The sequence below is a fragment of the Microtus oregoni genome, unplaced genomic scaffold (genome assembly GCF_018167655.1).
Source record: "Microtus oregoni isolate MIOR12 unplaced genomic scaffold, Mior012 000028F_ref0000031, whole genome shotgun sequence".
In the NCBI taxonomy this organism is placed as follows: Eukaryota; Metazoa; Chordata; class Mammalia; order Rodentia; family Cricetidae; genus Microtus; species Microtus oregoni.
In genome coordinates, this window is record NW_024543087.1 from 10,050,401 (window position 1) to 10,170,888 (window position 120,488).

Here is a 120,488-nt window from a genome sequence, read left to right on the forward strand (position 1 = left end):
ATCCCAGCACACAGGAAGTGAGGCCACAAGGATCAGAAATTAAAGGTTATCCTTGGCTACATGACGAGCTCAAGGCCAGCCTGGGCTACATGGGAATTCTGTTTCAAAAAAACCAAAAAAAAAACCCAAAAAAGCAAAAGAAGGCTGTGGAGAAGGCTCAGTAGGTAAAAGCACTTGCCAAACAAGCGTGAGGACTGGAGTCTGGACCTCGGGGAGTCACGTAAAACCTGGGTGCAGTAGTGTGCATGAGTCGGCAAATTTGAGGTTCCTGTGGAGGGATGGGAGGAGGGGACAGGAAAAGGCTCAGAAGCTTCTAGGCCAACTAGTCTGCGGTATGTCGTGTGTGGACTACCGGAGATCCTGTTTCAACCAAGGTGGAAAGCAGGGACCAACACTTATTGTCCTCTGCCCATCACATGCATGCGATCACGTGAGCATGTCTGGACATGGGTGTGGTTGCAAATGCCTGCATGCCCCCCCCCCCTTTAAAGTATAGTTGAGAAAAAGGGACAAACTACTCAAATGTTTGCCATTCAGATATAATCATAGTCACTGTTTTGAGACCGGGTTACTTGTAGCCCAAGGCCTTGAGCCCACTAAAAAGGAGAACCTTGAACTTGGAACCTGGAACTGCCTGCATGCCACTACCGGTGTGTAGTAGCATGCCTGGTTTTATGGAGTCTCAGGGACAGACACAGTGCTCCCTGCATGGTAAACATGTTGTTTTACCAACGTAGCTACATCCCAGCCCCACATTAGCAGGGCCTCAAACATAAGCAGTATATTTTATAAATCTAACATGAGCCTAGACACTAAGACATTCCTGAGCAATGACACCCAACATGGACCTCTGACCTATACACATGCATCTGCATACATACATGAACACACACACACACAACCCTATTCAATTGTGTAGAGCGACCATACCACCTACTTGGGGCAACTGTTAATCATTTAGGTGGTTTGTATAACCGTAGATTTCTTACCCAGTGGAGGACACAGAAATTCAGAAACAGTCACATCAGGACCAGAAAAGCAGCCGTTTGCTAGTCCAAACCAGGACTCTCTTCTACCCACTTTGAACCTCAAGCTAGTGAAGTGGCTTTACCCAGCCTACTCAAGTCTAGTTGAGATTTAAGTCAGACCATGGAGCTCTGTACCCGCCTGATATTAACAACAGGGCCATCACCACATGAGTACAAATTTTATTCAGGAGAAAGACATGATTGTTTCAAATCAAAAGGGACATTATTCAAGTTTTGTTCCAACTCTCCACTCCAGGTGTGCGTGTTCTTGTGAGGTCCGCTCCCTTCGGCCTTCCTGGCGGCCACAAGAGTGGGAGGCCAGGCAATGGGAGGCTGTAGAGATACCAGCAGGATACACACACCCCATAAATTTATCTTCCACTGTAGCAAGTAAAGGATGACCCAAGCAGCCAGTGCAGGCTGTGGTCCTAGAGGCTCACGGTCATCACAGAGTGTTCAGCTGCGAGTCTTGACCAGACCGATCTGGAAAACAGCCACTGATGACCAGGGAGCTGCCAATAACTGGCCTGTCAACGAACTCCACGGTGCACAGCTCTGAGGTCCCATCAGCGCAGGGGGCACGCTCCAGTTCCAGCACCGTGATGTTGTTTGGGGCTGAAGTCGTCAGGATGTGTCTCGGCACAAACAAGGTCACCTGGGGGCCCCGTGCGGGCCAGTACCGACCAAGGTTAAAGCCGTTGATCCACACTTGACCCTGAGGAGAGAGAGAGAAACCATCAGCCATGGAAACAGTAGTACTGAAGGGTCAAGGGGTGTCCCATCGAGTCAGGCTGAGGATCGGGCACCCTCAATCTTGCATCCCACTATCTCATGTTGGGAGAGAAGAATGGCAGGGCTTACCCCAAATGATAATCCCTGCTGCAACAAAAATGCATTTGGAGCCCCAGACTCCAGAAGCTAGCGGCTTCAGTCCTGGAGCATCTCAGCACATTCTGCGTCTATTCTGGCTCCTAGGTGCTGTCCGTCTGTACAGCAGCCCTCCCTGCCACATCCTCCAGCAGGTGAGTCCCTGCTTTCTGCCCCACAGAGGGGCTTAGCTATGTTGTCTGATGTGCATAAAGCCCACAGTCGGAGAACCGTCCTCCAAACAACGCAAGATGAGTGTGAGGGTGTGTGTGTGGCGGGGGGCACTGTCATCTTGGCACTTGAGCATCTTACGGCAGGAGGACTGCTTTGAGACTGAAGCTAGCCTGGGCCATATAGTGAGCTTAAGTAACAGAAAGGGAAAAGATGAGTATGGGGCGGGGGCCTACTCAGCAGAGTGTCCATGTTATTGTGTTTATGTAGCATGGATTCTAATTGGACTTCTTAATAAAAACTTGGAGTCAGCTATCAGGGGGTGAAAGCTGAAGGATCAGAGAAGCAGAGCGGCAGCCTCTAGAGTTCTCACCTCTACCCATGCTCAGACCAAAGGGGCGATCCTGTCCTCAGACTGCCTCCTCAGACTGACTGCCCTGAGCTCCTGTTTCCTCCGTTCTTATGTTCCTCTCTCCATCCAGCCATATCCCTTCCTGTCTCCACCTCCTTAGTGCTGGGATTAAAGGCATGTGTCTCCCAAATACTGGAATTAAAGGTGTGAACCACCACAGCCTGGCTCTGTTTCTCTTTTAGACTGGATCAATTTCATGTAGCCCAGGGTGGCCTCGAACTCACAGAGATCCACCTGCCTCTGCCTCCCAAGTGCTAGGATCAAAGGCATGCAGCACCACTTTCTGGCGTGGCTTCGCGTCTTATTCTTCCCACTTCCTAGCTGTCTGTCCTCAGGCAGGTCTCCACTTCAGTTTTCCCTCCCCAGGGACAGTGACAACAGAGTCTACAGTCTGAGAATGATCTCCATAGCAACCTAAGATGGAAAGTGTGGGCATTGGAATTTCCGCATGTGGGAGGCCCCAGCAGGAGGACTGTCGGGAATTTCTAGTGGTCACCCTGGCACCTGGCGCAGGGGCTGTGCTCCTGGGTGGATCTGAGCAGCCTTCTTACAACACTGAGGCAAAGCTCGCTGCGTGCACGGCCCACAGGAGGTCAGCGACTCATAACTGCCTGTCTGTTGGATTAAGTCATTTAGAAAAGGGTAGCAGTTTCGAAGTTCTCAGAACTGCTCTGCTCTTGTTTTTACCATGGGATCTGTTATCTCCCTCTGTCCTGAAAGGCAGAAGCCATAAGAGTTTCCCCAGCCTTTATCAGCTCCATCTCTGCCAGAGCCTTTGTTTTCAGTCTTAGAGACCAGCTCCTGATTTCACTTGCTATGCATTAGTTTTGACGAATTTTTTACCTACATGCAACCATACATAAACAGGCTGGGAAGATGGCCTAGTGGATGACAGCCCTTGCTGGACAAGCGTGAGCACCCAAGTTCAAATCCCCAGCCGTCACGTATCTTAAGAGTAGCCGCCAGCACGGCAGTGCAAAGGAGAATGTTTTTTCAGTTTTTAAAATGAGCTAAAATAATGTCTACTTTAAACCTTTTGATTACATTTGTGTGTGTGCCATGGCACATGCTGTGGTCAGAGGACAACTTGTAGGGGTCGGTCTTCCCCTTCTACATGTGGGTCCTAGGGATTGACTGAGGTCCCCAGGCTTGGTGGCAACCACCTTCGTCACTGAGCCATGTCACTGTGAATCAGATTTAAAGATAAACAGCACTGACTGAAGACAGGGCTGAGGTACGGAGGGAGGCCTATGATTTCATCAGGACACACTCTACTATCTCTTCAGCCTCCCAGCCATGCTCCACAGGGAACCTGTTTCATCTGCATCATCAACTTGACTGGAGATACAATCATTATGAACACACATCTCTGGAGGTAACTATAAGGCAGTTTCTATACATGTTTAACTGAGGAGGGAGACCCACCCTGAGGTGGGCGGCACCATCCCATGGGCTGAATAAAAGGAGAAAGTGGGCCAAGCACCAACATTCCCCTCTCTGCTTCCTGTGGATGCCGTATGACCAGCTGCCCTAGCGCCTGCCACCAAGCCTTCCCCACCGCAGAGGACTGCACTCTCAAACTGTAAATCAAAACCAACCCTTATTGCTATTTATTCATCAAGACGAGTTCTCACTATGCAGCTCTGGCCAGCCTGGAACTCACTATATAGGCTAAGTTGGCCTCTAACCAGAGATCAGCCTGCCTCTGTCTGCTAAATGCTGGGATAAAAAGTGTGCACTCTTCTTGCTTTTTTCTGGTATGTGTTAAGAACAATGAGAAAGTAACTAATACAGAGCCCTAGTTGGTGCTGTGTCTATGAACTGCGGAGTCCCGTCTCTTTCCTGCATGAACACGCACACATGGCAGCCAGCCCTGGAGGTGCTGTGTCTATGAACTGCGGAGTCCGGTCTCTTCCCTGCAAGAACACGCACACGTGGAAGCCAACCCTGGAGGTGCTGTGCCTATGAACTGCAGAGTCTGGTCTCTTCCTGCGTGAACAAGCACACGTGGCAGCCAGCCCTGGAGGTGCTGTGTCTATGAACTGCAGAGTCTAGAATCTTCCCCTACGTGAACACGCACACGTGGCAGCCAGCCCTGGAGGCACCCACTCCAACTTTCAGCTTCCCCACCGCGTTCCCGCCTCTGCACCTCCCCAGCTGTCCGTGCTCATCCCGGGACCACACCTTCCTCCATTACCTGAACACCCATACTTGCTCATCTTGCCTGAGCACCGGCACGGCCTCAGACCTAGTACTGTTACCAGACGCAGTCTCCTGAGCTCACAGTCCACAGCTGCAGTCCCATGTACCTCCTCAGAGGGGAGGGCCATGACCTCTGCATCTTGGCCTTTCTAGTCTAAGTCTTTAATCTCTCTCCTCTTCCAAGTTATTACCAATGTTGGGTATGCCACTGGTTTGGTGACAGGTCTGTCAATCACTTGGAGGCTATAGCACAGACTTGCTATAAAAAAAGACTTTGTTCATGTTATTTGGGCATAATCTAGCACTCATCCAAGGAAAAAATACATACACGAACATACACTATTGTGCATACTACATAGATATTCAATATCTACTCGGCTAACTCACTAGGTTATATTTGCTGATAATTCTACTTGAGACATGGTGAAGAGGGGCTCAGCAGTTAAGAACATTGGTTGTGCTTGCCAGGGATGGGGTTCAGCTCCCGGCACCCACATGGTAGCCCACAGCCACCAGCATCTTCAGTTCTGGGGGATCCTATGCTCTCGTCCCCTGACCTCCATGGGAACCAGCACACTTGTGGTGCACATACAAGAAAGCAAAAACTCACACAGATCAAATCAAAGTTTGACAAAGTCCAAACGAATGAAAAGATACAGCGAAGAGGTGGCATGGAGCCCCACTGGACAGGTTACCCACAGTCCTCTACTCTCAATTAAGAGTAAGAGTTAAGCTGGGTGGTGGGGGCGCACGCCTTTAATCCCAGCACTCGGGAGGCAGAGGCAGGCGGATCTCTGTGAGTTCGAGACCAGCCTGGACTACGAGAGCTAGTTCCAGGACAGGCCCCAAAGGTACAGAGAAACCCTGTCTCAAAAAACCAAAAAAAAAAAAAAAAAGAAAAAAAAAAGAAAAGAATAATTTATTTACTTTTTTTGGGGGGGGGTGATATACATGCCAAAATCATGTATGTGATTTTGAGGAAAACTTGTGGAAGTTGGCTCTCTCCCTCCAATATAGCTCAGGACAAGGACTCTCTAGGCTAAGTGTGAAATCCTGTCACCCAAGATCAAGAAGAAAGAAACCCAAAGGTTTATGTTAATGAGGTGACTTCAGGGGTTTAGGGACAAGCATTAATAACAGAAGAATCAGTGGCTTAGGGGTTGTCCCATGGCAGCCCCAGCTTCTATGGTCCCTGAAAAAGCCTATCTCTGACCATCTCAACCCCGGCACACTCCTGTCCTCTGTTACTAATGCTAAGGTGACAGCAATGCTGAAGTTATTGGAAGTGCCTGACCTACTTCTCAGTTGATCATATAGATCTGTACACTCAAGTGTGTGTGTGTAGGTGTGTGCGTGTGATGTGTGCATGTTTGCATGTGTGTATGTGTGTGTGTGATGTGTGCATGTTTGCACGTGTGTATGTGTGTGTGTGATGTGTGCATGTTTGCACGTGTGTATGTGCATGCGTGTGATGTGTGCATGTTTGCATGTGTGTATGTGTGTGCGTGTGATGTGTGCATGTTTGCACGTGTGTATGTGTTTGTGTGTGTGATGTGTGCATGTTTGCACGTGTGTATGTGTGTGTGTGATGTGTGCATGTTTGCACGTGTGTATGTGCGTGCGTGTGATGTGTGCATGTTTGCACGTGTGTATGTGCGTGTGTGATGTGTGCATGTTTGCACGTGTGTATGTGTGTGTGTGTGATGTGTGCATGTTTGCACGTGTGTTTTAACTTGATAAGGTCAGTCTTCTGAGCAGTATTTAGAGTGCAGCTTCCTTTCTTTTAAAAAAAATTATTTTTTATTTCACATATACATTGGTGTTTTGCCTGCATGTATGTCTGTGTGAGAGTGTTGGATCCCCTGGAACTGGAGTTACAGATAGTTGTGAGCTGTCATGCGGATGCTGGAAATTGAACCTGGGTCCTCTGAAGAGCAGCCAGGGTTCTTAACTTCTGAGCCATCTCTCCATATCCTAGAGTGAAACTTTCAATACCGTCTTTTGTTTTGTTTCTGTCTGAAACAGAGTCTCACTATGTAGACCAGTGTGGCCCGGAACTCAGAGATCTACCTACCTCAGCCTCCGGAGTGCTTGGCAAAGGCATGCACCACCACACCTGGCCCTCAATCCTGTTTTAAGATCTTCAGAAGTTACTCTAAAAGTGAAAATAGACTTAGCATCGTGGCACAAGACTTTAATTGCGGCACTCAGGAGGCAGAGGCAGATGGATCTCTGCGTTCCGGGCCAGGCTGGTCTATGTAGCCAGTTTGAGGACAGTCAGGGCAGCATAGTGAGAACCTGTCTCTAAAAACCAAAAATAACAAACAAGGGTCGATAAATTATACTAAAAGGGAGTCTAGGTGTACCCGGGGAGACTCAAAGTGGGAAATAGAGGTCAAGGGGAGACTCAAAGTGGGAAATAGAGGTCAAGTCCCAAGGTTAAAGGTTCTCACTCCTAACTCACGACCCACTGTGCTGTGAAGCTGAGAGAAAGCTTGATTTTATGGGGTGAAACACAGGGTGGGGGCACAGGTAGAGGTAGACTGTAAACAGTTCCCCTGGAATACACAAGGGGACTGACTGCTTCCTTCCCAGACCTGGCGGCTGGCCGCAGGCGTTGCACTGAGACTCGCCCAGGGCTTAGTGTAGTAAAAGGAAAACAGCTTTTTGGTTTCTGTGTATTTTAGGAAGTATTCCGTGATAACTGTCAGTTACCGTAACAAACACCCAAAACATTCAACTCAGAAAGAAGAAAGGTTTGGAGGTTTCAATCCAGGATTGACTGACAGGCAGGATGCTTTAGTGTTCCCGTAAGGATTGGAGGATTGAAGGGAGGGCTTATTCTTTTTTTTTTAATTTCACTTCTATATTTCAGAAAACCTACCTGAATACAATTTGAAACAAGAGTACAACAAAATAGAATATACTTCAAATGTTGAATATACAAACGATTACAGTTTAAATCTGAACACTGGTACTTTCCCTCTTAAACATCAACTAAAAGAGAAAAAAAGGAGGAAAGAAGGAAAAAGAATGAGAAAGAAAACAAAGACCAGGTATTAGAGCTACCTGACGAGTTCATGCTGAGCCTGAATTTCCAAACGACAGGAGAACTGATGCCGATGTGTCTACTAGTCACCAGGGCCGACTTGAGTGACGCAGGTATGTTACAGTTAATTTCTTCACAATTAAGAAACCAACAGACTTAAACTACCATATAAAAGGTTACATGTAAATTCTGTAACAATACTGTGCTAGGTACAAGATTTAAAATTTTTTTCTTTAATAAAAAAGCATTAATAATTAATAAGTCTCTGAGTGATTATTTGGGAACTAGCTGGTAGGGCATAAAAATCTGCCTATACTGCTTTTTTTTTTAAAAAAAATTTAATCATTACGTATATAGTGTTTTATCTGCATGTACACCTGCCAGCCAGAAGAGGGCACAAGATCTCATTACAGATGGCTGTGAGTCACCATGTGGTTGCTGGGAATTGAACTCAGGACCTCTGGAAGAACAGCCAGTGCTCCTAACCTCCGAGCCATCTCTTCAGCCCTTGTTTTTGTTTTTTGAGACAGGGTTTCTCTGTGTAGTTCTAGCTGTTCTGGAGTTTGATTTACAGTCCAGGCTGGCCTCAAACTCACAGAGATTCCTTTGACTCTGCCTTCCAAGAACTGGGATCAAAGGTGTGTGTTACCATATCTGGCCCATGACTCTCTATCTATCTATCTATCTATCTATCTATCTATCTATCTATCTATCTATAGTTGCTGTTGCTTTTTTTTTTTTTTTTTGAGACAGGGTCTCTCTAAATAGCCCTGGGTGTCTTAGAACTTACTATGTAGACCAGGGTGGCTTTGAACTCCTAGAGCTCTGCCTGCCTCTGCCTCCCAGGTGCAGGGATTACAGCACGCACAACTTGTCATAATATTTTAATGTCACCTGAGGTGGAGAAGAGCAGAATAAATGCCACTGCCTCAGCACAATAGGCACGTCACCATGACTCATGCATCTGACCCATGACCAAAGCCCTAGAGGACACGCCTCTCTGAGGGAGTCCACCATCAGCGGGGACATGGTGCAGACAGGGCGCTGACCTGTGTGGACAGACAGGTGTGCCTGACCCCTTACCACTGATATCCGCTGAACACGCTTGCTTAACCAGAAAGCCACATCCGACCCCAGAAAAGTCAGAGCAATCAGAACTGATGCTTTTATCTCATGAATCAAGTTTACCAGTGATTTCATTCACTAAACAATGTTAGTTCCTTTGTAACAAATGGAGAAGGAGCCAAGTGGCCCTCAGTAGGGGCCTCTGAGGAGGAGGAAGACAGAGGGCCAGTGAGCATAACCTAGTCTGAGAACTGCTCAGGCTCAAGTGATCAAAGCCCCCCTCTCTCCCCATACTCTCTGTTAAAGTGCTCCTCAGCACAGGCTGGGGATGGGGAGTTGTTCTCTCTGTGTTCATGGAGGGTACACATGGAGACATTTGCTTGTAGGTGTGTGTGTATGGGGACCGGAATTTGACTTCGACCTCCCTCCACTATTTTATTAACATATTTAATTTCATGTATATATCTGCCTGAATCCACAGATGTTCACCATGTTTGTGCCTGATGCCCATGGAGGCCAGAAGAGGGCATCGGGTTTCCTGGAACCAGGACTGCCGATGGCTGGGAGCCACCATGTGGGTGCGGGCATAGAACCCGGGTCTGAGTGCTCTTAACTGCCGAGCCATCTCCAGCCCCTCACCACTACTCTTCACCCTGTTTTCTTTGGAGGCAGAGTCTGTTCACTGACTGGCCAGCAAACCCCAGGAGCCACCTGTCTGTCTGTGCCACCTCCTAAGTGCTGGGGTGTGCTACCGTGCCTGGCTAGCTCAAGGTTTCCAAGGTTCTCCCGTGTTGTAACATGGCTAGCTCAAGGTTTCCAAGGTTCTCCCGTGTTGTAACATGTATGCATTTCGTGTTTTTAATTGCCAGATGATTCCACTGCATGGATGATCAAAGTATAAATATTCCTCGTTAGCTAGACTTTCGGCTTGTAACCTTCTGTTGACAATCACGGGCGGCACCACTGCGGACATGTGTGCGCACACTTGGGTATTATAAGTGTATCAGGTATAGAAACGCAACTTGGGTAAGACTGAGATTAGCCATGGGAGTGCAGACGAGGAGCCAGGCCTAGGGCTGGGGCACAGTGATCTGTGGCCTTCTGTGTTCTGTGCAAGGATGCTGGCCTTTTAGTTTTTAAGGGGTAATGTCCTTAGCAGTCTTTAAAGATGTATCATGACAGTCCACACTCACACACACACATCACCCGTGCATTGACAGCAATAACACACTGAGTGAAATAAAATCAAACAAGCAAAACAAAACAAAAACAAGGTGGAAGGCTTCTTAAGTGTGTTCATATGTGCAGGCCAGAGGTCAACCCAAGGTCCCGTGTAGCCCAGGCTGGCCTTGAGCTTGCTACGTGGCTGAAGATGACCTTAAGTTTATAATCCTCCTCTCTACCTTCTAGTGCTGGGACTGCACCACTTTGCCTAGTTTTACGTGGTGCTGAGGTCGGAGCCCACTTACACGAGACAAGCCTCTATCAACCAGGCTATAACCCCAGCCTCTTAGGGTTAGGGTTCTGCTGTGGATGGCCAAGGCTAGTATCTGGACTGCCAAAGCTGGGGATTTTGTGCTGGAACTCAAGTAACAAGAGAACATTCTGCAACACAGCAGCTGGAGGAGGGCTGGCAGAGTGCTAGGCACAAAGCCAAGCTCGGTAGCCCGCACAGGTGAAGAGCCACCTCGCAAAGGTGTCCTCCACCCCTTCACTTCTCACTTAGGTTCCACTTGGAGGGAGAGAAAGCAAAGGTGGCCCGGGAGGCAAAGTCCCTTCGGGTGAGAGTCAGGGCTGCACATCCTGTTCTCAGGTCCTAGAGCCCCCCAAGATGTTGCCTCTTTGCTGCAAAGCAGAAGATAGCAGAGAGGAAAAGGTCAACGAGCCGCAGGCAGAGAAAGTGTAAGAACAGCGGTTTGGCTTCCAGGAAGAAGGCAGGCAGAAGAGGGCCTTCCTCCTTCAAGAGTGAGGGTGGAGGGAGTCACCTGGAAGTGGGAGTAGAAGTCCCACCTGACAGTCAGAAAGGAGGGGGTCCCCGGGGGCAGGGTAGAGAAAGGCCACGCTTACAAGGCAGGCGGAACTTCAACTGAGGAATTTCTCACAATTCGGGGTCTTCATAAAGCATTATCATGAGCCAATCAGTACCCAGTCGGTTTGCCTTTTCTCGATTCCTGAGTCTCTTTCTGCACAGTTGTATATTAAACATTGTCTTGCTCTTGCTAGTCTCCTAAGTTGTCATTATCTGATTTCTCACTCTATGCTATATCAGAGGCTAACTTTGAATTTTTGATTCTCCTGCCTCCAGCCTCTCAAGGACTGCTTTTACAAGTGTGTGTCACCATGCCTGGCTTTTTATTATACTTTTTAATCTACATTTTTTCCAGTTGTTAATTAATTTGTCACTAAAAACTTTCCCCACCCTTCCACCTCAGCACTAAGATTTTCTTTCCCCCATACAGGGTTTCTCTGTGTAGCCTTGGCTATCCTGGAATTTGCTCTGTAGACAAGGCTGGCCTTGAACTCAGAGATCCATCTGTTTCTGCCTCCCTGAGTGCTGGAATTAAAGGTATGTTCCACCACCTCCTGGCATCACTAAGAAAATTCAATGTATTTATTGCCAAGTTTCTTTATATAATTTTCACAAAACTTATTTTATTGCATTTGTCTGTGCACCATGTGTAAGCAGCACCCGTGAAGGCCAGAAAAGGGCATCAGATCCCCTGGAACTGGAGTTACGGACAGTTAAGAGGCACCATGTGGGTGCTGGGGACCAAACTTTGGTCCTCTGCAAGGGCAGTGAATGCTCTTAGCTGCTGAGCCATCTCTTCAGCCCTATTATTATTATTATTAAAAAACAGGGTTTCTCTGTATAGCCCTAGCTGTCCTGGAACTCACTTTGTAGACCAGGCTGTCCTTGAACTCGGAGATCCACCTGCCTCTGCCTCAAGCGCTGGGATTAAAGGTGCGCCACCACTGCCTGGCTGAAAAGTAAATATTTTTAAAGCCAGGTGTGACGGTGTGCAACTGAGGTAGAGACAGGAATGTGAGAAGTTCAAGGTCATTCTTGGCTTACATAGTAACTTCAGGGCTAGCCTGAGCTACAGGAGAACCTATGTAGACAAACTGCTCCTTTCATAAGTAGCATCTGAAGATCCTGGGGATGGGGTGATGGATGACTCCATGGCTGAGGGTGCCTGCCAGCAAGTCCAGTGACCTGAGTTCAATCCCCAGGACCCACATGGGCTGTGCTCTGAGCTCCACATGTGTGCCTCAGCGGGTGCCTATAAACACACATGCAAATGCACACCATAAATAAATGAAATTAAAACAGACAAAAATAAATAGGCCCTAGTTCCTCCTGGAGGAAGCAAGAGAGTGAGCTGCCATTCACTGAAGAAAGTTATCAGTCAAAGAAACAGGGCAGAGAAGGATACCTCCACACTGGACACCGGGTCCCTTTAGGTCTGCCACAGTCCTGGTCCTTGAGTGTGACCTAGCAGAAAAGCCTCCCACCGTCACACAGCATCCTGTCAACACAGTCTTCAGGTTCCTTCTCAGACACTGAGAACCAAGTGCTCGAGCCTTGACCCAACCTCTTTCCGTGAAGACACACATACCTTGGTCCACCCAGGAAACTGAATGAAGGTGTCCTGCGGCAGGTCTGGGATGCCCGAGGGAATGGAGAAGTTGCCCACATAAAAAGTGGGGAGCGTGAAGTTGGAAGAGCCGAAGGTCAGGTGTCCATCATGGCGGCTGTCACCATGGGCCTCCCAGCCTCCAAGATGGCTGCGTACCGCAGCCTCAGTGTCCAGGGGAAAGATTGTCCAGTTGGTGAGGATACTAAAGTTGAGGGTCATGTTAGAAATCAAACCCTGTAAAGGAAAAACACATAAGCATGAGCTGGCAGGGAAGGAAGGGACTCATGGGTTTCACTGAATACCTGGGAGAAGAAGCAGGAGGTGCGGCTCAGCTGTGTGTACAGCCAGGTGACCCAGGTCAGGCTGGATGTGCTGTCACAACCTGGCAGGAATGCAGATAAGTCTTTTTTTTTTTTCCCCCAGGATGGGTTTCTCTATGCAGCCCTGGCTGTGCTGGAACGCGTTCTGCCGACCAAGCTGGCCTCCAACTCAGAGATCTGTATCTGCCTTCGGAACGCTGGGATTAAAGGTGAGAGCCACCATCGCCTGGCTCTAAAAAGATTTACTTCTATTTGTGGTGTGTGTCTGGGCTGTGTGTGAGTGTGTGCGATCATACATGCATGTGGGTACCCGAGGAGGCCAGAAGAGGCATCTCTTGGTACTGAATCCCCTGGAGCTGGAGTTACTTGGGTCCTTGGATCCAAACTCGGACCTTTCTCAAGTGTTCTTAACCCCTGAGCCACCTCTCCAGTCCAGAGAGACTTATGCCCCTCCCTTTGACTGTCAGACAGCTGAGACAATGGATCTCCTAGGAATTGGAATTTCCTTGAAAATCTAATGGGAGAAAGAAAGGCCGAAGCCTGGTGTCCTGAGAGAGTGGGAGCTTATCTCCCAGGAAGAGAGGTGTTGACTAGTAACAGAACGACCTGCTGGAGATGGGGCAGTGATGGGCAGGGTCACATCATTGGCCAGCCGCTTAGAGGATCCCTAGTCTTCTGTGTAAACCTACACCCCATATTAGGATTCCGAGGATGGAATGGGGTTGGGGTGGAGTGAGAGAGGGGATGTTACTTCTTTATTCCTGTTTCCAAACACCCACCCTCCCTGAACAAACCTTTCTGCTTTACAGTGTCTATTGTCCGGTTCTGGCTTACCGCTTTTCAGGCAGCTGCGCTCCGGCTCCTACAACTCCTGTAACGACAACTTGCTGGGGAGAGGTAACCTCTCTACACTCTGGTTTCACCACAAATCACCACGAAATCACCCTAACTTCTGCCTCCAGGGCAAGTAGGTGTCTCTGAGCCAGAATGCCCCTGCCTTCAGAATTCGCTAGATCGGAAGGAAAAAATGAAGACCAAGGAAAAGGAGAGGAATAAGGAGGGGAATCTAGGAAGATTCACCCCAGTGCAGAAGGTAGGGGTCAGCCTCTGCTCCTCACACCAGCCAGGGAGCGAGCCTTGATCCTGAGTGTCTGAGCACCTGCCCAGCTGTGAGGACCATACCTGTGGAATTGTGAGGATGAGAAAAGGGGGACCCACAGAAACAGCTGACCTGAGCTAGTGGGAGCTCACCAACTGACAGTGGGGGACCCTGCATGGGAATGAACTAGGCCCTCTGAACGTGGGGCACAGTTGTGTGGCTTGGGCAGTGTGTGGGGCCACTGGTACATGAACTGGCTTTTTGGAGCCCATTTCCTATGGAGGGTTACCTTGCTCAACCTAGACACAGGAAGGAGGGCCTTGGTCCTGCCTCAAGTGACAGACTTTGTTGACTTTCCATGGAAGGTTTCACCCTCTCTGAGGAATGGATGGGGGTGGGGTGGGGTGAAGGTAGGGGGAGCAGGAGGAGGGAAAAGGGAACTGGGATTGGTATGTAAAATAAAAATAAAAGATTGTTCAAAAAATAAATTTAAAAAAGTAAGTAGAGCCGGGCGGTGGTGGCGCACGCCTTTAATCCCAGCACTCAGGAGGCAGAGGCAGGCGGATCTCTGTGAGTTCGAGACCAGCCTGGTCCTCAAGAGCTAGTTCCAGGATAGGCTCCAAAACCACAGAGAAACCCTGTCTCGAAACACCAAAAAAAAAAAAAAAAGTAAGTAGAAAAAAAGAGAGAAAAGGATGTCAGGGGCAATGAGACGATGACATGAACAGCAGAATGGATGGAAGTTGTCCTGTTTGTCCCACAGGGGCCAGGGGCTCAGCCATCACAAGGAAACTTATGACCATGACGTATCTGTTTCACTGTTACTGAGACAAGGGCCCATGTTTTCCAGGCTATCTTGGAACCCAGTATATAGCTGAGGCTAGCCTTGAGCTCCTGAATCCTCCTGCTTCAACCTCTCGAGCACTGGGATGGCAGACACACCTGGCTGCTCATCTAATTTCTCACTTGTGGCTTTTTTATTTGTGTGTTGAGACAGGATCTTGCTATGTATAGCCCAGGCTGGTCTCCTCATAAGTGCTGGGGTCACAAGTGTGTGTGTGTGAGTGTGTGTATAGCTGCCAGGTCTCAACCATTCTCTAGCCTTTTTTCCCCGAGACAGGGTTTCTCTGTGCAACAGTCCTGGGTGCCCTGGAACTCACTATATAGACCAGGCTGGCCTCGAACTCACAGAGATCTACCTGCCTCTGCTTCTTGAGTTCTGGGATTACAGGTGTGTACTACCACTACCCAGCTCACTCTCTACTTTAGCGGAACCCTGGATCTTTGAAGGATACCATCTGATAGCCAGTCTCGATTGCCTGTTTAGTGATTCAGTCGGTATCAGGCTGGGGGCTGTGTGCCAGGACCCACACACCACACACTCTATGAGTCAATGTGGCCCACAGCAATCGGTCAGCAAGGTCAGCCTGAACACAGGGATGGGAAGCGATGCTTCCAGGGAGCCAATTCTGAGCAATGTGTCCCCATGGCTCTTCTGCTGCCCACAAGATGGTCCCGAAGGGAGCTGGGCGATGGCTGGGGGCGGGGGAGGGTAAAGTGCTTGCTGTGTGAGTGAGCACTGGAGTTGGGTCCCTGCACCCACATACATGCTGGCTGGGAGTGACAGCCAGACTGTAATCCCGGCATACAGGAGGAGACGGAATTCCCCAGGGCAAACTGCTAACTAGATTAGGTGATATGTGAGCTCTGGGCTCACTTGAGAGTCCCTGTTCAGTACAAGTGGAGGTAGACTAAGGAAGAAGTCCAGTGTTAACCTATGTGCATGTGTGCTCACACACACACGACCATACATATATTAATACACAGATACTTGCATATGAGCGCACACACACATGCATGTTAAAAAAAAAAAAAGTAAAAACATGGTCAGGAAGGAACCTCTATCCCTGTCCTGTCTGAGGCTTGGCAGTGCCTGAGCCTTCTCTCCAGGGGACAGCAGCCTGTACCCCGTTTTGTACTCCCGGAAGTACCTTGGGGACACTACAGAACTGTAACAAATGTTCTTGAACTGGGTGGTGTGGTGGTTGACCCCGTAACCTCAGAATTTGGATGGCTGTGAGTTCCAGACTACTCTTGGCCACCGCCTCCCAATAAAAAAGTTTCCTGGGCTGGGATGTGGCTCAGCTGGTAGAGGACTTGCTTGTCCTAAGTTTGCTTCCCAGCTCCACAAAAACTGGGTATGGTTGACCGCGCCTATAAACCTAGCTCTTGGAAGGTAGAGGCGGGTGACTCAGGAGTTTGAGTCCTTGCCTACACAATGACTTCCAGCCCAGCCTGAGCTTAAAGACTTTTCCTTAAATGAGTTTAAAAAAACCCAAAAACCCAAATTAAACAAATGTTTCTTAATAATCTAGGGATACTGGTTAGAACGCCACACTGTGACCAATCAATCAACAGGCCAGTGGCAGAGCAGCGGCAAAGGGCTTTGCACAGCACGGATTTGCTGCAGGCCACCAGTCCAAGCATGCACACTAGAGCCCACCAAACACCCGGAGGGCCCCTGATGAGCTGGGTGGGTTTTCAAAGCAGAGGAAGAGCATGGTGGAGCAGCTTCCGTTTCCTCTCCACAAGAGCTGAGCTCAGGCACAAGGGGAGCATTCTGCTCACAAAGCTCAAGGCTCTCATGGTCTGGGCAGGAAAGGAGCCTTTCGAAGAAGTTCGTCTTCTAGACAAACAAATCAGAGAGCTTCACTCCGCAGCTTCAGTGAAGTGTGTGAGTCTCTGAAAGGGAGCTGCTGTGAGGTGTGACAGCTCTGCGGAGGCCAGTCTCTCTCTCTCTCTCTCTCTCTCTCTCTCTCTCTCTCTCTCACACACACACACACACACACACACACACACACCTCAAAATGTGAAGGGCTGGGAAATGTACCTCAGCTGCTAGAGGGCTTGCCTAGTGTGCAGGAGGCCAGGTATTCAATCCCCAGAATTTCATAGACAGGATGGTGGCATGCAGCTGTGGTCCTAACACTTGGGAGATGGAGAGAGAGAAGCAAAAAATTCAAAGCCAACAGGCACAGTAGCGCAGTTTTTAATCCCAGCACTCTGCAGGCAGAGGCAGGCGGATCTCTGAGTTGGAGGCTAGCCTGGTCTACAGCATGAGTTCCATGATACCCAGGGCTACACGGAGAAACTGCCCCTCCCCCCAAAAAAAGAAAGAAAAAGTAAAGAAAGAAAGAGAGAAAAAAACTATTCAAAATCTGTTTCTGTGTAAATGGAAGACGGATACAAAGATGCATGTTAGAGTACTGACGGCATGCACAAAACTCCCCCGACCACTCAGGCACAGGCTCATCCCTCACCAAAGTGTCCTACCTTGAAATCCTTTATGTATCTGCCATAGTTCACACGCCCCATGTTCTCCACCAGCAAGTCCAGAACGGCTCCAGCTTTTCCCTGAATGTACAGGACTGTCCCAGAGTCTCGATCAAGGATGCCTTGGGGGACCTGTGGGTTGAAGCCAGAGGCTGAACGGAGGATAAGAGCAGAGAAACGCAGCAGTGTACACAGCTGATCTGCCACTTTCCCTGTCCTGAAATGTCGCCAGATTCACAGGGGAGTCCAGACATGCGCAGGTCAGCAGGCCACGTTGACAATCACTGCTCCCCAAAGGGCAGGACGGCCACACACAGCTCTGGATCACTCTGCCTGAGAATGGGCTAGTCTAACGGGAACAAGGTCTTCTGACGTAGCCCAGGCTGGCCCAGAACTTGAGACTTTCCTGAATCCATCCACAAATGATTTACAGGCGTGAACCACTGGGCTTGAGGTTCAGGCATCTTTTTGGTTTATATATGCATATACGTTTTTAATATTTGTATGTGGGGGCGTGTATGCACACGCACAGGTGTGTAGACACATGTGTACCATGTTGTATGTGGAGGTCAGAGGACAACTTGGAAACAATTCTCTCCTTCCACCACGTGGGGCCCAGGGATTGAACTCAGGTCCTCAGGCTTGACAGCAAGCACCTTTATCAACTGAGCCATCTTGTAGGTCTTCTTCATTTCATTTCTTTTTGTGTGTCTGCTTGTTTGTTTTTTGAGAGAGGGCCTTGAGTAGCCCAGGTTGGCTTTGCCCTCTGTAAACCCACACCTCCCGGGAACTTCTGATTCTCTGGCTTCCACGTCTCACACGTCGAGATTACACTTCTATTTTTAAAGGACTGGGAAAGACGAGACATTCCAGGGTGTGTCCTTGTGGGGAAGAACTGCTGCACGATCATCTCACAACCCAAGTCAGGTGTGAAGAAGAGAACAGATAGAATCAGGAGACAGATAAGATCGGAGTTAGGTGGAGTCAGCTCACCTCACTTGCTAGGATGCCTTAACCACAGAGAACAACAGTATTTTCTCAACGACACATCCCTAACTTTTTATTTGAATTGATTAATTACTTAACTAATTTTCCGGAACTGAGGATTGAGCCCTGGGCTTTGGACTTGCTGGGCAAGCGCTCTCCCACTGAGCTAAGTCTCCAACCCTATCCCTAATTAAGAGTTTATGTTTTCAGATTGGTTGCACTGACCACAGGTCACTAAGACACAACTAGAAGGCCAGGGAATGACAAGCACAGGGTCACATCTCAGGGGCTTGTCCCCACTGAGATCAAATCGGTTGGTTATAAAATAAAGCCCTCCCCAACACTGTGTGTGTTCACAGGAAGCACATATGTATACGTGTGCAGAGGACAGAGGGACAACTCTGGGTGGCATTCCTCAGCAACGGTCCACTGCACACCGGAACCTGCCAAGGAGACCAGGCTGGCGGGCCGGGCTCCTATGGCATGCTCTTGTCCCTGACTCCCTGAACTGAGGTTATAACTGCATGCTGCCACACCTTTTTTTTTCTTATTATTATTTTATTTATTTTATGTGTCTGAGTGTTTTGCCTGCAAGGCCAGCTATCTTCCTGGCCAAGAAGGAAAGTATTTTACTTTAAACTGCTCTGAATGTGGCTGTGCATACCTGTAAGGCCCAGCACTTAGCTTTGTTGTTGTTTTTTAGACCCTGGGTTTCATCCTACAGATGTCGGCTGGCCTGGTCTCTTGCAATTGCGCCTTCTGACAGCTGGGATAGCAGGCACGCGCTATCACACTTGATGACTGATAGGCTATTTAAAAATGTACCTGTAGTATGCTGTGAAATCAAGTCCTTGGTGACCTTTAGCTACAACGGTCATGAGCAAACCTTTACAATATAAAAATCTCACTTATGGGGAGACACCCAGTTAAACACACTTTGTACGGTGACAGGTACTAGGCAGACATGGATGTGGTCCCTAAAAAGCAGTCTGGGTGACATATGCTGAGCTCACACAGGGAAGAGGAGACCTTGGGTTCAGGAGACCCCACATTTCCTAGAGTGAGAATGTCAGAGAACAGCCCTGAGTCTGCAGCACGTGGGCCATATCAGCAAGCAAGGTCACTGCCAAGGGACAGAGGCTGAAACTGGAGACGTGAGGAAAGCTTCAAATGCCACTTTCGTAAGTGTAGCTGGCCCCACCCCTGTCAAGGCTTAGATGTGTAGTTCAAGGACAACGCTTACCCCGTCCACAGAGACGTAAGCCCGGTCGCGGACGCCATCGAAGGATGAAGAGAAGATGGGCATTGAGCCATTGTAATCTTCAGGAAGTGTTGTTCGGTACAGCACATACCCAAAATACTGGGTAGAAAAGGACAGAAGAGAAACGTTTCACTCTCAGAGTTCAGCTACTAAGAACTTAGTTGCCCTTGATCTGGGTAAAAGCGACCTTCTGGAAACCATAGGGAATGAAAAGCTTCTTCCCCCACCCACAGTCAAACTCAAGCTGATTTTTTTGATCTTGGCGAACTATTTGAACAGCCAGGAACTCTCTTCTCTGTGACACAGGACAACAAAAGTCAAGCCATTGCTGAGAGTGACCTAGGGAAGTCACATGCTGTATGTCAGAAGTCACTAGTATAGACTCAGAAACCAGTGAAGAGCTGCTGAGGGTGGGTAAAGGCGCTTGCCACCAAGCCTGACGACCTGAGTTCAATCCCCAGGACCCACATGGTGGAAGGAGAGAACCCATTCCCACTCCTTTGACCTTCATATGTGTGCTGTGGCGCACACACACACACACACACACACACACACACACACACCAACAAACTAAGTAAATAAGTATGGTAATAATATTACAAAGGGTCTGGAGAGATGGCTCAGCAATCAAGAGCACTTGTGACTCTTGCAGGGGACCTGGGTTCACAACAATCTGTAACTCTAGTTCCAGAGGATCTGAAGGCCTCTTTCAGTCTCTGCAGGAACCAGGCATGCAGGTAGTGTACATACATACAAGAGGCAAAGCACTCAGACACACACACACACATATACACACACATGTACACACACACTTTTTTTTTTTTAAGCCAGGAAAAGCCCCAAGCACAGGACAAACACTGAGTTCTGCTCAGTAAAACATTCTCCAGGTTCTTGGGCTAAATCTGCTTTAGGGTACAAAACAAGACTCAATCTGAAACCATTTGAAGCAAAGAGGAAAGAGAGAATAGGGGTGGGTACTGTTACCAAATCAGGAGTAGTATTTGTAAGACAAAGACTCTGGTAGCCTAGGCTGTCCTCACATTTACTAGGTAACCACGGATAATCTCGAACTTCCTATCCTCCTGGCTTCTACCTCCCCAAGTGCTGGGCATGCATTTGTGTGCCACCATGCCTGGTCACATGTGGTAATCATGCCATGCTTGGCACATGTGTGTGTGTGTGTGTGTATGTGTGTGAGCGTGTGCGCACATGTGCAGGTAAGTGCTCATGAATGCAGGCCAGAGGCTTTGAATCCCTTGGAGCTGGGGTGACAGGCAGTTGTGAGCTGACATGTGGGTACTGGGAAATGAACCCAGGTCCTCTGGAAAAGCAGCCAATATTCGTAACTATTGAATCATCTCTCCAGTCTCTTAAATTCTTTTTAAATCTGGTCTCCAATGCATGAGATCGCTGGAATTTTTGTTGTTGTGTTGGATTTCCCCATTTTTGTTTTTGTTTTGAGACAAACTGTTTCTCAGGCCAGGCTGGACCTTACTCTGGAGGCTAATCTGGAGGCCAGAGTGGCCTCCGGCTCTCTATCTCTTTGCCTATGCCTCTCACAAGCCACAGTTACATATTTGGCAGCTCGGCTAGACTGGTATCAATGTTTGTTGAAGGGTTCAGACTGATCCCAGACCATTCCTCCCTTGCTGGAGTCATTAAAATACCTGTTACATGGACACAGAAGAGGAGCCATGTCCTAATGGGGGCGGGGCAGGGCACAGGGATAATGTCATGGGGATTCCATGGGCCACTTGGCCCCTTGCCACACTTGGTCACACAGTTGGGATCTCAGCCCTACTCTCTGAAGTGTTAGGTCACCTGAGTCTTCCTGGCTTTTGGAGTCTGGAGAAGGGGACACCCAACAGCATATCTAATAGTAGCCTGGTGTCTGCTTCCCACTGCTGTGTCTATACTCATCTTCTTCAACCACCGTCTCACAGTTAGTTCCAGGAGAGTTGAGCCCCGCACCCGACCAGTCTTTGCAATGACATTGTAGAGGGGCCACTCACAGGCCCCCGGGGGCCACTGGTCCCACAGCTCTGCTTTTGGACCCCTGCAGTATACAGCTCTGGAACAGGGTGGGTGCCTGGCCTCCATGTTTTGGCTAGGACGAGTCCACACAATACTTTCCAGTTTAACTATGTGTGCACAGGCTGCAAAAGTGGGCCCACTCGTTCACAGGTGCCTGCAAGGGCTGCCCGAGCCACGTCTGCAGAGAACACTTAGCTTCCCTTCCTGGAAGCCCGGGCTGTCCACAGCCTCTGAGGAATCCGTCATCATAGACAGACACACACATACAGAGACAGACAGACAGACAGACAGATGCTTAAAAGGAAAAGGCAGTTCACTACATAGACACACTAAGTAGGAAAGGCTACTCCTAACTGAAGAATCAGATTAAAAGTAGCTAGGGAAAAATCTCGTAAAATAAAAAGTGGAGAGAAACTTCTAGAGAGCAAGGGAGCACCAGGAAATGAGGCGCAGAGAGGCACAGAGCACACGTACGGTCTTCTTTCCAAGGCAGGAAAAGAGACTCTAAGAAGGAAAAATTAAATGAATTTTTTTTTTTTTTTTGAGACAGGGTTTCCTGTAGTGGAGGATGGCCTTAAATACTGTGTAGCTGGGAATGACCTTGAACTTTTGATCCTCCTGCCTCTACCTCTCAAGGGCTGGAATTACAGGCACACTACTATACCCGATCGAACTCAAGACCTTGCTCACGGCAGGCAAGCACCTTACCAAAGAAGCCATCTAGGAAGTGATCAGGAAACACCTGTGTTGCCAGGAGAACCCAGACAAAGTGCTCCCTTGGAGACCTACCTGTTTTACCTGGGTGAACGTCAAGGGATATAGGCTTTTCACAGGTCCGTTGGGACACAGGATGTCCAGAGCTTCGGCCACAGCCTTGAACTGAAAAGAAGCAAAAACAGACTCTGCGTCACGTCGCCAGTGAGCAGGGGTAACATTAGTCTGAATTATCAAAGACACTGAGAGAAGCCTCGATTGCCCAAGTTCTGCTGTCTTCCCAATCACCTTTCATTTCACCCCACTCCTCCTTTTCTTCTCTTACCCCCCTTTCTGAGTCTCATGTGTCCCAGGTAGGCCTCAAGCTTGCGAAGTGGCCAAGGATGACCTTGATCCTCCAAGAGCTGGGGTCACCACACACATCTAATATTGGAACGCCAGAGTTTAAACTCAGGGCTTCCTGCACACCAGGCAGGCCCTCCACTCACTGAGCTAATACACAACTTTTATTTCTCACTATTACGATCTTTTCCAGTGTTGGGGGCCAAACCCAGGGTTTCCCACGAGGTGGACAAGCAAGTTTTTTACCATTGTGTTGCAGCCCCAGGCCGTGTTCTTAACATACATTTATTTATTTATTATTTTGAGGCAGGGTCTTAGTATTTTGCCATGGCTGTCCTCAAACGCAGAGATCCACCTGCCTCTGTCTCCCTAGTGCTGAGATTAAAGGTGGGTGTCACTATATTCTAATTGCTCCTAACTCTTTCCTTTTTTCTCTTGTGTATGTGGGTGTTTTGCCTGCCTGTGTGTCTGTGTACTGGTGTGTGCAGTGCCCAAGGAGACCAGAAGAGGGCATTAGATCCTGGAACTGGAGTGAGCTGCTGCGTAGGTGCTGGGAATGGAACCCGGATCCTCTGTAACAATAGTCAGATATGGGCATGGTGGTGCACATCTTTAATCCTAGCACTTGAGAGACAGGCAAATGTGACTTAGAGGCCAGCCTGGTCTAGATACTGAGACCTAGGACACCCAAGACCAAGTAGGGAAAATCTATCTCAAACAAAATAAACTTAAAAAAAAAAAAAAAAAAAAAACCAAAAACAACAGCAGTTGGTATTCTTAACTGCTGAGCCCGATGTAGGCCCTGCTCCGAACTCTTGATGAAATGTAAATGATGGCAGTCTTAAAAAGAGTCTGACGCGCACCCATTCAGAAATACAGCTCAGAGCCATCTATCTAAGAAAGGCTTCAAAACGAATGGCACCCGAGATGTGAGGCCGCAACTCTGCAGAGCATGACGACAGGTTTTCAAGTGAGGAAGAGGCCTGCAGCCTAGATAGTAGCGAGAGGCAACAGACTCTAAGATTAGATCTGCCACTGTGCCACACACCACACGCTGCACAGTGGCTTCACGGCTTCCAAGCCTGGGTGGCACGAGCCCCTAGGACGGCTCCTAAAAGCTGCCCTCTGACCTCCACAAGTGTCAGTGCAAATGCACGCTCTCTTTCTCTTGCATGCATGCATGCACGCACGCACACACACACACACACACGCACACACAAAACCTTAAATGAAGAATGTAATCCTCTAACTATTTTGTATAAATTGGATACTGTTCTCCACTTATTCCCTCCCCCTCCCTTGTCTTTTGTGCTTTTGTTTTGAGTTTATTAGCCAGCGAGTGTCTCTTGTAGCCCAGGCTGGAACTCTCTATTCAGGCAAAACAATGAACTGAACATCTGACCTCCTACCTCCTACTCCCAAGCACATGCCGACACATCTGCTCCCCACCGCCTTCTTGTTTGAAGACAGAATCTTTCTCTATAGCCCAGGCTAACCTCAAACGCAACCATGTAGCACAGGCTGGTCTTGAACATAACAGCAATCCTCCTGCCTCAGTTTCCAAAGTGCTAGAATTTCAGGCCTGAGCCACCATGCCCAAATTTCCTTCATGGCACTAAGCTGTATGTTTTTCAACTTATTATTGCTGTTGTTTTCGACATCTGGGGATATTTTATATCACGTACAAGAACTTTTTACTTTTTTAAAACCAAGCACCCATTCTTAAGCAGCTTCAGTGACGAGCAGGCTCCCCGTCCTTATGTGATTCAAGCATGATGAATCTAAGAAGAGATTCCTATCAAAGACCACAGTCTTTGTAGAATGTGGCCCAGATTCCACAACACGGGGTGGAAACTCTTACAGAGGCGCAGGCAGCCAACCAGAAGTCAGGAGGCTGCGAGTGGAAAAAGTACACTACGGTGTTTGGCGTTTGGCTTAAAGATAAAAACATATGTTGCTATTTTAGAATTTCAAGATTCTTAAGAAATAAGTGACTGTTCATGTTTTCTTCTTTTTCTGGTGAATGAATACATGTGGGAGTAAGGATGGGTCGAGGGGAAAACCTGAAGACCCAAGGGTAAAAACAAACCAATTTTGGTACAACCTTCCTCCCATCAGTTAGGTAACTCTCTCCTGTTTTCCCAGAATAAAAGGACCTTACCTTTTATTAATGGATAATTTCTATATTTTTCCTCTGATGTTCTAGTATTCATAAGCTACTAGGATATGATTTTTGAATCTAAATTAAGGGCAGAGATATCAAAAGTCCTGGGGCTTGGAGGAACTCATTAAAAACAGGTGAATGGGGCTGGTAAGATGGTTCAGCAGGTAAGACCTCTTGTCGTTATGTCTGATGACCTGAGTTCGAGTCCCCAGACCCTCACGGTAGAAAGAGCTAACAGACTCCTTCATGTTGTCCACTGGCCTCCATCATGGTATGCATCTCTCCCAACCCCCAAAATAAATGCAATAATGAAAAAAGAAATTAAAGAGGTGAACAATGGGAGAAAGCCTCACTGGACAGGATAGGAGCAGGATGTTCCTCCCACAGCAGCCCACAGCTCTGCCTCTGAGAGCCAAGGGACCCGAGTGGCTCAGGAACAGCTCTCACTCTCCTGCGGTGTCTCTGCATCCTGTCACTTGACATCCACATCTTATCTCCCATCGCTGCGTTCCCCTAGAAACGTCAATCACTCCGCCAGCTCTCAGAAGAGAGATTCGGAGAAACCCGGCAGCCCCCAGCCCGCCCGAGACACTTTCACTCACTCTCCCCACATCTGACTCTCCGTGAGGTCTTGACTTTGTTTTTCTTTCTGAGACAGGATTTTTTAGGTAGCCCAGGTTAGCCTCTCACACACTGGGTAGCCAAGGATGACCCTGAACACTTGATCCTCCTGCCTCTACTTCCTGAAAGCTGGGGCGAAGGTGCACGTCAGCACACCTGGTTTATGAGGTACTGGGGATGGAACCCAGGATGCCACGGATGCCAGGCGAGTGCTCTACCCGCCGATCTATACTCCCAACTCCGTGCCTTACCTTTCTCAGAGCAACCTTTCCGTATGCGAACTTGGGTGTCGATGGAGGGATAAGACCTTTTGGGACTTCTCTAAACTATAAAACAGAGTGGGTGAGAGAAGAGGGGGAAAAAAGTTAATCCTTTAGACACACACCTGTAAAATTATTTTTTTCTTTTCTTTTTTGTTTGTCTAGACAGGGTTTCTCTGTGTTACAGCCTTGGCTGTCCTGAAACCCACTCTGTAGACGAGGCTGGCCTCGAGCTCAGCGATCTGCCTGCCTCTGCCTCCCAAGTGCAGGGATTAAAATCATGTACCACCATGTCTCATCTACGTTTAATAACGTGTTATTGGTAGTAGTTTACTGCTTAGCAAAATCGTAAAGTCCTATCCAGGTAATTAATGTTTCAGAGAATAAGCAAATATACACAAATGTTATACTTCATATCCTTTATTTCTCCATCATAATCTGTGCCTGAAACATGGCTTCCAAACTGAACGTCAATACGGCGTGTCCAGCATTGGGAGGGGCGCACTCAGCAGAGAGCTGCTCCTCCCCCAGGGAATCTAGTAGATCCCGAGGAAACTGGCTCATCCTGCTCTAGTTTCATTCATCCTCCCACAGAGCCTATTTAGCATTTTCGTGCGGTGGTGCTCGGTAGTGGAAGGCTATAGAGTCCTTGTTCAGTGAGAGATATCTGCATAGGCTGTATGAACCTCGTAGTAAGTCACGTGTTCAAGATTCCCAGATTATCACACAGCCAGAAAGTGTGAGCAATTCTGCTCAGAGACGAGTCAGAGGCCAACGGCTGGGCTGGGGAGATGGCTGAGTGGGCAGGGTGCCCACCCTGGAAGCATGAGGACCCGAGTTCAGATCCTCAGGACTTACATGAAAGTCAGGTGTGGCGCTACACATGGGTAACCCGGCACCAGGGGAGACTGAAGTGAGGTGAATCCCCAGGGCTTGCTTGTTGTCTCAAACAGACCAGAGAGAGACAAGGGGAGATGCCAGAAGGCAGCCTCTGTCCCTGACACATGTATGAACAGACAAGCACACATACACGCACACGTACGTTAGAGAACTATTAAAACAGGTTACTAATTTATTCAAGAGCTCATAAAAAGAGTTACCAGTACCTCATTAGGACGGGAGCGGGAGGGCCGCTTTACTCTATAGTTTTATGGTCAAAGTGTTAACCGTGCCTGGTTCAGCTTTACCCACACCAAAGTAAGTATCTTAGAAAAATGCAAATGTCACAAGTTTTGTCAAGCCTTGATGATTTGAAGATTCATATGTGACCTTTATCAGTGACTATAGGCTTGCACAGCCTGCGGGGAAGCCGTTCTCTCCATCTCCACTGGGGTACCCTTAACCCTGACTCACAGGGAGAGAGAAACACTTTCCATTCTCTGAGGAAGGCAGGGGCCCACAGACTCTACACGGGCACTGGTCATCAGCCTTTTCCCTTCCGCACGCAAGCAAATATTCCAAACACTTTAACAAATCAGTTACAAGTCCCGTGAGAAAGACCGCTAAGGGCTAGAGACTTGCTCAGTGGTAGACCACTTGTCCAGCACGGGCAAGGCCCTAGGCATGATTCCCAGCACTGGGGGAACAAACAGAAGGCTCCACTCACTATGTCTTTTAAAGTAAGCCATTCCAGAGCCGGTCAGTGATGGCCCAAGCCTTTAATCCCAACACTTGTGGGGTGGGCAGAGGCAGGTTGAGCCCTGTGAATTCAAGGCCAGCCTGGTCGACAGAATGCATTCCAGAACAGCTAGGGCTATGCAGAGAAACCCTGTCTCCAACAACCTAAATAAATAAATAAATAAATAAATGAACAGATGAAAAAACAGCCATTCCTGTCCTTTAGACCCTATGATGATGATAATGTAAAGAAGGCATTTCTGGCCTATAAACCTGAAATATCACAAAAGTAAGAAGGAACAAGAGGAAACGAGGCGAGCAGATAAGAGAGAAGCGAGAAGAGGAGGAAATGAAAGCGTCACATTTAAACTGGAATCTATCACATTTATTTAAAAAATTTTATTACATTAAAAATTATTACATGGGTATGCACCGTGGAGGTCAGAGGATCGCTTGTGGGAGTCAATTCTCTCCTAATATGTGGGGCCTAGAGGTTGAGTTCAGGTTGTCAGGCTTGTTGACAAGAGCCCTCATCCGCTGAGCCGCCTTGCTGACTCAGTCATAGTCACCGTGATGATGGCTCCCCCTCCCAGGTCTGTCCCATTTGCCCAGATGGTAGATACATGTGCTCTCCTGGCTGGGTCTTTTACACGGCCCTGTCTCCTCTCCCTCATGCTCCACACGCAATACACACACACACACACACGCCACACTTGATTTCTACTACAGAAATGACAACCTCATTCTTTGAGCTGTCAAACCAGACAGTGGTGAGAGACATTTGATTCTGGTTATTATGGGGTTTGTGTTGGCTTTTTTTCTTTTCTTTTCATTCATTCTTTTTTTTTTTTTTTTTTTTTTTTTTTTGGTTTTTCAAGATAAGGTTTCTCTGTTTCCCTGGCCGTCCTGGAACTCACTTTGTAAAAGACCAGGCTGGCCTTGAACTCACAGAGATCTGCCTAACTCTGCCTCCTGAGCTTTGGGTTTAAAAGTGTGTGTCGCCACTGCACAGCATGTTGTTGCTTTTTTCTATTTAAATTAGTGTGTGTGTGCACGCACATGCGCGTGCACTGCCATGATCTTGCATGCAGAGACCAGAGGACAATTTTAAGAGTCACTTTTCTCTCTCTACCCTGTGAATCCCGGGACTTGAACACAGGTCCTCAGAGAGAAGCACTTTCCTGAGTCATCGCACCAGCCTGAGGCATCCGATTCTTGCCTTTTCTCTCACACTTGCCTCAGAAACACACGTACTTCACTCTCGCTTCTCGTCCTTTCCTTCTAACCCCTCCCTCCCTTCCCTTCCCTCCCTGAGACAGGGTTTCACACTGTGGCTAGTTTAGGCTGGCCCGGAACTCTATGTAGCCCAGATTGATCTCAAACTCATGGTAACCCTCTTCCCTCAGCTTCCTAAGTGCTGAGATTATAGGTGTGAGCCGCAGTACACGGCTTTGCACTTTCAGACTGTGGTCTGAGTCTGCCTGATGGTGTGCACGCACGTGCCACATTTACCAGCAGTCCGTAACATGTGCCCGCCTCCTGGTCAATCCCTGCAGCTGCACAAGCCTATAGTAGCGATGCTCAACTCCCTGGTCGTCCTCCACGCTCTGAGTAAAGCAGTCTCAGTCTGGCCTAGCGGATGTATGCAACAGTTCCATCTTGACCCTGGCTTCATCCATCTCCCCGCACGGCATTGGCTGGCTCCTTCCAATCGTGCTATAAGCAGGGCACTTTCCTTTCCCTGGCTGAGTTCCGACAATGTTCCAGGCCTGGCCATCAACACTCTGCTCTCTCGCCTCTGCCTACAAGTATTGGCTCACATATTACCTTCTGCAGGAGGCCTGTATGTACCGAGAAGCTAAAATCTGCTAGCATAAATCAGTACATGACAGATACCTGCTTAGTCATCTGTGAAGGAATGAGACACATAGATAAAAACATTACCTGAAGCCAAAAGAGTACTAAATAAGTAATCAACTAAAACATGATTCCAAGTAGCAGATTCTCAAGGTAGCGGAGGATGATCTTGGACTCCCGATCCTCCTGCCTCCACTTCTCAAGTGGGCTTCCATGTGTCTGTCATCGTGTCCAGCCCAGGTTTTGTGGGGGCTGGGGACTAAACTCAGACCCACCAGAAGTGCCTTTACTTGCTGATCCAACTCATCAGCTCCTTATTACATTTTAAAATTATGTTTTCAGGTAGAGTCTTGTATAGTCCAGGATGACCTCAAATTTACTATGTTGCCAAGGGTGACTCTTGATCCTCCTGCTTCCACCTCCAGAATGTTGGGATTGCAGGTGTGCATTCCCATATCCTCTACACAGTGCTGGGGATCATATCTAGGGCTCCATGCAAGCCAGGCAAGTACCCTTTCAACTGAGTTCTTCACTGTTGTGAACCACAACGGAGTGCTGGAGCTTCCTGAGAGCCAGGCACAGAGGGGTGCAGATTGTACAACTCCATTTATATCAAGGTCAAAACAAGTAAAGTTGACGCATACAACAGAAGCTCAGAGCAGGTGGGTGTGTGCTGAGGATGAGGAAGGAACACCAGGGAGGCTCCCACTGGGTGTTGGTTGCTGTGTTCTGCTCACTTTGCATACACAGTAGCCTTGGGAACCCGGTTCCTCTAAGGGCACAGGTAATAACACACTTGAATGGGTAACAAAACAAAAACACAGCAAAAACCCTTCCCAACCAGAAGAAGGAAAACAACAAAACAAAAACATCCTCAAATAATGCAAAAGAGAAATAAGGAGAAGAAAAACAACAAAAGGTAGACCAAGAAGAAATTAAAAACATAAGTAGCTGAAATTAATCTCTGTGTGGGGCAGCAGAAGCAGCTCTGACGTTAAAGTACTTTTCACATTAGCAAGAGGGGCTGAGTTAAATCCCACGCCCCACAAAAGGCTGGGCAGGGTGGCATGTGCCCATAATCCTAGAGATGGGGGTGGAGATGGGAGGGTTCCTGGGTCTTTCTGGCCAGCTGAATCAGGGAGCTCCAGGGTCAGGGAGAGACTCTGCCTCAAGAGTAAGGCGGGGAAGGACGAGGAAGACACAAAACGCATACTTACAATCATACACATGCACACATACAAAATAGAAATCTATCTGCATGTAACAAGAGTTACGATGAAGGGGTCTGGAGAGATGGCTCAGAGGTTAAGAGCACTGCCTGCTCTTCCAAAGGTCCTGAGTTCAATTCCCGGCAACCACATGGTAGCTCACAACCATCTGTAAAGAGGTCTGGTACCCTCTTCTGGCCTGCAGACATGCACATAGAATATTGTATACATAATAAATAAAGAGATATTTTAAAAAAAGAGTTACAATGAATTGGGCTGCATGGTCCAGGGGTTAAATGTGAACTCTCTTGAGTTTAGTTCACAGTACCAACCCACACTGGGTAGCTCACAACTGCCTGTAACTCCGCTCCGGGGTCCAGTGGTCTTTTTTTTGGCATCCTCAGGTACCCACACACATACACACCACACACACACACACACATACACACACAATAAATAAATATTTTTTTGTTTGTTGAGACAGAGTTTCTCTGTGGCTTTGGAGCCTGTCCTGGAACTAGCTCCTGTAGACCAGGCTGGCCTCAAACTCACAGAGATCTGCCTGCCTCTGCCTCCTGAGTGCTGGGATTAAAGGCATGTGCCACCGCTGCCTGGCTACAAAAATAAATTTAAAAAAAATAAATAAAACTTTTAAACGGTAAAAGAAACTTCAGGTGAAAATCTATTTCTCTCTCTCTCTATCTTTCGAGATGAGACAAGGTCTTATGTAGCCCAGGCTGGCCTTGAACATATAACCGAGAATGATTTAACTGTTGGTGCTCTGTGCACCACACCTGGTTTATATCAGGCTTTTCCAGAACATGCCAGCTATGGTATGTTAATCCCGGCTTTAATCCTTTAATCCTGGCTCTCGAAAGGCAGAAGCAGGCTGATCTCTGTGAGTTCAAAGTCCTGACCTCATGTATGCAGAGAGATCCTGTCTCAGAACACAAACAAGAAATCCCCCCCAAAAAATGAAAGAAAATATTTCCTAATACAAATCTTAACACATGCTTAAAACTGGCATTACATAACACTTAAATTCTACCACTATAGACAGAAAACCTAGATTTTTCTAAACTTCAAAACTCTGGTGACTGAGCAGAAAAACTGTGGGTTTTTTTTTTTTTTGTTTTCTTTCTTTCTTTTTTTTTTTTTAAACTCACCGCAGAGACAGGAAACCCCACCTGAGTACTTAAGGTGCTTCAAAGGCTGGCTGCTGGCTGCTGGCTGCAGGCAGGAGCAAGGGGTTCCAGAGGCAGCTAGAGGCAGCAGCAGTCACTTGGCCCAGATAGAACACCACGTTTCTTCAGCACGGTGCACATCTGCCTGCATGCTGGTGTCAAACATTTATCCCCCAACACGTGAGCTCCCACAAGGACACATGTTCTGGCTTCCATTTGCTGGACATCAGAGACCACCCTGGATGGCTTTAGTCACGTACCTTGTTCTCCCTACTCATGACTAGGTACCTAACGCCACTCTTACTGAGACGAAAGATACGGAGCCTAGAGCCTTGCTGATAAACTCATGGAGTCTTCACTGGGTGCGGCTGCACCCCAAACCATGCCTCCCTTCAATAAGGTTCCAGGCAGGAAGTCACCTACAGAGTCATAAGGCGTTCATGGCAGGCTCCCTACCGTCCAGCTTGCCAAGAATCCAAAGGACCCACCTTCTGGATGACATTTCGAAGAGCAAAATACTTCTCAGTGAGGTCCCCGGCCTCACTCAGTGGGGCGTCGTAGTCATAGCTGGTGGGCTGTGGTGCATAGGGCGTGTTGGCACCTAGAAGACAGAAAAAGTCACTGGTCACTACTGTGGGCCTTGCTCAGGGGCTCAGGTTAGGGCGAGGAGAAATGCAAGACACATTGAAGAGCCCGGCAGTGGTGGCGCACGCCTTTAGTCCCAGCACTCGGGAGGCAGAGGCAGGCGGATCTCTGTGAGTTGAGGACAACCTGGTCTACAGAGTGAGTTCCAGGACAGTCAGGGCTACACTGAGAAATCCTGTCTCACACACACACACACACACACACACACACAAAAACCAAACAATAAACAGACACATAAATGCCCAAATCATCAGAGCTGGGATCCAGCTGACCAAGTGCTTCCCCAGCACCGCAGACCCCGGATGTGGTGGCCCAGGCCTGCAACTGAGCATTTGGGAGGTAGGGCAGGAAGATCAGAAGTTCAAGGTCATTCTCTCTTCTCATTTTAATTTAATTTTGTGTGTATATGTGTTTTTTTCAGCATATATGCCATTATTGATCTACCTAGGCCAGAAGAGGGTGTCAGGTTTCCTGGGACTGGAGTTACTTATGGCTGTGAGAAACCATGCAGATTCTGGGAATCAAACCCAGGCCCTCTGGAAGAGCAGTCGGTTCTTGGACCTGCTTTTCCTTGGCTCACGTCCCTCAGGGGACCGCCTTTATCTATCAATCATTAAGGCTGGGGCCAGACAAGCCACCTCCCTTGCTCCAGAGTTCCTCAGGACTGGCTGAAGCCACTCCCAGAGCTACATCACCCTGCCTTCTGTACCCAGTCATTCCTCCGTGTGGCAGGTGCTGCTCCTGAGAACACACTAAGGATGCTCTTGTCTGGCTACCGTGGGGCCTGCTCCTGTGATGGCTGAGACTCGAGGGACTTAGAATCACGCAGAAGACAAGCCTCTGTGGTATGTCTGTGGGGGAGTTTCCAGGCCGGGTTAACTGAGGTGAGGCGATTCACCCTAAATATGGAAGAAGCTCCCATTCTAGAGGCTGGCGTCCTACCCTAAGGACCAAGCCAGCAGAGACCGGCATTCGTCTCTGCTGCTTCCAGACTTCGGATGTGGTATGACCACCTGAAGTTCCCGCTTACTTCCTTATGTTTGCTTTTGTGAAGTGTTTTATCACAGCAATGGTAAATATAATCAATACAACTTCCCTGGAACTTGACCCATGCATGACAAAGACCAATCAGGAGAGGTCGGTGCTGAGGACACAAAATGACCAGAAAAATAATTCCCTGGCAATTATTGTCCAAGGTGCAGAGTCTAGACCAGAAACTCCTAAGTCATGCCAAAGATGACGCCCCCAGGTTCAGGCTCCCTGCAAATACACCCATGCATAAAGGACATATGGGGACCTGCAGAAACGGTGTTAGAACCCTGCAATGGAGAGCCTGGTTCCCGTGGGGGTGGGAACAGAGACATCCAGGTTAACTCCAAACTACTACGGAGCCAAGGACGACCTTGAACTTCTGATCTCCAGTGCTGGGGTCACAGTGTGAATTTCCAAGCCTGGTTTTTGCAGTGCTGGGGTGAAATTCACGGCCATCTGCAGGCTAGGCAAGTGACATTGCTCTAACAGGCATGCTGCCGCAGCCTACCATGAACCAGCAAGGCTGTGTGTCTTCTAGCTCAGACAGCCCTCTGCCATGCAGCCACGTCAGAATGAAGTGATTTTATGACGGCTCTCTTTAAGAGCTTAATTTGTAAGTAAATGAGGCAAAAATTATGACAGTTTGCCAATACTCAGTGATCAGTTCCCAAACGATGGGCCTGAGGACCTGGTGTCGGAGCGGCTGACGAAAGAGCCAGGGGATCAGGTTGGCCTCGCTTCCTCATCAATCTGCACAGAATCTCACCTTGGAAGACCACTCAGCCAACACTTCCTCCTTCCTACTCCTGAGAGACAGCTTTCTGTCTGGTCTGCCTGCCCCAAGGGCAGCACAGGAGCACAGGTTCAAACACTTCCCTCCCCAAGACACAGAGAGAGATCACAAACCACATCCTCTTCTAAGGAGTTCACCTGCTGTGTGGCTCCTCTTCCGACGGGGTTTCTTATTCGATTCAATCTGCACTAAGCTTCTGCACCTCACAGGCAGGACCAAGCCATACTGACCCTTGAGTCCTCAGCCCAAGCCCGGCATGGGGGTGGGGAGATCAGTGTGGAGCATGCTGTTGAATGCGACAGGTGTAACTTCCAGACTCAAATGCAACAGCCGAAGTGAAATGAACAGGGTTACTAATGGGTCAACTGGAGACTCTTTCTTCTAGTTCTTTATGTGTGTGTGAGTGTGGGCATGCAGATATGCACACAGGTGCACTGTAAATGTAGGCAGGCGTGCATATGTGCACATGCATGTACAAACCAGGAGCTACCCATCTGGTTTTGAATGGATGAAAAAACTGAGTTAATTAATTAATTTTGTTTGTATATATACCACGGTATGTATGTGAAGGCTAGCTTCAGGAGTCATTTTTCCCCTTTTTTTCTTCACCATATAGGCCTGGAGGTGATTAGGCTTAGCAGCAAGAACCGTTAGCCACTGCACCATCTCCATGGCCCTTAATTTAGTTTGGGAGACAGGGTATCTCTTTGGCCTGGAGCCCCCCAATTCCACTCCATCAGCTGGCGAGGAAGCCCAGGGATCTGCCTGCCTCCCCTGCTCACACTAGGATTATAGGCGTTGACCTCACCATGCCTGACCTTTCTTCCATTGCCTTCACTTTGTGTGCGAGACAAGGTTTCCTCTATGTGGCCCTTGCTGTCCCGAGACTTGTTCTATAGACTAGGTTGGTCTCAAAGTGCTCCGCCTCTGGAGTACTGGGTATCAAGGTGTGCACCGCCACACCTGGCTTGCCCGGCTTTTCTTAATATGGGCTCGGCTCAAACTCAAGCCGCTGTCTTGCGCAGCAAGTTATCAGTACCCCTGGGGAGCGGCCACGCGTGGGGATTCAAAGCAAGAAGATGATAGCAACGTGAGCAGGAGTGGTCCTCCCCTCCCCCCAGGAAGGGTGGAGCACCCTAGGTACTGAGGTGTGGACACGTGGGGATGGGATGTACAGATACACACAGACACGCACACTTCCTGAGGTTGGATGCACAAGTCCCTCCCCTGGGAAGTGGGTCTAAATACAGCTGCTAAGTTCAGGCCAGCTCTGCCAAAAGCAGCTCCAGAGGCCTGGAGAACAAAACCTGGTTGGTTTGGGGTTTGTTCCAGACCTACAGGCTGTAGGGCATTATCTGAATGGCAGTGCCTTGGCTCACTGCAGCCTGGGCTCTAATCCAGGCTCTGTCCTTTGCCAGCAGAAGAGGAAGTGTGGGGGTAATTCTTGGCACCCTTATATTCTTATCTGTAAGTGACGTCAGTAACCACTATTCTGAACAAGGCTGATAAGAGAACCAAACAAAAGGTGAGCTGGAGACGGATTTCTCCGGCCACAGTAGGGCAGGGCCCCTGGAGGGCTGATAGCTTCTGCCTTTCCTCACTGCTGTTGCTATTCTATTTTTATTTAACCTTTGTTTTGTTTTGAGATGGTCTCACTACGTAGCCCTGGCTTGCCTAGGGCTCAGGCTGGCCTCAGACTCGTAGGAATTCTCCTGCCTCTGCCTCCCCAAATGCTGGGAGTATAGTACACACTACCACACCTGACTCAGCTTTCTCTTGATTCTTTGAAAGAGGGTCACAAGTAGTCCAGACTGGACTCTAAGTCACTGTGTAGCTAAAAATTACCTGGAACTCCTAACCCTTTCTTCTCTACCTCCCAGGTGCTGGGATTAAAGAGCGGATCATCATGACAGGTTTGTGCATGGGGCTCAAATCCAGGGCTTTGTGAATGCTAGGTAGATAAGTACCTCAGCAACTAAGCTACCTCCCAACTCTAGAATATTATTTAGTAATAAAAATGAAGTATCGGTATGTGATAGAATATGGATGAGCCTTGAAAATATTAGGCTAGGGCCTGGAGAGATGGCCCAGCAGTTAAGAGCACTGACTGCTCTTCTAGGGGGTCCTGAGTTCAATTCCCAGCAACCACATGGTGGCTCACAACCATCTGTAATGAGACCTGGTGCCCTCTTCTGGCCTGCAGGCATACACGCAGGTAGAAAGCTGTATATATAATAAATAATTCTTTTAAAAAGAAAATATTACGCTAAATGAAAAAAATCAGATCAAAACCTTTCTATTGCATGGTTCTGTTTCTATGAACCGTCTGGAGCAGAGAGTCCCCAGGCAGGGAAGAACATGGTGGCCTGCGGGGGCTGTGGGAGGAGAGGGAGTGGCTGTGACAGGTGGCCTTTCTTTCAAGTGGATGGGAGAAGGTTCTGGAAGTAGAGGGGAAGGATTGTACAACTTTGAGGACATCTGGAATACTTACTTAGAATCGTCAGTTTTATGGCCTTTAAAAACAATTAAAATGGGGGTGAGGAGATGCTCAGGGGGTAAAGATGTTCCACCAGACCTGATATCTGAGCTCAGTCCCCAGGACCCACAGGGTAGAAGAAGAGGACCACCTTCCAGAAGTTGCTCGTTGACAGGACTGACAACTGAAGTTGTTCCCTGGCCTACACACGCTGTGAAATAATCCTCTTGTACATTGTAAAGACTTGTCACTCATATTGGTTTAGTAAAATGCTGAATGGCCAGGAGCCAGGCAGGAAGTGTAGGCAGGGCAACCAGACTAAGGATGATGGGAAGGAGAGGGCAACGCAAGCAGGAGATGTGTGTGATGTGCTGAGAAAGGCATCGCCACGTAGCAGAGCGTAAATAAGGGATATGGGTTAACTTAATATGCAAGAGCTAGTTAGTAATAACCCTGGCCTGTCGGCAGAGCATTTATAAATAATATTGAGGCTCTACATGATAATTTGGAAGCAGATGTTGGGACAGGGTGCAGGCAGACGGGACAAGAAACATCCGCTTACATCCACATACAGGGAACCCACAGATACATATGTATACGTGCATCTGTACAACATATAATTACACACACACACGACCAAAGCAGAATACGTAAACAAACACACACAGCCCAAACTAGTCTGCCAGAGAGACCTGGCTAGAAGTAATTAAATGATCAAATTATGCCCCTTTAAGTTTTTTTCCCACACTAAATGATTCTTATGTGTTAGAAAATTTAGAAGACAAATATGGAAACAGAAAATAAAAATTGGCCATTGTACCATTTCCCAAATCACGCACCAGAAACAGAATACGCTTTTACTAATGGATGTTAAATGGATCTTACCATTCCAATAGGCAAAATTGGTCCCACCTATAAACATGTACCTACAGAGAAATAAGAGAACACACGTACTTCACTGTGGGCCACAGCGACAGGGCTCCCTCTCCCAGAACGGGATACTCACAAGTTCACACTGGCCCCACGGGCTAGCAGCTCATAGAGGGAGGCAGCCACTACTTCAGTCTTTGCGGTGGAATGGGGCTCACCCCAGTGGTCTAGCCAGCCAGTATAGAACTCAGAGTTAATCTGAAAAGGGAAAAGGGGGTGGCACTTAGGAGACACTTATGACCTTCAAACGATGCTGAGGTGTCCCTGTCAAACCCTGTCCTCTTCTCCAAACAACAGGTGCTAAGGGAAATTGATACACATGCTTAACCTGGAGCTCGGAGGGTCCCATGAGGACTTCCAATTATAACAGTGTCTATCCTGGGTCTCTGAGTGCCAGCCAGTTGTGACATCTCATCTTACTCATTGTAGATCCAACCCAGTGCCAATCAGAGATATTTGGAAATGTAACTGTAACTCAATTAGTAGAATGTTTGTCTAGCAAGAATGAAGCCCTGGGTTCCATCCCTGGTACTGTATAAACTGGGTATGGTGGTAGCCATCTCTAATCCCAGTTCTCAGGTGGTAGAGGCAAGAGGTTACAAATTCAAGGAAACCTTTAGCTATATGGTGAGCTAGAGAGGCCAGCCTGGTCTACCTGAGACTATATATGTATATGTATATATATATATATATATTTTTTTTTTTTTGACAAAAAGTTTGCAAGTACTGAGTAGGTGCGGTGTCCACCCCTCCCCATCATTATTACCTAAATAATAAAGTAAGACATCCACATAGCATTTATGCTACATCAGGTTTAATCAACCTAGAGAGGATTTAAGCCTAGGACAGTGTGGAGGAAGCCCAGCCCAATGGAGGGCATGGTCGCCTCGAGCTAATGTTTACGTATAAATCTGGAGGGCGTGAGCCCCCACGGTCCTTCTTTTTGCCAATCCTTCTTTTTGTATTTCCTGCCCATCGCTGGATCCCTGGTGTTGTAAGCTATCCCTTCATTAAAATTTGCTGTTTCATATTAAGCTAGCCTGGTTATTATGCCGCATACAGGACAGGATGCACAGGGTAAACTCACAAGAACTGCACCATTTTACAGAAGGGACTTGAGCAGCTACTGATTCCAGTACCTGAGGTTTAGAATCTCACATCCATATTCAATCCTCCAGTTGGGACAATTGATTCTTCCTTTCCTTTCATTTCCTCCCACTTCCCCCTTCTTCCACCTTCCCCCTTCCCTTCCCTTTCCTCCTCCTCCTCCTCCTCCTCCTCCTCCTCCTCCTTCTTCTTTTCGAGACAGGGTTTCTCTAGATAGCCTCAGATTTCTTGGAACTCACTCTGTAGACCAGGCTGACCCCAAACTCAACAGAGATCCACCTGCCCCTGTCTCCGAGTGCTGGGATTATTGGGATTAAAGGTTTGCATCACCACTACCTGGCTTAAAAATCAACTGAGTGGGGGCTGGAGAGATGGCTCAGTGGTTAAGATCACTTGCTGCTCGTGCGGAGGACCTGGGTTCAGTTCCCAGCACCCATATGACAGCTCACAACTGTCTGTAACTCCAGCTCCAGGGGATTTGACATCTTCACACATGCAGGCAAAACACCAATGAACACAAAAATAACTCATAAGAAAGTCAACTAAGCCGCTCTGTGGGAGCTGAGAATTGAACCCAGGTCCACTGGAAAAGCATTCGGTGCTTTTAACCACTGAGCCATCTCTCCAGGCCAGGACAACTGGTTCTTTTTACCTACATCAGTTTTGTCAGCTGCTCCCGCGTTTCATGCCCCCTCCTCCCAACGCCAAAGCATTTAGTCTGACAGATAGTTTCATAAATAATTAACCCAGCCAGGCATGGTGGTGCAGAAATATAATCCAAGTATTTGGGGAGCTGAGGCAGGAGGATTATATGTTCAAAGACAACCTGGGTTACATAATTAATCAATCTGAAACTAACTGGAGACCACCTAGGAAGACTGTATTGGAAATGAAAACACACACACACACACACACACACACACACACACACAAAACAAAGGCTGGGGATATATGTCAGTGGTAGAGAAATTGCTTAGCATGTGTAAGCCCTGCATTCAATCCCTGTGTGACGGGGCAAGACAGTGCACAGGCTCCTCCATCTTGTATTCTTGCTGAGGCCATTTCAGGTTTAACTAGAATTCAATCTCCTTGATGGAGAATCCAGTGGAAAATTACCCAACTCTGCTCTAAGCCTTGAGGCCAAGATGCCCCAGCTAACTGCTTATCTTAGCCTCTGTTAAAAGACCTGCTTGTGCAGAGTACCCTTCAGCTAACTGCTTATCTTAGCTTCCGTTAAACTGCCTGCTTGCACAAACCTCCTCAGCCAACAGCGTGCTTTAGCTTCTGTTAAACTGTCTGTGTGAGGAAATCTCCCTCCTGCTGCTGTTGAGCAAGGTAAGAGGTATGATTTTTGCCTTTAAAAGTCCCTTGGTCGGGGTCACATTAAGGCCCCAATCCCTGAGCATCGTCCCTGGCTATAAGCTGTGTCTGAGTGGTCCTTTTTGGTGGGCTCCCCATAAGACCTTAATTAAAAACAAAAACAGCGCCAAATTCATCCTTTATACACGATTCACTCTTTGCTTCAGTATTGATCTTGAGACCCACCAGTTAACATGAGGACGATCTGCCCACAAGCAACTTAACATCAGCTCACCATCAGAAAAGAAAAAAGGACCCTGGAGAGGTTCCAGGAAATAGCTCCGCCCATCTGAGCATGCTCCGCAGAGCTCCAGCAGCGCTGCTTCGCAAACAAAGCTCGTTGTACTCTTGTCTAAACAACAGTGGCTGCTGCTGCAGCCGGAGGGAAGAGCAAAGCTGCCCGGTTGATGCAGGCCCAGCCCTGGCCTCCCTCTCCTCCCAGCAGCTGCAGAACTGCTCAGCGAAACTACACTCTTGGTGCTTCTTCCTGAGGTTCACCCAAGTACGGCAGAATGACTTCTGCACTTCACCCAATGCTCAAGCCAGGTGGGGAAGCTCAAAGTGTTAGAAACAAGTTTCCCAGCGAGAGACTACTTGGAGGCTAAGGCATGTCTTTCTCCTCCAGAGAACTGGAGTTCAGTTCCCAGGACCCCACATGGAGCAGTTCCAGAGGATCCTGCATGCCTCTTTGGCCTCTGAGAGTACTCACATGCATGGACATAGACATAAAATTAAACCTTAACAAAACACACGTGAGCCAGATCCTGGCCTAGCTGCTCCTATGCCCCTCACTGACTGCTCCCTAGGGATGGATGTAGCTCAGTTAGCAGACTGGCATCCTTTGTAAGCAGGGAGCCCTGGGTTTGATTCACCACAGGAAGCTGGGTGTGGCAGTGCATGGTTATTCCCAGCGAGGAGGAAACAGGAGGCTCGGGAGTTTAGAGTCTGCCTCGGTCACACACCGAGTTCTGAGTCCGGACTGCACCAAACCCAGTCACTCATGAGTCCAGAAGGGCTCTATACCCCCACCCCAAAGTCACATCAGCTGCTCATCCCAGAGCCAAAAATTAAAAACAACCAAAGATGGACTTGTTCTCTTCTGCAGCCTGTCACCTCCTCTGGGACCAGCTGGGATGGAGTTGGTACAAGCCCAAAGTCTCTACATGCCGCACCCCCAGCTCTTACCAAAGGTCCTTTGGGTTCGAACTTCCTCTGGGTTAGGAAAGCCTGTGTGACATTCTTGCCTGGAAATCACAAGTGGGAGAAGGAAAGTCAGTCACAGGCGTAAGAAGCCAATCAGTCTGCTATGGTCACTGGTACGGAATTCACAAGCTGGACTCTAATCCCAAAGAAAATGTATAGGAAGTAGAGGGCTAACAAGAGGGCTCAGAGGAAAGAGGTGCTTGCCACCAAGGCCGATGACCTGAGTTCAATCCCGAGGGCCCACACAGTACAAAGAGAGAAATGACTCTCACAGTTACCCCTGACAGTGATACATGCTCCGTGGCTCTTGAGCACCCCCCCCCATATAAATAAATGCATGAAAAAATTTTCTTACAGATGTGGAGTTTCCAGGAAGTGACTTAGCCAGTCCCTTCTTTTCCCATTATGAATGAATGACATTTAATGTCCTATAATTGAGGGGACCTCTCACCCCTTTCTGCCATGTAAGGACTCAACAAGAAACTGATATGTGACCCAGAAGGAGAGGTCCTGGCTCAACATGGCACCCATGGGACCCCCGACCTTGGACTCTGCAGCACCGAGAACTGTGAACAGAACAGCAGCTTTTTGTTTATTTCTTTTAATTTTTCCTGGGTCTCACTGTGAAGCTCAGTCTGGTGTGGAATTCACCATGCAACCCAGACTGATGTCAAATCCATGATCCCCCTGCCTCAGCCTTCAGAGAGAGAAGAGGTTTATACTACCACACCCACACATTAATTTACTGTAATAATCCAAACTGGGCTGGGGTGGAGATCAATTGGTAGAATGCTTACCCAGCACGCACAAGGCTCTGGGCTCAGATACACAAACTGTGGAATGATGCAAGCCTGTGTATCCCCAGCACGGGGGGGGGGGGGGGGTATCAGTTCAAGGTAACCCTTACCTACGAAAAGAAATGAGGCCAGCCATGACTACAGACCTGTCAACAACAATAACATCTTAAACTGAGGGAGACAGTCCCTGTCTTCCCCTACACCCCTTCTTTCTGCTGTCTCCCCAAGCAGGCCTCCATGGCTACAGCTTTGCCTGAATGTATGCACACATGTCTGCTGCCTTCTTCCAAGCTGCACTTCCCAAGCTCCCCTTCCCCCCATGTCTGTCTTTTGCCAGCTGCCGACCAAGCTGCTCCCCTCCAGGATGGGCCTGCTCTAGAGACCTTCCTTGTGACTCAGGGCACTCTCCACACAAGGGAGCCCCAGATGTCTACCAGCTAACTTGCAGATACAAGGGACGAGGCCACTCTGTGTTACTCTCTGATGGACCGAGACCGTTCTGAATATCAGTCTATACACCTCAGCCATTCAACTCCTTGTTTTCAACCACCCTTCCCTCTGCTCCCCTCCCCTCCCCTCTTTCTCTTCTCATTTTGTGTGTATCCTCTTTATAAAAAAGATTGAGTTATTTATTTATTTATTTATTTTAAATATTTATTTTTTTATTTTGTATGCAATATTCTGTCTGTGTGTGTAGACCAGAAGAGGGCAACAGAGCAGACCTCATTACAGATGGTTGTGAGACACCATGTGGTTGCCGGGAATTGAACTCAGGACCTTTGGAAGAGCAGGCAATGCTCTTAACCACTGAGCCATCTCTCCAGCCCCCGAGTTATTTATTATTTTATGTGTACATGTATGTGCCTGAGTGTGTGTCTGTGTACCACATGCATGCAATGCCTTCCAAGGCTAGAAGAGGGTGCCAGATCCCCTGGGATTATGGTTGTGAGCCTGTAGGTGCTGGGAACTGAACTCAGGTCCTCTGTAAGAACTGCAAATACTCCTAACCTCTGAGTCAGACCCCTTGTGTGTAAATCTTTTAAAACAGGGTCTTAATATGTAGTCTTCCTAATCTAGAATTTATCATGTGTCTATTGTAGTCCAGGCTGGTCTCTAGGTCAAAGCAATCCTCCTGCCTCCTGCCCTGTGTCAAGAGTACCAGGATTACAGTTATGTGTCATCATGCCCTGAAAAAGTTTTGTTGTTGTTATTGAAGTCAGGCTCTCATATAGCCTAGATTGGCCTTGAACTTGCTACATAGTCAAAAATCAGCCTTTAACTCCCATTAAAAAATATTTTTATTTATGTGTGTATTTGTGTACCTATGTGTAGGTGCCCATGGAGGTCAGAAGGCTTTGTGTCACTCAGAACTGGGTGCCAGAAATCAAACCTGGGTCCTCTGAAAGAGCAGCCAGTGCCCTTACCTACTGACACGTACCTCCAGCCCGTTTTATTACAGTTTCTGTTTTAAAAAGTGCTTTATTGCCAGGCTGTAGTGGCGCACGCCTTTAATGCCAGCACTCGGGAGGCAGAGGCAGGTAGATCTCAGGATAGCCTGGTCTACAGAGCGAGTTCCGGAACTACACAGAGAAACCCTACCTCGAAAAATCAAAACAAAACAAAACAACAAAGTGTTTTGTCTGTCATACAAACGCATGAGCTGCCAAGTGGGTGCTGAGAATCAAACACGAGTTCTTTGAAAGAGCAACCAGAGCTCTTAATTGTTGCACCATCTTGTGGAATATTCCTGTCACTGTGACTGGGTTAATAAAGAAGTTGGCTGACCAATAGCTGGACAGGTAGAGGTTAAGTGGGACTTGCAGACATAGAGAGTGCAAAGAAGAAGGGGAGGAGTCTCAGAATCTCAAGAAGATGCAGAGGGAAGGAGATAAATGTGCCATACCAAGAAAAGGTACCAAACCGCATGGCAGAGTGTAGGTAAGAAATGTAAGGGCTAGCTAGTAAAACTTGAGCTATTGGCCAAGCATTTATAATTAATAGTAAGTTTCTGTGTGGTTATGAGAACTGGCTGGTGGGAAAGAAAAGTCTGACTATATAGTCTCTCCGGCCCTGCTTTAAAACTTTTTAATCTCCATTTGAATCTGTTTCTTCATGACATTCTTATTTAGTCACTGTGTGTGTGTGTGTGTGTGTGTGTGAATACATGCATCGGCGCACACATGCCATGGAATGCCCTTGGTGGCCAGAGGACAGCCTGTAGGAGCCAGTTCTCTCCTTTCACCTTGTGGGTCCCAGGAATCGATCTCAGGTCATCAGACTTGACAGCAATCACCCTTACCTACGGAGCCATCTTGAATCTTGTGCAGTAGTGCAAGAACAGTACAAAGAAGCTGAGGGGAGGGGAGGCACACGTCTAGAACCCCAGCACTCGGGAGCCGGAAGTAAGGGGATCAGAAGCTCAAGGCCATCCTTGGCTAAAGCGTGAGTAAGAAGCCAGCCTAAGTTATGGAAAACCCTGTCTCAAGGACTTCGGGGACATGTCCCTGAAAGAGACTGGCAGTCCCATCTCTGGCTCTGTTTCTTAAGATTTTAGGCCCTGAGGTAAATGGTCTCTTTTATCATACGCTTCCAGAAGGACTCTCATTCCAGGACAAACAAGACTGTGGACTGAAACTTCCACAATTGTGAAGTAAAGCAAACCTTCCTCCCCCCCCCCCCCCCCCCCCCCGGGGTTTCTCTGTGTAGTTTTGGAGCCTGTCCTAGAACCTTGAACTCACAGAGATCCACCCGCGTCTGCCTCTCAAGTGCTGGGATTAAAGGCGCATGCCACCACCGCTCAGCCAAGCCTTCCCTTTTTTTTTTTTTTTTTTTTTTTTTTTTTAGTTTTTCGAGACAGGGTTTCTCTGTAGCTTTGGAGCCTGTCCCGGCACTAGCTCTTGTAGACCAGGCTGGCCTAGAACTCACAGAGATCCGCCTGCCTCTGCTTCCCGAGTGCTGGGATTAAAGGCGTGCGCCACCACTGCCCGGCGCCAGCCTTCCCTTTTTATAAGCTTGCTGCCTCGGGTATTCTGTCACAGCAAGGCTAAGCCGACTAGCTCACTTAATAAAGGAAGCGCTGAGACAGCTCATTCTATCTGCTCAAGCCACTTAAGCAACAGCTAGGCCGACGAAAACCAATTATCTAGTCGTCACAAACACTGACCTGCTCCAAAATCCACTGTGGCATAGAGGCCCTGCAGGGTCCCACACCGTAGGAAGTTTTCATTTGCCCCATCGGTGGTGAAGAGAAGGACGTCATTACCCAGATGGTAACGGAAGCGGTGTGCCAGGAAACGCAGGTAGTCATAATCACAGGCAAAGTAGGAGCCGTACTCATTCTCAACCTGTGGAAACGTTTAGAAAGAAGAATGAAAAATGCCAGGGCAGACTTAGCATCCCTGGGAACTCTAGTTCCCACGCCCAAAACACACCTTCTCTCCGGGAAGGGAGGCAGGGGTAGATCCAGCCTGAACTGGTTTGGAGTGCGTGAGCAATAAAGCAAGTTGTGTCCTCTGAGTGAACTTTTTAGGGAGAATCCCCTACTTGCAATCTTAGACCTATGCCTAATTAGATGTACATATAAAACTGGGCGCACGGTGGGAAAAAACATATACAGTAGAGAAAAGTGTGCACATCCCGTCTGTCGATCAAAACAGGTGGGAAGATGGTAAAGCAGTTAGCTTGCACAAGTCTGACAATCCCAGGTCAATATGTGATGGTCAGTCCGCATCTTTAATCCTGTGGCAAGAAGCGGGCAGGGGGTGTGCGGGGTGTGGGCAGAGACAGGCAGCTCATCCAGAGGTCCCAAACCTGCTAGCCTGGAGTAAGCAATGAAGCCAATCCTGGCTCTTGACCTCTGGCTTCCACATGTACACAGTGGCGCGTGTGCGCGCGCGCTTACACACACACACACACACACACACACACACACACACACACGAAACAAACTGGGAAACAAGGCCAGAAACCCATATAGTGCACCCCTCAGTAACCAGCTCCTCTTCTAGGAGCCTCCAGGAGGTTGTGCTGTCTAGAGTCACCTGATGACGGAGCCTCAACTGAGAAAATGCCTCAGGTTGCAGGTCAGCCTGTGAACCATTTTCTTAATTAGTGATTGATGGGCTAAGGCCTGTCCCATTGTGGGTGGGGCCATTCCTGGGCTGGTGGTTCTGGGTTCTATAAGAAAGCAGACTGAGTAAGTCATGAGGAGCAAGACAGTAAGCAGCTCCCCCTCCACGGCCTCTGCATCAGCTCCTGCCTCTGGATTCCTGTCCTGTTAGAGTTCCTACTGTGACCTCCTTTGAAGAAGGACAGTGATGTGGATAAACATTCAATAGACCTTTTCCTCCCCAAGTTCTTTTGGTCATGGCATTCATCACAGCAATCGTAACCCTGACTGAGACAGAGGTCTCAGACACTGATGAGTTTTACTCTAACTCAGTGGTTCTCAACTTCCCTAACGCTACAACCAGTATTCCAGCTCCTCATGCTGTGGTGACCCCAGCCATTCATAACTCTGACTTTGCTACTGTTGTGAACTATAAGTATCTGATATGCATGAAAGAGCCATTCGACCCCCAGGCTGAGAACAGCACTGTTCTAACTCAAGGAGCCACTGCTCCGGCAGCGCCTGCCCCGTGCGATGGCTTTGCTTCTGTGTTGTCCCTTCTGCCCGCTCCGTATCACCCTGCAGAGTCTGTGTGGCCGAAAGTGACGCCCTCCTTCCTCTCCTCCCTGGAAACAGAGGAGTGCTGCCAAATTTGCTGTCGCTGTTTTGAGACAGTGTTTACACTGTGGCTCAGCACAGAACTCACTGTGTAGCCCAGGCTGGCCTTGAATTCACACAGTCCTCCTGTATCAGCCTCCTGGGTCGTGGGATTATAGGCGTGAATCAGCAAGCCTGACTCCTCTTTACTCATTTTAGGTGAAAACTGAGATTAACACTTCACGTGAAACCCCACCCTTGGCGTCCCTGGGCTGGTTTGCCTCTCCTGAAAATAAACATTTACATATCTGGGACAAATCTGGTGTCCTGAATCTGGAAGGGCGCAGGTGGAAGAGCCACCTCTTGGTTAAGATCAAGTGCGTGAAGACCCAAGCTGGTGGTTCATATCTGTAACTATAGTGCTGAGACAGGCAGACTCCAGGACTCACTAACCAGTCAGCCTCGTCACTCTGCAAGCTCTAGGTTCAGTGAGATCCCATCTTTTTTCTTTAAACTTTATTTTATGTACATTTGTGTTTTGCCAGCATGTATGTGTGAGGATGCTAGACCCCCTGGAGCTGGAGTTACCGACAGTTGTGAGCTGCCATGTGGGTGCTGGGAATTGAACCCAGGTCCTCTGGAAGAACAGCACTAAGCCATCTCTCCAGCCCCAGTGAGATCCTATCTTTAAAAAGTAAATGGGAGCTGGGCAGCGGTGGTGCATTTAATCCCAGCACTCGGGAAGCAGCGGCAACAGATCTCTCTGTGAGTTCGAGGCCAGCTTGGTCAACAACATGAATTCCAGGCCATGCAGGGCTACTCAGAGAAACCATAACTTGGAAAACAAAAAGTAAATGGGGTGGGACTTGGATGTAGCCCAGTTGGTAAAGTGCTTTTGTAGGTACAAGAGCCGTGGTGTGGATTCCCAACTGTGCACAAACCAGGCACAGATGTGCACCTGTAATCTCAGCATTTGGAGGCAGACAGGAGGGTCAGGAGTTCAAGACCAGTCTCAGCTCCATTGAGTTAGAGGCTGGTGAGACCGGGCATGGTGAACCACACTCATCATCCTTGGGCCAAGGAGGCTGAGGCAGGAGGACCACTGGGTCTGAGGCCAGTCTGGGTTACACAGGGTAACTACACCTTACACAAAACAAAACACCCAGGATGACAAGCAGGGAAATACCCAATTACATGCAAAGACATGGAGATGTGAAAAAGGCCTTGGACCTGTGAATGAAGTGAAAACACCACACAGGAAATGGGTCACATCATATGAACTGCAGAAAGGAAGAGACAGGGGAGACAAAATCTCCTCTAGAAATAACCCACTGCGCGGCGAGCTTTGCTTCTGCCTCCCGAGGGCTGAGGGACAGACGCATGGCTTTCTGCTCTCTCTGCTTGTTAACTTAGTGAACGGGGGTGGAGATGAACAGGTGCAACTATAGTAGGCAGAGATTGGAGAGAAAGGGGATGAGGAGGGGGCCAGAAGAGGGCAGAGTGGCCAGGTGGAAGCAGTGGCCAAGATGGACAGAAGAAATGTCCCCCAAATGAGTGGGCTTTGCTCTCAACTGCAGAGTTAAAACAGACAGGCGGTTTACTTCTTGGTTCTAAAAAATTAAACTATATTTGGTGCACGTGTGTGTGTGTGCGTGTGTGTATGAGCACACACATGCACACACTGTTGGGGAGCAAGAGTGCCATGGATCTGTGGAGGTTAGAGGCCCATTTTGAGTAGTCAGTTCTCTTCCTCCACACGGGCTCCAGGGTCGGAGACCAGCTTCAACAGTATATCCCTTTCCAGGGTAGGGACATGAGGATTAGAAAAGTCAATAAAGAGAATGAAGATGTGAGTGAAAATAACAAACAGAAGCATAGGACAGTACCGGGAGGGCAACTCAGCAGATCCTGAATGTTGAGTTCTGAGTACTGAGTCCACCCATGTTTAATATTCCATACACTTTTATACTCCAGTACCCAAAGGGGGAAGGAGGCAAAAGACTGCTTTAACGTGATACAAAGGACAACTAGAACAGTTACTTGCTTCAGTACTTTGGAACATCAAACCATTAATTCATGAGAAAAGCATTCTTTTGCATAGGCAGTGAACCCACCCTAGACCAAGTACCCTGAAGGCAGCCACTCCCTGGGTCAAGCCTCCTCATTCAAAAGAAGGGGCAGAAGTACGCATGGAATTCTCTGACTTTTGGTCAGGGCGGAGTAGATCTACCTGTAGGGGGAAGGTGTGTCTTAATATGTAAAAAAAACGCCAAGTAACCACACCCTAGGTCAGGGTGTGCAGCCACAGCTGTTGGCAAGCTGAAACTCTCCGACCTTCAAACACAGGCTCACATTTTTTGGGCCTCCACACTCTGGGATGGAACTGCAGCTGCCAGACCTGAGGTGAAGCACCTTTACCATCTCACTGCATGCGAACACCCTATGTAGATCAGGCTGGCCCACATACCTTCCCGCAGTCCTTCTGATCTGCTAAAACAATAGCTGCATTCAGAATGGTTGCCTGACAAAAGCCTTTGGCTTGGCTTTTGAGACAGGGTCTCAAGTAGCTCAGGCTGGCCAAGAACTTAATAGGTTAGTGGCTGGCCTCAAACTCCTGATCCATCTCCCTCTGCCTCCACACGCTGAGATTTTAAGTGTGTGTCCCATGTGCTGTGTTTGATCACAGTTTTGATGAAGTTTCTCTAACCAAAAGATGCTGGAAAGTTGTGAGCAGAAATTGAAAGTGACTCAAGATGTAGTCAGGACGGAGACGGAGCAGCTGAGAAGTGGCTCTCCCCCAAGACCAGGTCAAAGGAAGAAGAGCCAAGGGGCTGGGAGACGGCTCTGTGGATAGCAGTGCTTACTGTCTAAGCAGGAGGACCCAAGTTCAAATCCCAGGTGAAAAGCCAGGCCTGTCCACATGCACAGGTAACCTCAGTGTCAGGGACGGCAGTGACAGGAGGCCTCTGGGACACACACACACACATACACACACGCACGCACGCACGCACGCACGCACAGAAGATCCAGCTGCACAGAGCAAAGCCATGCCCACGTTTCAGACTCACTGTCTTCACACAGGAAGCTGTGGCCTCTTGGTGCCGACTCTTCTTGAATAAAAGACCAAGGGGCACTTAGGGTTCACGAGTTCCATTTCTCAAGAGCAGCCCCTGGCCTCTCGCAGTGGACACCTGACCTACTACTCAGCCCTCCCGTCACCTCATGCCACCTACACCCAGTGGCCACACTCCCTCTCCATCAGGACTCATCTCTACAGCAGTTCCTAAGCAAGAATATGAACCACACTCCTCATGGAGAATCACACTTCATCCCCTGGGCGTCCCAGGACCCAGGCAGTTCCACACAACTTTGTTCATTTCACTAAAACCACGCCTGGCCAGTGTTTGCTGAGCCAGGCTTCATGTTTCACCTGAGTAATATTACTAAGACTTGCTGACAGTCAGGTGTCTGTGTGCCCAGCATGCACCACAGCTGTGCAGGGCCTGAAGCAGGTAGAAGGAGATTGCAACGGAAGTGGGAGAGAAAATCAGGTCGTCTGCAAAAGCAGTCAGTGCTCTTAGCTGCTGAGCCATCTCCCCAGTCCCCCTTTTGAACTTCTTCATTTAAAAGGGGATGTCTGGAAGAACTGAATGGCATTGGCAGGACACTCAGGACAGAAGCAGATACAAAATAGTAACGTGAGCTTGGCACACACCTTTGATCCCAGCACTTGGGAGGCACAGGCTGGCAGATCTCTGTGAGTTCAAGGTCATCCTGGTCTATCTACGTAGTAAGTTCCAGGACAGACAGCACTAAATAGAGAGACCATGTTTTGAGAAAAACAAAACAAACAAACAACAAAAAACAGTAGCAAGAGGAGCCAGAGAGATGTTTCAGCAGTCAAGAGCATTGGCTGCTCTTCCAGAGGAAACTGGGTTCGATTCCCAGCACCCATGTGGGGCAGTTCACAACCAGCTGTAACTCCAGCTCCAGGGGATCCAGTGCTCTCTTCTGGCCTCCACCATCAACTACACTACATGCTAGACAGTCATACAGACACACATGCATACACATAATTAAAAACAAAAATAGGGAGGGGCTGAAGAGATAGTTCAGTGATGAAGACCCTGGCTGCTCTCAGTACCCACATGGCAGCTCACAACCATCTGTAACTTGTTCCAGGGGATGTGACACATTCTTCTGGACTCTGCAGATTCCCAAAGGCATGCGGTACACATAAACTCAGGTGAGTTCACACACAGACACACACACGCACACGCGCGCACACACACACAATTAAAAGAAAATAGATGGCTAGAGAGATGTCTCAGTGGTTCAGAGCACTTGATGCTCTTGCAGAGGACCTGGGTTCAGTTCCCAGCAACCACACAGCAACTGACAACCACTCATTACCAGTCCCAGGGGATGCAGTCCTGAACCTCCACAGGCACCAGGCACATATACAGCATGCATACGTACTTTAGACAAAGCACTCACACATGTAGAATAATAATCTAAAAATTTATGATAAAACAATCAAATAAAAACATTAAAAGTAAAGTTGTGGTTTTTCTAGTTCTAATAATATCATGAATAGATTTTTTTTTTGTTTTGGTGGTGGTTTAAGTATGGAAAATGTATTTGGTAGCGGAAGGCAGATCCTGGGCTGTGGACATAGCTCAGCTGGTAGAGTGCTCGCCTGCTCAAGGTCTTGGGTTTCCCAGCACCACAGAAAATGGTATGGTGGTGCACGCCTGTATTGTCAGCACTCTACAGAGGCACAGGGGTCAGAAGTTCAAGGTCCATCCTCAGGTACAGAGAGTTTGAAATCAGCCCGAGAGACATGAGAACCTGTATGATATATATCTATATCTATATCACACACACACACACACACACACACACACACACGCACAAAGAGACACAGGGGGGTTGGGGAGAAGAGGGAGAAGAGAGAGACAGACAGACAGACAGGTTAACACTTGTCCCAAATTCAATTTCAGCAAAAGCGCCATTTTTAGCACTGTATCCTGGTGCCACTACCAACATTTCCATAATGTTGATAGACAGCTGCTCCCCCCACTTCTCCTCCTCCCAGTCCAGGCTCAGCCCCAGGTACCTGCACGGTTATAATCGGCCCTCCGTTCTGGTAGAGCAGAGGCTTCATCTTGGGCAGAAGGACTGTCAGCCATTTATCCACAGCTGCAAGGTAATCTACAAAACAAGACGGTGTGGTCACTGTCACACACCTTTGCCAACTAGTTCATTCTCGTGTGTGTGTGCATGCAAACATTCTATTGTGTGTGAGTGTGCATGTGTGTCAGCTTCAGGGATCAAGTCAGCTAGGCGTTCTTGGCTGACTTTTATTTATTAATTTTTTTATTAAATATTTATTTATTAGGTATACATTATTCTGTTTGCTTGTATGCCTGAAGGCAGAAGAGGGCACCAGACCTCATTACAAATGGTTGTGAGCCACCATGTGGTTGCTGGGAATCGAACTCAGGACCTTTGGAAGAGCAGGCAATGCTCTTAACCACTGAGCCATCTCTCCAGCCCCTTGGCTGACTTTTAAAGCCCGGAGAATGACAGTGCAGCCGGTGGCCTCAACAACTGTCTTCTAAAATGCGGCAGCCAGTCTGCTGGGCACGGTCCTACAAGCTAGTAGTCCTGTTCACCTGGCAACTTACCCTGCTGTGGGGCTCAGAGCCAGAACAGGCTACCAGGCAATGAGTGACAGGCACAGGGAGGTGTGACGCAGTTTGTAGAGGGCCTGCTGAGCATGCGCCAGGCCCTGGCTTTTGATCCCCAGCAGTGCCTGTACTGGGCATGGGAGCACACACCTGTAATCCCAACGCCGTGGAGGCAGGAGGATCAGAACTTCAGGATCGTCCACAACTATATAGAGAGTGTTTGGCTGAATTCCCTGCACCTACATGTTGTCCAACTGTATTTAACTACAGTTCCAGGGCATCCAACACCCTCTTCTGAATTCTGTGGGCACCCACAGACACATGGCACAAACATACATGTACCCATATACATTAAAGAAAATAAAGGCATGGTGGTATATGATCCCAGCACTTGGGAGGCAAAGGAGGAGGATCTTTGAGTTCAAGGCCAGCCTGGTCTATAGACAAGCAGGGCTACACAGAGAAACCTGCCTCAAAACCAAACCAAACCAAAATAAATAAATAAATATATAAGTTGCTTAAAGGTTTGTTTTTGAGACAAGGTCATAAAGCCCAGGCAAGACTCAAACCTAGTATGTAGCCGAGGATAACCTTGAAATCCTGATTCTCCTGCCTCCACTTTCCAGCAGGGGCACCAAATCTCATTATAGATGGTTGTGAGTCACCATGTGGGTGCTTGGAATTGAACTCAGGACTTCTGGAAGAGCAGTCAGTGCTCTTAACCTCTGAGCCACCTCTCCAGAATCCCACCTCTGCTTTCCAAGTGTTACGATTACAAATGTGTACCTCCACACCCAGACAAAATTAACATCTAATAAATCATATATTTACGACTTCAAAAGAGACTGACAAACACACGTGCTTCTTAAAGTTCTCATGCGGACTCAAGAGGCAACACATGTAAAAACAATAATATAGCAGGAGTATAAAACAGAAGTTCAAAGCCGGGCAGTGGTGGCGCACGCCTTTAATCCCATCACTCGGGAGGAAGAGGCAGGTGGATCTCTGTGAGTTCGAGGCCAGCCTGGTCTACAAGAGCTAGTTCCAGGACTGGAACCAAAAGCTACGGAGAAACCCTGTCTCGAAAATCAAAAAAAACAAAACAAAACAAAAAAAACCAGAAGTTCATATAGTATGAGAAACATAGAGTCTAAACACACACACGCCCCCCACCACACACACATGCACACACACTACACACACATGCATGTGCATGCGCACATGCACACGCACACAGACAGATGCAATTGAATGACTCCTCAGGGTTTACGCTAAAACAACCTCTCGTGGTTTAAAAAGATGAGACAAAGCTGTCATTTACAAATCCCTCCACAAATGCAAAGTAACGGCAGACACAGTGCTACCAGGAAATCTAGTGACATCACTCTAGAACCAACCCTGCCATTTTGACTAGCTGGCTGTGTAATACACTAAGTGTGTAGGAAGAGAAAACAAGTTATTGAACCCAGTTGGTTAACCAGGTTTCGAATTCAAAGTCATCCATTTATCAGTGAGATCTGCTCAAGCCTACAGAAGAGGCAATGTCTCCTGCACGCTCACTGTCCGGTGAAGGGTGATTTCCACCCCACTAACCGGCACTTGTTCAGAAGCAGCCCTACCTTTAAACGCCTGGCTCTTTTGATATAAACTGTCCAATCTCCTATAATCCTTTAAAGGCAGCAGTAACTCACCGGGGTCAGAAGATCGAAGGACAATAGATTCTTTCTCTAGTAGCCAAGCAGGTAAGCCTCCCTACAAGACAGAAAAGCAAAGGCAGTCATCAGTCTGCGCACTGCGTGAAGAGATGAGATTCCTGTCAGTAGGGAGGGGACAGAGGAAAACAACCTGGGCTCCTGGGAAACTGGAATACAGGTAAATGAAGATCACTCTATCGATTACAGTCTGAGGACCCCCCCCCCCCGCCTTTTAGTTTTGAGACAGTCTCACTATGTAGTTAAGCCTAAAGCTGGAACCCCTACATAGCACAGGCTGGCCTTAGAGTTTTGATCTGCCTGCCTCCACCTCCCAAGTGCTTGGGTTACGGGCACGATCACCACACCCAGCCAAATTCCCCCTTCTCTTCCTCTTTCAAAACTTATTTATTAGCCGGGCGGTGGTGGCGCACGCCTTTAATCCCAGCACTTGGGAGGCAGAGGCAGGCGGATCTCTGTGAGTTCGAAACCAGCCTGGTCTACAGAGCTAGTTCCAGGACAGGCTCCAAAACCACAGAGAAACCCTGTCTCGAAAAACCAAAAAAAAAAAAAAACTTATTTATTTATGTGGATGTTTTGTCTGCATGCACGTCTGTGCACCATGTACATGCAGTGCCCTCAGAGGTCAGAAGAGGGTGTTGGAGCCCCTGGAACTGGAATCACAGAGAGTTGAGCTACCGTGTAGGTGGCTGGAAATCGAACCCAGGTCCTCTGGAAGAGCAGCCAGTTCTCTTAATAGCTGAGCCAACTCTTCAGCCTCGTTTTCTTTCTCTTTTCTCCTCTTCCTTCCTACTTTAGTTTTCTTGCTGTTGTCTGGTTTTGCAGCCCTGGGGACTGACTGTGTGGCTTTGTACATGCCAGGCAAGTGCCCGACCACTGCACTGCAAAGCTCTGTCTATGCACACGGCTTCTCTTAATTTCTTAACTAGTCCACGAGGCAGACAAAGAGGGTCCACTCCAGGCCTCTGACAGGAAACCAGCTTATGTGACTGGCCAAGAGGAGAACTGGCTCAAGCCTGCTCTTCTCTGTCTGGCACCTCTCTAAAGGAACAGACACCTGCAGAGGCCCCACACCACAAGCTCCAGTCTTTGAGCCACAGAATGCTTTCATCTGCTTTGCCCAGCCCCCACCGCCACCGCCACTCCAGCCTTACCAACACCCTCCAGGCAGGCAGAGCCTCACGTTAACACACTCACCATGTCCCACTCTGCACAGATGTAGGGCCCGGGCCTCAGGATCACCAGGAGCCCCAGTTCGTGAGCCAGGTGAATGAAATACTCCACATCGTGGTCCCCAGAAAACTCGTATTGTCCTGGCCGGGGTTCATGAAAGTTCCAGGGAATATACCTATGAAGACACGCACAGCCCAAATCCTCACAGGTGGCAGCTGAGTGGGAAGAAGGCAAGGGGAGCCTAGGCTGTAGGACCATTTGACAACACAGGCGCAAGGTGAATCACTGGCTCCTGCAAAGGGTCATGGGTAAAGGTGTTGCTGCCAACCTGACCCCAGGTGTTCAATCCTGGAACCCACATGATGGAAGGAGAGTGTCAGCTTCTACACTTTGTCCTCTGCCCTCCAAAGACATGCTGCAGCACACACTTACACACATGTGCATACACACACACACACACACACACACACACACACACAAAGTAAATAAGGTGTAATAAAGAAAAAAACTTTTCTAAAAATAAGTGGGAGCATTACTGAAAACCAATAGCCAGTTTGTGGCAATAACACACCAGAGTGTCAGATTGACTCTGATCTCGGAAGCTAAGCAGAGCCGGGCCGGGTTAATACCTGGGTGGGAGACAGAACTTGACCTAAAGCAAGAGGCAGGTGCATGCCCTCTGGGTCACACTGGAGATGAACCACGGGGCCACTCATGACGTCTTCTAGTCTCCTTTGCTTACAGACTGGTGATCGGGGAAGATTGTGAAAATAGAGATGAACTTGTAGATTTTGTTTGCTTGTGGTCTGGCAGGGCTACACATGATGAACTTTATTCAGAGACAACCACTCCCATTCAGGGACATGAATGGGATTCACCAGCTTCATCTGCCCAGATGGATTTTTTTCAGGTGGCCATTCTTGGCCATCTCTGAATACCTCATCCAATTCTCCTTTGGCTTCACTTTGTATCTGGCTACTTTGTCATCCTGGGAATCGAACACAGCCTTTGAGCATGCCAGGGACATGCTCTAACATGGAGAGCCAACACAGCCCTTTATGAGAACAATCTATATACTATATAAAAACTGACAGAAAAGAAAAATATCTTCCATCGCACTGAAAACTTTGCTGAGAAAAACAAAATACATGTAGTGCGGATTCTAATTGGTCTTAATAAAAACCCAGAGTCAGATATCAAGGCGTGAAAGCTGAAAGATCAGAGAAGCAGAGCGGCCAGCCATTAGTTCTTACCTCTATGAAATCCTCAGACCAAGTGGGGTGTCCTGTCTTCAGGAATCCTCAGACTCATTGCCGTCTCTATGAAACCTCACACTGAATCCTGAGCTCCTGTCTCCTCCCACCTTATATTCCTCTCTCCGCCCAGCCATTATCACTTCCCGTCTCTACCTCCCTAGTGCTGGGATTAAGGGTGTGAGCGGCTACTGCGTGGCTCTGTTTCTCTTTTAGACTGTTTGTTCAGAGTTGTGTAGCCCAGGGTGGCCTTGAACTCACAGAGATTGCCTGCTTCTGTCTCCTCGACTGCTGGAATTAAAGGTGTGCGCTACCACTGCCTGGCCTCCATGGCTACCTAGTGACGAGCTCTGCACTCTTCAGGCAAGCTTTATTTGTTAAAGCAAAAACAAAATATCACCACAAACACAAGAGCCCTAATTATCATGCTAAAGTAATATGAGAAATATCTATAAATAAACAAAGAAATGGTTGGCATAATGGGGCACTGACCTTTAATCCTGGGAGCCAGGAGTCACAGGCAGGTGGATCTCTGTGAGCTCAAGGCCAGCCTGGTCAACATAGAGAGTTCCAGGACAGCAGGAGTGGTGCAGGACAATTGTCTATATTCTGTCAATTATGTTTTAAATAAACAATGATTGGCCAGTAGCCAGGCAGGAAGTATAGGCAGGACAACCAGACAGGAAGTAGAGGCGGGTCAATGAGAACAGGAGAATTCTGGGAAGAGGGAAGCTCTCTCTGCAGTCCTGTCCAGACACAGAAGAAGCAAGATGTGACCACGCCGCTGAAAAAGGTACTGAGCCATGTGGCCAATACAGATAAGAATAATGGGCTAATATAAGTTATCAGAGCTAATACGAAGCCTGAGCTAATGGGCCAATCAGTTTATAACTTATGGAGACCTCTGTGTGATTTTCTTTGGGACCTAACGACTTTGGGAACTAGGCAGGACAGAAACCCCAACAAACAGGCCCTTCATATTATAGAATGGCGCCAACGTGTGGACAACTGCATCCACATAAAGCCCATTTTTCTTATCTCTAAAAGTGTGTATGGGGGGAGAAGGGTTGTTGGTCAATGACACAGTGGTTAAGAGTACTTGCTCTTTCAGAGAATCCAGGCTTGGTTCCCACCTACATGGCCTCCCACAACCATCTGTAACTACAGTTCCAGGGGATCCGGCTCCCTCTTCTGGCCTCTGTGGGCACTGTATGCACATGCTACATACACATACATGCATAGAAAACATCCATACCAAGGAAACAAAACAACCCCCCCTACCCAGTCTAGAGACCTAGTAGTTTAGTGGCAATGTGCCCACCATGTGTGAAGCCTAAATTTGACTCTCAGCACTGAAACCAAACCACAGAAAAATCCCCAACCACTACAAGAAGACAAAAAATTTGTGTCAGGAATACTGGGGCTAGGAAATAAAAGGACCCAAACTCAACCGGCTCCCCCAAATTCAGTAGAGATACACACTTGCACGTGAACCATTCATTCTCAGCGCACAACTCCTGTTGGTGAGCTCCATGCGCATCCTATAGCCCCAGAACAATCAGCCACAGCCCATTAGAACTCAGCGTGTCAACCTCTGTAAGTGAACTTGGATTCATTCTGCCAGTGGCCGCAGAAACAGGAAAGTGGGACTCCCCCTGGGTATCTACTAAACCAGCTAAGGCTTTCTCTCTTTATCTTTAAAGATGGTATCAGTAATCCATATCAGCTTATAAAAACCAGAGTGGTCAGCTGCCTCAGCTTCCCTCCCAGTTAGTCATTTCATAGCATCAGAGGGGACTGGGACAGGCCTGTGGGCGTGAACCCACAGCCCAGACTCAAAAGGTTAACCCAGTAAGGCAAGCTAGGTTCCAATAACCTAAGCACAAAGCTTATTCCCCTACACCCAAAGCAGCTACGGCTGCCTCCAAACTCCCTCATGTTTGGCTCCTTGATGGGCCTCTGACCAATGACCTTGGCAGAAATTTAAGTTTTATGAGCTACAAACAAGAATATGATCTAAGAGAACCACTCTTTCAAAAGTGCCCTGCGCTTTCCAAGAGTTCATCGTATCACACCTTCAACCTCTCTATTATTGGAGTGCGTGTGTGTGTGCAGGTGTGTGTGTGTGTGTAGGTGTGTGTGTGTGTGTAGGTGTGTGTGTTGTATGTATACATGTGCAGATCAGGCAACACCCTGCACGAGTCTGTTCTTCTCTTCCACCATGTAGGTCCCCAGGATCAAACTCAGCCTGCCAAATTGGGCAGTAGACAGCTGTACCTTTTGAGCCATTCTCCGGGCCCCCCACCTTTGCCTTTTCAAGTTGATTTCTGATGACAAAGTTTAAGTGAGAAATGGTTCGTTATCTGAAAAAAGGTCAGTTGAGCTTGTGACAAGCCCCTCAGAAATCCACACAGGGCTCCCTCCTACTTCTGAGCAATGGAATCGCTGGTAAGGGAGAAATAAAGCGAGGTGTGAGCATTAGCGTCTCAGCCGGACGCCCTTCCTTACATTTGGATGGCATTCAGCCCAGCCATTTTCATCTTCAGCAGCCGGTCCTCCCAGTAGAAGCGGGGTATCCGGAAGTAGTGGATGCTCCCTGAGATGTAGCGGAAAGGCAGTCCATCCTTGAGGAAGCGGTCATGGCTATAGTCAAGCTCAAACGTCCTCCGGGAGACATTCTGCAGGAGAAGGAAGGGACCCCATGAAAATGAGGACCTTTACTTCAGAAGCAGAGCTGTGGGTGGGGGCAGGTGGCTTTCTGTCTGTTTCAGTGACATAATGTCTCAGTACGTCCTGCCAGTCTCTGAGGTAGCAAGCAAGCCACTGCTCAGCCAAGCACACGGGCTGACGTGGTTAAGAGTCACTGAGGAGGCCATCTCCCACTGTGGCTCTACTCCTAAAATCTGGAGCCCATAGATGTTCTAGAGCTGAGACTATATCCTCTGTGATGTTTGTGAGCAGCGAGACAGAGGTGTGCACACAGAAGCTAACAGCCACGCCGCTGGGATCACCAAGATCCATTCAGAAAAGTCTAAGAATAAAACGCAGGGCAGAAAGCAATGGATCAGGTGCTGGGGTGCAGTGACGGAGAAGCGGAGGCAAGAGGATCAGGAGTTCAGTGACCCTTGGCTACGTACAGAATTTGAGGTCAGCCTGGGCTACAATGAGACCTTCTCTCAGACAAACAAAGCAACAGATCCATGAAACCCCCTCCTAGCTGCCGTTCTGAGTCCCAGAGTGACCCGAGCAACTCTCCTCTCCAGATCTACATCTCAGCCATGACTACCAGGGTATCAGAGGACAGGACCGTTAAAGCAAAATGTTTAAAGCTGTAGGTGAATTGATCTGAATGGGGGGAGGGGTCGGAGTCAGTCAGCGCCTTTTCACAAGAACAGAAAACAGTGCGCTGCACACAGCACAGCATTAATCCCAAAATGCTTGTTACACCATCAAGCATTACACACACACACACACACACACACACACACTGGCTGAAATGTCAAATAAGGAGTCGACAGTTCAAGGAACCCAGTTTGAGGTTCACTTCAGGAGCTGTCAGGCAAAGTGGAACACTGCACCCTGGTGGACAAAGACAGGTGGCAACGGGCAACAGGAACTCCCGCAGCCAGGGTTACCAGGAGCCATCAGACTACTGTCCCCCCAGTACTGACAAGCTGCCACATGCACCTTTAAGCTAGCATCATAGCCTACGGTAGCTTTGGAAGCCATCTGGAGACATCTGGAAGCAACCGTGAGGGCACCGAGTCCTAGATCGAGCGCTCCATTGGTTTGTCAGCTGGATGGCTGGACTGTAAGAACGTCTCTCCCTCAGGTCTAGCTCTCTGCTAGACTTACTAAGGTCAAATCAGTGATGGCTTAGGAGCACTGTCTAGGCGGGGCTGTGCACTTCACGTGGAATTATGACGTGTGATGTAGGTAGACACGACCATGACCGCTTTACTGCTACTGAAGCTGAAACTGAGCAGAGAGGCAATTGCTCTGGAAAAGCTCATCCCTGATGTACAGGACCCAGTCACAAGCACCAGGAGGCTGAAGAAAAAGGCACACAGACCCAGGACTGCAGAGTTAACTGGGGACTTACAGAAGTGTGGGCCTAAGCAGCAGGCAGACTGGCTGACCTCCAGAATCTGGGCTAGAAAATGAGGTGTCTTCTCACGGCCTTTCCCTTCTTTCCCTGCCCCTCATTCCTGTGCTCCTGTTTGGATTCTCAAGCTACCTGCCCCAAACCTTTGTTTCAGGTTCTGTTTTCAGAGGATCAGGACAGGTGGTACCAGGAATGGCCTCATGTGACCTTGACTGTCAGCTTAGTGGAATTTAGAATCTCCAAGGAGAGACCTCTGCGGTAAGTGTGGTGGTTGGATGAGGATGGGCTCCATGGTCTCAAATGTTTGAATGCTTGGTCCCCAGTGATGGAGGAAGGTCATTGGCTAATAAAGGCACTGCCCTGGCCCATTTTATTGGTTAGAGGATAGGTGGGAGGAGTAAACAGAACAGGATACTGGGAGGAAGAGGAAGTGAGCTCAGAGTCTCGACAGCTCTGCTCTCTGGAGCAGACGCCTGAGAGAGACGCCATGCCCCACTCCCGGGATGAAGCTCCGACCCAGGATGGACACAGGCTAGAATCTCCCCGGTAAGTGCACCTTGGGGTGCTACACACAGATGATTAGAAATGGGCTAAATTAATATGTGAGAATTAGCCTAGAAGAGAATGGGCCAAGCAGTGATTAAATGAATACAGTTTCCGTGTAATTATTTCGGGGCATAAGCTAGCTGAGTAGGCGGCTGGGGTGTTGGGGACGCAGCCCCGCCGCCCTTATTACTACATATGGCGCCCCACGTGATGGACTAAACCCACTTAAAAAACCTGAGAAGGCTTAAAAATAAGGGAGAGAGAGTTTAACACAGATTTTTGCTGTTTGTTGGTGGTGTGCTGTAGAGAGATTTCCTGATTCGGCAACAGTAGCAGAAAAAAACGCTGTGTCATTTTAAAGCGCAACTTCCTGGGGCTGTGCCGCCATTGCGATCTCTGTCTGGCTCCTGCGGGAGACAGAGCTTTTGAATAGAGCATTTGGAGTAAAGTGCTACGATTTGTTTGATGGCAACTAGACTCGCTGTGTTCTCGGGTCTGCTCTGCTTGTTAGAGGCAAGCATGCGCTTTCTTCTAAGAGAAGCTTCCTGACTCAGCTTTAGCTGCAAAGCCTGCAGCTCATTAAGAGGTCCTGCCACGAAACACTTAAACGGTGTTGACGAAAAGCTGACCGCATGCTTTTCGGTTTTCAGCCGTAGCAGGAAAAAAGCTGCGCCGTTTAAAAATGCCGGCTTTCTGGGCTGTCCTGCCAGGACAAACTCTGACTCTTTTACGCAGGCGGTTTGTGCGGTTTGCAAGCACAGGCTGCTGAAGCTCGCTTGCTGGTAGGGACCTTGAAATGCTGTAGAGTTGTCACAGTAAACATGGCTACAGCCAGTACCTCAGCCATGAGGCTGGAAAGCTAAGGAATGGGCTGGATCCAGCCGGCAAAGCCACGCCTTTAATCCTACTGATATTGCTTGGTAAATTAAAGACTCATGTGGTCAGAAAAAGAGAGATATACAGTAAAGAGAGATTCAAAGACAAAGAAAATTTTTAAATGGTTTACAGCGTGTTAAAAATATATGCAGACTAAAAGTTGAAGTTCTTAAAGTAAAAAACAAAAAAAGGAAGAGAGTTATTGTGTGTGGTAGCACACGCCTTTAATCCCAGTGCCTAGAAGGCAGAGACAAACAGTTCTCTGTGAGTTCAAGGTGTCTTAGCATACACCTTTAATCCCAATGCCTGGGAGGCAGAGACAGGCGGATCTCTGAGAGTTCAAAGACAGCCTGGTCTACAGAGATATTCCAGGTCAAAGATATACGCTCAAAAAGCAAAAAGTTAACCTAGGAATGTCACAGCTTAGATTCTTAAGCGCCTAGTGATTTAAAGGCGCAAATCAAAAGTGCCCCTGGATAGTAAAAAAATGCAGATTCACAATAGGACAGATTCAGACCACTAAATGAGTCACACTGTGGATGAATGTACGTAGGCTTGGGAGAGAGAAGAAAAAGAATATAGAGAATAAAGTTAATGGTTTAAAAAAGTAAAAGTAAAGTCTTTAAAGAGACAGAGTACAGATAGTTAAGAGATTAAAAGAAATAAAGAAAAATAAGCCACGTAAAAATGGAAATTTCACAGAGAGTCTGGATTATGTACATTGTGTTTTCTTTAAAATTTTTGACTGTGAAGGAGCTAAGTACAGAGAGACATTTCATTATATGGGCTGCCAAGTGGAACCAGAACGGATATCATGAGGGTATGATTTCAGAATTTGGATCTAAGGATATGATACTTTGGAAAAGAGATTCTTCTTTTGTTTTCACAGAGGATCAGACCTTGTGGATTGCATTTATCCCGATATGGTATGATGGATCACGCCCTCCTGAAGGGTTGTTGTGAACATCTTCAGAAAATTGCTTCGCTCAACTGCCAACTGAGATGAAACTAGCACACAGGTTATACCATGAAAGACCTAATTAACGACGCCCCCATTCAGCAGGAAGCAGTTTGGAGAGAAATAACTGCGCCCATATTCCCAAAAAATGTTTATAAATGTTCTTTTACATTTAAAGGGGGATATGATATAGGTATGAATAATTTGCATTAGTATAGATTTTGCTTTATTGATAGAGATTTACGGTCAATTTTGTTATATATATAAGTGTTTCTGATTTTGATTAAGGTATTGTGATTGTATAGTTCATTTAAATATGTACTGTATAATTAAGAAATGTAGGTTGTTAATGGATAATCATCGATAATAGTAAAGCTTGTAGTCATGTTAGTTAGATTTTCTAGATATATAGAGATATATTTTAGATAGACATTCTTCATGTCTTTCAAAGATTACAGAATAGGACATTTAATATTTTAATAACTGAGGACTTTTCATGACAATGAGACACTCTGCTCCTGGCAGCACCAATCTACTTCAAGAGGAAGATGGGCATCAAAGAGGCACCTTATGGAGTTTTGATAGCCATTTGGGCAAGAAACTGCTCTTGCCTGGACTATTGCATAAACTGGACACAGAGAACCCACAGAGAGAGGACTACTGAACTTGCCTAAGGTGAGATGATCTTTCGGGGTTCCTGATTCATGAAAGAGTCTGCGAGACATTCTGCAGGACACAACAGATAGTGACTGAACTGACTTTGAATTTTCCTGCTTTATGGAAATGTCTGCTGGATACCATGGGCCTAAAGGCTTGAAGATGGATGCCCTAACGGTACAGAGGAACTTTGGGTGACTCCAGGCAGCGAGATGTCGCTGTCATTTCTAGAGTTTTAAAAGTTGCTTTTTTCTTGTTTGCTTAGATAGTATTGTATCTTTCTGGAGTCTTTGATGGAGTTAAGAATAGTTAGTTATAGTTATAGTTTTCCTTAGTTATGATAAAGATTATTGTAACTTTTACTTGATAACTGTTTTGTTATATGTAATTTTGCTATCTTAAAGCCTTTTTTTTGTTTAAACCGAAAAAGGGGAAATGATGGAGGAAGGTCATTGGCTAATAAAGGCACTGCCCTGGCCCATTTTATTGGTTAGAGGATAGGTGGGAGGAGTAAACAGAACAGGATACTGGGAGGAAGAGGAAGTGAGCTCAGAGTCTCGACAGCTCTGCTCTCTGGAGCAGACGCCTGAGAGAGATGCCATGCCCCACTCCCGGGATGAAGCTCCGACCCAGGATGGACACAGGCTAGAATCTCCCCGGTAAGTGCACCTTGGGGTGCTACACACAGATGATTAGAAATGGGCTAAATTAATATGTGAGAATTAGCCTAGAAGAGAATGGGCCAAGCAGTGATTAAATGAATACAGTTTCCGTGTAATTATTTCGGGCATAAGCTAGCTGAGCAGGCGGCTGGGGTGTTGGGGACGCAGCCCCGCCGCCCTTATTACTACACCCCAGAGTTGTTTAGAAAAGATGATGAGGTGTGGCCTTGTTGGAGGCTGTCTGGCCTCTCTGGGAGAGGCATGACCTTGTTGGAGGAGGTGTGCCACTAGGAGTGGCCACTGAGGTTTCTAAAGCCCAAGCCTTCATAGCAGCTCTCTCTGGGGATCAGATGTAAGCTCTCCGCTACTGTTCCAGCACCATGTCTGCCTGCCTGTTGCCGTGCTCCCTGCCATCATCGTGAACTCTGACCCTCTCAAACGCTAAACAGCCCCCAATTAAAAGTTTTTATAAGTTGACTTGGTCACGGTGTCTTTTTACAGTATGTTTGCAAGGGTGTTTCCAGTAAATTTTAAGTAGGTATGGGAGACCCGCTCTGTGGGTGGCGCTATGCCATGGGCTGGGGTCCCTGGCTGAAGAAAAAGGAGCAACTGAGCTGAGCACCGGCATCCATTTCTTGCTTTCCACTGTGGACACAATGTGACCGGCGCTCCACACTCCTGCCATCTTGAGCCAACTGAGCTGAGCACCGGCATCCACTGTGGACACAATGTGACCAGCGCTCCACACTCTGCCATCTTGAGCCAACTGAGCTGAGCACCGGCATCCATTTCTTGCTTTCCACTGTGGACACAATGTGACCGGCGCTCCACACTCTGCCATCCTGCCTCCCCAACACGATGGACTGCACCCTCACACTGTGAGCCAAAAATATTCCCTTAAGTTTCCTCTGTCTGAGCAAAGAAAACTGTAACAAATACACCTAGACATGGGTTGTGGGTCAGCATCTGGAGCCACAGACCAACTAGCAAACAAACCTTATAGCTAGTGTTTAGTGGGCGAGCAAGGAGACCCCCAAAGGTATGCCATGCTCCTCACCTATGCTGGACAGATGAGGCCCAGGTTGGGGGGGGGGCAGGATTTGGCATGTTTATTTATTTTTTTTTTTTTTAAATATTTATTTATTTATTATGTATACAATATTCTGTCTGTGTGTATGTCTGCAGGCCAGAAGAGGGCACCAGACCTCATTACAGATGGTTGTGAGCCACCATGTGGTTGCCGGGAATTGAACTCAGGACCTTTGGAAGAGCAGGCAATGCTCTTAACCACTGAGCCATCTCTCCAGCCCCGGCATGTTTATTTTTAAATCTTGTGTGTGTGTGTGTGAGTAACACGCATGGTGTTGTGTACGTACCACAGCACTCACGAGGAGATCAGAGGACAACTGTGGAGTGAGTCCTCTCCCTCCTCCTCTCTGTGGGTTGTGGGATTGAACTCAGGTCATCAGGCTTGCACAGCCAGCGCTCTGCCTGTGGAAGAATCTCCTCATGCAGGAGCTGGTACGCGGCTTAGTTCTTCTGGTTTACCAGGAACTGGAGAGACCGCAAGGCTGGCTGGCTTGGTTAGCAGGTTTGGAAGCTCTGAAGAGAGGGACGGATGGGTTCAGGGCAGTCTTTGAGTGATACACACTTCTGTGATGGGTGTCTACAGAGACCCTCACCTCCGACCAGAAAAGCAAGGTGGAGGGTTTAACCATGGTGGGACACTGGGAATGAATCTGGAGGGACAAAGGACACAGTGCCCTGGTAGAGGATACTGGCAAGGAGTATCTGCCCTGAGCCATAGCACCTTGGCTCTGATCCCTAAGCTCAAGAAATGGTTTCTTGGACACAATGGATCATGGACCATGTGAACCACTGGTCCATGACAGCAGCCTGCAGGAAGGGAGGGGAGATGCCAGGAGATCCTATGACCCTTAGGAAGTGATGGTTCGGGGAGGGAGCAATGTAAAGATGGACATGAGAGACCCCACTGGGTGACTATATAAACCACAGGCCTCAGGAGACCCAGAGATGTGCCGTCAGTGAGGACATCAGTGAGGAGGGCTTTGGTAACCTTAGAGTCCCCACGGCGGCATCTTCAAAAGATGAGTGATGACAGATGAACAGCTGTGACACTGGGCCCCCTGCACTCTGTAAAGATTTGTTACTCACACTGGTTTAATAAAATGCTGATTGGCCAGAAGTCAGGCAGGAAGTATAGGTGGGGTGACCAGACTAGGGGAATTCTAGGAAAAAGAAAGGCTGAGACACACTCCTAAGTCAGACACAGAGGAAGCAAGAAAAGGTACCAAACCACGTGGCTAAACATAGATAAGAATTATGGGTTCATTTAAGTTGTAAGAGCTAGTTAATAATAAGCCTGAGCAATAGGTCAAACATTTTATAATTAATAAGCCTCTGTGTGTTTATTTGGGACTGAACAGCTCCAGGACCAGGTGGGACAGAAACTCCTGTCAATAGCCCTCTCTACTGCTGGGGATGCCAAGATGGCAGCATTATCAAGGGGGACCATCGTAAACATCAAGCCAAGGGACACAATTTCCAGTAGTGATCCTAAGCAACGGCTTGGAAGTCACAGTGTTCCATGCAGTGAGATAGGAAAGGGCTGGTGTCTGCCGCTAGAAAATTGAGATGCCTTTTCCAGTTCTCAGCTTTGACTTGGTTTCCTAACACAGTGGCTAAAGGTGTGTGTGTGTGTGTGTCTGGATCCTCTGAAGGAAGGACCCTACAGTGTGACTACTAGCACAAGCCTAAATAATGAGACTTAGGGTACCTAGCTGTGTCCTCAGGAAAGAGCGCACCCAGGCCTCAGGAATACTGTCCACACAGTTTAGGCCAACACTTACACTAGGAAATGTGACACACCTTCAATCCCCCTTGTCACTCCCAGAAGGCCCAGGTCCTTCACACAGCGGCTTCCAGAAATAGAGAGCGTGTCCTACCGTTATTTCCCTTATCTAAATGCAAACTGGGACCAAACTGGAATGAGTTTTCCTATCAACAGTTACTAGAATCCTTGCCACGTACAGGGGCTTTTATGGATCCAGTGAGAGTTCCAGAACTTACTCTTCCTTAAGATAAACCTGGAGGAGACGACACTCCTGAAGAGCTACCAGTTTCTCCTCCACCGAGGTTTAAAGGTCATCTCCATCGAATTCCATCTGACCTACCCGTGGGACCGTGCCAATAACATAAGCATCACGGTGGACAACAGTGGGCTATTCATAACAAAGCGTGGCTCCAAGAGCAGGTACCACAGGGTTATCGTAAGAGCAGAGACCATGGCCTCCAGCACTTGGTTGGTTGACCACACAGGAATCTTTTTGTCCCTCAAGAGGCACAAAAGCAGTCTGTGTGACTCACCGTCTCCTGCCACAGGGCCACAGTCACCGCCTGGCTCTGTGTCACATGAAGCTATGACTGTTAGGACATCTGTTACGGTTTGAATGTGAAATGTCACCATAGGCACCGAGTCCAAACACCTGCTCTCCAGACAATGGCACCGAGTCCAAACACCTGCTCTCCAGACAATGGCACCGAGTCCAAACACCTGCTCTCCAGACAATGGCACCGAGTCCAAACATCTGCTCTCCAGACAATGGCACCGAGTCCAAACATCTGCTCTCCAGACAATGGCACCGAGTCCAAACATCTGCTCTCCAGACAATGGCACCGAGTCCAAACATCTGCTCTCCAGACAATGGCACCGAGTCCAAACATCTGCTCTCCAGACAATGGCACTGAGTCCAAACACCTGCTCTCCAGACAATGGCACTGTTTTAGAAGGTTGGGGAACATTTTGAAAGTCAGCCCTTGCTGGAGAAGCCTGTCACTGCGGGCAGGCCTTAAGGTATAGTAAGCCAATTCTACCTCCTGACTGCTCACACAGTGTGACCACCATACCTCAGCATGCCTCCCCCCAGGATGGACTGCGGCTCCTTCAAATGTGACTCACATGGTGGGAAAAACTGACTCCCGAAAGGTGTTCTGTGATCTCCACACGTGTATAGCATGTGCACATGGACATATATGCATGCATACATATACAAATAGATGTAATAATTTTTAATAAGTGAGCCCCAGCAAAACCTTTGCTCCATAAATTGCCTTTGCCAAGTCTTTTTTTTTTTTTGTATTTTATTTATTTATTATGTATACAATATTCTGTCTGTGTGTGTCTGAAGACCAGAAGAGGGCACCAGATCTCATTACAGATGGTTGTGAGCCACCATGTGGTTGTGGGAATTGAACTCAGGACCTTTGGAAGAGCAGGCAATGCTCTTAACTGCTGAGCCATCTCTCCAGCCCCCTGTTTGCCAGGTCTTTTGTCACAGCAATAAGAAAAGTAACTTAAGCTGGGTGTGGCGGTGCACACCTTTAGCCCCAGCATTCCAGAGACAGAGGCGGGCACAGCTCTGAGAGCTCAAGGCCAGCCTGGTCTACAGAGCGAGTTCCAGGACAGGACAGCCAGGGCTACATAGAAAACCCTGCCCCAAAAAAACAAAAAAGAAAAAAAAAAAGAAAGAAAAGGAAAAAATAACTCATATAAAGACCGTCCTGTTCATCCAATACATGAACGACATCATGTTGTTTGGACCCGGGGAAGGGGGTAATTCTCAAAGGCCAAGAGCAGAGGTAGGGGATCTAAACAACACAGTCATTTCTTTTTGTCTTTTTATTTGGCGGGGGGGGGGGGGTTTGTTTTTTGAGACAAGGTTTCTCTGTATAGTCCTGGCTGTCCTGGAATACACTCTATAGACCAGGTTGGCCTCAAACTCAAAAGATCTGCCTGCCTCTGCCTCCCCAGTGAGGGACTGAAGGTGTGCGCCACCACTGCCCAGTCTCCGGTCATTTATAACCGTCACTGCCAAGGAAAATGCACTTTGCGGTCCCACAGCAATCAGTCCCTCTCAACAATGAAGGACCCCATGAAGGTCCAACCTCAACAACCAGCTTCCTCTGGACTTCCTGAGCCAGGGCACCACTGACACATGGAAGGGTAACAGAAAATGGGAGGACAGCGGGGGAGGTGGTTCTGGGGCAAAGAGAACATTTACCGCTCACAGAGGCCCCAGTTTAGCTCCCGGCGGGCGCCCACATCACACAGCCCACTGCCTGTAATTCCAGCTCTAGAGGATCCTACGCCTTCCTCTGGCCTCCTGCACACAGGGTGCATATAAACTCACAAAGACACACACATGCAAATAAATAATAAAATCTTTTCAAAACGAGGAGGCAGAAGGGAAGAGGGGAGAAGGAAGAAGAAGAAAGCAAAGGAGGAAAAGGGAAGACAGGAGCTAGCTTCTAGTAGTCAGAAAACCCTCCAATTGCCCGGAGTACAATTCAACTCTTTCTGAATGAACAGGGACTGAAATGGCATCAGGAGTGAGACATCTTTATTTCACACTTGTAGGGTGTAGTGGCATCAGTGTTTACAAAGATTACAACCACAGGAATATGACACAAAATGTAATTCCAAGCAACCATCCTGGATGTTCAGGCTCCCTCAAGTTCCCGCCCCTACCATACACATAATGCACAAATATTGGAGAATTTTTTTTAAAAAGGTAGTACGCACAGAACACCCTTAGGCCAATCCTCCTCAAGAGTCCAATAGTGACCAGTGTGGGTTTCTTATTTCAGTTATCAGCATCAAAACAAAACATTAACAGTAATAGTACAGGCATCAACGGGTAACTTGAACATCTCCTCCAAGAGTTCTAGTCCTCGGGGTAAAAATGAATAGATATCTGCATCCCTTGTGCACATTTCCTGGACTTGAACAAAGAGTAAAAGCAGCTTGCTGACATCACAGGTGAAGGGTCATTATGAAGGGTCACAACTTGGCCTCCAGGTCTTTTGGGAGAAAGCTGGGAAATTCCTATCTCCACAAGCCCTGTCAACTCACCCTAGGGGCCTGTGGAGCTCCGGGCAGGGACACCTCAGCTCCAGGTTGGAAAAACCCAGCTATCCACTAGCAACCCAGGGCTGTGGAAAGGGAGGGGAGGTGGCTGGGAGGGCTTTGCATACCTAAGGCTTCTATAGTCCCTTAAGGTCAAAGAGAAAGCCAACGGGTGATTCCAGCTGACCAGAGGCTCAGAGGCTGCTGTGGTCCGTACATCACTTCCCACGGACTGGGGAAGAGCAGCAATTGAGGTCCATAGTGACAATACCCCAAGGGACAGATTTACAGATACCTGCTCTACCCCACATCTCTATTTATTAATTTTGTTTATTCATATACGTCTTGTGTTAAAACTTCTTTTTTTCACATTTCAAAGGTCTGGGTAAAAAGACGACAGTGCTATGGGGAAGGCAGGGGACAGCAAGGGGGAGGACACCGAGAGCAACGAGCACCTTGGGTCTGGATCCTGACCTTCCTGCACTCCTGACCAGCGATCAGCTTAATCTCAGCGGGGAAATGAAGAGACAAATGTATAGTTTTAAAAAATAAAACTAGGAAGCTGGAGAAAGGGCTCAGTGAGGACCCGAGTCGGGCAACTCAAAATCATTTTTAATTCCAGCTCCAGGCCTTTGGCTTCCTCAGGCACCAGCACTCATGTGCACACGCCCACGTGTAAGACACGAAGACCTACACATGATTAGAAATAAAAACAAATCTTAAAAAAAAAAAAAGAAAAGGTTGAGTAAAGGTGCGTGGCATCGAGCTAAAAAATTCCAGAGACCCACACGGCAGGAGAGAACTACCTTCTGCAAGCTGTCCTCTGACTACCGTATCAGCACTATACACACACACATACACACACACGAACACACACTTGTATACACACACACGAACACACACTTGTATACACACACACGAACACACACTTGTATACACACACACGAACACACACATACACACACACGAACACACACTTGTATACACACACATGAAGACACACTTGTATACACACACATACACACACATGAACACACACTTGTATACACACACGTGAACACACGCGTATACACACAGACAAATTAATTTTAAAATATACATTACATAGTCGGGTGGTGGTGGCACACGCCTTTAATCCCAGCATTCGGGAGGCAGAGGCAGGTGGATCTCTGTGAGTTTGAGGCCAGCCTGGTCTACAGAGTGAGTTCCGGGACAGCCAGGGCTACACAGAGAAACCCTGTCTCGAAAAACCAAACCAAACAAAATAAACCACACGAACAAAACAAAAAAAAATTAAATAAAAATGCCCTCAATTATTTTCATCTACTTCTTTGTGCATACATGTGTAAGAGGAATGTTTCATACTTAAAGAGACATAGTACGCACAACATACATAGCACACACAACATATGGAACTCATTCAGACTTTGTTTCAAACAAAAAAAATTGTAAAAAGACAGTTCCTTGAGAAATCAGAGAAAGAACTGGGCATGGTGGTGCATGCCCTTCATTCCAGCCCTCAGGAGGTAGAGGCAGGAGGATCTCCTGGAGTTTTAGGCCAGCCAGGGATACCTATTGAGACCCTGTCTCCAAAACAAACAAACAACAACGAAACCAAAACAAACACGAGAACAGAGATGAATGAAATAATAACCAGAAAAAAAACAGACAAAAGGAAAAGTAAAATAGATATTTGGCAACAACACAATCAACAAACCCTTAGCTACACTCCAACGACTGAATTTAGAAAGGAAGGGGGACACTGCAACTGGTACCCCAGAAATAAAGATGACGGTAAGAGATGGACATGGTGGCACATGTCTGTAATCCCGAGAGTCAGGGGGCTGAGGCAGGAAGAGTGTGAAGTTCAGGGCAGCCGGCTCCTCAGTGAGACCAGTCAGGGAGGGAAGGAGGAAGTCCCACAAACACCTGTGGCCCAGGCATGCTGCAGAACCCGGAGGCATGAAGGAAGTGAAGAAGGAAATAATCTATTATGACCAGAGCAGGAGGAGAGAGAGGAGCTGAGAACAGACTAGCTGTTTCCCTCCTATAAGGAAACATCATCTCTTTAGAGAATTATTCTATTCCTATTACTGTGTGTGTGCCATGTAATCTTTGTGTTAAGTGTGGACACACACCAGGCACAACATACGTGGGGAGGTCAGACTCTGTGGAGTCAGGTCTCTCTTTCCACCACAGGGTTCCAGGGAAGGAACTGAAGTCGGGTTTTGGGGGGCTGTCACCGCTGAGCCACCTCACCGGCTCTGATCACAACTTTTCCTTTCTCTGCTGATCCTGAGACTGAGCCCAGGGCCTCACACTCGCAAGGCAAGTTCTCTACCATTGAGTTGTAATCCCACCCCCTCTGTTAACAGGAAAGTTTGGTGAAACAGAAAGTTAGAGAGGATGAAGGAGCCAGGGGTGGTGACACACGCCTGACATCCAGCTCTTGGGAGGCAGAGGCAGGAGGATAGCTGTAAGTTGAAGACCATCTGGCATACATGGCAAGACCCTGCGCATCAAAGAAAAAAACAAAGAACAGAATGGATGACATGCACACGGGCCACAAGGCGACGGTATCAACCATGAGACCCAGGGTGGCCAAAGATAACTTCATCAAGCCTAGTATAGGGCCCTGAAGAGAAAGACCCAGAGATCACGGAACCAGTAACAATAACAAGAATGGTGAGAGTCGAAGAGCTCCCCGGGGCACAAGATGTCAAAATCACTCTGGTGAAAAGCAGAACAGAGAGGGATCGAGTCGCCAGAAATGGAGAACAAAGCGACCTTCGTGAGGCTGGAGGGTGGAGGGGTGGTGCCCAGCAGGTCTGGAAGAGCTGGGGCTGAGTGGTGGCCTCTCCTAGGATCCCATCAATAATAAATCGTGGTTTTTACAAAGTCTCTCCCAGGGCACTGAAATCCTATGAGAGGTGGGAAGGGGACGAGACTGTCACAGTTTCGTGGACAAAGCTATTTCTCTCTCTCTCCCTCTCTCTTTTCTTCAAGACAGGGTCTCGTGTAGCCCAGGATGGCCTCATGCTCACTAGTAGCTTTGAACCTTCTAATTGTCCCGTCTCCACCCACTGAGTACTGGGGCTACAGGTGTATAATGTTTTTAAAAACTGATGGTCCACTGTCAATGCCTTATCTGCTGGGAGACAAGGATGCTTGAGTAGCCTCCTGCACCCCCCAGACCCTGTCACACCAGAAGGACAAGAAGATGAAGAAGACGGGGATGGACAAAGCAAGTGTGCACAGGACACTCGGCACATGATAGGAAGGAGCTCTCAGTAGGTACCACACAGACATCTGGACTCGGTTGGTGGGCAGCGTGCCACCCACTGACAGGCTCCAGGCCTGGCTGCTCCAGAGACTCTCCAGGCACACTCCTCAGCAGGCCTCTGACGAGCACTAAGTGCCCACACTTTTCTAGCAAAGCAGCCTTGAGGTAGATACAAGAATTACACCCATTTCGGGGCTGAAGAAAGCCAAGAATCTAGGAGGAACGGTCACTCACTGTCATTCATCAACTCTCCCTCATAAGCAGCAGGAAGCTCCTCTCCAGGCAGAGGGCATCTGTCTGCATCTCCTTCCAGAGGCCTCTCGGCCCTGAGTTTAAGCTACCCAGATGGTTCTGAGCACATCTTAATGGCTTTCCGCTATAAAAAGAACAAAGTCTCTCTCTTGCCCCTGGCAAAGGCTAGACCAAGAAATCTAGGCAGTGCACAAATAGCTCCCTTTGTCTCTTTTCTTTCTTTTCTTTTCTTTTTTTTAAAGATTTATTTATTATGTATACAGTGTTCTTCCTGCAGGCCAGAGGAGGGCACCAGATCTTATTATGAATGGTTGTGAACCATCATGTGGTTGCTGGGAACTTCTGGAAGAGCAGTCAGTGCTCTTAACCCCTAAGCCATCTCTCCAGACCCACTTTATTTTTCTTGTGGGTCTAGAAATCCTAGGGATGACCGTGTGCTTCTGTGGCCAAAGGCCAGGGTAGAGGGATTTGAATTCCCCCATCAGGTAAGAACTGTCATTTCGTAGCCAGGGCCTGAAGGAACCTGCAGGGGCAGAGCTGGATCACAACCATATTGGCTTCAGTTTTCCTATGGGTAGTCAAGAAACCTCAGCTTCTCACCAAAAAAAAAAAAAAAAAAAAAAAAAAAACCAGAACCAAACCTGGGGTAATGGGTGGTGGGGGTGGGGTGGTTCCAAGCTCCTGACTCATTCAACAGACGGCCTCCCCCCATCTAGCCATGAATGAACTGAAGCCAGCCTCAAATATGCAAACCACTGAGGGGAACATGGGGCTCTAGGGCCTTGTTTAATGTTTATCTGTGCTTAGAATCCTGCATTCACCATGACCAATAAAGCTACTTAACCATCAGGCCATAAAACTTTCAGAAGGACTTAGCTCCCCCTTCGTATGTATGTGTGTATGCACATGCGCGCGCGCACACACACACACTCCCTCTCTCTCTCTACCTTACATGCAGTTTTGTTTTGTAACTCAAAGTCGAGCACATTTGAGTTCCAACTAGACAAGTGCTCTGGTACCGTGCCACACTTCCAGCCTTCAAACACACCCCATCACATCCCGTGTCCCTTCCTCACCCTGAACACAGAAGCAGCCTGTCCTTAATATCCTTAGTTTCTGTATCCAAGAGGACACAGAAGCAGGATTCAGAGCCGCGGAGATCTCAAGAAATCGCAGAGTCATCACCCACCAGAACTCCCATGACTGCCACCAAGCCAAGCAATCTGAACCCCTCAAGGTCCAGACGGGAAGGGCCTTGTGTGTTCTACTGAGGTCAACAAAGGTGAACTCGATGCACAGAGGAGGGAAGGTCACCTGACCTTAACCTGGTCCCTCCCCAAACCAACTGTCTCTAGACCAAGAAACGTCAGAATCCACCCAAGTCCTAACCAGGGTTAAACCCACAGAAGACAAGTGTTCTTGTTCCTCCCTGAGTCTGAGCAAGAGGTGTCCTTTCCCACCACCCTACCCTTTGCACAAGGGCCCTTCTCTACCGCAGCTGGAAAACAAACGTGTGTTCACATTTACGTGGCCGAGTGGACTCACAGGTGAACTACCAAAAAGCAATGGATTTTCTAAAGAGTTTAACCAGCCTGAACTTGCCAGGCAGCCCCACTGCAAATCACTGATCCCAGCAGGCTGGGGCCAAAGGGTGCTGGCAAGGCTGGGCAGGAGCAGGAGATGGATGAAGGTGCTGAGCAAGGAGACAAGGCAGGGCAGGGCCGCTGGGGCAGGCTTAGGGAGCCCGCCACAGGATGAGTTCTGTGATTTCTGCCCTGCTCCCCAACCTCATCGGTATCCCATAGTAGGCTGTGCCCGGACTGACGTACACAAATGTAGCCTGGCCCACTTGGTAGAGACCAGCAAAGAAAGGGTTCAGGAGATAGGCTGCAACATTCCAGGGGAAGATCTGCCCTGCATGAGTGTGTCCGGAAAGGATCAAGTTTATATCTGGCCGTGCCTGGAGGGCCCTCTTGGCAGCCAGAGGCTGGTGAGCCAGCAAGATGGTAGCATCATCCGGGCTGCAGCCCTCCAGAGCCTTGTCAAGGTCCATGCCATGGCCCGAGTAGTGAAGGATGTCTGCCTCTATGTCATCCACGCCCGCCAAGCAGATCCACTCCGTGGTGGCCCCACGGCCGTCCTGGTCCCCGGGGGCGGAAATCTTCACGTTCTCATTATGCAGGGGCCGAACGCGCAAGGATTCCAGCAGGGCGAACCAGTTGCTGACATCTGACGTGTAGTACTCGTGATTACCCGTGACGAAATAGGTGCCAAGACGGGAACGGAGCTGGCTCAAAGGAGCAACTGCCGTCTGCAGGATGGAGGCTTCGGAATCGGAGAGGTCCCCCACAATCACTGTGATGTCTGGCTCCAGCGTGTTCACCATCCTCACAAACATCTCCATCTTGGTCCTGCCCACCGTGGGCCCCAGGTGAATGTCCGAAAGGAGCACTATCTTGAGGTTATTCAAAGAGGGGGGTAGCTGATGGATGGGCACCTCCACGGTTTTCACCACTGGGGGCTGGGCAGCGTTCAGAAGGCCAATGGTACTGAGCACAGCTGTCACTGCCACGGCCAGGGCAGGCCTGAGCACCAGGTGCCTTGTCTTGTCAAGGCTGCCCACCACCCTACCGCTGCGCCAGGCTAAGAACTGGTAGGCCTGCTCCATGGCGTTCAAGATACAAAGAAAGAAAACCATGATGATGTAAGCACCCAGGCAGGAGTAGGCTGCTAAGGAAAACACGTAAGGTTCCTCGGCCACCAAGAAGAGCATGGTGAAGAAACTGGAATGTGCCAGGGCCAGGAATGCCATGACAACCAGCTTCCAAAGCTGGAAACAGGTCGATTCCATGGCAGGGGAATGGCTGAGGTTGCTTACGGTGCTCCGCCAGATGTACAAGGAACCAATGAGCATGAGCGAGTTGACAAACAGGGCCAGCTGCAGGCGGAACAGCCAGCGCCAGGCCTTGAGCTCAAGGGCCTCAGCCAGAAAGGAGCGGGAGAGGATCATGGACACGAAGACAGTGGCTGCCGCCAGGGCAGCCTTGGAACCCAGGGACAGCTGCCTGAAGAGGGCCATTCTCTCAGCTCACGAAGAGTCCCCAGCAGCTCAGGCAGGTGGACTCTGGAAGGCAAGTGACTTCTTTAGAAAGGACAGTGGCCAATGAGAGATTTCCAGATCAGTTCCGCCTGCAACCAGGAACTGGCATCAGCTTTATGGGAAAGATCATTAAAACATTCTTGCCCCCATTCAATAAAGGACCAGAGACCACTCACACAGCTCCTGCCTGCCTCAGATCCAAGCCACTCAAATACCAGTTGCTTGCTATGCTTCCTTATTAAAATATGCCACAATCATGACAGGACACGCGATGGACAGTTTTCGTTTACTCTTTCCTTCTTTCTGTTCTTTCGTGACAGGTCTCGTGTAGGCCAAGCTGGCCTAGAAGCCATAAAGTAGCCAAGTATACCTTCAACTTCGGATCCTCCTCCTTTCACCTAACAAGTGCTGGGATTATAGGTGTGCTCTACCACAGGCAGGTGGTTTATGTGGTTCTGAGGATGGAATCGAAGGCTTCCTGCATGCTCCACAGGCATCCTACCAGCCAGGCCTCAGTTTCCATAGTCTTAACAGTGTTTTGTATTCTGAATAATAGGAGAAACATTCTAAACGATCAATTGTCAGCGTGGAGTCAAAACCACTCTCGTAACAATATTAAACCATCACTGCCTTGCCATTCTCTCTTCCAGTGAGTGCACAATAGAGTTTTGCAAAGACCACCAACATGTGAGTTCCCTGCAGACTGCAAAGTTCAACAGAAAACGCTGAGTTCTGGGGGTGGGGTGTAGCTGAGCTCTGGGGATGGGGTCCCTGAGTTCTGGAAGTGAGGGTGTAGCTGAGCTCTGGGGATGGGGTGTAGCTGAGGAGTTGGTAGAGTGAGGAGCACGAACAAAACCCTGGGTCCCATCCTCAGCACCACATAAGCAGGCATGGTGGTGCACACCTCTGTCCCCGGCACTTGAGAGGTGAGGGCAGAAGGATCCGAAGTTCAAGGCTATGTCTGACAACACACCTAGTTAGAGGCCAGCCTGGGCTTCATGAAACCCTGTCATTAAAAAAAAAGAAAGAAAAAGAAGGCAGGGACGTGTTAATAAATCACTGTCGCTTCTGTCCAGCAGGGGGCGCTCGCGGACTAGAGGCGGTAACATTTATATCTAAAGCACCGAGGGTGCTGAAAGTGTGGAAAAGTCCAATAAATCAAAGTTTTCCAAAAAAAAACCAAAACAAACAAACAAACAAACAAAAAACCAAAAGAACGGACTAACTGCTAACTACGACCCTGTCTGAAAACTCTGAGATACTTTTTTCATACAATGTATTTTGTTCAATTGATTTATGTCTTTTTAAGAAAGTACACATTTTGCAGGGCGGTGGTGGCGCACGCCTTTAATCCCAGCACTCGGGAGGCAGAGGCAGGCGGATCTCTGTGAGTTCGAGGCCAGCCTGGTCTACAAGAGCTAGTTCCAGGACAGGAACCAAAAGCTACAGAGAAACCCTGTCTGAAAAATCAAAAAAAAAAAAAAAAAAAAAAAGTACACATTTTATGGCCTTTAATGCCAGCACTCTGGGAAGCAGAGCCAGGCAGATCTCTGAGTTCGAGGTCATCCTGGTCTACAGATTGAGTTCCAGGACAGCCAGGGCTACACAAAGAAACCCTGTTTGCAAAAAAAAAAAAACAAAAACAAAAACAGAAAAAGAAAGTACACATTTTAACTCATCGTCTAGGACTAAAGTTGAGAATTAACGTTGCAAATGCAAAAAAATAAAAAAATGAAAGCTGTCGACTGTTCTTTTCCTTTGGCTCTAGTCTAACAGGTCAAGAGGGTACCTAGATTCCGATGAGACAGCAGCCTCTGCAGGGGCCTCTCCCAGGGCATCTTACCTGGCATCTCCTACTTCTCACCTGGTGATTTACAGATGACTGATGACCTCCATAAATCCTTATCTCTTCCCGCCCTTACTGATACTAAAGGAGTTCTGCCCTCTACCCTACCAGCTGCCATAAGCCTAGCCTCATTGGTTATCAAGGACATCAAGCTCGGCTGGAGCAGCAGGCACACTCAACTAGCCGTAAATGAAAGCAGTCTCAGCAACTATTTTCCAAAATCTTAAAGTTTCACCTCTGGTTTTAGATAAACGTGTGCCATTTCCAAGAATGTAATTTTTACAAGGCTCAAAGTCTACTAACTTGCACTTTAACTTACCCCCGCCCCTCGCTCCGACTCAGTCCATATGGAGGGCCCCACGCTTATTCGCTCAAAGTGCAAAGCCGCAGCCGCGTTCTACCTCGCACTGTCCCCTTCACAGGTTCGGTGCGGACCTCCCCAGGTGCGTGTCCAACGCACCCCAGCCACTCACCGCCCCCCCCCCCCCACGCCGCCGAGATCTCGCCTGAGGCAGTTTGCCTCTTCCCACCCTCCACTCTAAAAGAGGAAAGGCTTCCAGCAAGGTGATGAAACACCCCAAACTAAAAGCAGCCAGCAGGTGGCTAGCGAGAAGCGGAAAAGATAGTTGAGAAGGGAAAAAAGCAAATATTTCTGTAACCCCACTGCAGGAGCCTCTCCTGACCCCATTTTTCTCCTTCCGGAGCGCTCCGTGAAGCCCGAACTCCACAAAGATCGCACTCCGCGCCACGGCCCGCGGAGCCCTCCCGCAGCTCCCCGCGCAGCCTGGAGCCCCTCTTCCCAGAAACCGAAGCTGGAAAGCTGCGGGCGCACCTCAACCTAGCCCTCGATCGCGTTGCACAAACGGGGAAGCAAGTCCGCGCGCAGGACACAGCCGCAGCGGAACCCACGCGCGCCAGCAACCAGGAAGGACGCGCGCCCCGCCCGGCCGCCGGTCCGCCCCCTACGGGAGGCCAGGCCACTGCCTGCGCCTCGGCGGCCTGCCTGCTCCGAGGGGTGACCGAAGGTCCCCCAGATTCCCGCTTTGCAGAGCCACGGCTCTCCTCGGCCTCTGGCCCCTTCCCAGCGGCGGAGCGTCCCCGCGCGGTGGCACCGAAGACTTACATAGACACTGTGCGCAGCGCCCAGCAGCAGCGGCGCCGGTAGCAGGAGCAACGTGCACAGCGGGACCCGGAACATGACGGCGATCGGGAGGGCTCTCTCCACTCGGCCGGGGACGCCCTGGCCAGCCGCTGCACCTCCCGGGGGGCTAAGGACCCTCAGCCTGGACCCGCCCCAGGAGGACCCGCCCCCAGCTCCGCCCCGCTCCGCCCCGGGGCTCTTGGCTTGAAGTGGAGACCCAGCCTCTCCTGGCCACGTGACTCCGGAGCAGCTGTTGTTTAATCATTTCCCGCATCTGAATGGCAGCTCCCCTAAATCAGCCTTGGTTAAGCGCAAGGGTTGGTGATCCACGAGGGCCTGCAGGCTGTCCCGGCTACCAGGAAGGAGCTGGACAGGGAAAAGGTAAACAGCCAGTCCTTGGTGCTCCGGGCAGTAGAAGCCTTGCCCGGTAGACCCTAGCACGTGATCTAACCCTCACGAGGTGTGGTCCACAGGCCAGGCAACTAAAACCTGGAAAAGGCGCACTCTGGTTCCTAGCGCCGGTGCCCTGACACACACAGACTCTAGGACAGGACCCAGCTCTGAGTTTCAGTGCACGCTAAAGTTGGAGAAGCGCTGCGCTAGGTTTCTGAGGAATTCTAAGCGTGACTCAGCTAGGGTGAAGTTATTTTCAACTGCCAGCCTCAGGCTGCCTTGGATTTTAGTGGTGAGAACAGCGGCACATCCCACCGGTAACTTCTGGTCTACTGCCTCCGGTTTGCTGGAATTAGTCATGTGCCTCCTCCCCTGGTTTAAGTGAAGTTGATTTAAATGTGCAGACGTAGGATTTTCCAGCTTTAATCAGTTGTCATTTCTAACAATACTCATTTATTTTAAGCATCATCTCATTTTTATTTATCTATTTATTTTTGCAGTGCTGCTGGTGGTCACAGGTCCTCATTAATGCCAGGCAAGTACTCTACTGTTGGGCCATACCCCAAATCCCTAGTTTGTTTACTTCTTTATTCCTTTGTGTTTTTATTATTTATTTATTTATTTATCTATCTGAGACAGCTTCTCTCTATGTATCCTCTGACCTTCACATGTACACCATGGCACACACTCATGGACACACATAAATACACCCATGAACATATATACAGAAATATATACTATATACATATATGAATAAATAAATATCCTAAGTAAAGCTGGTTTTTAAATTTAAGTTTTTAAAAACAGGATCTCAAGTAGTACAGACTGTCCTCAAACTTACTACAGTTGTTGTTGTTTGGGTTGTATAAGACAGGGTCTCTGTTATGTAGCTCTGACTGCCCTGGAACTATATGGAACAGGCTGGTCTTGATTAAGGGTGTGTACCACCATGTCCACTCTCACATTCTATTTTGATAATAAATGTGCGGCTAAGTTACATGATTGACAGACGAGAGTTTAAAGTCCTCGTCATTTTTGCACCCGGATCTCTAGTTTGGCCATTACAGTTAGTTCTATCCTGGGGGTGGTATGGTGTCTCCCCCTTGTAATCATGATGCTACAGAGGCTGAGGTGGGATTGTCACAAATAAGAGGCTAGCTTGAGTTACATGTCACTTTAGATAGACATCCCTAGACCCGATGTCTCTTCTTAGTAATTTTCCACACATGAAGCCCCTCACTCACATGCTGGCTGCATGTTCAGAGTTGTATGCTCTGCTTGGGGACCAGCTAGATCACTCTCTTACTGCAATGGTGTCAAACCCCTATTTCTTCTCTTTTCTTTTTCCTTTTTTTTGGGGGGGGGTGGTTTTCGAGACAGGGTTTTTCTGTAACTTTGGAGTCTGTCCTGGAACTAGCTCTTGTAGACCAGGCTGGCCTTGAACTCACAGAGATCTGCCTGCCTCGGCCTTCTGAGTGCTGGGATTAAAGGTGTGCACCACCACCACCCAGATTCAACCCTTATTTCAACAGCTGAATAAAGTCTTCCTTTAATCTTTTTTTTTTTTTTTTTTTTTTTAAAGACAGGATTTCTCTGTGTAGCCCTGGCTGTCCTGGCTGTAGACCAGGCTGAGCTCACTCTCAGAGATCTGCCTGCCTCTTCCTCCTGAGTGCTGGGATTAAAGGCATGTGCTACCACTGCCCAGCTTCTTCAAATTTTAATGTGCAAGAATAAACTTTCCTTGGGGCCAGGGCGATGGCACAGCAGGTTAAAACTCTTGCTGTGAAAGCCAGTGGAAAGAAATGTTTCCACCCAGGTCCAGCTTGGTAGATCACTGATTTTTACTGGGGTTCATTAGAGGAGCCTGGGTGACTCAGAGTAGCTACATTAGAGAAACACACCACCCTCACATGGTTGTGGAATGTGTCACAGGGTCTTGACCCCTCAACCTTCCTCTTCTTATACACTCAGCATTCCCCAAGATCATCAGCAGACGGGCGCAGGGAGGAGTGGTGGCGAGAATCCCAGGTGAGGGTGGGTCTGGTGACCCTCTCCCCAGGTCCATGATGGTCACATTGCACCTAACTGTCACTGCCTTGCTTATTTTGTTCTATGGCTGCAAGACCCAAGTAGTGTTTGGTCCCCTCAGCAGTTTCTGCTTTCTGGTGAAAAGGAAACGGTGGCACCACAACCCTCCACCCCTTCCTCCAGGTCTACCGCCTCTTCAGTCATGTTCTGTCTTTGAGGGGTGATATATATGTATGATTCTTTCCTAAACCCTGGGACTCGACACCAAAACAATGTCTGCTTTCTTATTCCCACCAGCTCAACTGGTTATGAATCTCTAGTCACATCTACCCGTACCAGAAAAGAGTTTCCCTGGACCTCAGCTGGATGTAGACACAAACACACATCTACTCACCGAAACAACAGCCTTAGCCTCCCGCCGGTGCCTAAGACGAGCCAGCCACAGGGTTTGGTCCTGACACACAGGACCTCTGCAGTGAGTGGGGCTTCAAATCCAACCAGTCAGTAGTTGATTGTACCCGTAACTGTTATGACATTACTGCAAGTAGAATAAACATCTTGTGGTGGTGAGGGGGATCTCCAACTGAGCGGGACTAACGGCAACAATCTTTCTCAGCAGCCAGCATAGTACCTTCTGGTACTGCATATGTCGGTCATCAGAAAGGATGCCTCCAGCTCTGCCCCAGCTTGACGTCTCTGTGCCCTTCCACTAGAGGATATAGTGTTTGGGCAATAAAGATTTCTCATCCAGCTCTGGTCTGCAACCACCGACAATGGCAATGGTGTTTACTATAAGTCCTTAGGTGCCCTCCTAGCCAGCAGCTTGTAAGGTTTTAATCCTCCCGTTCCTGGGATTTTCACCTAACAGCCTGTGGCTTCCGGGAGTGCCTTTTCTCGTGTTTAAAATTACTTCATAGGTAATTTGCCTGCATGTATGTCTTCTGTGCACCACTTGTGTGTCTGTTGCCTGCAAAGGCCAGATGAAGGTGTCAGATCCCCCAGAGCTGGAATTACAGATGCTTATACCTCCATGTGGATGCTGAGACTCGAACCTTACTCTTCTGCAAGAGCAGTCAGACCTTTCAAATGCTAAGTTTTCTCCAGTCCCCTTTCTCACTTCAAAAAGAATTCCACATTGTTGCATTTATGCATTTATTTGCGCGTGCGCGCGTGTGTGTAGGTCCATACATGCCGAAACACACATGTGAAGGTCAGAGGACAACTTGCAGTAGTGAGTTCTCTTCTACCATGTAGGTCACAGGAATCAAACCCAGGTTGTCAGAACTGGCAGGACCTGACCTAGTGAGCCGTCATGCTGGCCCCACAGAAAGGAAAATACCAGCACAGGATCCCTAAAGCCAAATTCTCAGACCAAGTTCTCAAAGGAGATTCATTTGCTGCAGAGGGACAGAGGGTAGGGACAGGACATAGAGGAAAGGGGAAGGGGAGCAAGGGAAAAGGGGCAGAGGTATTTGTCCCAGAGGACAAAGGACTGCCCCTAGATAGAGAGGAGACAAGCACCCACTTTTTAAAATTTATTTTTCTCCCATAGAGAATCTCATTCTATCCCAGACAGATCTGAAAACTAATCATATGACTCGGGCTGGATTCGAACTCACGCTGATCCTCCGTACTCAGCCTCCCACATGCTGGGATTACAGACGTGAGTCACCTGATCCTCCTGTGCTCAGGCTCCCAAGTGCTGGGATTACAGGCATGAATCACCATGCCTGGCTCATTTTAAGCTCTTGTTTGTTTGGGGTTTTTGTTTGAGACAGGGTCTCACTATGTAGCTTTGGGTGGCCTGGAACTCGCAGAAATTCCCCCTGCCTCTGCCTCCTGAGTCCTGGGATTAGAGTGTGCCAACATGCCTGGATCAGTTTTTAACAACTATTGATTTTCATTGTTCTTTTTTAGATGTCTTTTCAATTATATATTTTTTACTAAGGGTAGAATCCTGAGGCCCACTCTTCTTTGTTCAAGCAAGTATAAAGTGGACTTGGGATTCAGTAGCTGAAAGGATTTTACACACACACACACACACGGTCCAAGACAGCATGAAGAGATCCCATCACATTGACTGTTTTGTCCAAAGAGCATGTTAGGTACAGTGGCTCGGGAGGGGCATGCTTATTTCGCTCTCCATTATCTGTGGTCATTCACCATGGGCTGTCTGGAGTCTCCGTTGTCCGCACTTGACATTTTAAAGGGCTTTATCTTAGATGAATAATCTCTCGCCTTGCAGGCTGTCATTTCCCCAACCACACAAGATTGGGTAAAATGGTCTAACGGTGGCATGCAGAATGTGGTCAGCGGGACACTCACCTCCAGCAACTGAGGACCACACACACCATACTCTTAGACATGGTGCTAAGGGACAAGCATAACCTGGTCATCTTTAGCATCCTATTTCCACATCCGTCCCCTGCTGTCTTTGGTGCTCTGGGGTACCACGAATTAAGGCTCACCTAACCCCAACCTTGACTGAAGCTCCAGATAGTCCGCACGTTATTAGCAGGGAACAAATAAATCTGCAGTCCAATGTGGAGCCGCTGGATGGTCCCCACCTTGTGAGACCTGCTTCTCTGCACGCCATCACTGCCAGTTCCTGCTGGCCACCTCTCTGGTGGACCCTTCAGGCTCTACAGGCTTCCAAGGGCTACAAGGACAGCTCTTAACTCTCTCTCAGTTTTCCCCTGGGAATTTGCCTTCACACGAAACTGGCCACATTTGTCTGTGAGTGACCAAGGCAGGCTTCCTTATCTGCTGTACCTGGACTTACTCACTAGTTCGAGTCTTTCAGATCCACCAAAGCCTCTCTGACCTGTTGCTTGTTTTGTTTTTAACTCTTTTGACTTTTGGCGGGGGAAGGGCCACCATCCAGCTCCCAAGTAAATCACACACGCAGGCTTATTCTTACTTATAAATGCCCTGTGTTAACTTGGCTTGTTTCTAGCTAGCTTTTTTTCCCCTCTTCTTCTTTTTTGGTTTTTCGAGACAGGGTTTCTCTGTGTAACAGCCCTGGCTGTCCTAGAACTAGCTCTTGTATACCAGGGTGGCCTCAAACTCACAGAGATCCACCTGTTTCTGCCTTCTGAGTGCTGAAGTTAAAGGCATGTGCCACTACCACCTGGGTAGCCAGCTTTTTAAAAATTATCTCATCTACTACCTTATGCCTCTGGGTTATTTCCTTTTCTTCTGTATATCTTTTTTTATTGATATTTATTGAGCTCTACATTTTTCTCTTCTCCCTTCCCTGCTTCTCCTCTCCCCCTTCATCCCTCCCCCAAGGTCCCCATGCTCCCAATTTACTCAGGAGATCTTCTCTTTTAATACTTCCCATGTAGATAAAATCCATGTATGTCTCTTTTAGGGTCCTCATTGTTGTCTAGGTTCTCTAGGATTGTGATTTGTAGGCTGGTTTTCTTTGCTTTATGTTTAAAAACCACTTATGAGTGAATACATGTGATAGTTGTCTTTCTGGGTCTGGGTTACCTCACTCAAAATAATGTTTTGTAGTTCCATTCATTTTCCTGAAAAATTCAAGCTATCATTATTTTTTTCTGTTGTGTAGTACTCCATTGTGTAAATGTACCACATTTTTCTTATTCATTCTTTGATCGAGGGGCATTTAGATTATTTCCAGGTTCTGGCTATGACAAACAAAGCTTCTATGAACATAGTTGAGCACGTATCCTTGTGGTACGATTGAGCATCCTTTGGGTATATACCCAAAAGTGGTATTGTTAGGTCTTGAGGAAGGTTGTTTCCTAATTTTCTGAGAAATTGCAACACCGATATCCGAAGGGGTTGTACCAGCTTGCATCCCCACCAGCAATGCAGAAGTGTTCCCTTTCCCCCCGACAACATCCCCAGTATAAGTTGTCATCAGTGTTTTTGATCTTGGCTATTCTCACAGGTGTAGGGTGGAATCTCAGAGTTGTTTTGATTTGCATTTCTCTGATGACTAAGGATGTTGAGCATTTCCTTAAGTGTCTTTCAGCCATTTTAGATTCTTCTGTTGAGAGTTCTCTGCTTAGTTCTGTACTCCATTTTTTTCTTTCTTTCTTTTTGTGATCTTTTGGTGTCCAATTTCTTAAGTCCTTTGTATATTTTGGAGATCAGACCTCTGTCTGATGTGGGGTCAGTGAAGATCTTTTCCCATTTTGTAGGCTGTCGTCTTGTCTTGTTGACCGTGTCCTTTGCTTTACAGAAGCTTTTCAGTTTCAGGAGGTCCCATTTATTAATTGTTTCTCTCAGTGTCTGTGCTACCGGGGTTATATTTAGGAAGTGGTCTCCTGTGTACTTCCCACTTTCTCTTCTATGAGGCTCAGTGCGGCTGGCTTTATGTTGAGGTCTTTGATCCATTTGGACTTGAACTTCCGTATATCTTATTTCACTCTTACTCCGTGGCTGGTTGGGTAGCTGGCCTGAAAATCCTTCTCTCCTCTCTTTTCTCATTCTATTTGATCCTTTTCCTCCTTTCTTCCTCATCTCAGATTTCACCTCTTAATTATTCTCTCTGCCTGCCAGCTCCGTCTATCCTTTTTCCTGCCTCGCTATTGGCCATTCAGGTCTTTATTAGATTATCAAGTGTTTTAGACAAAGTAAGTAACACAGCTTCAGAGTTAAATGAAGCATAAACAAAAGCGACACATCTTTACATTATTAAACAAATGTTCCAGTGCGTAAACAAATGTAACACACCTTAAAATAATTTTCCACAACACTTACCTAGCAAAGATTAGGTTCCACTATGAGTCAACAAAGTCAACATAGAGTCCCCAGATCCCTACTGAGTTAATCTTCTTCGTGCCATCTTCCCTCTCTTCCATCTTTCTTTTTATCTAATTTTATTTTGTGTGTAAAAGCGCATGCATGTCTATGAGCTATGGGGTGTGTCCAGTGCCCATGGGGGCCAGTCCAGGCATTTGATCCTCTGGAACTGGAGTTAGAGATGGTTGTGAGCCACTATACCTACATGTAAATCAAATCCAGGCCCAGTGTTCTAACCACTGAGCCATCTCTCTAGCACCTCGTTTTTCTTTTCTTTCTTCTTTTCTTAGAAGATGGCCAGGCCGGCCATGTAGCTGCTGCCTGGCTTCTTTACAATCCTTTTTCATATGAGACATGTATGGGGACAGATTGCAATCTTCTGTCAGCTGTTCATGGGGTCTCCCTGTGGTGGCTTGCTTGAACCCACAGGTTTTTAATCACAAAAGTGAAGGGATGGGGTCCCTGATCCCTGAAGAAGTGGACTTTCCTTTGACTGATGCAGATGATTGGCATTTCCAGGTTATATGTTATGTTAGGTTTACCCAACATTCACCATCCCAGAATCCTCTCTGTTAGAGTCACAAGATGAGATGCATCCCATATACTCTTCCCCTTAAGTGGATTGTGAGGCTCCTTTAGTACACATGCATGTCAAATCCCCTACTGGGTTTTACTTCCTCATTTGTGACCAGACTTTTTCCAGTTTGTTGGAGTGGGGGTCGTACATCCACAGGATGGTCTGAGGAAGTCCAAAGAGTGATTCAGTACAGTCCGTGAGGCAATCATTTTTTAGTTGCTGTGACTCAGAGTTAACCTTGCCATGACTCATGGTCACTCTGCACCTGACCCTGCCTTTCTGTCTCATTAGGTGGCCAGCATTCTTTAAGAAGATAGATATATCACCCTGCATCACACAGAGGAAGAGGACCTCTCTGGGGTCTTTGCCATCCACCTTGCTTTTCTCTGTGGGTAGAAACCCTGGCTTTTGTTGCTTGTCTCCCCGTGACAAATCCTGCTGGAGCTAGGTGACACGAGGTTACATTCCCCCTCCAGACTGCTCAGCTTTGTCTTCGTGTCTTACTGCGCTGCCACCGCTCCTCGCAGACTCATCTTCGCTTCTGTCCAACATGTTGCTTTTGGGGTGCTGACTTATTGTCTCATTTTTCCTGGGGGAGATGTGAACAAATGTCTGTTCACCCCGACATGGTGACAACCCACAGAGATGGTTCCATCCAAGTACCCAGTGAGTTTACTAGGGTTACGTAGGGAAGCATGAGTTACTCAGTAACAGCTGCACCGTGGCAAAGGGCCACTCCCACACAATCAGTGACCCACAAGAGCTGCATCACTGGAGTTCCCACTCCTAATTAGCCTTGCACTGCCTATGTCCTCTAGCTCCCTCAAGACTGCATGCTCCTGATATGCAAGAGAGTATAGAAGCTTGAATCTCAGTCATGCATTAGAGCAGGCTTTGCCACCTACCCTGTGTGTCTGGGCGATGACAGCTCTCCAAACCTTAGTTCACACACTGGTGAGATAGAGATTATAATATGAAATTCACTAGGTCATGGAGGTAGTCACCACTGATGAGTATCTATCTAGAAGCTTGGTACATACAAGATAGTAGGCAGGTGGTTGTGAAAAGAATTAGACACATCGATTAGATAACACCATATCTCAAAGTCAGCGTTCTTATTATTCCTTACAGGTTTTTTTTTTTTTTTTTTTTTTTTTTTTTTTGGGTGTGTGTAGTTTCTGCTGGCCTGGAACTCACTCTGGAGACCAGGCTGATCTCAAACTCAGAGATCAGAACTGCCTCTGACTCCCAAGTGCTGGGATTAAAGGTGTGCACCACCACCCCCGGCTAGTGTTCTCATTTGATCACGGCCCACAGCCAGAAGATTAAGTAATAGTTTTTACTCTGTTCCCCTCCCTTCCTCTCCCCTCTCCTTCAACCTTCTCCCAAGGTCCCTATGCTCCCAATTTACTCAGGAGATCTTGTCTTTTTGTACTTCCCATGTAGATAAGATCCATGTATGTCTCTTTTAGGGTCCTCATTGTTGTCTAGGTTCTCTGGGATTGTGATTTGTAGGCTGGTTTTCTTTCTTTCTTTTTTCTTTTTTTGAAGATTTATTAATTTATTTATACAGTATCCTGCCTGTATGCCAGAGAGGGCACCAGATCTCATTATAGGTGGTTGTGAGCCACCATGTGGTTGCTGGGAATTGAACTCAGGACCTCTGGAAGAGCAGTCAGTGCTCTTAACTGCTGAGCCATCTCTCCAGCCCTGGTTTTCTTTGCTTTATGTTTAAAAACCACTTATGAGTGAATACATGTGATAATTGTCTTTCTGGGTCTGGGTTACCTCACTCAATACGATGTTTTCTAGCTCCATCCATTTGCCTGCAAATTTCAAGATGTCATTATTTTTTCTGCTGTGTAGTACTCCATTGTGTAAATGTACCACATTTTTCTTACTCATTCTTTGATCGAGGGGCATTTAGGTTGTTTCCAGGTTCTGGCTTTGATAAACAATGCTGCTATGAATATAGATGAGCACATGTCTTTGTGGCACAATTGAGCATCCTTTGGGTATATACCCAAAAGTGGTATTGCTGGGTCTTGAGGAAGGTTGTTTCCTAATTTTCTGAGAAATTTCCACACTGATATCCAAAGGGGTTGTACCAGCTTGCATCTGCACCAGCAATACAGAAGTGTTCCCTTCACCCCACAACCTCTCCAGCATAAGTTGTCATCAGTGTTTTTATCTTGGCCATTCTCACAGGTGTAGGGTGGAATCTCAGAGTTGTTTTGATTTGCATTTCTCTGATGACTAAGAATGTTGAGCATTTCCTTAAGTGTCTTTCAGCCATTTTAGATTCCTCTGTTGAGAGTTCTCTGTTTGATCTGTACTCCATTTTTTTTCATTGAATTATTTGTTCTTTTGGTGTTTAATTTCTTAAGTTCTTTGTATATTTTGGAGATCAGACCTCTGTCTGATGTGGGGTTGGTAAAGATCTTTTCCCAATCTGTAGGCTGTCGTTTTGTCTTGTTGACCATGTCCTTTGCTTTACAGAAGCTTTTCAGTTTCAGGAGGTCCCATTTATTAATTGTTTCTCTCAGTGTCTGTGCTCCTGAGATTATATTTAGGAAGTGCTCTCCTGTGCGTTTAAGTGTACTTCCTACTCTCTCTTCTGTGAGGTTCAGTGTGATTGGCTTTATGTTGAGGTCTTTGATCCATTTGAATTTGAGTTTTGTGCATGGTGATAGATATGGGTCTATTTTCATTCTTCTATATGTTGATATCCAGTTATGCCAGCACCACTTGTTAAATATGCTTTTTTCCATTTGATTTTTTTTGCTTCTTTGCCAAAATCAGGTATTTGTACGTGTCTGGATTAATATCTGGGTCTTCGATTCAGTTCCATTGGTTCTCCTGTCTGTTTTTATGCCAATACCAGGCTGTTTTCAGTACCGTAGCTCTGTAGTAGAGTTTGAAGTCAGGGATTGTGATGCCTCCAGAAGTTGTTTTGTTATACAGGATTGTTTTGGTTATCCTGGGTGTTTTGCTTTTCCGTATGAATGAAGTTGAGTACCATTCTTTCGAGGTCTGTGAAGAATTTTGCTGGGTATAGCATTGAATCTGTAGATTGCTTTTGGTAAGAATGCTATTTTTACCATGTTAATTCTACCTACCCAAGAGCATGGGAGATCTTTTCACTTTCTGGTATCTTTTTCAATTTCTTTCTTCAAAGATTTAAAGTTCTTGCCATACAAGTCTTCCACTTGTTTGGTTAGAGTTACTCAGAGATATTTTATGCTATTTGTGGCTATTGTGAAGGGTGATGTTTCTGTTTTCTTTCTCAGCCCATCTGTGTACAGGAGGGCTACTGATTTTTTTTTTTTAGTTAATCTTGTATCCTGCTACATTATTGAACGTGTTTATGAGTTGTAGAAGTTCCTTGGTAGAATTTTTAGGGTTGCTTATGTAAACTATCATATCATCAGCAAATAGTGAGAGTTTGACTTCTTCTTTTCCTATTTGTATCCCCTTGATCTTCTTTTGTTGTCTTATTGCTCTAGCTAGGACCTCAAGAATTCTATTGAATAGATATGGAGAGAGTGGACAACCTTGTCTTGTTCCTGATTTCAGTGGGATCGCTGGGAGTTTCTCTCATTTAGTTTGATGTTGGCTGTTGGCTTGTATATTGCCTTAATTATGTTTAGGCATGTTCCTTGTATCCCTGCTCTCTCCAAGACCTTTATCATGAAGGGATGTTGTATTTTGTCGAAAGCTTTTTTGGCATCTAATGAAATGATTATGTGGTTTTTATTTTTCAGTTTGTTTATATGGTGGATTATGTTGACAGATTTTCGTATGTTGAACCATCCCTGCGTCTCTGGGATGAAGCCGACTTGATCATGGCAGATGATGGCTCTGATGTGTTCTTGGATTCGATTTGCCAATATTTTATTTAGAATTTTTGCATCAATGTTCATGAGTGAGATTGGTCTGTTATTCTCTTTCTTACTAATGCCTTCATGTGGTTTGGGTATCAGGGTAATTGTAGCCTCATAAAAAGACTTTGGCAATGTTCCTTCTGTTTCTATTGCATGGAACAATTTGAGGAGTATTGGTATTAGTTCTTCTTTGAAAATCTTGTATAATTGAGCTGAAACCTTCTAGTTCTGGGCTTTTTTTGGTTGGGAGACTTTTGATGACTATTTCTATTTCTTTAGCAGTTATAGGTAGTTTAATTTGCTTATCTAGTCTTGATTTAATTTTGGTGATACTTATTCAGAAAATCGTTCATTTTCTTTAAGTGTTCCAATTTTGTGGAGTACAGGTTTTCGAAATATGACCTGACGTTATGTCCCCCTTTTCATTTCTGATTTTGTTAATTTAGATATTCTCTCTCTGCCTTTTGGTTAGTTTGGATAAAGTTTTGTCTATTTTGTTGATTTTCTTGAAGAACCAACTCTTTGTCTCATTGATTCTTTGTATTGTTTTCTTTTTTTCTATTTTGTTGATTTCAGCTCTCAATTTGATTATTTCATGCTGAAGGTGAGTTTGCTTCTTTTTGTTCTAAAGTTTTCAAATGTTCTGTTAATTCACTAGTGTGGGATTTCCCCAGCTTCTTTATGTGGGCATCTAGTGCTATGAACTTAAAAGTTACCTAAATGAATAAGCCAGGCACAGTGATTGACAGCTGTACCTCGGAAGGCTGGAGTCAGAGAGAGAACTGCAAGTTTAAGGCCAGCCCAGCTGTAGAATGAGATGTTCAAAACAAACAGGGTGTCAGAGACAGCTCAGTGGGGAAGGCCCTTGCCAATAAGCCTGAAGTCCTGAGTTCAATCCCTAAAATTCACATGATGGGAAGAAAGACCCAACTTCTGCACGCTGCCCACTGACTTCTATATAACAAGCAGGGGCATATGTGTGCCTGAAAACAGAAAAAAAAATGTAATCTAAACTAAACAGCATTGCCCTCCCATCCCTGCCCCAGGTAAAACTGTGGGCAGTTCTTTTTTTTTCGAGACAGGGTTTCTCCGTAGCTTTTTGGTTCCTGTCCTGGAACTAGCTCTTGTAGACCAGCCTGGTCTCGAACTCACAGAGATCCGCCTGCCTCTGCCTCCCGAGTGCTGGGATTAAAGGCGTGCGCCACCACCGCCCGGCTAACTGTGGGCAGTTCTACTGTGCCAGTCATTTTCCCTTTGTGTTTTGGTTTTTGAGACAGACAGTTGTTCTGAAACTCTCTCTGTACACCAGGCTGGTCTTGAACCCACAGGGATCCAACTGCCTCTGCCTCCTGAGTGCTGGGATGAAAGGCGTGCGCCACCACCGCCAGGCTCTACAGTCCTCTTATCTTTCTCACTTCTTTAAGCTGTCTGATAAAGAAAATCATGAACTCCAGATCTCAGGGTTAAGTTGTGCAACAAGAGAAGGGCTCAGTGTAAAGCAATGAAACTTGTGAAATAAGGAAGCCAGCAAAAGTTGGTGATCATGTCTCAGGAACCGACTTGTGCACATGACAGTGAGGTCTTCTGCGATGTCTTCATCTTCATTTGTCCTTTCAGGAGTCTGAACTGCCTGACAACATCCAAGGACCCATGGGAGGCCTGGGGCAGGGGGTGGAGGGGGTGGGGCAAAAAGGACTGCCGCCATTACCATACTTCCCAAATTTCTTTGTGCTTCCTTGTGCCACACACTTTAATGTTTGCTTTGGAGTTTTTCGTTGGTTAGTTTTCTGGTATGTTTGGTCAGTCCATCTTGCTGTTTCTTCTTCCGGGGAAGCAAGCTCCTTAGGTTGACCCTTCTCTCTGCATTTACAGCCACACCTGACTCTGTGATTCACTGAGTCTCTGGATAATGATAGTGGGTGTCTAGCTAGATCAAATGTTATAACTAGACGTGGCCCAAAGAGCTATGTTAGCTCACTAGTATCTCAATTTTAAGTTAATTCTATAGCTGTCAACACACAACCAGAGGATGACATAATGTGTGTCTCCAGTTTTTCTTGAAAGATGAGAAAATCTGGCCATACCAGGCCTAAAGTCCCAGAGAGTTACAACACACCAGATGTGAGTTCTGGGAACCCCGTGCCCTGGCGAGATTTGTTCCCTTGACACAGCCTATAGTCTTCTGAGAGAGCGTCAACTCGGGAATTGCCCAGATCATGTTGGTCTGTGGGCATGTCTGTGAGGCACTGTGTTGGTGATTCATTGATGTTCGAGGGCCTGGCCTACTGTGAGTGGCACCATTGCCTGGGTCGATGATCCTGAGCTGTACAAGAGAGCTCGCTAAGGCAGGCGTGGTGGCACACATCTTTTATCCCAGCACTGTGGAGGCAATGGCAGGTGTATGTCTCTGAGTTTTAGGCCAGCCTGGTCTATATAGTAAGTTCCAGGCCAGGCAGGAGTGAGACCCTGTCTAAACATAAACAAATAAAAAATATTTGAAAAGAAAAGAAAACCAGCTAAGCATGAGTTTGGGTGAGCCAACAAGCAGTAGTCCTGCAGGGTTCCCGCCTTGAGTTCCTGTCCTGATTCTCTCAATGATGGGTTATGACCAGGAAGTGTAAGTTATTCTCTAAGTTGCTTTGGCCAGTGTTTTATCACAGCAACAGAACACTGTGCTGTTGTGGTTTTTCATTTGTTTGTTGTTTGTTTTTGCATTGTTTGTTAATTTCACACACACACGTCATCTGGGAAGAGGGACCAGTCCACTGAGAAAATGCCTCTCTCAGACTGGCTTGTCGGCAAGCCTGTAGGGGTGTTTTTTTCAATAATGATTGCTGCAGGAGGGCTCAACCCACTGAGGGCAGTGCCACTCTGAGTAGGTGGTCCTGGGTGGTAGAAAAAAGAAACAAGCTGGGCAAGTCACAGAGAGCAAACCAGTAAGTAGTGTTCCTCTATGGCTTCTTCTGTTCCTGCATCCAGATTCCTGCACTGACTTCTGATGATGGACCACAACTTGTAAGCCAAATAAACTATTTTATTGCTAAGTTGCTTTTGGTCATGATGCTTTAACACAGCAACATAAAGTACGGAGGACAAACACCCACCCTCCTTAGGTCTGAGGACGTCCTTCTGTATATGTGTTGCTTTTATTGGTTAATGAATAAAGTTGCTTTGGCCGATGGCAGGGCAGAATATAGCCAGGCTGGAAGAGATATATATAGAGAGTAGGTGGAGTCAAAGAGACGTCATGTAATTGCCAAAGAAGAAAGACACCCAAACTTTTACCGGTAAACCATAGCCTCATGGTGATACATAGATTAATAGAAATGTGTTAATTTAAGATGCAAGAGATTTCTAGGAATATGCCTAAGCTATTAGCCACTGTTGTAATTAATATAGTTTCTGTGTGATTATTTGGGTCTGGGAGGCTGGGAAATGAGAGAGCAGCCTCCATCTATAGATTACTAAGCCTAGGAACTCACATGTCAGGTAGGTACTCAACCACTGAGCCCTTCTGTAATGTTTTTGTTTTCTTTGATTGTTTTTTGTTTTGCTTTGGTTTTCTCTGTGTAACAGCTCTGGCTGTCCTGGAACTTGCTTTGTAGGCCAGGCTGGCCCCTAAGTCATAGAGATCCACCTGCCTCTACCTCCCAAGTGCTAGGATTAAAGCCATGTGCACCACCGCCACCCGGCTACTTTTCAATTTTTTAAAGTTTATGTGTACAGGTGTTTTTCCTTCATGGTGCACCACATGTATGCCTGGTATCTAGAGGGGGTAGAAGAGCTTAAATCCTCTGGGACTAGAGTTACAGAGACTGTGAGCTGCCATGTGCATGTTGAGAATTGAACCCAGGACCTCTGGGAGGGAAGCCAATGTTCTTGACCACTGAGTCATCTCTGCAGCCCCATTATTAATTAATTAGTATAGGAGATAAGGTGTGGCCATGACACCTACAAGAAAACCAATCCTTGGTTGCCATTATTTACCCAAGATGTGCCTGATTTATTCAGGTTTCTGATCTCTCCGAATCTAATTCTAATAGATTAATTCTAATCTAATCTTAGTCCTAAACAAAGGTCATCTGTTTATTGACTAGCAGACAATGTGGTTTGGAAAAGGAACGTTTGTCTTAATCAGTCTTCTACAGGAGTCTCCCAAAGAGCATCATTCTCCTGGCCCTGACTCGGAACAGCGCACTCAGGTACCGCAGCACGTGTGTGGAGGTCAAAGGACAACCCGGAGCATTGATTCTGTTCCTCCAGCATGTAGCCTAGGATTGAACTCAGGTTTGGTAACAAATGCCTTTAGCCGCTAATCTCAAAGCTCTAAATAAATTTTGGGTTTTTGTTTGTTTTAGACTAGGTCTCATTATGTAGCCTGGGCTGGCCTCAGCCCAGGGATTCACTGCCATGCCTTCGGAGTGCTAAGATTAAAGGTGTGCCGTCAATTTGTAAATTTTCATGAAGAGGAATATAGGAATTTTGGATTCTGTCCCTGCAATTTTGCTGTAAATTACTTCAAAAAATGTAGTTTTTTTTTAATTACTGTCTTTATCATTGCTCATGCACAAATTTCTCCAGCATACTCCGCCTTAGATGCAATGCATCCTCAACCCGACATCTCACACGATTTACAAAGAGCCCCCGGCATTCTTATTAACTTTATCTATGCAACGTCTTTTAAAATCTTAAAGGTTAGTGCCATTGCTATTCACAGTGTGGTCTGTAATCCCGCAGCCTCAGTTGTTCAGGGCAGGCGTGGTGGCGAATGTCTGTGACTCTCAGCAGTGGGGAGGGGGAGGACTTGGAGCAAATTTAAGTCAATCTGGACGATGTAGTGAGTTTAAGGCTAGCTTGGGCTATAGCAAAGAGAAAAAAAGAAAACACACCCCAATCCGGCCCCAATCCGGATGTGCTGAACAAGAAACTAGTGGAGTGCGGCCCATACATCCTTCAAGTGATTGCAAACTTTCTTTCCTTTCAGAGATGGGGTCCCATGTACCCCATGCTGGCCTGGAATTCCCTCAGGTTCTCCTCCCCACCTCTCAGACTCCAGGGCTGAGCGCCTCCCCAGGACACACCCTTCTCGGTCCCCGGGCGGGGAGGCCTGCCGGACGGGGCGGGCCACGGCCGGCGTCCCCGCCTCCGCTCCCGGGCCTGCCGCGTCGCGCGTCCTCCGCTCCGGGCTCGGGTCATCGGGCCACGCGTGATGGGGTCCCGCAGCCCTGCGGCCGCGTTGCTGGTGCTACTGAGTGCCGGGTGCGTGCTGCCACCGGGGCGCGCACAGTACGAGCGCTACAGCTTCCGCAGCTTCCCGCGGGACGAGCTGATGCCGCTCGAGTCGGCCTACCGCCACGCGCTCGACCAGTACAGCGGCGAGCACTGGGCCGAGAGCGTGGGCTACCTGGAGGTGAGCCTGCGGCTGCACCGTCTGCTGCGCGACAGCGAGGCCTTCTGCCACCGCAACTGCAGCGCGGCTACGCCCGCTCCCATGCCCGCCGGCGCTGCCGGCCACACCGAGCTGCGCCTCTTCGGCGGCGTGCTGCGCAGGGCGCAGTGTCTCAAACGCTGCAAGCAGGGCCTGCCCGCCTTCCGTCAGTCGCAGCCCAGCCGCGCGGTGCTGGTCGACTTTCAGCAGCGCGAGCCCTACAAGTTCCTACAGTTCGCTTACTTTAAGGTACGTGCGCTCGCCCCACCCAGAGCCCCGCCGCAAGAAGCCCCGCCCACAGGCAAAGCCCCGCCCCTGAGCCCCACCCGCCCAAGCCCCTTCCGACTGAATTTCGAACAGACGCCCCACCTTAAATTCCGCCTAGATGCCGGGCGGTGGTGGCGCACGCCTTTAATCCCAGCACTTGGGAGGCAGAGGCAGACGGATCTCTGGGAGTTCGAGGCCAGCCTGGTCTACAAGGACAGGAACCAAAAGCTACGGAGAAACCCTGTCTCGAAAAATCCAAAAAAAAAAGAAGAAGAAAGTTCCGCCTAGCTGGCCCAGTTCCCAAACCACACCCGCTCTATCCCAAGCCCCGCCCAGCAGGCCTGCAGTCCGGATAGCCCCGCCCTCAGCGGAGCTCCGCCCCATTCGAACCCCGCCCATTACCAGTTCTGCTGAGGACCCTTCCTTCCCACAGTCACCCTCTCTCAACCTGTCCCACTGATCACGGTCCCCATCTTGTCCCAAAACCCACCTCAGCTGAGCCCCGCCCAGTTGAGCTTCCTGCCAGTTCCCGGAGCCACACTTCACCTCCTAACCTCTCCACCTCTACAGTAGGGTCGGCTCCACAGAGCCTTGCCTCTGGGCTGCCCCTGAGCCCCACCTCACCAGGTCTCCCTCCACACCACCCCCAGATTCCACCTTATTCCACTGAGCATCTCCCCACCGAGCCCCACTCTTCTGAGCACCCACCAGCAACATCCCATATCGGGCCTCTTCTAGATCAGCCTTTCCTTCAACGTTGAGCGTCAATCCTTTGAATTAAAATTTTTTTCTTTATTTAAATTTGTGTGTGTGTGTGTGTGTGTGTGTGTGTGTGTGTGTACCATGCCACATATGTGTGAATGCCTTTGGAGGCCAGAAGAGGGCAGCGGAGCTAGAATTAGAGGAGGTTGTGAGCCACCCAATGCAACCCAATGAGTGCCCTTCCCCACTGAGATAATGGCTTCAATCTCCTTCCCTCAGGTTCTGCCACACAGCTCTTCCAAAGCTCTCCAAATCCTGCCTTGTAGGTGGAGTTTTTCTTTGGAACCACCAACTCCCCAAATAACAACACAGAGACTTTATTATTAATTGTAAATGATCAGCCAATAGCTTAGGCTTATTGCTAACTAGCTCTTATATCTTTTTAAAAAAGATTTATTTATTTATTATGTATACTGTATTCTTCCTGCACACCAGAAGAGGGTGCCAGATCTCATTATAGATGGTTGTGAGCCACCATATGGTTGCTGGGAATTGAACTCAGGACCTCTTAACCTCTGGGCCATCTCTCCAGCCCTAGCTCTTATATCTTAAATTAACCCATATTTCTTACCTATGCTCTACCACATGGTATGTTATATTCCTCTTACTTCTCTTTGCCTCTCCTCGCGATTCTGCCCTCTTCCCCACATTCTTTTTTTTCCCTGTCCATAAGTCCCGCCTAACCTCTTCCTGCCCAGCTATTGGCCATTTAGTTCTTTATTAAACCAATGAGAGCAACACAAGTTCACAGTGAACAAAAACACTGCCCTTCCTCATCTTAAACATGAAAATTCTCCCCCCCCCTTTTTGAAGCGTGGTCTTATGTAACCTGGGCTGGCTTCAAACTTGGTACATAGCTGAGACTGAATCTGGATTCCCCATCCTCCTGTCTGCTTACCTCCTGTACGCTCTGCCCCTCCCAGCGCCTTTGAAAATTGTTGCAGCCTCTTCTAAGGTGGCAAATATGTCTTGGGATGCCCCAGCAAAGTACCTGGAACTGGAGAAAGGGCTTCATAATGTGGCCTGCTCTCTGGGGACAGGCTTCTCTCTGCTCACAGAAGTCTGTGCCCTGTGGTTCACCAGGCTCGTCTCTGTTCCTTCTGTTAGAATCTAACGTACACAGTTCACTGCCTCCTCTTTACGGCTGCTTAACTTCTGCCTGTGATTGCTTGCTAAAAATAGCTACAAATTGCAGTTCCCTGCCCTTTAAGTCCTTGCTTGGGAGGTTGGAATGCTGGACAGAAAGGCCTCAGCTTGTTGGGCCTTCACTGAGCATGGTCGAGAGAAAACTCCTAAAACCCAGTTTCTGCTTTTTCTGGTTAAGAAGGATATTTTATTTTATTTTATTTTTATTTTTTTTTATTTTTTTGGTTTTTTGAGACAGGGTTTCTCTGTGGCTTTGGAGCCTGTCCTGGAACTAGCTCTTGTAGACCAGGCTGGTCTCGAACTCACAGAGATCCGCCTGCCTCTGCCTCCCGAGTGCTGGGATTAAAGGCGTGCACCACCACCGCCCGGCTGGATATTTTATTTTTTGCTCTTAATCATTTATTGTGTGTGTGTTCATGTGTGTGCGCACAAGGGGCACACACTGTTCGTGTGTGAAGGTCAGAGGACAGCTTGTTGGGAGCCTGCTCTCTCTTAGCATGTGAGCTCCAGGCATCAAACTTAGTCACCCAGTTTGGTGGCAAGCTCCTTTACACACTGAGCCCTCTTGCTGGCCCTTGTACCTCAGCCTAGGCCTCCGCCCAAGTCCTATCAGCCACAGGCCACACTGTCATTCTCTAGGTGGCAGCCTACACCTGGGAGCCTGCCCTCCTGTCCACCCACCCCTTGCCACGGGAAACCACCATTGTCTCTGATGACTTGCTTCAAATTTAGGGGCATTCTGGTTCAGATGGATGTCACCTTTTCTAACCTTATTCTCAAGAATTTGATGGGTCTCACAAGTTCTCTCTCTGTCTCTGTCTGTCTGTCTGTCTCTCACCCTAACCACCATCCCTGCCTCAGAGTGTTCCTTTGGTAGGCTGAAGGAGGCCTTATCTGCACGCATGATGGGGACCCTTCTGTCTGCCAGGATTCTGTCAACAGAGGCCTCTCAGGTTGTTTTGTGTCCCCAGAGGGAGGCTGGCTCATCACCATCTGCCTGCCTGTGTTAGTTGCTCCTCTGGTTACTGCGACAAAATGCCCAACAGAGATGCCTTAAGGAAGGCTTGTTTGGCTCACAGTTTGAGGGTAGAGTCCATCATGGGGGAAGTCAAGGCATCAATGCATGAGGTGGCTGCCCACAATGTGTCCCCAGTCAAGAGGCAGAGAGAAATGCATGCAGGTGATCAGCTCACCTTCCCTATTTTAAGTCTGGGAACCCAGGCTGTAGAATGGTATTTACCCACAGCTGGTGGATAATCACAATTAAAACTTCACGTAGATAACTTCTCACCAGCATGCTGAGAGGCTCATCTCCTCCATGGTTCTGGTACTAGATTCCATCATGTCTGAGATGGAGGTTTATTATCACACTGTCGCCTAAGGTCTCCCCCTCCCGCTCCCCCCCCCCCCCGCCACACCTGCCTGTCCTGGTAATACTGATCATGTGGTCAGCTGTAAACCCAGGGCTCCAGATCTGCCTGTTCCCGCAGACTCTGGATGAACTAACTGTCACCAACCTGATCTCTGAAAACAGTGTCTCCTTATAGGAGATGCCTCATGAATATTGTGGAGTATTTGTGAAGTAGGTGAGCCAGAGAGAGGGAGTTGGGGTCCCTGAGAAGGGAGGCAGACGGTTCTGTGAGAGATCTGGAAACAGTGCTTGACAGGTTGCCGCAGAAGAGATGGTGTGAGGAAAACTTACCAAGACGGTTGTTTCTCGAAGTGCATGCAGGTGCAGGGACCCACAAGGGATTTTTAATGCCCCAGCGTAGAGCCACTCGGTTGTACCCAACCCTTTGCTGGAAGGAGCGAGGGAGTGAGCAGTTACTTAGGAGTCAGGAGGAGTGACCATGTAGAGAAGGTCACCTTGACAGGATGTGTGACCTTCAGTTTGATACCATTGCAGTCAGGGGTGGCCATAGGGAGAGAGCCAGAAGACGGAAGAGACTACACCCCTCCCTTTTAGCTTCCCATTGGGCTCCTCCTGGGGGACCCCTGTGGAAGCCAGAGAGCCTGGGGACTGCTGTCAGTGCCACAGAGGCCATCCTCCTGGGACCAGGATGGTGGGGACCGTGGAGAGTAAATGAGGAAAGGCATAATGAAGCCATCGCCCGGTCACCTTCTGGGAACAAAGGCTCATCAGAGTGACTGGCCCAGATCTTGATAGGTCTTGAAAAGTCATTGACCTCTTAACCAGAAGTGTTATTTGGTGAGAAGGAACTAAGGGCTCCCTGAAGAGGCTGGGACTGTAGCTCAGCCAGTCAAGTACTTGCCTGGCTTGCAACAGTCCTGGGTTTGAGCCTCATCAACACATAAAACTGGCTGTATTCCTGGATGCCTGTGATCCAGGCACTGGGGAGGTAAAGATGCTCGGTCAGAAGTTCAAGGTCATCCACAGCCTTGAGGCCAGCCTGAGCTGCTTAAGACTGGGTCAGGAGAAAGGAAGGAGAGGGAGAGAGGAGGAGAGGAAGGAAGAGCTGAAATGAAGCTCTCAGTTCTCAAATGCAAGGTCCAGCATGTGTCTGAACCGTGATCCTCTTGCCATACGCTCAGGCCAATGACCTCCCGAAGGCCATCGCTGCGGCTCATACCTATCTTCTGAAGCACCCTGACGATGAGATGATGAAGAGAAACATGGCCTATTACAAGAGCTTGCCTGGAGCTGAGGACCACATTAAAGACCTGGAGACCAAGTCATACGAGGTACTCGCTGGCTTCACCCCGCAGTTGGTGCAACAGGATATGTTAAAGGAGCATGTCTTGGGGAGCAACTAGCATCGTTTTTCCTTTTAATTACATTCTAATTATTTAAAGAGAGAGAGAAGAGGTGTGTGTGTGTGTGTGTGTGTGTGTGTGTGTGTGTGAGAGAGAGAGAGAGAGAGAGAGAGAGAGAGAGAGCAAGAGAGCTTGTGTGGAGGTCAGAGGACAAGGCATAGTTCTCTTCTTTGACCAGGGGGGTCTAGGATTTGAACTCAGGTCCTCAGACTTGGTGGCAAGTACCTTTATCCACTGAGCTTTCTTGCTGGCCCAGATGCTGATGTCTAAAGAATGCTCTTGTTGTTTTCAGTGATATTTATTAGTTATGATGGTAGGAAACTGGCTGAGCACAAAATTCCCATGAAGAAAAAAATCAACAAATTGGGCATGGTGGTTTTGCCTATAATCCCAGCACTTGGGAGATGAGGCATTGATGACGGCTGACGGCTGTGGGTTCAAAGCCTGGCGGAACTACATGCACCGCCATGCCCTTTTATCTAAGCGTTAATGAACTTTACGTAACTCAGTGATTGGAGACAGCTTCATGTGTCATGTGACGGCTACAGGCTACAGAGAGAACGCGAGGAGTTTCTTTGTCACCCAGCCTGACAAGTTTCCTCCTGTTCCTTTTCATTCTGGCTGTCACCCAGCCCCTGACTTCTGGGAATCATTGATCTGATTTCTTTTACTGTTTCCTTGGTTTGATTTTGGTTTCATTGTCAAATACTTGCAATATTTTAAGTTGAACAAAGAAAGAAATATAGTGATTTGGGCTGGGGTATAGCTCAATTGGTAGAGTGCTCACCTAGACACACAAGGCCCCGAGCTCAGTCCCCAGTGTTGTATGAAACAGGATGTGATGGTACATGCCTGTGATTTCTTGGGCTGGCAAGATGGCTCACTGGGTAAGGGTGTTTGCTGCCGAGCCTAAGTTTGATTCCCGAGACTCACAGGGTGGTGGGAGAAATGTCTCCTAAACTGTTATCTGACTCTTTTTTTTTATTTATTTTATTTATTTATTATGTATACAATATTCTGTCTGTGTATATGCCTGCAGGCCAGAAGAGGGCACCAGACCCCACTACAGATGGTTGTGAGCCACCATGTGGTTGCTGGGAATTGAACTCAGGACCTTTGGAAGAGCAGGCAATGCTCTTAACCTCTGAGCCATCTCTCCAGCCCCTGTTATCTGACTCTTTAAGTCCACACTAAATAGTAAAAATAAGTTTTTAAAAAAGTGCCGGGCGGTCATGGCGCATGCCTTTAATCCCAGCACTCGGGAGGCAGAGGCAGGCGGATCTCTGGGAGTTAGAGTCCAGCCTGGTCTACAAGAGCTAGTTCCAGGACAGGAACCAAAAAAGCTACAGAGAAACCCTGTCTCGAAAATCAAAAAAAAAAAAAAAAGTTTTTAAAAAGTGGTTAAGGTCATTCTCAGCTACTCTGGGAGTTTGAAGTCAGCTTGGGCTACCCTGGGTTCTGTTTTTATAAGAAGGTACCTCTGGTGAGCGTATAGGCAAATCCACACTCATGTATATGGTGCCTGGTTTGTACCAAGTCAAGGGTCATCCAGGGCTGATGAAGCGTGGCTCCGTAGGGGTCATGATTCTTTGGGCGGGACAAGCGTGTCTCCTGCTTGTCAGGAGGGGCTTCACTGCATCTCCTTGCGTTCCAGAACCTGTTCGTCCGTGCGGTGCGGGCCTACAATGGGGAGAACTGGAGGACGTCCATAACGGACATGGAGCTGGCGCTCCCTGACTTCCTGAAAGCCTTTTACGAGTGCCTGGCAGCCTGCGAAGGCTCCAGGGAGATTAAGGACTTCAAGGACTTCTACCTGTCCATCGCAGGTTGGTGGTGGGCGGGGCCTGTGCTCCAGAAGCCTTGATTGGCATCTGAGGAACACTTTTTTTTAAAAGTATGATTATTTATTTGTTACCCTTAAAGACTTCTTTTTGACTGGACCCAGACTTAGGAGCAGAAGTCCTCAGCGAGGACAGCCTACGTCTCTCGGCAATCCATTCCTGGCCCTTTTCTTTGGCATCCTGCATTCTATTGGCCAAAAGTTTAGCATATTCTGCAGCCTCCTCCTTGTTTTTGCTAGTGCATTGCTTCTTCGGAGCAGCACATCAGTGTTTGTGCTACAGGACACACGGAGAAACGAGACACTGAATTTTGGGCGCTCTGGTCCTGGGCTTCTTGCTTTCTTTGTTTAAGGGCTCTCTGACAACGTACTAGGGACATCACCTTTACAGAGATTAAAACGCTTTCGGATTCTGCAAGCTCTGTTAGGTCCCAGCCGATGCGGCACAGTAGTGTCTGTCAGTCCAGGAATATTCTTCTCTCCTTTTCTTACAATAACCATGTTGAGAGCACTCAGACCGGCATCCACAATCCATCCACGAACAGACCTGTGTGCTTCCTCTCTCCTGTTCTCCTTGCTCTATAACAAGAATGCCCTGTACTCAACAGCAGGCACACTCTGCCATGGCTCAAAACACCTTGCTTCATGGGAAAGCCTTGTCTGTCATTCTTATCACCGAGTTGGACCTCATGACCTTTCCGCTCTTCACCGAGAGCATCAGCAGTTACTCCCGTGGCTGTGTGCTTCTCACAGAACGTTTGCGTTCATCATCCACGTCACTGAGTTTCTGACAGCTGGTGGCAGGGGATGAGATGACACACAGCCGGCTGCCTAGGAGGCGCCACGAAAAAAAGCAAGGGACACTTTTTTAAGATAGGAAAGACATTTGGTTTTCTTTTTGACCAGGTCTCACTGTGTAGCCCAGGCTGGCCTGGCTGTGTAGACCAAGCTGGTCTCAAACTTAAGAAATCTTTGTGCCTCTGCCTCCTGGGTGCTGGGAATAAAGGTGTGGACCACTGCACTCAGTTTAGTTTGGCTTTTGACTATGGTGGAGTTCTTAGAAGGTGGGCATGCTTGCTTTTTTCTTTATTGATATCTGAATGAGTCTTTCCTCAACCTGTTCTCCATCTCCATGCTCTCTTCTGAAATCATTGGTCATGACTTCACTGTGTTTTTGATTTTCAGTGGGTTTTTCATTTCTAGCATTCTGCCCTCCCCATTTCCACTTCCTTGAGAATTTCTCATCCATGTTGCTTCCTTCTTTCTAGATTACCAACTTTCTTTCTTTTCCTTTCTTTCTCTCTCTTTTTTTTTTTTGAGACAGGGCTTCTCCTGGAAACTCCTTCTGTAGACCAGGCTGGCCTCAAACTCACAGAGATCCTCCTTCCTCTGCGTCTCAAGTACTTGGGTTAATGGCATGCGCCACCACCCCCGGGCCACCAACAATCCTTTAGAGACATTTAGGCTAATTAATTTGTAAGTATTTCTAATTTGGGCTGGGCATGGTGGCACTCACCTTTAATCCCAGCAGCAGGGATGCAGAGGCAGGCGGCAGATCTCTGTGACTTCTGGGACAACCAGAGATACAGAGTGAGACCCATTCTCAAAAAATAACAACAAAAACAAACAAATGAGCAGGATTATTTGGTTTCTGACAGTTTTATTGGGAGTGCCCATTTTTGGCTAGAGCACTAGAAGTAGCCTCAGAATGTCACACCCAGAGATGTGTGATGTCTTTACTCTCTTATAGAAGGTGCCATTTACTTTATCTTTTTATCGCAATTCTGGGGATTGAGCCTAGGGCCTCACATATGCTACAGGAATGTTCAACCCCTACGCTCTGTCCCTAGCCCAGCCAGGGCTGTTCATTTTTAAGCATTTAGTTAGTGTTCTCCCTGTCTGCTGAGCAGGGCTGGCATTCTCTCCTGACTTCCTGATGTTAACAGTCAAACCTAAGGACTTCACATTCCTTAGATGCCTCTCCTCCTCATCCCAGCTCTGCCCTGATGGAGGAGGGTCATCTGTCTATGTGTTACTTTCATTGGTTAATAAAGAAACTGCCTTGTCCCTTTGATAGGACAGAAAATTAGATAGGCAGAGTAAACAGAACAGGATGTTGGGTAGAAGGCAGTGAGGAAGATGCCATGAGCTCTGGCCCAAGATGGATGCAGGTTAAAATCTTTCCCAGTAGGCCACCACCTTGTGGTGTTACACAGATTATTAGAAATGGGTTAATCAAGATGTGAGAATTAGCCATTAAGAGGCTGGAACTAATGGGCCAGGCAGTGTTTAAAAGAATACAATTTGTGTGTTGTTATTTCGGGTGTAAAGCTAGCCATGCAGGAGCCGGGCGGGACGAAAAGCAGGCCTGCTCACCTCATCTCTACACTGCCCTTCGAGATTCTCACCTCTATCACTTTTTGTCTGTAAAGGTTACGCATACATAAGTATTTCCTCGTGTTTTGTGTGTTTATTTTACATAGAGGTGGCCATAATATGTTAGGCTCTCTTCTGGTTTTCATTTTTGCATTTCACACATTCAACTCCATACATAGAATTTATATTATTTTGGGCTTGGGGTGTAGCTCTCAGTTAATGAACTTACCTAGCATGCACAGGGCCCTGGGTTCAACTCCCAGGTCTGCATTATCTGGTCTTGGTGGTGCTTCTGTTGTCTCAGCCAGGAGGATCAGGAGTTCAAGGCCTTCCTCAGCCACACAGGAGTTTGAAGCCAGCCCCGGGCTACATGAGCACTGACAATTTGCTATTGTTGCCTTTGTGGCCTGTTAGGCCAGCCCACTGCCACCGAGCTACACTCCTGACTGGGTTTAAACTGTTCAGAAAGTGGCGCTGCTCGCTGCTGAGGAGCCGTCGTGTCTTGACAGAGCTCCATTGCTGTTCATATTAATGTGCATTAGCATTCTTTGGCCATTACAATATTTTGGTTATAATTTTGTCTTTATTTGTTTTGTGTTGAGGGGTGGGGCTCCAGCGCTGTGGCACACTTGTGGTCACATGACAAGTTGTGGATGTTGGTTCTCTCTACACACTGTGTGGGTCCCCAGGATTCAACTTATATCTGCAATCTTGGTGGTGGCCTCTTTAACTACTGAGCCATCTTCTTTGCCTCAAGCCCCTTTTGGCAGTTCTATCCTAGGTGTTTGTCATTTTCTTTTGATCTTAAGATACTTTGAATATTAAAGATGGATGTCCCTTGATTTATTTAATTTATTGTTTTGTTTTTATGTCTATCAGTACTTTGCCTGCATGTGTGTCTATGGACTACATATGTGCCTGGTGCCTGTGGAGGCCAAAAGAGGGTAATGGGATCCCCTAAAACTGAGATTACAGGTGGTTGAGACCCACCATGTAGTATGGGGATCTGAACCTGAGTCTCTGGAAGAGCAGCCAGGGCTCTTCACCGCTGAGCCAGCCCTTAGCTCCAAGTTCTTTATTTTAAATGTATTCTTTTTTCTTTTACCTGTATGTGTGTGGCAGGCAGAGCTAGACCGAAGGTAGGAAGGGGCTGGGGCTGAGTTAGTAGTGGTGGAACACTCGCTGCTGAGAGTGTAGGAGGTCTTGCGAGTCATCCCTAGAGAGGGAGGGGAGGGGAAGGGAGAGGAGGGAGGGAAGGAGAAAGGTTGAGACTGTTCTGAGAATTCGTATCTGTTTTGCAGACCATTATGTAGAAGTTCTGGAATGCAAGGTTCAGTGCGAGGAGACCCTCACCCCGGTCATAGGCGGCTACCCCGTAGAGAAATTCGTGGCCACCATGTACCACTATTTGCAGTTCGCCTATTATAAGTGTAAGTAGCCCCATGCAGGACCTTGAATGAGGTCCCAAGACTGTCCTGTTACCAGCTATGGTGGCTGAGAAGGCTCATTAAGGCCATGTACATGGCTGTCCGCGAAGAGGCCTCTGGCTCCGATTAGAGCGGAGACCCTGAGCCTCAAGGCTTGACTCCTGTTCCCTGGGAAATCTTTGCTTTCCAGGGATGTAGATAGGTAGTGTAAATAAAAATTAACATTTATTGAACGTAGGTGTAATTTACCTTGAAACCTTCACGCCCAAACTGTGTGGGAAGAGCCTTGAAGTTCAGGTTTTAAAGTTGTTGTGACGGAAAACAACCACTAGGTGGCACAATTGAGCCATCTTCAGCTAGGTCATTCCTGCCAACCAGAATTTTGTTACCTAATAGAAGTGGCCACGAAGGTGCCTGAATAGATACCCTGGGTTTTGTGTCTCATTTCTGCTTTGCCTGACTCCCCTCCCTCCCAAGACAATGCCACTCTGCAGAGTCCTTATGTTGATGGTGATGTGGGGGTCTAGTTCTGAGCAGTGGGGCAGGAGCAGGAGATGGCAGGACAAGGTAACCTTTGACTCTTCCTTGTCTTGAGGGCCTACCAATGGTTTCTCTTGTTGGTTTCTGCAGTTTGGAGTCTTAGTGTTACCTATCATCTATCTATCTATCTATCTATCTATCTATCTATCAACCAAGTCTCATGTAGCCCAGGCTGGCCCCAAACTCACTGTATAGCCAAGGATGGCCTTGACTGTTGAGCCTCCTGCCTCCACCTCCCAAGTGCTGGGAATATGCTGTTATGTGTGGTTTGTGGAGAACTGGGGATGGAAGCCAGAGCTTCATGGATGCTCAGAAAGCATTCTACCAACTGAACCATACCCCCAGCCCTTCGTTATGCCTTTCACATATGGTTTGGTTGGAGGAGGGCCCACCTCCTCTCGTATTGTTGTCCTAGCCTGGTGGGACTCAGGAACTCAGCCTCCAGAGGGAGGCGTGTAGTTAAACAGCCTGTGTCTTCCTCAATCCTAGTGTGACCCAGGCCTTGAGACCCACTTCCTGCGACCAGCCCTGATTGTCTGAAATCAGCACAGCCTGAGGGTGGCTCGAGGCCTCTGCCTCCTTAGCCTGTGCCCTACTCACCTTCTGAGGTCAAGGGTTTTCTAGAGGAGAGCCGGGAGGAAAACCTTAGGCCTGGTCTCTTCCTGGAGGAAGGTTCTGAGGTAGCCCCAGAGCTTGCTCGCCTGCTTAGCCTCTTCTCTCTGGTTCCAGTGAACGATCTAAAGAACGCAGCCCCCTGCGCCGTCAGCTACCTACTCTTCGACAAGGATGACAAGGTCATGCAGCAGAATCTGGTCTACTATCAGTACCACAGGGACAAGTGGGGCCTCTCGGACGAGCATTTCCAGCCCAGACCCGTGAGTGTCCCACTCCTTCCTTCCTCCTTCAGGAGACTGCCTTGCCCTTCAGAGAGAGAATCAGTTCTGAAATTAAAGAACTCTCTCTGCTTCTGGTTACCGTTGGTTTCCTCTGTCCCTCTTGAATCGGGCCCTGATTCTGTAACCCTGGTTGACCCAGAAGTCACTGTGTAGACCAGGCTGTTCTTGAACTCACAGAGACCCTCTTGATTCGGCCTCCTGACTGCTAGGATTGGAGGCTTATACCGTCATACCCTGCTGAATTTTTTTATATTTTTACTTATTTATCGTGTGTATGTATATGGTCCTGCACATGCAACAGCGATGCATGTGGAGCTCAGAGAATCAGTTCCCTCCTTCCACATGTGGGTCCCAGGGATTGAACCCAAGGGGTCACGCTTGGTGGTGAGCTCCTTTACCCAGTGAGCCATTCTCCAGGGCCCCACAGCTTTTTAATTTCTTCTCTGAGTCCCTTTATTTACTTATCCACACAGCCTGCACTTATTTTTTTTATTATTATTATTTTGTTTTGTTTTGTTTTTGAGATAGGGTTTCTCTGTGGTTTTGGAGCCTGTCCTGGAAATAGCTCTTGTAGACCAGGCTGGTCTCGAACTCACAGAGATCCGCCTGCCTCTGCCTCCCAAGTGCTGGGATTAAAGGCATGCGTTACCACCGCCCGGCCCACTTATTTTTTGTTAAGATTTATTTATTTATTTAATTACTTATTTATTTATTATGTTTTACAATGTTCTGCCTGTATGTATGCTTGCATGTCAGAAAAGGGCTCAGATCTCATTACAGATGGTTGTGGTCACCATGTGGTTACTGGGAATTGAACTCAGCACCTCTGGAAGAGTAGTCAGTGTTCCTAACCTCTGAGCCATCTCTTCAGCCTTTCTTCCTTTTTTTTTGGTACAAAGTTAGGATTCTACTACACGTGCTGTTTTTGTTACTTACTTTGTCGTCCCCGGTCATCCCTCTCCCTGTACCTCTTCCTCCTCCTCCGCCACTTTTATGGTGTTAGAAGCCAGGAGCTCTCCTCACGTGCTAACCAGGTGCCCTGCCGTTGAGCCACGTCCAGCCCTTGGTCTTTAGAGTTTTGCTGCCTAGCCCAGGCTGGTCCCAAATTTGCAGTCCTCATGCCTCTGCCTCTGCCTCTGCCTCCCAAGTGCCGGGTTATAGACTTTTATGGATGAACCATCACTTAATTCCTTTGGCAGATAAATGTGAGGCTTTATACCTATTGTCAGGGGGTTAATTATATGTGACTTATAATATATTTGTCACTTTTGGGCATGGTGGCTTATGACTGTAATTCTAGCACTCTGGATGCATAAGCAAGAGGACTGTCATGAGTGTGAGGCCCGGCTGGGCTACCAAGCAACACCTGTCCCAATAAAACTGAAACCCAGACTAGATTTTCATAGGTAAATCTTCCGCTTATCAGTTCCTTGCTGATCATACATGCACACATTTACTCAGTTGCTCCTTTTTTTTTTAAGCTGTGGGGATTGAACCCAGGACCTTGTGTGTACCGGTCAAGTGCTCTACCACTGAGCTTCACTCCCAGCGTTCTGTGTTTTGGTTTTGAGACAGGGTCTCATATAGCACAGGCTGGCCTTGAACTTGCTAAGGATGACTCTGAACTTCTTCTGGCTTCACTTTCCAAGTTCCAGGATTACAGCCATGCACTGCCACAGTTGGTTCATACCGTCCTGGAGTGGGTCCCAGGGCTTTGAGCATGCCAGGCAAACATGATACCAACCACGCCCAGACCCTTCCCCCATGCTAAGAACCGTGATATTGTCTATATCTGATAGAATTTGCCCTCGTGTCTCCATAGTTCAGGGTGTCGGGTACATTCCCATCTGCACAACCTTTCCATGTCCGCTCCTGAATGCTTGTACTCCATGCCAACTTGCTGTCAGCTCTCAGACGAGAAACCTGGTCGTCTGATGGTTCTCGCTTGTGTCCAACAGGAAGCAGTGCAGTTCTTTAACGTGACGACGCTCCAGAAGGAGCTCTACGGCTTTGCCCAGGAACACCTAATGGATGATGATGAGGTAAGAGCTTCCGTGCTCTGCACGCGTCTGCCTGAGAGAGACCATGACTCATGTCTCTGTCAGAGTCCCTCGAAGGCTGAGTCCTTCCTCAAGAAACAGAAGGGGCCCTCGAGGGATCAGCTGCTGTGGGGGTTTTAATGAAAGCCAGGGCTCTGGTGTGGAAAAGTCCAGCTCTCTAGGAGGCCAAGGCTGGGCTGCTATTTCTTCTGTGGGGGAAATGCGCTTGGAGTATGCACCAGATGCGTGTGTACGCACGTGCGTGTGTTGTAGGTTGGGGGCACTTGTCGCTGCTTGCGTGGGGTTAGAGGACAACCCTGTGGAGTCAGTTCCCTCCCTCCACCTTTGTGTGGGTTCCAGGGATTGAATTCAGGTCACCAGACTTGCAGGGCAATTACCTTACCCACTGAGCCATCTTGTTGGCCCCTCCACCTGATTTCTTGAAGCAAAGTCTCTTGCAGAACCCGGAGTCTATTCATTCAGCCAGCGTGACCAGGCGGCAAGCTCCTGGGTCCGCCTTCCTCTGTCGTCCTCCCCAGTGTCGAGGTGACAAATGTGTGTGCCTTGGCGGTATTTGCATACAGACTGGGGATCAGAACTCAGGTCCTTAAGCCTGGGCAACAGGCATTTATCCACGGAACCATCTCCCCCCGCCTTCCTTTTTAAGACAAGGTCTTGCCATGTGCCCAGGTTAGCCTCAGCAGTGATATGTGGCCCGGGCTAGCTTTGACCTGCCCTTTCTCCTGCCCAAGTCTCAAGTGCTAGTGAATATGTGTGTCTCACCGTGCCATTTATATATATATATATATATATATATATATATATATATATATATATATGTGTGTGTGTGTGTGTGGGAGGGCCAGGGGCATGTCACAGCCCCGTATGGAGGTCAGAGGACAGCTTGAGGAAGCTGGTTCTCTCCTTCACCACCTGGGGGCCAGGGATTGAACTCAGGTCATCGGGCTCCATAGCAAGCACCTCTACCCACTGAGCTATCTCACAGGTTCCCACACCGTCATTTCTAGTGTCGTGAGTTTCACTTGTTCCGCACGCTGGAGACACTTTGCATCCCGTCCCATTCTCCTTCCAGGTTATTGTAATTATGTCCTTGCTGCCAGCAGTTCATCTGTTGTGGCAGCCGATTCCCTGACTGGATCTCCCTTAGCCAGCCCTTTGTTTGTTGGAGGTGTTTTGTGTTTTGAGACAGTGTCTCATGTAGCACAGGCTGGCCTCCAGCTTGCAGTGTACCTGAGGATGACCTTGAACTTGTGACCCTCCTGCTGAGACCTCTCAAGTGCTGGCGTTGCTAGCGCGTACCACCATGCCCAGGGTCAACCCGGGGACCCGACACATGCCAGGCGTGCACTCTGCCTACTGTACGGCAGATATCTCTTCTTGACGCATCCTGACTTTGAGTGGAGGGGCATCCGGGTCACAGAGAAGCCATCTGTGGATACCCCTATAATTTATTTAGATGGATGCCTTTGGAAGGAACTGGAAAATGCTTTGTACAAAAGCTGGGAACTTGGTGTGTTTGGAGCCAGAAGAGATCTGGGAGCTGGTACTGCCCTGATCCTTCACATCCTGGGAGAGCCTGGGGGAGGGGAAGCTCAAGGAGATGCTGGGCCAGGCCCAGAGGCTCTGTGCTGCCTCTTCCCTGCTCCTCTCCACCTCTGAGGGAGACGGGGTCAGGGGAGTTTCACCGTGCTGATTCACATGGCCATTGCCACTAAGGAAGGAAGCGTCAGCCCTTTGTGAAATAGGAGCGACCATAAGTTATGAGAACGGAATACCAGTTGGGTATAAAAGTGCTGTACCAGTGAGGAAGTGGGGACTGGGGACATAGCTCAGTAGTATCGCATTTACCTACGATGCACAAAGCCCTGGGTTCAATCCTCAGGGCTGCTAAATAAATAAATGATGCTCAGGCCTGCACCTTAGATTGGGTCTCCTTGAAGAGCGTCCCAGGGATGTGCTCAGAGCGAGTTTGGCTGTGGTGGTGTGGGAAGTGTGGGCTGCTGGTCAAAGCGGAAAGTGCCAGTTCCTGAGGCAGAATTGAGGAGTCTGGGGGCAGATAGAAGGACGCCCAGAGCAGTGAACCATCTGGAACCTTTCAGAGTGGTGGCTAGATGACCTACATGAAACGGGTTGTTTTTGGGGTGGCAGGTTGGGTTATCTGTGGGGTGGCTGGTCACTTGATGCTGAGGTCACATGGGGTAGAAGATAAGACTCCGTTCAGTGAGAGGACTCAGGTCATTTGGGCTCTGAGCTTTTCCCAGAGCCCACAGCCAGTGGTGGCCTCTTGGATGCCTTTCCTGCCATGTGGCCCTCCTAATGTGTCTGCCCTCTCTTCCAGGGAGAGGTTGTGGAATATGTGGATGACCTCCTGGAGATGGAAGAGGCTGGTTAGTCCACAGCAACTACAGAGACTTCTCTTTGTGTTCCTTCTTCAAGTGCCTGGGCTGTTGATACCTCAGAGCCTCCCCTTTTAAAGGCAAGGGGAGCCACCATCCCTTTACTACACGGAGCCAGGGTCCAGCCTGCCCTCCCTGTGTTCACACCTGTCCACCCAACTGCTTTCTCTGTACTCACACTCGTCTTCATGGTCATGTCTCCCCAGCCATCTTCCTCTCGTTCACACCTGTCTTTCTGTCCACGTACACCTCCGCGTCCTCCCATCTGTCCTCCCCATGTTCATCTCTGTCTTCCCTCTGATCCCTCCTGTTTCCCCCATGTTCAGAAAGACAGTCTTCTGTGGTCTGTTTTTTTTAATCCCTAAAAAAAACAGTATTATTTTTTAAGTAAGAAAAACACTAAAAGATGATAAATATATTTGAAGAATTCTTTGGTCTCTCTGGTCTTCCAGACCTCGTCTCCTTCACGCCACTTGTTAAGGATGAAAGATGGCAGAAGATGAAGGCTAAGCTGCCTGGGACCTCATGATGGTCTTCACTTGGTCTGACCCAAGTGACGCCTGCACCATTGAGAGACAAATTAGTAGATGCACAGAAGAAGGCGTAGGCCCAGCTCCTTTGAGTTTCAGACTATAATGGGTTTCAGTGCCCAGTTACAAGTCCCTGAGTTAGAAAGGGGCGGGCTCTAGTTTAGTTTGCTCTTCTAAGGGTTGTTGCATTCCTATCCTGCATCAGGGGCCTTTAACCCACAGCAGAGGTCCAGTGCAGAATACCCAAAGGGAAAGAAAAGCCTTCTCGTCTTAGTTTCTGGTCCGGGAGTGGGGACAATACACTGACACAGCAACTTAGCCAGGGTTTTTTTCTGCCTCACAGCTGGAGGGTGGATTCCATCATGGCAGGGGAGCCATGGCAGCAGGAGCCTGAGATAGTTGGTCACGTCGCACCTGTAGACTGTGAACGCTGGTGTTTAGCTCACATCCTTCCTGGCTGTCCTGGAACTTGCTCTGTAGACCAGGCTGGCCGCAAACTCAGAGATCCTCCTGCCTCTGCCTCCTGAGTGCTGGGATTAAAGACATGCGCCGCCGGCGCCGCCGCCACCAAGATCACTTCCTTTTTTTATTATGTCTGGGCTCAGGCCCCAGGAATGGTGCTGCCCACACATAGGGTGGGTCTTCTCACCTCAGGGAATGTAATCTAGGAACTTCTTCACAGACGTGCCCAGAAGCTCTTCTCATGGGCGATTCTGGATCCTGTCAAGTTGGTGTTCAATGTTAACCACTATGCTGCTTTCTCAGTTTAGAATCTGCAGGAAGAGGGACATTCATGGGTTTGTCGGAGCCAGTATGTCCTGGGTGTGGGATGCTGGCTGGGGAGAATGAGGCAGGGAAGAGCAGGAGTTGGAATGAGGGGAAGTGAGACCAGACTCACTGAGAAGGTGATGCCGAAGCCAGGGCTTTGGGGCATCAAGGTTTCAGGATGTAGCATTCCGGATCTAAGGAGGAATAGGGGCCGAGTGCCTGGAAGGAAGGACACTGAGATAGGTGTGATTGGGGAGTGGCAGGGAGGCCAACTAGGCAGGCACCAGGGAGGGATGGCTAGGCAGGCACGTGGGCTGGATGTCATCAACTTGACAAGATTTAGGGTCATCTGGGAGACAAGTCTGTAGGTGTACCTATGAGGATGGTTCTGTAGGTAAACTGAGGTAGAAAGACCCACCCTAACTGTGCATGGCTCCCTCCTGGGCTGGGGCCTTAGACCCAAGAAAGGAAGAAAGAGGGGGCTGGAGAGATGGCTCAATGGTTAAGAGCACTGACTGCTCTTCCAGAGGACCTGGGTTCAATTCCCAGCACCCTCATGGCAGCTCACAACTGTCTGAAGATCTAGTTCCAGGGTACCTGACACCTTCACACCGATGCACATAAAATAAAAGTTAAATAAACCATAAAAAATAAACAGACAGACAAGAAAAGAAAGGAAGAAAGTGAGCTGGGTACCAGCCTCCTCTCCCTCTCTGCTTTTTGAGCTAATTGGGGGTGACCAGCTGCTGCCTCCCATCCCTTTTTCCCACAGTGGAGTGTATCTTCCTAAACTGTAAGCGGAAATAAACCCTTTCCCCCTAAACTGCTTCTTGTCAGCAGTTGGTCACAGCCCCAGGGGAGTAGCTAAGTGGGTGGGGGAAGGGTGGCGGCCTGACGTTGGTCTGGGAGGCTGCAAATAAGATTGGAATACTCAGAGGGCAGCGCCTGAGGCGGGGACCCCAGCAACATGGTCTTCCTTTTTCATCTATGTGGATGTGTGTGGGCATGTGCATTCCGTAGCAAGCATGTGAAGGTCAAAGGGCAACCTTGGGTGTGGACTCAATGTCCCTCTTGTTCACTGTAGTCCACTGTAGTTCGTCTGTAGTCCAGGCTAGCTGACCCAGAGTGGGCCCAGTGATTCTTCTGCCCCTGCCTTTTCCCTATGCCTGGCATAGGAATGCTGGGGTTACAGATGTGATTCTGGGGGTTTGAATTTGGGTCCCCATCATTGTGAGGTAAATACTTTACCCACTGACCATGACAGCCTGTTCTAGGGATGTTTTGGCAACCTTTAATGGCTGGTGATTGCTGCTAAGGACTTTTCTCTTCAAGAGAAGCCACAGGTCTGTCATAGCCAGCATGCCTGGGGTTCTGGGGTTCTGTGAGTGTCTGGGATATCCACCTACCAGTGAGTCCCAGCATGTCAGTAGCACACAAAACTATCAGTGACAGAGTGCTGTATATGATGAGAGGCTGCCTTGGGGAGCCGAGAACAGAGCCCAGGGCCCTGCAGGAGATGAGGAAAGACCAGAAGAGCTAGCCTTGGGCCAGAGAAGGCCAGGAGGATGTGGGGTCCTGGAACCTGAGTTTTGTTTTTTTGAGATAGGATTTCTCTATAGCTTATAGCTTTGGAGCCTGTCCTGGAACTAGCTCTTGTAGACCAGGTTGGTCTTGAACTCACAGAGATCCACCTGCCTCTGCCTCCCGAGTGCTGGGATTAAAGGTGTGCACCACCACCGCCCAACAGCCTGAGCTTTTTTTTTTTTTTTTTTTGTATTCAAACATGTAAGCCACTTGTCTAGTTTGGGACCTTGTATGTGTAGTAGCAGGCACAACATTTGCTGACCATTACAGATTGAAAACACACAAAAGACTCTGCATTACGCAGGTTAACCGAGGCAGGAAACCACGCATGGGTGGGCACGGTAGCTCAGGTGGTAAAGTGCTTGCCCTGCCAGTGTGGGGACTGGAGTTCCAGCCTCCAGAACTCACCTTAAAACAACAGCAGCTGGTAGTGTAGCTCGTAGGTACAGGTGTTCAGTTCCCCGGACAGTCAGCGAAGGTTCGAGCCAACTGCTGCAGGCTGTCCTCTGACTCTCACCTGCACCACACACGCTAACTAAAAATGTTAAAGAACAAAAGCTGGGCATGGAGGTGGGCTGGGGACAAAGCTGACTTCTTCAGGCCAATGAGGACCCTGTATCAAAAAAAAAAAAAAACAAAGATAAATAGGACCTAAGGAATGACACTTGAGGTTCTCTGGCCTATACACATGTGTACACACACACACACACACACACACACACACATACACGGCTTTTCCCAGCTTCTTTTTTATTTCCTAGAATATATTTTTAACCACTTGGGAACTCAACAACATCCTGTTCCCCCTGCACGTCAGCCATCCTCACTCCTGCCCCTCTTAGAGCCACCCTAGGTAAGAGCCACCCCCAAGAGCCACTCCCTCTAAGAGCCACTCCCCCAAGAGCCATTCCCCCAAGAGCCACACCCCCTAAGAGCCACTCCCCCTAAAAGCCACCCCCCCCAAGAGCCACTCCCCCTAAAAGCCACAGGATGGGACTTGAGCATTTATGAGACCTCAAAGCCTGCCTCCACAGTGCCACACTTCCTCCAACAAGGCCACACCTACTCTAGCAAAGCCACACCTCCTAATAGTGCCACTGCCTTTGGGGGCCATTTTCTTTTAAACCACCACAAGGCGTTTTGCCTTTGTGTATGTGTGTGTCAAGTGTGCGTACCTGAAGAGGCTAGAAGATGCCCTGAAACTAGAATTTCAGACAGTTGTGAGCCACCAGTAGGTGCTGGTAATAGAACCTGTGTCCTCTGGGAAAGCGGTCAGTGCTCTTGACTGCTGAGCCTACTCTCCAGGCCTGAAGGATTATTTTAGCTGCTGTAGGTGGGTCTGATCCACTGTGGGTGGAGCCATTTCCTGGGCAGGTGGTCCTGGCTGTATAGAAAGCCAATCAGGCGTGAGTCTGTGAGTGGACCAGCAAGCTGTGATCCTCAGTGATTCCTGCCTGCGGGGTTCCGGCTTGAGTTCCCGCCCTGCCTTCCGTCAAAGGTGGATGGTGAGAACATCACGGGATGGCGTGTTCTCCTTCTTCAGCTTGCCCCACCCACTCTCCTACCAGAGAAGGAGGATGGGGTTGAGAGTCACGAGGCGGGGACATGACCCTGCAAGTACAGTATAGACGCTGCCTCAGAGTTCCAGAGTCTGCACAGAGAACCCAATAGTTGCTAAATTTGCTTTAAGGCTGTAGTTTTCTTGCCAGTCATGTGATAAAGGGAAAGGTGACATCTGCAGGTGCTCACACTTCTCTATGTCCCTTAAAGTAGCCACCTGGTCCTTGTTTTGGGGGTCAGGGTGATTTGATGAATTGAATTGGAACCCCTAGAAGTCGGGCTCCCAACCCAGCAATGTGCTCTTTGGTGACAAGATGGTTGACTTAGACAATGCTGTAATTTGAATTGCCAAACTTGTGAATTCGAGGCAGGGTATCTGTGTGTAACTCAGCCTGGCTTGGAACTTGCAATGTAGCTCTGGCTGGCCTGGGAAGTTGTACTTCTTGCCTTAGCATTCAGAATGCTGGGATGTTAGGCACGTACAACCAAACCCAGTGTAATTATTTTATTTCAAAGGAAGCCAAATCTTTTCTCTTGAGAAAATAAACGTGAACTTGTTCCTTGGTATCTACCATGCAATCGCTCAGTGGCTCAGCTCGTGCCTTCCTGCCTCTGGTTCTTGGAAGAGCCTAGACAGTCTCTGCATTCCATAGGGCCAACATCAGCTTGGTCTATCTTTTGGAAAAAAGTTTTCTTTTAAAGCATGCAGTTTAAGTTTAAGGGACTTTCCATGTCTGCCCCGAGATGCCTTATTTGTCCTGTGTCCCACAGCACGGAGCAACGGCTATCCTGTGGCAACCCCACCACAGTGGGGCATCTCCCCAGTTCTAGGAACCTCCAGCAGTCTGGATGTCACAGCTCTCCAGAGGTCCTAAGGGCTGTACGTGGGGTCACTCAGACTCAATGTGCAATATTTTTGTTTTTTGAGACCTAGGGCCTTACTTTTATGGCCCAGGTTGGTTTTGAACTCATGACAATCCTCTTTCAGCCTCCTCAGTGCTGGGATGATAGGAGTGAGCCTCGCACCAGCCTTAGACTTGACTTGCAGAGAGGAAAAACGCCAAGTTCGTGTACAGACATGCATGTAAGGCTGACCAACAGCCTACCAGATTCAAAATTATTTCTTGTTTTGAGTCAGGGTCTCACTATGTAGTCCTGCCTGGCCTAGAACTTGCTATGTAGACCAGGCTAGCCTCAAAGTCAGAGATCCACCTGCCTCTGTCTCCTGAGTGCAGAGATCAAAGGTGTGCACCAAGACACCTGATTACTTCTTCTTCTTCTTCTTCTTCTTCTTCTTCTTCTTCTTCTTCTTCTGCTTCTTTTGTTTTTTTCTTTTTTACTTCGTTTTTTTTTTTTTTTTTTTTTTTTTTTAAACAGGGTCTCGCATAGCCCAGGCTTATCTCAGACTGTCTATATAACTGAAGATGACCTTGAACTCCTGATCCTCCTGCCTTTAGCCTCCCAAGTGCTGGGATTACAGGTGTGAGCCACCATTGTTGAAGTAGCAGGAATTTAGGAAAGCATGTCAGGGAGGACAGTAATGGGGATTGAACCCAGGGCCTTGTGCATACTAGGCGAACACTCAGCCAGTGAGCTACATTCCCAGCCCAGACCACTAGGTTCAATACCCAAGTCTTTCTGGGTTAAGGCATCCTGATGAGCACTACGTGGGCTCCACACACCTCTGGGCTCCAGGAGAGCAGTTGGGAATATCACCCACAAAGGCTGCCTCAGGAAGGAAACCTGTGCTCTTAGGAGCCCTTATTAAAGGAACGTTAAGCACAGAAATGTTAGTGAGCCCAACCCAGTGGCAAACAGAAAAAGATCTGTTAGATTGTCAGTGGGCAAGGGTTTATTATAGCCACCGGGGGAATAAACAGTGGCCGGTTTCTGCCAACTTTTATGGAAATAACGTTTTTTAAGTTTTAAATGTGAGCTGCAAACCAAAGCTACTTCAGTTTTCTTTTTTTAAAAAATTCAATACTTAAACTGTGGGGAGAAGATGGATTGGCGCCAGAGAAAACATTCTCACTTAATAGTGTTTGAACACGGGATGGCAGCGCAGTTTGTAGCGAGGCTGTGAGAAGAAACCACAGCTAATCGTTCATCGCAGCTGTCTGAACTCTTGATCATCTGCCATCCCCCAAACAGCGACTTCATTTTTCTGGTGACTCCAGACTTGAATGACCTAGTGTGGAGAGGAGAAACTATGTACAAGGGGGTGGGGTTGGGGGGACCTTAAGTGAGCCTCAGTCAAAAGGTTTATGTATTGCCCTTCCTGTCTGCAGCCAGGGGCAGCACCACTCCCCATGTCTGTCTTTGGAGCGTGTTCCTGCAAGAACAGACACCGGGGCAGCTCAGGTTTGCAAGGGCTGGTCCGCTCACACCCCAGCCAGGGCCAGCAAGGCGGTGCTAGTGCTTTTGAAGTAGCACATAAACAGCTCTTACGTAGCGAGCGCCTCAGACCATCTGCCGCAAATTCCTGGCTTGGGTGGCTTGTGGCTTTGGTTCGGTATCTTCTTGGAGCTGGCACTCAAGATTATCCGTGCCTCAGTTTACAAGAGCCGTAAACTGTGGTGGTCCGAGCTTGCAAACAGGATGTTGAACCAGGAGGGTCACATGTTCGAGGTCAGCACTGGGAGTTTTAGGCCAGCCTGGGCTAAATAGCAGGACTGTGTCTTGAAAACAAAAACAAAGGGAGGCTTGATGGTTCAGTTGTCACCGTGCAAGTCTGAGGACCTCAGCTTGATTGCCAGCGGTGTATGAGAAAAACAAACAAAACACAAATAAACAACAACAACAATCAGATGTA

The 120,488-nt window shown here is 48.1% G+C and overlaps 3 protein-coding genes across 4 annotated transcripts; 1 reads left to right on the top strand and 2 right to left on the bottom strand.

Annotated features, from left to right (window-relative positions):
* Window positions 1–1,194: 1,194 nt before the first annotated feature.
* Window positions 1,195–79,820, bottom strand: Glb1 (galactosidase beta 1). Its single transcript, XM_041677071.1, has 16 exons — window positions 79,646–79,820; window positions 58,820–58,989; window positions 55,083–55,233; window positions 53,865–53,925; window positions 51,600–51,694; window positions 44,939–45,119; window positions 40,961–41,019; window positions 37,386–37,507; window positions 37,265–37,305; window positions 31,922–32,034; window positions 25,559–25,633; window positions 22,256–22,345; window positions 19,415–19,531; window positions 17,185–17,316; window positions 12,412–12,666; window positions 1,195–1,743 (listed from the first exon to the last, which is right to left on the bottom strand). Exons 1-16 carry the CDS (start codon window positions 79,718–79,720, stop codon window positions 1,474–1,476), a joined length of 2,007 nt encoding a protein of 668 aa, XP_041533005.1. The 5' UTR covers window positions 79,721–79,820; the 3' UTR covers window positions 1,195–1,473.
* Tmppe (transmembrane protein with metallophosphoesterase domain) lies at window positions 71,252–79,436 on the bottom strand. 2 transcript variants are annotated; one of them, XM_041677072.1, is made up of 2 exons: window positions 79,355–79,436; window positions 71,252–76,765 (listed from the first exon to the last, which is right to left on the bottom strand). In XM_041677072.1, the coding sequence occupies exon 2, from the start codon at window positions 76,653–76,655 to the stop codon at window positions 75,312–75,314; it is 1,344 nt and encodes a 447-aa protein (XP_041533006.1). In that variant the 5' UTR covers window positions 76,656–76,765; window positions 79,355–79,436; the 3' UTR covers window positions 71,252–75,311. The 2 variants fall into 2 exon arrangements, with proteins under 2 accessions (XP_041533006.1, XP_041533008.1); XM_041677074.1 differs by lacking the exon at window positions 79,355–79,436 and adding an exon at window positions 78,842–78,889.
* A 16,189-nt stretch (window positions 79,821–96,009) lies between the features above and the next one.
* On the top strand, window positions 96,010–113,669 carry LOC121464309 (cartilage associated protein). The gene is made up of 7 exons (XM_041677183.1): window positions 96,010–96,998; window positions 101,478–101,627; window positions 103,354–103,525; window positions 107,217–107,345; window positions 108,612–108,757; window positions 110,737–110,820; window positions 113,177–113,669. The coding sequence occupies exons 1-7, from the start codon at window positions 96,531–96,533 to the stop codon at window positions 113,228–113,230; spliced, it is 1,203 nt and encodes a 400-aa protein (XP_041533117.1). The 5' UTR covers window positions 96,010–96,530; the 3' UTR covers window positions 113,231–113,669.
* Window positions 113,670–120,488: the final 6,819 nt, after the last annotated feature.

What these genes read in the sequence shown, in the direction of transcription:
- Tmppe (XM_041677072.1), bottom strand. Translation starts at nt 76,655, where the DNA reads ATGGCCCTCTTCAGGCAGCTGTCCCTGGGTTCCAAGGCTGCCCTGGCG.
- Glb1 (XM_041677071.1), bottom strand. Translation starts at nt 79,720, where the DNA reads ATGTTCCGGGTCCCGCTGTGCACGTTGCTCCTGCTACCGGCGCCGCTG. An exon ending in CACAGTGGATTTTGGAGCAG is followed by an intron (nt 41,020 to 44,938) that starts GTCAGTGTTTGT and finishes TGTGATTTCCAG; the next exon opens with GCAAGAATGTCACACAGGCT. An exon ending in GAAAGGTTGCTCTGAGAAAG is followed by an intron (nt 22,346 to 25,558) that starts GTAAGGCACGGA and finishes GCTTCTTTTCAG; the next exon opens with TTCAAGGCTGTGGCCGAAGC.
- LOC121464309 (XM_041677183.1), top strand. Translation starts at nt 96,531, where the DNA reads ATGGGGTCCCGCAGCCCTGCGGCCGCGTTGCTGGTGCTACTGAGTGCC. An exon ending in TACAGTTCGCTTACTTTAAG is followed by an intron (nt 96,999 to 101,477) that starts GTACGTGCGCTC and finishes CCATACGCTCAG; the next exon opens with GCCAATGACCTCCCGAAGGC. An exon ending in TGGAGACCAAGTCATACGAG is followed by an intron (nt 101,628 to 103,353) that starts GTACTCGCTGGC and finishes CTTGCGTTCCAG; the next exon opens with AACCTGTTCGTCCGTGCGGT.